At 32.4% G+C, this 144179-nt stretch overlaps 3 protein-coding genes and 1 long non-coding RNA gene across 4 annotated transcripts; all 4 read left to right on the forward strand.

Annotated features, from left to right (window-relative positions):
* Window positions 1–20031: 20031 nt before the first annotated feature.
* Window positions 20032–54202, forward strand: LOC127701925 (von Willebrand factor D and EGF domain-containing protein-like). Its single transcript, XM_052205894.1, has 9 exons — window positions 20032–20061; window positions 23737–23907; window positions 47941–48130; window positions 48624–48814; window positions 50151–50417; window positions 50983–51210; window positions 52267–52381; window positions 53062–53209; window positions 53885–54202. The coding sequence occupies exons 1-9, from the start codon at window positions 20032–20034 to the stop codon at window positions 53961–53963; spliced, it is 1419 nt and encodes a 472-aa protein (XP_052061854.1). The 3' UTR covers window positions 53964–54202.
* Window positions 54203–74138: 19936 nt separating this feature from the next.
* On the forward strand, window positions 74139–106116 carry LOC127701997 (calcium-activated chloride channel regulator 4-like). The gene is made up of 13 exons (XM_052205972.1): window positions 74139–74430; window positions 82858–83146; window positions 89016–89142; window positions 91599–91761; window positions 92469–92604; window positions 94377–94486; window positions 95316–95537; window positions 95961–96248; window positions 97219–97434; window positions 97836–98109; window positions 98668–98826; window positions 102863–103078; window positions 105094–106116. The coding sequence occupies exons 1-13, from the start codon at window positions 74281–74283 to the stop codon at window positions 105504–105506; spliced, it is 2763 nt and encodes a 920-aa protein (XP_052061932.1). The 5' UTR covers window positions 74139–74280; the 3' UTR covers window positions 105507–106116.
* A 5978-nt stretch (window positions 106117–112094) lies between these two features.
* Window positions 112095–121245, forward strand: LOC127702001 (uncharacterized). The gene is made up of 6 exons (XR_007982264.1): window positions 112095–112196; window positions 114982–115109; window positions 116672–116757; window positions 117420–117513; window positions 119521–119654; window positions 121061–121245. It is a non-coding gene; the product is annotated as an uncharacterized LOC127702001 (long non-coding RNA).
* Window positions 121246–128487: 7242 nt separating this feature from the next.
* Window positions 128488–132929, forward strand: LOC127701995 (uncharacterized). Its single transcript, XM_052205969.1, has one exon. It carries the CDS (start codon window positions 128505–128507, stop codon window positions 131433–131435), a length of 2931 nt encoding a protein of 976 aa, XP_052061929.1. The 5' UTR covers window positions 128488–128504; the 3' UTR covers window positions 131436–132929.
* Window positions 132930–144179: the final 11250 nt, after the last annotated feature.

Raw genomic sequence — 144179 nt, forward strand, 5'->3', positions numbered from 1 at the left:
TTTGAAATTCAAAGTTTTGTATTGGTCAAAATCAAAAATCCTGCTTGTAGTCAATTATTATTAACGTAACACACAACATTGAAAAAAATAACCATATATAGGTCCGTACATTTTTCACTATTTCTGCAATTAATTTGGAAAGGTCTTTTTTAGGTGAAAGCAGTAATTTAGAATTGATTAATTTTAGCAAACATGCACTTCTCTAAATAAACATGTTAGCAAACATGCACTTCTCTAAATAAACATGTTTAGGTTACGTTTCTATAGCATAGTTATATTGATATTATTAAAGTACTCGTTTTTAAATCTTAAAGTGTTAACTTTCAAGTTCACATTTGTAAAAAGACAAAGCTTATATTTCCTATAGTTTTACGCTTCAATTCTTTGAGTTTTTCATATAAGCAGTCGTAGATTTCTAGATTTGGTGGTCGACTCATACTTATTAAAACAATTTTCGCCAAAACATTTGCGTCATGTATCTTGTCTTTTATACTACTGTATATTGTGTCGTCAGAATCAATACAGCATGCATGCACAAAATACATATTCTTACTTTTTTATGTTAAAACGTATGATCCCACGTATTTTACAGAATAATAATCTTTAACGATAATTACTAAATAATCTCTTTATTTTCTTTTTTTATTGGCTGGTATGTGTTTTTGTCTAGTAAGTATTTTAGAAGTGTACCGAAATGTTGCAGAACTTTTAAAGTTACTCTTTATATATCATGGGACTTTTGTACTAACGGCAATTGCTTCTAATACGTAATGATTTCTACTCATGGTTTTTTTAGGGTAAAAGATTCTGAAAATTTGTTTCGTTGGCCTAAAAATCTTTCTATCGACAAATGGATGGATTTTAAACTTAACCCAGAAGCGAGTAGCGTCTTATCATGTGACAATGACAACAGTTATGAAATCGTACAGCCAGCATCGTGTGACGGAAACTATTCACTTAGTATCCCATTAATTGTAAATAAAACTCTACCGGTAAGTGGAAATAATATTTGAAATAAAAGAAGTTTTATCAGGATTGGTCCTGTAGATGAAAACATGTAATTTACATGTAGAAGTACGAGTTAAATTTCTCAAATTGAAGGTTGAAAATTTAACGCAGAAAAAAAACATGTTATAATGTAATAAACTTTACATTTCAGATTACGATTATATGTGCACAAATCTATATAAACAGTTTTGGGGTCAACTGGAGTATACGGACATATAGTTCCTTGCGGACGATTTTTTTTTTAAAGATATCAGTAATACGGTTAATATAAATCTAACTTGAAATCTGCAATTCAAACAAAAAAATGTTTACCTACGACAGATCGACAAGTTGACGCTAACAAAATGTTCTGCTTATATAGATCGACAGGTTGACAAAAATTGTTCACCTACAAAGGTCGACAGGTTGACAAGTCGACATTACAAAAGATGTTTTATTTCAATAATCAATATGATATTTTTTTTAATTGTCAACTTGTAAACCTGTTAACCTGGTAACTGGTATTTGCCATTTTATCAAATTGTGCAGACTGTAGAACTGTTGACTTGAAAACTTGTCAACTTGTGTATTATAATCGTATTTTATGTATATCAAATTGTCAACCTGTCGACCTGTCAACCATAATAGTATTCAGTTTGTCAAACTGTCAACTTGTCGACCTGTAGACCTGTCATCTAGTCAACCATAATTGTATTTTCATTTCTATGAAATTGTCAACCTTTCGACCAGTCAACTAGTATTTGCAATTTCATTAAATACATGCAGTTACAATGTCGACTTATCGACCTGTCAACTTGTCAACCTGTCCACTTATTAAAATATAAATAAAAACTAATAACTTTTTCTAACTGTAATCTTAATATAAACATTAGAAAAATGATGCGTATTAATTTATTAGCGTATGAATACATATGAATTTACCGGAACTATATATCCGTATAGCCCAGTTTTTTCGTTGGTATCACAGAATCCACAACCTTTTCATTGAAAAATTTACTGTGGCCATGTTTGAAATAAAAGTAACTACAAACTCGAATATAGCGTAAAAACTGGTGACAAACGAAACATTTCCAACTAGAACAAGTAAAAAGACAACAGGATAAAAACGTATACGTATCATGTTTCATATTTTTAGCTCACCTGGCTCAAATGGCCAGTGTGAGCTTTTGCAATCACTTAGTAGACGTCACCTTTTTTTAGCGTTGATCTCTTTGGCTAACTCGGCTGTGAATTTTTATGTGCTGGTTTATGTTGTTTTATGTATCCGTTTTTATTCTGTAGTTAGTCACCACTTCGGTGTTATCATGTATATCTATTATATAGTCATTTTTATAAATTTACTGTTTACAAAAGTATGAATTATTCTAAATACTAAGGATTTTCTTATCCAAGACATATAACCTTAGCCGTATTTGGCACAACTTTTTGGAACTTTTGGTCCTCAATGCTCTTCAACTTTGTACTTGTTTTGATCTGAGCGTCACTGGTTAGTCTTGTGTGGACGAAACGCGCGTCTTGCGTATTAAATTTTAAACCTGGTACCTTTTGTTAGCTATTATTCGTATGTTTCTCTGTCCTATATGTTCTCCCATTTATTTGTATTGTAGTCTTGTCATGTAATGTTGTCATTTTAATGTTATATTTAACATTTTCATAAAAGCGGGAGGTTTGGCTAGCCACAAAACCAGGTTCAACCCACCATTTTTTCTTAAAATGTCCTGTACCAAGTCAGGAAAATGGCCATTGTTATATTATAGTTCGTTTCTGTGTGTGTTACATTTTAATGTTGTGTTTCTGTTGTGTCGTAGTTCTCCACTTATATTTGATGTGTTCCCTCAGTTTTAGTTTGTAACCCGGATTTGTTTTTTTCTCAATCGATTTATGAATTTCGAACAGCGGTATACTACTGTTGCCTTTACTTAGTAGTCGTCGTTTGTCGTTATCGTCCGTTGATTTTTATCCATAAAACATTTCTCTGAAAATAATGGGCCAAATTGAACAAAGCTTCGCCACAATTATCCTTTGGGTATATAGTTTTAAAAAATGATCCATGATGCTGTATGCCAACCAACATGGTTGCCAGGGCCAAAAATAAATCATAAGGTTAAAATATAAGTATTGTCTATTATCTTGTGAAACGTTATCATATACAGAGAAAATCTTTTAGGGGCAAAATTTCATGATCAACATTAAAGGTCGTTTTTCTTACTAAACTTGTCTGACGATTGCTCTTAAAATGTTTTTTCCCTATTGTTTTGAAATTTATAAGAGATAGCGAGAATCTTTAATAAGCAAAGACGAAAAACAGGGCTTGATCTACTAATTTGCCTAAAAGAATTGTCCTGTGACTCCTATAGGAGTTATTGTCCTTGAAAGATAACTTTTACCCACTTTTTAGTAAAGCAATAGTATGATGGAAGTAGCTATGTGACATAAGATAAATTCTATACTCACCATTCATATATATACTATTTGACGTCCTCTTAATAATCCGTTTAGTTTACTTAAAATTAAAAATAGTATATAATAGTCAAGAATGCAAATGCCGCTTATAGTGCATGACTCAAACTAAGATATTTAACAACACCGATGATAACAGGATACATTTTTTTACTAGTAACTAACCATCTTCCTCAGCCAATCGCTTTTACTTAGCCCAGTTGACACGATATTAAATAGCATTTTTGCTTAAAAGGAACTATAGGTTATAATTTGATCCCAAACACTAATCCTGCAAAGTTACAAGTAAGAACGACTGAAACTACTATTGTCTAAGTTCAACAATTGTTATCATCATATTGCTAAGAAAACTTCACTGAAATTTGCAATTACGATATTGTAGACAACAGTTCCTGGAACACATGTTACATTCAATAAAGAGAAAGCCCAGAAATTTTGTCAAACACAGATTCAACAAACAAATGCATATATAGAATGTGCAGCAGGCCTACCAGGTATAGACTGGAAACACTTCTATGAAATGTGCTGGCATGATATAGAGGTGAGTTTGTATAATACGATATGAGTTGCCAACCTAACCGAAATTACAAATTTTAAAATTCTCAAAATCGTTAAAGTTCTTAATTTGTTAAGTTTTTGTTTGTCAAATATTTTATTAGGAAAGTTTAAAGTTCGTTTACGTCTTGGTCATTAGGTCGTTAGGATTTTCTTGTTTTCATAATTTCATACTCAATGCAATAAAAAAGATGATAAAAAGAAATCAACTGCATTTTGAAAATCAATTTAGATGTGAAATCGCTTAGTGGTTGATGCATGCATAGCAGCAGAGTTTTACCATTTGGTCGTGTTTCGTTTTTTTACAATGCATTCAAGTTTTCAGTTTGTTTTCAATTTTAAATTTTAATAATCCGTTGTTATCGTTCGCATCTCTTTTACCATCTCGGCATCTTGGTCTTCCTTCAAGGTTAACTTTGTACATTGAACATGTGTAATGTTATGTTCTGGATGGATTTATGAGATTTTAACATCGATTAACTGCCTTTAATTTTTATAAAATAATTATTCATATTGGTATTATTTAAACGTGATATGGATTTTGAATACTTTTCAGCTGACACACAGCACCATGTGGGCTGAACAAACTGTTCGTGCAGTATTAGAAAGATGTGTTGTGGAGGTTAAGAATAAAGATAAAGACGAATCTCATAACACTACGACTGTCAATCCAATAAAAACTCCGAATCTAGATAAACTTTGTCCTAGCAACTGTAACAACAATGGAACCTGCAAAGACGGTATGGCTTTTAACTAAGATCTTCTGAACAGAAATAAAACACATAGTTTACTTGGCTATATTATAACCATATTAAAAGTACTAAGTCACATTCACAATTGTTATTTTTCATTGAAAATGTTAACCGAAATCTATCGAAACTTGGGAAGAGGAAATATTTGTACATGGATTAGAGTAGCAAACGGAGACATAATGTTTCTTCTATTTCTTTGTATTGCGATATATATAGGAATCCATAGAAAACAAATTAACACCAACATTTAGACCAATACATGTATTTATGAACAGCTCTTTAACTTAAACATTTCAATATCTAATCATTCATAGCTCACACCCAAAAAAAGTTTTTTTTACGGATTCATTAAAGGGAAAATATTGTGATACATCAGACACATCAACAGAAAAGAAATTTGTACTGTATTTCTTAAATACGACGTCGGGCGATGCATTCATAACAGAAGACACTTACCCTGTCGACGATTCTATCAGTTTTTTGTTTGTTAAATGCACATTGATTTGTCTTCTTAATCAATTAATGAGATTTGAACAGCGGTTCAAAAAATGTTGTTTATGAATGACCTAATTTACCTTTGTGTTTGCTAAATGTATACTCTGTTTTATTCAGCGATCTGCACATGCAATCAACATTTTCTTGGAATTGATTGTTCAATTAGTATTACAAATCCACCAATAATAACAGAAATTGTCGGTTTAAAAAGTGGTGGACATACTTGGTGTGATAAAAGTAAAGCTAGATGTAACTCATTTAGATTGTACGGACATGAAATAGAACAATCTGGGACATTAACATGCAAGATCGAAAAGTTCCTAGTAAGTTGTTTGAATGAATAAAAAATACAGATGAATTTATATTTAGGTTTACAAAGAAATTAAAGGTAATGCAATGCGTAATCAAATAAAGGAATACATTTTTTTTAAAGATATAAAAGTACATGTACAATTCTATTTATGCATTTCACTACACGTATTTCATCTCGCCAATTAGGAAATAATAATAATAAAATACTCACAGTGGAGCCCATCAAAGGTACACGTACAGCTATGAAACGGAGTAAGAAACAAATGAAAATAAATACTGAATATTTGACCCGCATGCATGCAACTCCTGTTTTAAAATTTTCACCCATAAAATTACCAATGCTGTGACATCAATGTAGAGCAAAAAAGGAAGTAGTTTACAATTTATTTATTCTGATTAGATCAGTCATGAATATTCCATTTGATACTATTAAAAGTACACATTCGGTAAATATCGAAACGAAAGGAATATTCACATTCGACAAACGACGTCTAGTATTTTAATAAGGTTGCATTATGATGCCCAGCGTACGATATTAAGGCCACAGTCTGTTTCGGTCATTGAGTTATGTCATCCGATAGTCCGTCGATTCGTCCGTTTTTTCCCCCAATCATGTATCAGGTCAATATAGGTCGAAGATTTTGGTTTCAGATAGTTTACCATGAAGTTGTTGTAAATATAAAAAAGAAGATGTGGTATGATTGCCAATGAGACAACTCTCCACAAGAGACCAAATGACACAAAAATTAACAACTATAGGTCACCGTACGGCCTTCAACAATGAGCAAAGCCCATACCGCACAGTCAGCTATAAAAGACCCCGAAATGACAATGTAAAACTATTCAAACGAGAAAACTAACGGCCTAATTTATGTACAAAAATTGAACGAAAAACAAATATGTAACACTTAAACAAACGACAACCACTGAATTACAGGCTCCTGACTTGGGACAGGCACATACATACAGAATGTGGCGGGGTTAAACATGTTATCGGGATCCCAACCCTCCCCCTAACCTGGGACAGTGGTGTAACAGTACAACATAAGAACGAACTATAAAAATCAGTTGAAAGAGGCTTAACTAATCAGATGGATAAAAATACAAATACTACAAATACAAGTGGACGTGGCCGGGTACTTGTACATCCAAACAACAAAAAGACACTAAGTACAGATCTGAGCCACTAACAACTAATAAAAAAAATCATGCATCTAACACTAAATTATCAATTCGTACACATCCAACATCCAATGGATTTAGTATTAAGACGTCATAAACAGTCAGAGAAAAACATGACCTTGTGCAATGCCAAGATACAGGTATCGACAGATTGTAGATCCATGAAAGTTTAGAATTTTATTTTTATTCTGTATAGAACACCACTGAAATGTTTGCATATAATTGATGCTATTATAAGTTTTAACCATAGATCTATAAACATTTTAAATCAAGTTAAAGCGGATACCGAGTCTGCTACGTTAATCGTGTTCTTCTGAATACTTGCTTACATGACAATTATTACATAAAGCATAAACAAATTTCTATACACTTATTATATTATCATACATCGTTTTATACAACTACAATTCCGTTCGCACGTTGAAACAGTACAATTATGAATACCCAGCAAAGTTATTTACTGATTGTACAAATTTATCGCTATTTTCACGAACTTTCTTTTAATTTTTCTATTCTATATCAAAGTACTCGATTTTACCGGTTTTACTTTGTCGAAAATAGAGTTTCGATGACGTCACCATCAAACGTCGCTGAAGTTGCCGTGGGAAATAGGAACAAACAGATCATCTATGATCTTTCAGACTCGAGGAATTGTGACGGTTACACCTCATCTCAGGCTTTGATGAGAATGTATTCGAATATCTCCATGGTTTTTGGAATCATATATAATCTATAAATAAATAGTTTACATAATGTTTGAAATTACTTTTTAGGCATTATCAAAGTCCACATACACCAATGTGTCAACACACATCGTAAATGCAACAGTCGAATCATTATCAGAAGTGCGTTGTTCTTTGACAAATGGTATGACTCCTGAAATGAGAGTAAAACATTCCGGACTTTATGTAGAAGAATATCGAGTATCTCTGAGCTATAATAATCGTAATTACAGTACTCCTATGAAATTATTGGTATTTAATGGACACTGCCATGATATTCATCAAGCAACACCTAATAATGTTGTCGGGTTAGTGGTAAGTATATTTGTAAAGTGCATATAACAAACACGGAAAGAAAGAAAAAACCTTTTATGTAGATTTATATTGATATTGTATTGCATTCTTTTTTCCATAATAGTCTTCACACTTTTGTGTAAATTCTTGTTCATGATTTAAGTATGATTATGAAACGACTCCTTTTTTTTCTTTAATCAAGCTTACAATGACACATAAGGCAAGTAAGCGTTATTGTAAAAGTAACTCCTAAAACTTTTGGACTTGAACGTAGCTGAGGACTATTACTATTCCAGAAACACGTGACGGGCACAAGTAAATCGATAATATAGAATTTCATTTTATCTGACTTCCTTCAGCTGCTGATGACTTAAAGTCAACGAGAGTAACAGCATCATGTATCCAATGAGTGATATACATCCGCTTTTGTAGAGGGACGGATGTATGATAAGAACCCTAAAATTGGAAAAAGAGTTAAATTATTCAAGCCTTTCAAAATTTTGTTGATTCATTGATTAATGAAGGCATACAATACTATGATCACTTTAGTGTAGAAAAGTCACTTGATGCGTCACTATGACGTCATACACATGTGGAAATTGATATATTTGACCTACAATGCACATTTTACATATAATGTTTGGTCAAAATAGGTATAAGTTAAGGCTTTAACAAAAAAAATGTTTTTATACACATTAGCTATTTTTTAAATGAAAATAACAATTTATACATTTCGTGCGTCTGAAGCGTATTTTAAATTTTTTTTATTTCACTTCACCAGAAACAATCCATCACAAATTTAAAAAACCAGGGTTTTTGTATATATTTAGTTCCATTCAGGGGCGTAGCTACCCGGAGGCACGGCAGCACGTGCATCCACGTCGTTTTCACAAAAAAAAACAGAGAGAGAGAGAGAGTGAGGGACAAAGTTAACATATAGGAATTGGTCTTTCTGTGTATGCATTTTAATAACTACACAAAGAATAAAAGCAAGAGAAATACACATGCAGTGGAATTTTTAATCCTGTAAGTTGATATAAGAAGATGTGGTATGATTGCCAATGAGACAACTCTCCATCCAAGTCATAATTTAAAAAAAGTAAACCATTATAGGTCAAAGTACGGTCTTCAACACGGAGCCTTGGCTCACACCGAACAGTAAGCTACAAAGGGCCCCAAAAATTACTAGTGTAAAACCATTCAAACGAGAAAACCAACGGTCTAATCTATATAAAAAACGAGAAACGAGAAACACTTATGAACCACATCAACAAACGACGACTACTGAACATCAGATATGTGTACGATAAATACATACAACTGGTGTAAACTTAGAGGAACATTTTATATTACGGGCATTGTTTAGAAAATACCAGCTACATAGTTGTTGGTACCACAACCATACCGTATACTCGCTTTGAGTGCAAAAAAAAAACATAATCCCTTTAGGGTTAACAAAAAAACTTGAAAATTATTATTTTCCGCTTCGCCCCAAAGCATACATCTTACTAGAATGAAGACTCTTCAAGTCGTATCGATCCGGGAATAATGACTGTTACCTTGTGAACTAGTTCAATATTTACTAAGTATGTAGGTCTTGACAACACGAATAGTTCATTTTCACATCACGTCAACGTATCTCTCCTGTGTGCATGTAATATTTGCTACCGGACATTAATAACCATTCAATCAATCAATAGTTTCCGTATACTAGTAGATGAGAAGTTGAAACTGTTGTTATTATAAAACAAAAGTACACATTTTCTAGTACATGTTTTACGTTTCTATTTATTTTACAAAAAAAAATCTTTTATATAGATTCGATAATTCGAAGTCGTTTCTATATGGGCCGGCTATACGAATGGTTGATTGTAAAACCATTTAAATAAATTGTTAATTCTAGACTAACTCGTTTTACTGGAATATTAGGTCATTCAATTTTTAAAAGAACTGTCTGTCTGAGTAGGACACTAAACTGCTGATTCTTGTTCGAAAGATACACCAAACTTTTATTACACGTACCTTCACTGTTAACATCTAGATATTGCCATATACAACTGGTCGAATGCATATGCATTTGTTAATTAGCTGGCTAATTAAAAACGCAGATCATGAAGAAGATCGTGATCAAAGTACCATTTCCTCTGAAAAAGTTCATTAATTTCAACTTCGAATATTCCTAACTACGTAAAATTCGAAATTCCCATCTCTCTCTTGTAGAATTTACTCACAAAATTTTTAAACATCTAAATACATATGTTATGCAAAATATATGAGAATGTGTCCACCAAGTATTTGGTATCCATGATGTTTATGCTAACAGAAACTCCACATATAGTATTGTGTTTATGTTTATTGTTTTTTGTTTTTTTAAATCTACATTGCTCAATACAAATACTAGCATATGGAACAAATCTCCATGATTTTAAAAGCTTTCACGTACAAAAAACGCAAGCGACAATGTTAAGTCTTCATTCGGCTCGAAGTTAAACAAATAGTTGCATGACCAAAAAACCACAACAAAAATGTCCAAGTTTTATTTCGGTTGTGATTGTTTTGAAACGCTATATATGCGGAGCTTCCGGGGGGCTTCGCCCCCTGGCCCCCCTACCAGGGCTTTGCCCTGGACCTACTGGGGGCCTTAGGCGGCCCCAGACCCCTCGCCCTTTATTTTGTGATTCCACTTCATTAAGAAGGTAGCTACGCCCCTGCCATTTCAGGGGGCAAAACAGTCGCATAATCTCTACTTCTCCTTTCCAGTTCCTTCACCAGTTGTAAAGGGTACTTGAGCACCAACAAACATGTTTAAAACCGCCACATTCTTATTGTGCCTGTTAAAAGTCAGGAGCCTGTAATTCAATGGTTGTCATGGGTTTCTGTCGTTCAATTTTGCTTTTTGTTTATTGTTTTCTGTTATGAATCACACAGTTGGGTTTCTCGATTGAATTGTTTCACATTTATGCATACTATAACTGACTATACGGTATTGGTTTTGGTCATTTTTGAAGGCCATATGGTGACCTATAGCTGCTTACATCCACGTTATTTCGACTCTGGTGGATATTTGTCTCATTTGTAATTATACTTAATCTCCTTTTTTATAAATATATGCAGGTGTACTCAAGTAAGGTTACAAAATGTGTTTGCACGGTGTTGAAACTTTTATTTTCTAAACTGTTGACCGGTTTATATAAGTTACGTATTATCAGTTTCATTTTCTATTTTATTAATAATTACATTGTTGTAATTATGATTTTATTTAATTATTATCTCTATTATCTCACGATCACCCCAACAGCCTCTGTCATCGCGTTCTTGCGTGCTCTCCTCGAGTGCGTAGGTCGTGGGTTCGATCCCTAACCGGGTCATACAAAAGACGTGAACATTGGTATTTTCTGAATCCCTGCTAAGCACGGGTCTTTTGGGTTAAGGGCAAATGCTGTATCCAGGTAGAGTGACATGTCTATAATGTCTATAACGTTAAAACACTAAATCCCATGGATGTGTTTTAGTTGATTTTAGTCTCTGATGCTGGATTTTTTATTATCAATTGTTTTTGGCTTTTAACTAGCTTTCAGTAACTGCGAGTACTGTCAAATCCTACTTTCGTGTGAATTTGATCTGTTGATACAATTTGTAATGCATTTTTGTTATTTAATGTTTACTTATTTAGTGTTATATCTCGTCTTACTATTTTTAATATATGTGTTTGGTATGACGATAAATTTTCACCTCTGTTTTCGTACTATGAACAACAAAATTATTTATTTTGTAAAAAATATTTCCGTACTCCATGTATACCTTGCAACAAAATTATGTTTATTTACCTGTGTACGTTATTTTATTTGGCGGCATTTTGCCCAAGGTTATGGTTGTCTTTCTAATATTGGTTTACATTTTACCCCCTTGTTTTATTAATTTTGTATTTACATTGTGTCATAGATCAAATTTATTCGTTCAGTGTAGGTTCACTTGTTTTTGTTAATATGTCCTTTGATTGAGTTGAGCCATTTCAATTGATATTTTATAGTGTGTCTTTCTATGTTGTGATGTTACACTATTGTTTCAGGTTAGGGTGAAGGTTGGCGCCTATTAAAAAGTTTAAACCCGCTGCATTTGTTTGCATCTGTCCTAAGTCAGGAACCTGATGTTCAGTGGTTGTCGTTTGTTGATGTGGTTCATAAGTGTTTCTCGTTTCTCGTTTTTTATATAGATTAGACCGTTGGTTTTCCTGTTTGTTTTACACTAGTCATTTTTTGGGCCCTTTATAGCTTGCTGTTCGGTGTGAGCCGAGGCTCCGTTTTCAAGGCCGTACTTTACCCTATAATGGTTTACTTTTACAAATTGTGACTTGGATGGAGAGTTGTCTCATTGGCACTCATACCACATCCTCTTATATTTATTAACTGTGGAGTATTATGTTGTGTACTAGCACATTACAAATTCAGTCCAGTGTGTACAAAGCAGGGTTCATATTATTACATCACATTAACATGGTTTCGTCCTAAATATGGATTTAATTTTGCAGTGGACGATTAACAGCCATCCATCATAAAAAAATTATAATCATTATTGTTTTGTTTTATTAGAAGTCAACCTGTTTTATCAATGGAGAATGTATCTCAGAAGGTGTTAAAGACAAACATAATGAGTTCGTGGTTTGTAATCCAGACAGTAACCCGCTAAAGTGGACATTTGATTCCAAAGTAAAATATTAACCGTATATAAGTCTGATAATAAATATGATGAAAAGGAGTTGTAGGTTTACGCAAATGATAAGTGAACCAGTCACTACACAAAGCAGACGAAATAATTTCTGGAATACTGAATCAATAAAACTGAAAAAGAACCCAATTGATCTACGAGGAAAGTGACAGATTCCATGAGAAATAAAACACATGTTCCCTTTAACATGTCGTTACGGTTTAAACATTTCAAATTTTATAGAATAATTGCATTACTTAAGTGACTATACATGTTTCAATCACATTATAAGTTCATTTATATCACAAATTAGATTTAGATAATAATTTAGGGAAAAAATAGATTTATGGCATCTCAAGCAGTGGTTAATTAGTATGCTTAATTCCTTTGGATGGTTCAACAACAAGTCCGAAAACATTTATTATTATATTTTCTTAAAATTACACATATAATTTACAACACCAAGCAGCTACATCCGACTGTTCCGAAAAATAAACATACAAACAAAGACACATAAAAAGCATATTGTCCAAATATCAAGACTTGGTACTGCAAAACAGTAAAACAAAATTACTTTCTTTTTTTGTTGATACATCCGATTTAACTTGGTAACCTTTGTTTTTGTTTTTAATACAACTACAAGAACTTTTATAAACTTTACTTTTCAACCTTGTCATATGATTGATAAGATTCCTATAAACACGACGACATCAAACACGTATTCATGATTATTTCAACTATTTAAACATAAACTTTGGAGCAATCAAACATAAAGGAGTACTGATAACCTTACTATACATTTGATAAACTCAAATTTGCAATTCAAAATATGAAATGTGTACCTGATGAGATAAAAAAAAAGATGTGTTTGATATTGACTCCTTAAGATAAAGAAGGTTAAGTGTCGATTTGAGATAACAGTAATTGTCAAATATGCACATTCACCTAAAACAATTGTAACAATTATTTGTTTGGAGAGAAATGACTTTCCTACCGTTTGACAAACAATCTTTATTCATGTAAATAAAGTTTTCGTTCAGTGTGTAAAAAGAGGTTGCATTTTTGAATTGCAAGTCATTAGAAAAAACAGTTTAAAAAAGCTGAAATGAATACAATACTAATAAATAATGAAGTCAATTGCAAAATCAAAATTCCGAAATAATTAGAGAAATACCTCTTTAATCTATTTATACTTCATTAGCATAACTGCAAGATAAATGGAACTTTCTACCATCACAAAGATAACAATACTGAACTACAATGTCTTTCATGTAATCCTGATGTCTCATCAACTAACTGGACACTCGTGGTAAGTTCTTCTACAGAGTCCCAATTATTTTTGGAGAACACGCATTTTATCTTAAAATTGATATCGTAAAATGATTTTATGTACAGCCCTCTAAACGTTTAGTGTAAACAAGAACGCATACGCTATTTTAGCTTCGTAATTATTAAGTTAAAATAAATAAAGATATATATCATTTGGTTGAGTTTTTATGTGTTCGCTTGATGTATATTCCATGAATTTGAAATATTTTGTGCTTCCGCACTTTCGGTCTTGAGCGTATACAGTTATCTCAGAAACACTTGTCTTATCCACGCAAATCGATATCAAAGTTCTTTTTACTACGCCTGGGTCAATACTTTTATCTCCCAGCAGCACCGTGATATGGAGTGTATATCTCCCAGTTGATACGCTATTCCGGAGCTTTTATTTCCTATATTCATTTCCTTGATAGAGGGTTGCTGCTTACAAGGAAGCTATTGAACCGAAAATTCCAAGTGGTGAAGTTAAAATCGTCCCTTCGAAAACGTTACCGAAAATGTTAACCATTATTGAATATCTGTTTAACATATGACGAGGAAAAATTATGTTCCAATTGTTGTAACCCCAATTCCGCCCTCTTTCCGCGAATGTGAATTACTGTATTAGACTTATTACTGGTTTGTACTTGCATGAACAACACGACGGGTGCTATATGTGGAGCAGGATCTGCTAACCTTTCCGGAGCACCTGAGATCACCCCCGTTTTTGGTTGGGTTTGTTTGCTCAGTCTTTAGTTTTCATTGTTGTGTTTTGTGAACTGTTGTTTGTCTTTTGGTCTGTTTTGTTTAGCCATGGCGTTGTCAGTTTATTTTCGACTTATGAGTTTGAATTCCATTTGGTATCTTTCGCCTCTCTTTTACAATCGTTACTTTTTTCGGAAACAATTTTTCTGTCCGTCCGTCCGTCGTCAACATGTCAGACAATAACTCAAAAACGCTTTAACCAATTTGCATGAAACTGTGAATTGTTAAAATCTATTGACGTGAGCTCCCTTTCAATTTTTATAAATTTTAGATTTTACGTTTCCTAGTTATGGGGTTTTATTTATTAAAAAAGGGGGATTTTTCTGTTTTCGGACAATAACTCAAAAACACTTTCACCAATTTGCAAGAAACTGTTTTGAATTGTTTATATCTATTGATGTGAGCTCCTTTTCAATTTTAATGAATTTTAGATTTTACATTTTCGAGTTATGGGGTTTTGTTCATTAAAAAAGGGGGATTTTCAAGTTTTCGAACAATAACTAAAAAATGCTTTGAGCAGTTTTCATGAAACTTTCATGAATTGTTTATATCTATTGACGTAAGCAATCTTTCAATTTTTATGAATTTTAGATTTTAAGTTTCCGAGTTATGGGGTTTTATTTATTAAAAAAGGGGAATTTCCTGTTTTCGGACAATAACTCAAAAACACTTTCACCAATTTGCAAGAAACTGTTTTGAATTGTTTAAATCTATTGATGTGAGCTCCTTTTCAATTTTAATGAATTTTAGATTTTACATTTTCGAGTTATGGGGTTTTATTCATTAAAAAAGGGGGATTTTCAAGTTTTCGGACAATAACTCAAAAATGCTTTGAGCATTTTTCATGAAACTTTCATGAATTGTTTATATCTATTGACGTACGCCATCTTTCAATTTTTATGAATTTTAGATTATAAGTTTCCGAGTTATGGAATTTTATTCATAAAAAGGGGTGATTTTCCAGTTTTCAGACAATAACAAACTTTGGTGACTGGTTTATATCTAATAAAATAACCTCTCTTATGGCGCAGATGTTTATTACATACCATATAATGTGCATGCAAGTCCATACCAAATAATTACTTATAACGTTTATTTAAGGGGGAGTGTCTTATTGAAGGTGATTGTTATACTGATTTAGCAAACAGTCCTTTTGATGAAATGTACATTTGTAACTCATCATATTCAACAACAGAGTGGAGCATGAATCGTAAGTTTTTTTAAACCTTATCCTAAATCTTTTCTGTAACCTTTGTAATGCCCTGCCGATATAATCGACGGAAGACTTGTAGTAATAAGCTTGTCTGTCCATCCATGTGCGCGTGCGTCCGTCCCCCGTCCGTCGCAAGTCGTTTCCGCTATATAACTTCTAAACCATCGGAGTTTGATATTAACTTGAAAGGATGATTAACAAACCAATAGAAGATGTGTCGCATACAAGGATAAAAATCCTAAAGTTAAGGTCGTGGTCTAAACGTAGTTTCACTTAGTCAACCATGCATGTGCATTTGTACAAAAAAGACTTTTCCGCTCTCGAATGTTTAAACTTGGAGTTTGATCATAAAACTTGGTATGATATTTAACCACTTTTAGAAGATGTTTCGCGAACATACAAATAAACTCTACATTGAAAGTTACGAGTAAATACTTCAACTTAGTCACACTTGTGCAAACAAACAACAAATTCAGCTCTTTAACTTTCAAACACTTTAAAATTTTATTACCAAACTTATAAAAAAATAAAAACCGTACAATGAAAGTTATGCTCAAAAGCAAATATCAACTGAGTCAATCCTATTCATTTGTACAAAAATCATTTTAGCTCACTTACATTTAAACCTCGTGGAGTTAGGAATTGGAAGTTGGCTGATTATACACCACTAATAAAAGGTTTTTATGTCTAAGGAAGAAAACAATACATTGAAAGTCCTGGTCCTGCTCTCAAACATTAAAACCTCATGCATTTTGAATGCATTAAAAACATCTAGCATTTTAATATTTTATATCATCTTTTGATTTGAAAACTATAATGTTTAGCCGGAAACCGGAGCACATTGTGTCACCAATGTCTCTCCTTCTGTCATTCGTCGGTTCCGTTATTCTAAAACCAAATAGTCGTCTGGACTATTTCATATTATGCCTGCAGATATTGATATGATTTTAAGGACACTGATAAAATTTTTGCAAATAGGCTGCGTGTTGTGCTGTTTTTCAATTTTGAATTTGTAATGCTTTTCAACTTTGCATTTGAATTGGTCTTTCAGCTGTTTTGATTCGAGCGTAACTGATGAGTCTTAGGTAGACAAATTGCGCATATGGCAACTCCATTAACTGGTATCTTTGATGAGTTTTTACGACTACTGAATAGAAGCAACTGCTTTTAGGTTGACATGATTATCATTGATTCGTTCTTTTTCTACAAATTTACTGTTTATAGAATATTGAAGGCATAATATGGCCTTTCCTGTGCAGAAACACATAGTCTGGGTCCTTTTTTCAATAATACAATACAAAAACTACATCAATATTGTGTATAAATTAATGGTTCCTTTTACAAGAAGACATATTAAATAAGTTACAAGTCTGAGGACCTTCTAACCGAGTAAATCTTTATCTGCAATTGGATGAATGTATAATCATTATATCTATAACATTCAAGAGCCCATACAAAGGCATAGAATAAACACAAACTGATTTATTAGATGCTGAATTAAAAAAAAACAGAAATCATGTTGAGTACAGTAATATATATCCGAATGATTAAACCATCCCACTGATCATCTAGATAGTTAGATACATTTATCATCAAACAGACAATTTTTACTAATTTATGAAGCTGCACAGAGCATACATTCATATCCAGCATAAATATGAACAGGTGTCACAAGACATATATTCTAAAGGGAATCGCTCATCTACTGTATCAATAGGCTGTCAACACTGAGGTTGCTTCCTCCATCAATACAAAATTACCGCCAGCATATAACCAATAATGCTACAGTGGCGATAAACTACAACAATCAATCCGCCAATCATAGTACCGATAGACACGTTAATTGGTAAAACATAATGTCTTTAAATTAGTTTTTGAAATCATATATTCTACAGAAAAGGTAGAAGTATTTCATTTTCAATTATGATTGTTATGCACCATTTTCTTTTATCTTCTTAGCTTTGCTACGTGTCTGGTTTGCCATGAGCTTTTTTCACAAAAAAATTAACAATATGAGGTTTTTATTTTTTTTTTCGTAGACACCATACCTGTTCCTGACATAAGAATTCATTTAACATCTTTTATGCCAAACCCGTTAAATAAGAAGTATGACCTGGAATGTCACTTAGATACGAGCAGAATGAATTACACATATTTTAACATAACGTGGATGTGGGGAAATAACATCATTGTATTTCAAGACACTGCAGAAAATCTTCAGTTAATGCGTTTGCCAGGTTATTCTATAACAGACATGGGAATAAATGTACGTATGTCTTAGAAATAACATTCTTGTTTAGTTAGAACAGACACACATCTTTTTTCCTAAAATTTTCACGAACATATGATAGAATACTAATAGCAAGAACAAATTCCCTTTTTTAACGTATATATAACAAGCTTAAAACAAACGTACATAGATTCAGGAAATCATATGTTAATTATTTCACGGACTTCGCTAATATTACCTTAGAAATAAACCATATTAAACAATCAGCGACTCTCTTCACAAAAAATCTCAAGAGTAAAAATACTCGTAATCATACACATTTCAGTATAAGTTACGATCAATTTTAATCGTAAGATAATTTGTGAATATAGTCGCAGAAACTTATTTTTTAACTTTTTTATGCAAGACCAAGCAAAACCTGCAAAAGGAGAGGAAATGCCAAGGGGGCATTGTTCAAAAACCATGAGTCTAATAAAACAAGACAACACAATGACAACAGCATAATATTTGAAAACAGACCCAAAAACACTACAAAATAATTCAAAACTGAGCAACCGGTACCTTACCATAAACGTAGGTACAGTCATATCCTCCATAATGGTCAGTAGTTGCTGCTTCATTAGGGACACCCGTCGTGTTTATATTAGGCATCTTACAATGACTGATTTATTCATGTATTTTCTAGACCTAAGACATCATCAAATTCACTAACCAATTCGATGACCCTTACACTTGAAGTTATTGAAGTTTGAATGAAAGGTTAACACACGTGAAGTCTGTTTTCAAATATTATGCTGTTGTCATTGTGTTGTCTTGTCTTTGTTGTGCTATGTACGTTTGTTTTAAGCTTGTTAATATATTGAAGTTTGAATGAAAGGTAAACACACGTGAAGTATAAAAAGTATATGCAAAAATTATAGGAAAATGACAATTGTACACTTAATTACTTTGGGCAATTCCGTAGGACATTATTAGAAAATATACAATATGTACACTTTATCTTTTAGGTAAATTGCATTATTGAAGGGCAATACGAACTAAATAAAGTTATGACAACTTTCAATAGCAATGGGTTTTACGTTGGAATACAGGTATGTATTAAATTTATGCAAACGGATAAATTGTTTTGAAAATTATTCTCTTATACCAAGATGTCATCCAAGTAAAAAATAGTCATTTTCACACGTTGACCTTTCTATGTCATATTCTATTAACATATAGTTCAATAGCCCCTAGATAATCAGATGGAAATATTGCAGTAAATTAATCGGAAAGGAGGTACAAATTTGGTATTCTACAAACAATCATTTGTATCAACATCATTTTTATAATCCTTTCACAACAATCGAGTGTCATACAACTATAATTGTTTGTGCGGGTTTATATCAATATTACTCAAATTCCTTCACTGTTCATTGAATGCCATATGCTTATTTGACAATATAGAATTTGCTCCTAAACGTCAGAGCAGTTCCAAGAATCACTTTTTTTCAAAAAGAGTAACTTGTTTATCATTATTCATTCTAAACATGAGACGTATAAGTGAAAACATAAGTTTTATTGCATAAGGTCAATTATTTAGTTTAATAACATAAACGGTACCAATGCTAATGCACAAGATGCGCATTTCGACAATTGATGTCTCTTCATTGATGCTCGAGGCTAAAACATTTGAATTTCCAAAACATAACACAAATGTTTTTGTGCCATTTTTTTCAGACAAACAGTCCTGTTGAAATTGAAAAAGGTGGCACAGCTAAGTTAAGATACTGGTTAACTGTACCTTTGTCGTGCAGAAATTGCAGTGTTCATCTCACTATTGTGGATACTGTAGCATTAGGAGTTCATAATGATGACAGTTGTGATGGTGACATTGTAACTCTCTCTCAGAGGAATGGATGCGATTTTGAAATAGAAAATGAAAACTGGAATGTGTCAAAGACTCTTGCCATAAAACACAGACCAAATCGACAATACGGAGTTCATTTAGATACATTTCTTATTAAACTGCGGGCGGTTGTGTCTGAAAATATTATGACTGTAGAGGAAGTGCCAGACATTAAGGTTAGTATATACTGTACTTAATAACAACACAGTAGAGGTGTATAGGAAGGTAACAATGTTAAATCTTTTTATTAATCTCTTTTATTGGTGTAATCTTAAAACTCTTCAACATCAAGGAATGAAGAAATGTACTCTTTAGACAAGAATTAATAAATGACCATTGTCACTTCTTATAAATCTATGGTGAAATAAGTATTATTTCTATTTATAGTAATAATATGTAATTTAAAATGCAGATCTAAAATATGAATAAACATTTAGAACAAAAATATTTTGCAAAATTTAGAATTTTAGCCATTGAATGGATTTTTATTCTATAATTGAACTACAGCCAACATATTATGCAGAATACAAGCTCACGTAGTAATACTACCAAACATTATGAAAACATTTTGAGTTAAGTTTGGTTTGTCTTATCAATCGTAGGTCAAAGTCATTCAACATGATACAGAGTGGCATTCAAAAGTTTGTTCTGCTTACACTGATCCCCATATGACAACTTTTGATGGCTTGTAAGTATTTCTCTTACTACATATTAATGAATTCAAAGCGACAATTATCAAAAATACCAGGCTTTTAATTTGATAAACCATAATGGCGACATATTGTCAACATAATGAACATCAAAAAGGCGCTTGCATTAAACAATTGGTAGGTCAAATACATTACAAAATTGCAGAGCATTCAAAATCAAATATTTCAAATTGAAAATAATACATAAGGGTTACTAATAAATAAACATTTATTGAACAGTTAATGTACAGACAGTGACAGCCTCAATGATTTTTATGTCAGCATCAGAGTGTTGCCAAACGTCAACCAGCAGTGATTTCAACCAAAATCATGAGGGATTCCAGGTTTATAATTTAGTACAACATACGTCCTAATGCGTCTACTAAAGACTCTTGAGTTGCGCTCAAATCAAAGCAGTTGTGATGCAAAATCATTTATGATAATGAAGAGCAATCAATAGCTAAAATTACAAAAGGTCCGGCCAATTCAGAAACAATATAGAACATTTTTGTCAAGATTGTAAGAAACTTGTAAATAGCGAATATAATTTTGCACATTTATGACTATTATCGCATTGTTGATATTGACTTTTGAACGGTTTTATTGCAAGTTACACTGAAATATTTTGACTTTGTGTGTTGATTTAGGCACTATGAACATCAACACAGAGGAACGTATACAATGTTTCGTAGCAAACTGCAAAATATGGAAGTAAGTAAAGAAATATCTTGTATGAAAGAGTTAAATAAATCGCTTGGAATCAACTATTTACATTCAAAATGTATATTTGTTTTCGAATGGTATTGTCTATTGAAAAACAATAATATCTTCAATTCCACCTATATGCATTTGACCTATAATGGTTTAATTTTATAAATTTTGACTTGGATGGAGAGTTGTCTCATTGGCACTCATACCACATCTTCTTATATCTATTATGAGAATTAATGAATGCACTTTCTGACCAAAATAGAATTAAATAAGATAAACAACACTAATTACTGAACAAATACAATTATATTGTAGCAAGCAGTGAATAGCACTGAGTTCTTTCTTATTTATCGAAATGTAAATAAAACTACCACACACACACACACACACATGTTGGTGGTTGATATGGTCTGATGTACTATGCGGTATTTTTACACTATTAAAAATACTTGCAAAACAGAAAGATTGTTCAAATGAAAAGATGAAAAAAAACTACTAGTCACTATAAACGTTCAACTATCTATCTGCTGTTCAAAGTTTAAATTGTCATATATTTGTATCATATGCAGGTTCAAATTCAGCTAACAACTTGTTACAGTGACACAGCCTTCTGTGCATGTGGCATCGCTGTCAGAGCTGGAGCCGATGTGTTTATTATCAATTTTTGTGATGGATGGTCTGTTATACAATACGCTGCTTGTGAATATTCACCTGTTCTACATGTTTCTAAGATGACACGTAATAATCAGCACTACAGAGTATGTATGCAAATAAACGAAATATCACTCTTTTTGGAGATTGCGGATATAACTTACAAACTTAGTTCTTAGTTTTCTATGCTGTGTTTTGTGTACTATTGTTTGTCTGTTGTTCTTTTTCTTTTTAGCCATGGCGTTGTCAGTTTATTTTTGACTTATGAGTTTGAATGTTCCTCTGCAATCTTTCGCTTCTCTTTTACAATCAATTTTGATTTACTGTATTGATTATCTTGAATTTAGACATTACTACAAAACATCTTCAGTTTATAAGTTGTGAGCAGTTAATGTGGGTAGCTTATGATCAATTACAAAAGAGAGGCTTAAGATACTAAAGGGACACATTTTCACAGTGTTATATAGTCTTCTCTGTCAGCAAAACCGTCTTTCCCACCAGATTTAGGAGCTAGGACTTTGCATGAAAAGGCCTTTTAAGAAATCCTATAATATTTGACATCAAAACTTCTAAAGTCCATTTAAGATCTATAATATATCTTCAAAAAGAAAACAAAATATAATTTGCATATCATATGTTACAGATAATTTTATGTTTCATCTTTTACTCACATTTATACGGAAAACCTTAAATTAACATTGTCGTAGCCCATTATTTATCTGTAGTGAATATTTGTTACACAATCCATTTATTCAGTAGGACACGTATCAGCAGACCAACTATTCAAATGCCATCAACATCTCAATTAATTGGCGTTCAAATGATAAACACATTACCTGATTGTACTCCTTTTAACTGACATTTAAATGCTCCATATTATATAGAATTGTGAATTAGACCTCTAACCAGTTGTTGTCACAGTCAATTCGTTCAATTGATTACATGTTGCTTGCCTTGTTGGTGAATTTTAAATAGACACCTAACGATTTATTTTTATATTACTCTGGAAAAAAAATTTGAAATTAATTGTCAATAATTTTTATAAACTCTTTGACAGTGTGAACATAAGTGACAATTTTCCATTCGTAGAGAAGATTAGTTTTTTATTTTATGCTTGGAAATTCTTGTAAAAACAAAATTGTCTGAAATTGTCTGATTTTTTGTTATTAGAAAAAAACACGTGAAACTGTAACATTGCATACATGTCAATATGCTCTCTTGTGTCTTGGTTCAAGATTTATTCAAAAAGATATGTGGTATTATGCATACAAAAAAAGGACAAAAAACGTTAACGATGGATGTCTTAGTTTTTGTGTTCTTGTCTTTCATTGTTGCTTATGTGCTTTGTCTATAGAGTGTCTATATGCCAGTTTGTGTTTTTGTTGTTGACATAGTTGTTTGTTTTTATAGTGATCACTTTAATAACACAATTTAGATCGCTGTACCCCAGGTTTTGACACTTTTACGTATTATGTCTTTTTGTTTTGCTCACACATTGTTGTCAATATAATGGAATTCTATGCGACTGTCATACATGTGAGATGTTTAGCTATAAAACCAGATTTAATCTACCATTTTCTACATAACAGTTGTTTTCAATTCGTTTGATGTGTTTGAGCTTTTGATTGTGACGTTTAATAACGGACTTTCCGTTTTGAATTTTCCTTGAAGTTCGGTATTTTTGTTATTTTATTTTTTATGTTATCTATTACACTTTATATAAACTGAAAAAAAAACTTACTCTTTTCGAATGACGTGTTTTGCCATTTTTAATATAGATAAAATGCTTATAAATTGTAGATAGTGTTTCCTACTGGTACATCGGTTGCTGTAAGAGTAGCTAATGTTAACTTCTTAGACATAGAAATCCGACCTTCAGCTGATGATTTCAATAATACGGAGGGTCTATGTGGAACTGTTACTAACAGTTGTGGTGATGACTTTCGATTACGAAATGGAAATTCAATAATGGTAGCTGCTAGCTGCCATAACAGTTTATACTCCTTTGCTAATAGTGAATTTTCTAATTCATGGATGTAAGATATATTTAATGCATACATACTATCAGTAAATACTCTGTTCTACTCTAAAAGTTTGTTTTACTCTATACGTTATTTTTGAACATTTTTGGGGTTGATGTACATTAATTTTCGTTGGTACCAACTTTTGTGGATATTTAATTTCGTAGTTTTGCTAGGTTTCCTCACAAGTCTATAGAAATTACATTTTATCATTTATAAGATAGTGTTATATACATTCATTCTAACTTATCAATGACTTCACTGTTTGTTTTTCAATTATAACATACTGTATATTTTCCTTTTATCTCAAGAAAAGAAAATGCAAGTTTGTGTGGATCAATTTCAACATTTTGAATAATTGCTGTTGATAGTTGTTTGTAAATATCTCATGTATACTCAAGTACACCAAGGAATGTTCGTCGTTGACACAATGTAGACATTAAAAGTTTTACAAGCAAAAGGTGAGATCGTGCATTGAAGATATTTTCCTTGCTATAGATCATTCACGGACATTTACAAATTCACAAAACTTTATTCCGATGATATTAGATATTAGGTTATATGTCTTCATCCCGACAGGATGTTGATTACATATCATGTACAGCTTAAACATAAAAAGATTCTGCAAGGCCGCATAGAAAAGTAAATTCAATCTTTCTACACACATTTTGACATATTTTTTAGTGTACCACAAGGCGATGACTTATTTTCCCTGAGCGAAAACAGTTCGCTGTCCGTCTGGCACAATACTGACAACTATTGCAAATGTACTCCTAGAGAAAATGGTACTTTAAGTGACAGATGTGGTAATCATTTATACCCTAGTGTCTATTGTACTGATTCCGGTTTTGAGTCTGTAGAAACAACATGCAGAAATAATGTTTCACCTGGAAACTATGTTAAAAACATACCAATAATGAAGGAAGAAAATCATGTAACAAAAGTATGTAATTCCTGTGATCTTTTTATGTACAAATCAATGATCAAAAGAAAATGAAAAACTACTTAGTACATAAATGCATACATTTTCTATTTCAAACAAAAAAATATCAGCAAATAACACGATTTATCCAACCTATCATATTCAACGAATGTTGTAATATCATGCAAATGTGTTATATTCATACAATTATTTTTACAATATATGTACGGAGTTCAATTATACTTGTGTTTATACTCCCTCCATAATCACACGTTCAAAAATTTAATCGTTCTATTATTTGCTGCAGTCTGAATTTGACTGAAAGTGTATTCAGAAACGTATCATAAATGCAATATATGAAATATTTGTTTGATATTCCTTTTTAAGGTAAAGTACTACGGGCAGTTGTAGTAACCTCCAAAAAAAATACACTTAACTCTAACATGCACAAGTACACGTTCTTTGAAATGTAATCATCAGAGTTAAAGATATTAATGATGTAGATTTCCGTATGAATTTTTACAATACTGATAATTGGTCACATGTTTTAGTCTTATATCTTTGTTACAGGGTTACCCTGCCCTGTTTGGTCTTATTTTTCCAAGCTACGTAAACCGTATATATGTTATTGTATCTCACTTTTCTATGGTGTCCTTCAAGTATCTAACATTTTTTTTATATTTGGTCTTTGCAGTACTATATTTATATAAAAGCCATATGATACATTATCAAAAAAGGTTGCAGAGCATGAAAACAGAAAGTACTTTCAAACAACTGCCAAATTGTCCAAGGAGAATCTTGTCTGAGCAAGTTCAGATTTTGATGCATCAAACTTGAATGCATTATTTATGCCCCGTTTACGCAGCTAACACAGGCACATGAAGCCCCATGCTTTACTTTCCAATTGATCGTGTACTGCTTCAATATGAAGATAACAATTTATAAACTGAACTTTAAAAGCGCTTTCTTTCGTTATCTTCTTCAGGGACGCTCAAAACCAAAAACTGTAAAGCATATATGTATAAAAATACGAAAAACGTGAAAAGAGCTATATGAACAAACGGGAGCTGAAAATCTGTAATTTAACCAATCATGTCCTATTTCTGATCGTGACACTTTGACTCAGAGTGATTTTGCATGTGATTGTTGCGGTGATGCATATCAGAAAGTAAAATAACAAAAATACCGAACTCCAAGGAAAATTCAAAACGGAAAATCTCTTATCAAATGTCAAAAATCAAAAGGTCAAACACATTAAACTAATGAAAAACAACTGTTTTATGCCAGGAGACGCTTAACTGTCGACGCATCCGGTCTCGCTTCATTTGGAACTCATAATGAAATACATGAAATGTCTATCTCTTGACCATCCATTATTTTGTAGATTTTTTATGTCAATGGATTGCAATCTTGTTGACCTATATCTTAATTTTCTTTTTGTGAAAAATTAAAGTGAATTATTGAAAAAAACGTAGTCATGAAGATACTAGACTGTAAACATCTCAAAGAAAATTCAATAAAAGATCTCTTCTGGATCACTTGTCCTGAAAAGTGTCATACTCTAATTTCTCTCTCCATGATTGATAATTCCTTCCTACGAAAATGCATTAAATTTGTCTTCTTTACCCTTGGCTTTGTTGACAATTTTGTTCATAAGTTTTATTTGCTTTATCGCATGCACCATCTCACGGAAAATCTCAAAATTAAATGAAAGTGTAAGACGATGACATTGAGTTTTCAAAATACTTTTCTTGCAGCCTCCATACATTCATGAACATGAATTTACTTTGAATGAATCTATCAGCTACTGTAAAGAACACTTGAACAACAAAGATGCCTTTCAGTTGTGTTCCGAGATAAATAATATACCAAGTCAGCACTTTGAGGAGATTTGTGCAATGGATGTTTATGTAAGTTTAACCCACAGACATATAGTTGAATGTGATTGATTCGTTTAAATGTTTTTCCATTGGTTTACATTTGATAGACTTATGCTGCCAAAACTTCTTTTGTAACCAGTGATAATACTATGTCGATTTTACGACGAGAGACACTTGGGATCCTTATAAGGTTGTAATTGAAAGAAAAACTAACAAATGTTTGAATTAAGCATCTTTAGAATTTAACACTTTTTTCTTGTGGATATTTTATTTCCATTCTATGTAGCAACATTCCAGCAGCGCCTGCATACGGATATATCTCCCAATTGATTCCCGTGCTTGTATTTCCTATCATGATTTCCTTGATAGAGGATTGCTGCTCACAAGGAAGCTATTAAACCAAGAGTTCCAAATGGTGAAGTTGAAATCATCCCTTCGTAAATTTTACGGACGCCATTACGAGTTGGTTTACTGTTATGGAATAACCGTTTCACAGATGATATCGGATATGTTCCTTATGTCGTAACTACAATACCCTTCCCTTTTCACGAATGTGACTTACCGAATTAGACTACTTACCGGATTTGTAATAACATAAGCAACACGACGGGTGCCACATGTGGAGCAGGATCTGCTTACCCTTCCGGAGCACCTGAGATCACCACCACTTTTTGGTGGGGTTCGTGTTGTTTAGTCTTTAGATTTCTATGTTGTGTCATCTGTACTATTATTTGTCTGTTTGTCTTTTTATTTTTGGCCATGACGTTGTCAGTTTGATTTCGATCTATGAGTTTGACTGTCCCTTTGGTATCTTTCGTCCCTCTTTTATCTTTGTTTAGACTAAGAAACTGAACATAAAAGTCCTTCGGTCTTTTATTCAGTTTTTTAAAGTATATTCTGATAAAAAAAAGTCAAGACACTCAAACTGTATTTAAGGATTTGAGAAAGACGTAACTTTCACATTATAGTTTAGTAGGAATAATTATTGTTAAGAATTGTCTGGTAGTTTAGATGAAAAATGATCAATTCTGTGTTATATAAGAAGCAGGTATTTTGCTTTTATTAAAATAAAACAGAACTAAATATGTATTGTTACACATTTATTAACATTTGTTGGTCTATACTAAGGCGATACTTATATTTTGACATTGCACAAGATCGTGTCTTTCTCAGACTGCTTAAATAATGCGTAATGATTCATAAATATACCCCCACTCTAGGCCTAAATGACATTCACCTTACCCGTCCGTTTGTTCGTCCTTCTATTCGTGCATTCATCCAACAAATATTTCAGTCACACTTTTCACAAACGGCACTACTGAAAGGCATGACTTAATAATTGACCTGTAACTTGACCATAATGTCTCGAGTAAACACTTGTAGGATCTGTCAGACACCTACTTCCTGTTTACCAACAAGTGGTGTATGCTAAGCATGTAAATGCATACATTCTTGTTTTATAGTCTGGGGAAATTTGATTTATCTGTTATTTTTAATGGACTTTGAACTGGCTTTCCGTATAACTGTGAATGATACTTTGTGTCTTTCGGTGCCTTGTGTCGGTCTGATGAGCAAACCTTTCTAAATGATTTGACACATGTTTTGCTTTTACTTTTACTGTCCCAGAGAGTAGGGTTGAGCGATTTGAAACATGTTTACCCCGTCTCATTTTTATGTACATGTCCCAAGTCATAAGCCTGTAATTCAGCATGATTTTCATTGATTGCTATCTGTCATATTTATTTTTAATCTTTCTAGTTTGTTTTAGTAGATATAAGTACTTTGGTTTTCTCATTTGAATTGTTTAATAGTTTACCATGCTGGGACCTTTAATAGCTTACTATATAGGGTGCTATACTGGTTTTGCTTTTTGTTGAAGGCCTCGCAAACTGAGTTGAGCGGTAATAATGATATGTATACGGATACAAGTATTTTTCGGAAAAGTCCGTCTCAAAATTTGAAGGTATTTTAGGGTTGTTTGGGTTAATTCATGCACATAGGCATATAGTCCGCATTAAAAAGAAATTAAATTAGATCAAATACATTTATGTTTGTGATTACTGTCAAAAGACATTAACATAATAGAATTGAGTTGGTGTCATGATATAGCTATTTCGAAATATTTACTTGACATGCAATGAAAATAGCATCGTCATAGATAATTCAAGTGCTCCTTGTGCCTGATTAAAAATTTATTTAACGCTGTTATTTGTTATAAATGTTCAGGTATGAAATCATCAAATGTAGTGCTGAATACTTATGAAATAATCGCCTTTGGAAGTTAGGGAAAACGATCAATGAATTCTTCTAACAGAATGCTATGAATAGTTTAACTGCATGCATTTAGAAAGCTTACTAAAATATATCTATATTTATGACTAATAGATATCAAAACTCTGGATACCAAAAATAGGAAACAACTATATATAACTGAATATCCACTGAATGCATGAACACTCCTTGCTCGGTTTTCTTAAGTTAAATTATTAACAAGGAGAACGATTCCAATCAAAATGTCATTTATGAAAAACGACGATCAACAAAATTATTTTCGACAACAGGGGATTCAATCGTTTAAAGTTTAACACTTATGCCCCTGATATAACTCAACTGATAAAAAACAGCTTACAAAAAGGTGGCATATTTAACAGATTACTAAAAAAAAGTGACAAAATATTATATTAATAATAAAATCACAAAACCAACATCATATATACAAGGTGGTAAGTTATTGGGGGAAGGCAGTGGGTTTTCCAGAGAAAACTTGTCCACCTTTCTTGTCGCAGAACAATTTCAACGTCATAAGACATCTGTCATTTGATTGGATCGCTAAATGTAATGATTGAATGATCATGTAATATATACTTAATTCAAATTGATTGTTTGATTCAAATAGAAGTTGTCCACAGACGATATGAATTTATATTAATAAATAATATTTGATAAATTTCTCTTGAATTTTCTAGATTTATCGTAATTGTACTTGTATAGAATTAGATCGTGAAGGATTTTTATGTAAGGACCATAAAACGATTATATACTATTCGTCTAGTAACTTAGTATTCGAGAAGTTTTCATTCTGTTGTCTTGTTCGAAGAGTTTATGATTTATAGTACCTAAAAAGTATTTTGAAAAATACCGAACTCCTAGGTAATGTCAAAAGGGAAAATCCATAAAAACAGACAAAATCAAACGTTAGACTAATTAGTATATAGATATTTTCTAAATCAAGACAAATGACTTATTTTCAGTAGATCAAAAGAGTTATGCTTGAATTGTTCTCATATTCAACGAAATAACTTCATTATTTTACAGTTGACACATACCTATCTATGGATATCACACACTTATGAAACACTGAAGTTAAGATGTTTACAAGAAATAAATATAAATAAAACTTTACAAACTAGTCATACAAAGGAAGGAAGCTCATTCATAGAAATGAGAGGGAAAACACTTTGTCCAGGATTTACACAGAACTGCAATGGGCAAGGCGACTGTTCAAACGGTATTTACATCTTCCTATTCTTAAATTATCAGAAGTACTATTATTAAAATTTTGAATGGTAAGCCTTACCTTGTCTTGATGTAAACTTTTTATGTATTATATACAGTGTGCGTGTCTTTTGAAATTGTTTGTCTTAATGCATATAAAAACAATCTACACATTTTGACCATGTATCGATACAGGATATCTACACCATTCTTGTTTGTCATTGGTTGTTCGCCTGGTTTTTCGGAGAAGTCGGATGTTGGTGGTTGCTAAGACTTTTTATATTGTCCAATATTTTTTATCATTCTGTTATACATTACGTGTATCAGAATGGAACGACTATTTGATCAAAAACGTCCGATACCACAACTGCCTACATTGTGAATTGATTGTTTGGTTCTAGATCTTGTTTTATGTGGTCATATATTCAACATCTCTTTTGTCATACATTATTCTTGATACACCGCAGCATGACGATACTGTCAGCTATTTTTTTTAAATATTAATACGTGCTGTTTATTCTAGTTTCACTATTATATTTTTATCTTTTAACATGGTTTTTTTTCCCGATCACATTGCATACATGGCACCTTTATTACACCTTTTCGTCATACTTCGAAGTTACGTTAATCCATATTTTACAAGAAACTTTTGTGTGTTTCGTCCATGATCTATATCAATACATTTCAAATTATATCTGTAACGCTTTCAAATATTTGTAACCGAAACAACTTGTGAATCGTTTTATAGTGTTTTACTAGCATTATAAAAAATACGTAAAAACAGAACAATTAGAACAAATTGTAATATTAAATACACAAAGCCTTTGAAAATCTAAACTTGCAAAATTTTACCGTTTTTTAGAAATTAATTCGTAATGAAAATGTTTCTAAAGTAAGATTTCAAATCGTTCACGTTTTGTAACTTCTCATTCTATCTTCTCACTAAATTATTACTTCGATATAATTTAGAATTTAGAAAACGAACTAGCATGATGAATGTTCCAATTCTGACTGGCTAGATAAGTAATGTGAGTTTTTTTATTTACTGTTGTGCAAAGTATTGTTAGAATTTATAATGCGTACAATAACACACACTAACGAAAAATACACAATATACCTTTAATACGTGTTTTCAGATTCTTTCCGATAAATTGTTATCAAAAGACCCTATATCATTGTTCATCCATTCACAGTTATTCTTGGCTTCTTAAGTGAACGCTCCTTACAGTGTAACTTGCATTTCAGTTATATAACAAATTAATATTAAAGGTTGTTAAAAATTCATTAATGTGCAATTAAATACAAATGAGTAAACTCTTTTGGGACAATTAAAAATGTGTCTTTCCTATTCATCAGGTACATGTATGTTTGTTAAACTTCAACGGTCGTGTTAATACTTAAAAGTTTATCAATAAAAATTTCAGGCATGTGCATTTGTAGTTCTGGATTTATTTCACCAGACTGTTCTATCAGTATAGAAACCGTTCCCACTGTCGACCATATTCAAAATAATGGACTGTGTGATATATCTAAAGGAGCATGCAGTACACTTCACGTGTATGGGCATATCATATACGAGGCAAACATGATATTTTGTAAAATTCAAACATTTTATGTAAGTAGATTTGATAAAATGACTGATACTATATGTTCTTAATTCATGACAATATTCGGTAATGAAGGTATGGATTTTTTCCCCGTCAGCTACAATTTATCTATGCACTGTATATAAACTCGTGATTATGGTAATTATAAACATGTGTATTGTTTAATGATTGTCCATGAATCCGATAAAAGTCGTCAACGTAGTCAATGTCAACAGTTTAAATTTCAAGATCATATACTTTCAATAGTTCCAATGAATTCAGACTTCATTTAAATAATGATTTTAACAGATACCGTAGGTTGACTGTGGACAATGATTACGATTTCCTGTGGCAATATGATAAACTTACTGGCAGAATTTAAACAGCAAAACATGTAGCTAAGTTTTAGATTACTCCTCCCACTGTAGAAAACTATAATTTGTGTGGACACTTGGTTCAAGATATTCTGAACCATCAAATAAATAATACTGACCGAAAATACCATGCAACAGAAATTCGTTCTCAGTTGATAAATGCTGGGTTGAGTATTCGTTAAAATATAAAATATATAAAAACACAAGTATTTGTTTCATATTTTATAATTGCTTGCTCGTTCCGTAAATAATGATCTAGACGAATTAAAAGATTCCAGCTGATATGTTAATCTTTACAACTGAATGAAAACATTTGTTCTTAATTCTATGCCTATTTTGTAGATGTTTGAAGACAACACATTCAAATACGGATCTTACAAACTTGTCGGAGGAAAAATTACTTCATTAATAGAGATTGAATGCCAAATCCCTATTGAATTATTTATAGAACAAAAATTTACATCTTACATTGCTAGAGGATTTACTGTCAACGTTGGTTATAATGGCAGTTTGTTTAAAACAAAGACATTGAAATATTTCGAGTTTAATCCAAAATGTCAGATACCAAGAGGAGCTGAAAAAGATAGATTCTTCGAAATTGCTGTAAGTAAATTCTTTAATTCATTTCTATAGAAGGTATCATGATTTTCATGTTCGATTTCAAAATATCCAGCATGATGTTTATAAGTTATACACTATTAAGATTATTTAAATTTGTGAATTTCGACAACTTTTAAGGATTTATTCAAACTTTAAAATTAAATGATCAAAAATTCGAAAAAAAAATTTATTTCGGAAAGAAATTTGCATTCTAGTTACTAGGGTATAGAATGAACAAATTATGTATCTTTATAGAATGGTACATGTTTTGTGAATGGTAAATGTTACAGCAATAAGGAAACCAATCCAATCATCAGTTTTGAGTATTGTGATTCCCATAGAAAACAGCAAGAATGGAGTTTTAACGAAACGGTGAGCATGAACTTAGAAAGTATCTATTTATCGGGGATATTCAGTTGCATTATGTTTCTGTTAAAAGCAAGCTTGTCTAACACAACACCATGTTTCTCAAAAGTGTATGGTTCATAATTCCAGAACAAAATATATCGCATATTATGTCGACTTAGCATTACAGTTGTTTTAAAATTCCCCTTTTATGTTACAGTGAACACAAGGTTTGGTATATCTGCGAATGTAGTTATGCTAATGTTTGTTGTTGATTGCTTAACGCCAAATTTCAAATATTCTCTGCATACTATACTGAATGAATTAAGCTACAAGTTGGGTAAATTGAGAGTCAAAAATTAAGCCTCACAACAGGTCACAAGCGTTCCATACTAAGATGATTCTCGGTTACTTTATGGGTCGATATGTCGAAATGTAATAACAACAAAATCTATATACATTTACATTTCGATTGTCATATGCCAATACATGTCACTATTGGAATCGATTATCTACAATATATCAATATTGAATAACTTGACAGTGTCATAATTGAACATTATGGGTAATGCGAGTCTGAGAAAGATTTCAACTAACCAGAACAAATATATGATTAACATTTAACAAAATCAACATAAGATGGATGCAACAAAACTGAAAACAAAAGCGTTGTGAAAAAACTAAATTGGCGTGATGTGCCCGACATGTTATCATAGCATATACCTCTTTGCATGCGGCATCTGTCAAAGTATCTAGTAGTCAATGCCAATAATTATCAAATCTGATTAAAACAAATAGAAGCAAAAAATATTTGAAAACAATCATCGCATAGTTCTCTACGTACATTCGATAGGTGACTTCCTTGATTGTCCAAGTATAATGTGTCTAAAAGATGCCCTGAACGATGTAAAATTTGTGACTGTGGTGGTAAGCGATCATTGAGTCCTTGCTACTTGACTCGTGCCCTAAACTTAAGAATCGATTGTGGTATATTACTGTGTTTAAAAACAGTGTGCCGAGACAAAGAATCAAGATATTTTCCGTTCAGTATTAAATAATAATGCATGTGGAAACTTTATCAGTAATCTACAAAAGATTGAATTCAGTAAACGTTTAGCTGTTGTTTGTTTGTAAATAGAGCGTTTGTAAAATAGATGGAAAATACGTACCTAAGAGTAATTTGACCAGTAACAATGAATGCCAAAGCTGCAACCCTGAAAAATCAGTTTACAATTGGACAGTTGTTGATGTAAGTATTATCGTGCAAATTTAAAAGTACTAAAGATCAATAGCACCAATCCTCATCCGAACTTAAAATGTTCAGTAAATTAAAGATGAAGTTTGATTTTTGACATTTTTATTTCGTTGTATAATTTGATAGCTTCAAAATCTGAATACAAATGTAATTAAAATAGGTGTACAAACCAACGAAAACATGACAATTGTTATAATTTAGATAAATATCCAATCGACAGAACTGTGTTGCTTTAAAAATTATCAAAATACTACAGTTAGTGTAATGTGCTTTTAAACTCTAAACAAATGTGGTCATTACTTAGCTTGTAGACCAATATTTCTGAATTTACTGAACAATACAAAAATCAAAGAACGAACAACTAAATGTAGTTTCCAATGCATATACCTAAGTTAAACAAGAACATATTTAAATAAGGAACGCAAAAAAATCGAAAGCAATGTATCGGTAACAAAATATAAGTGGTCAATGATTTCAAGTTATGACACACAACAGTTCTTATTGTACAGTAATAATAACAAATCATATACTTGTGTTTTCTCTCCTATTTTATATTCCCAAGTCAAAAGGTAAACAACAACACCATCATAAAGTAGAATTGAATAACAATCAAAAGAAAATCAATAAATATATCGAACGACAGAATATTCTTCATAAGTTTAAACTGCTTTATGTAAAGTAAAATCTTATTCTTTTCTGTAATCCTGGAGTTTACACAAGCATAATATACAGTAAGACTAGTATCATTCTGCGTGTTGAATGTAAGACAATATTTTTATCAACAAAAGATGAATTGAAATTATGTTTAAATTGGAATATAATAATTAAACAAATACCGAAAAAATACAGATACGCATTTCGTGTACACAACCCGTGTTTCTGGAATAACCTTTATCAGGTACGGTCCACACCAAAAGGTTTGAAAGTAAAACAAAATATAAAACGTTGAAGAGCGCAGAAAATAAGGTGGTTCAACAGAACAGCAAACCTATCTTAAGGAAGTTCGCTCCTCTTGTTTTTTAATTTTTGCCAGATATTTGAAATTTAATAAAATCCTTGTTATTTTTTCAAAACTTAAGAAAGAAAAAAAGGTGCCAGTAAAAAATGTATGAAAAATCTAGAGAAAATAATTTCCCGCCAAATTGTCAATGGCTTATATCTCGAAAATAATCACACGAACCTTTCATTTTTTCTACTTTTTGGTTCCTTTATTTATATACTTTTATTTCTTAACTTGTTATTTTGAAACAGAGTAACGAACATCCTTAAGTAAAACCTTACATGAATATGCACTTTATTTTTCTAGTTTTACGCGTTGTTTCTGTCTCCCTTAAATGCATAAATAGTCAAATAAATTTCAATTCATTGCAATTTCTTAAGCAATATTAAATAAGGAGATAAGGTACGATTGCCAATGAGACAACTACTAGTATTCACAAGAGTCCAAATGACATGGATTTAATCAAGTCGACTGCTATCTGTTAATAACAAATGTTGTTTTGTTAAGATTTTATATTTCTTTGTTTTGCGAAATTTGTTATATTAATACAAATTGCTTTCTAATATTTTCAAAACTTGTTCGACTAAGGCAGATTAGTTAGAGAAGATACCTTGTAAACAATATTTTAGTTGCAGCAGCAAGGGCTAATATACCAACGATTATATTTTTTAAGGCCCTTGCATTGATATTGTTGCTTATTATATACAGTTTTAATAGTACTTTTTTGTAATTTTCAGAATGAATGTTTTATAAACTACACATGCTACAGCCCTAATGATCGCAATCCTCAACATGATGATGAGTATTGTGATCCTCTGAATAGTCAGATAAGTTGGACATTTAACGGTATTTTTATATTATGTTTTACCTTTTTATTACGTATATTTCTGAAACTGTTCTTAAATCAAATGATGTAACATTTCAGTTTCCTAATTGATGTAAGCTTGGAATGTGAACCGCTCATTTATTAACTATCACAGTTAAAGAAAAATATATTTTTACAAGAAGTATTTCATGAGCATTTGACACACATTGTTTGAAACAAAAGTCTCTTAACTTTATAAAATTGTTGTTGCAAACTGGGCTTATTATCATAGGAACCAGTAATAATCTGCGTCCTGCACAGTAGTATTAAAGGACATTTTAAGTCAAAATCCACATTAACATTCTGATGATGATCTACATATATCATTTTATAAAGTTGCAGCTTCCTTCGGCTAAGTTAGCTTTACATGATTTTGGCAGATCTTTGGCATATTTATCTTGCATTCCAAACGGTCTGTGTCGATAGTATATGAGTAAGGCTACCCAAGAACCACATGTCATTGCGCACACTTTTGCTCACGTTTACAGCTTGGTTGTTGCCGCTTTTCGCTATGATTATCCAACCATTTGCCAGTGCTGCATTACAAGCATTACTTAATGATTTATTTAAGTTGTAGTAAGACAATTGATGCAACTTCCTGCGGCGAAGTTGACGTTATAGTTCGAATTATGCGTCAATGAGACAGCAACTATAGTCTATAAACAAAACAAAAATAAGACATCTCGAGTTGTTCGGATTTCATTACATTTCTGCTAAGATATTCAATTTGAATAAGATCAGGAATCTGATATATTGGCCCTGACCTTAGTATATATATAATCACAAGGGCAAGGTCAGTATTAAAAATAAGTTTATGCCATTCACACTCAAGATACGCGCATGATAGACTGATCGAAATGTCATAGTTCACCTTATTTGCTATAAGTTGTGTCTATCGTACGTCTGTTCATAATTTGTTTATATTTTATGTAACACTTGATTCCATTGGAAAGGTTTTAATCCTCGCAGTCTAAAACCATAAGATTAACTATCTTAAATAGCTGTGGGAAAATATTCGAAAGTCCCGTTTTGTTTTCGGCAGATTGCAAATATTAACAAATATAATTATCTTCATTGTCATATTAGGAGGTACTAACTTGTTTTTTGTCCAATCTGATTCTAATAGAGGGAAGATAATAATGAACTATCTTATTTCACTATAAGTTAGGCTGCAAACCGTCAGACATACAGTTTTGGATATTTATTTTAGGCGTTAAAAGATATTTTGTTGTTTTGGCTTTGTTTCTTAACGTTCTAGATAAAGGTTATATCAGAAACGCATATCCTTCGTTTAAAATTAGTTTCATACTGTTTTAAGGTACTAGAGACTGAACAAAACGAATCAGATAAAAAATGGGGGTAAATTCAGATGCTCTGCAAGGGTTAGCAGATTTATTAAGGGTACCTTTAAGATAATTTGTTTACTTTTACTTACATCAGTATAAGGAAATAATATTTTTATAACACATATTTTAATGACTGAAATTGATTATTTTTAGAGTCCGTTTTAGTCCCTTATGTTCGACCAGCTCTTCTGAAGGTACACCAGACAACTATGAACGTTGACGTGGAGCGTTTATACTTTGAATGCGTCATCGACCTTAACAGACTTTTCTACAAGTTTTATGAAGTAACATGGACATGGGGAAGAAATCAGTCTTCAATATTGGAAAGTGATGTTAACAAAATGCAAAACCTTTGGTTAACAGAGAGTCGTTTTCACACTCTTGGAACAAATGCAAGTACAAAATGCATAAACATACAACATGCATCATTATTCTTAGGTTTCCATATTTGGCTTTGGAAAACAAAAGTTGTGCTTCATTACCCGTCCAAATAGGTCATAGTTAAGTAGTGATTTTCATGTCCGCCAATCTGTCAACTGACTGTCTACTTGTCCGTCTGTCATTGAGTCCGGGGTATCAAAGGAAACCAAGTTAGTGTCCTTTTTGTTGTTAGGGATGAGGGATGGATAAATACCCTGCCACGTCCAGTCTGTGTTTATGTTTGATGTTTTTCTGCTTTGTATCGATCTGATGAATTAGGCCTTTTTCAACTGATTTTTATAGTTTGTTCTTATGCTGTACTGTTACATCACTGTCCCAGGTTAGGGGAGGGTAGAGCGCTCACAAACATGTTTAAACCCGCCACATTCTTTATGTGCCTGTCACAAGTCAGGAGCCTGTAATTCAGTGGTTGTCGTTCGTTCATATCTGTCATATTTGTTTTGATATAAATTAGATAGGTAGTTTTCTCAATTGAATTGTTTCATATTTTTCATGTCGGGGCATTTTATAGCCGACTATACAATATGGGTTTTTCTCATTGTTGAAGGCCGTACAGTTGCCTATAATTTCTTACATCCACTTTATTTGAATTTTGGTGGATAGCTGTCTCATTGGCAATCATACTTCATCTCCTTATTTTTATAATGAACCAATTTTATTCAAACATTTGTGAGATGTTATGGATGACTAACTGTATTATCATTTGAAAATTAGGCCAATTTTGCTGTATGGTTCCTGTCTTAATTTTGATTCATTATCTGAAAAAAACTTAGTATTTGGTTTCCAAGGAAATATGGAAAACCACTGAACTAAATGGATTGGTAGTAAACGGAACACTATCGACCATTAAATATAGGGCTAGCTCGATTGAAGAGTTTGTTTTTGTTCTTTGTTTTGTAATTTGTTTTTTTGTTTTTTTTTTTATTTTAGTTTTTTTTTTTTTTTGCTTTGAATTACATTTTTTTTTCTGAATATATGGTTATCTAATGTTTTTTTATTACAAACAGTGAGATGTTAAACCAAATGGGTAAACATTTCAATAAAATTAATGTTACAGTTGTTAAAGAATTCAAGATGTACCGTTCTGTATCGTTCACATTTATTTTACTAGAATTTTGATTTAGAAAAACGCGAGATTATTTGAAGGAGGAATACATTTTTATTTTGAAATTTATCCTTAATTCCAACCAGTTCAATGCAGAAACTAAGTCTTTTATTTTTTCTAAATTAAACTACATTGTACATTACTAGACATAAACATTAACAACCTGGCCTTAATTTGATATTCTTCATTAACATAATTGTGTAAAACTATTTCAGTTAGTATTTTTTTTCAGTCTACAGTATTCTTAAGAGTATAATTCAAAAGTTCAAACAAGATAAACCTAAACAGAAAGCCTTTTTTTAAAAACGATGACAGTAATAGTCGCTGGCTATTAGGTGATATACCCGTTTTATTGTACATTGAGGGGTAAATATTTTTATTTAATCTTTTAATTTTCAATTTGGGATAAAGCGTATTGCTAAAATATGTAGTGTTAATACCGTAAATCTTTTGACAGATTTCATGCACTCTTCGAGGGAAACATTCACACGAAGATCAGGATGGTACTGTGTTTACCAGTGAACCGTTCTTTGCCGGTATTCATGTAAGTTGATATTTACCACTAAAATCTTTAATAGATACTTGTTTTACTGAGATGTTGTTTATAGAGCCTTTATTCCTGTTTTGTTTATGCTACAAGATACATGAGGCTTAGAGTTTTGTCACGGGGATAGGAGAGCAAAATTTGTTCCCAGTTCACTGATCACCGAACGGTATTATTCGAAAATAAGCTGAAGCAGGTTTGGCATTGCACGGAATTATTTGTGGATATCCACTTGAATTTTTGGTGCATATCTTGCTGCAGAAGCATTGTCACCATCATATGGTGTTTATATATCTCAACTTGTACGATTCGCTCGTGTATGTAACAATGTATTAGATTTTAGTGAGAGAAATTTATGTTTTACTGAAAAATTATTACACCAGGGTTTTCGATATCATAAACTAGTCAAAACATTTACTAAATTTTATCATCGGTATAAGGACATCATTCGTAAATATAACTCAACATGCAGATATCTTATACGTTCGGGTATTTAACATCCAATCTTTTATGGTAATAATATTTACAAAGCACAAAAATGTCAGTATTCACCTCAAAAGCTAACAAAACCTTTAAACAGTAAAATATAAACAGACTTATTAAGACGGGATATAGTTACGATACTGTTGTCAGGTCATTAAAGATTGCAAATTTTGCTTTAATATTAATTCACTTATAGTCTTTGCATCGGAATTAAACACATTTATTCTATAACCAGTTGTTGGCATGAAAAGGGTTATGTTCTTCTCATATATTTTATGACGGTATAATACTAAACCCCTAACAGGAGGGATTGTGCCTGATATTCATATGATGAAGACATAATCTTTTAATCAGTTTAATTAAGGTCTGGAGCTGGCATGTCAGTAACTGCTAGTAGTCTGTTGTTATTTATGTATTATTGTCATTTTGTTTATTTTCTTTTGTTTCCTATTCTGACATCGGACTCGGACTTCTCTTGTACTGAGTTTTACTGTACGTACTTTTGTGCGTTTGTTTTTTCTACATTGGCTAGAGGTATAGGGGGAGGGTTGAGATCTCAAAAAACATGCTTAACCCCGCCGCATTTTTGTGCCTGTCCCAAGTCAGGAGCCTCTGGCCTTTGTTAGTCTTGTATCATTTTTAATTTTAGTTTCCTGTGTATAATTTGGAATTTAGTATGACGTCCATTATCACTGAACTAGTATACATATTTGTTTAGGGGCCAGCTGAAGGACGCCTTCGGGTGCGGGAGTTTCTCGCTGCATTGAAGACCCATTGGTGGCCTTCGGCTGTTGTCTGCTCTATGGTCGGGTTGTTGTCTCTTTGACACATTACCCATTTCCATTCTCAATTTTATTGCTTTCTTTCACACAAATATGGAAACTGCTGAAGTTATACGGTTTAATATTAGGATTTCGGTGTACTTTTATCTGGTTGACACCATGAGGGATATTCTATAACTCGGTTTGTGCATCTATTCTATTTATAAAAAAAGGTGGCGGATCACACTTAAAGGACAATAAAAACTCATGGGTCAAAACACTGTTCAGAGCCTGAAAATAGCTTGTGCTCAACCAGTAAGGTCCAGCATAGATTTTACCTGAAAAGACTCGACATAATCTCGACAGTACTTAACTGTACTTAACTGTACTTAATAAGTCTGAGTGAGTACTTGATTATCTTGGTATAGTCTTTTAATGCTAGACCAGTTTCGACCAATGCGCGACCAGTCTTGACCAGTTTCGACTCAGTCTTGACCAGTCTCGACTCAGTCTCGACTTTTAAATTTAGTCTAGACTAGTCTTGACTCGGTCTGAATCAGCCAATCTATGTCAGTTATATATTGATCTTTAAAAATGCCAGGTTATTTGGTAGTTTGGTTTATTTCTGTCAAGTTTAAGAGAAAAAAGGTAGAATTTTCAGTGCGAACTAAATTCAGATGATCACCTTTAAATTTTTTTTACCTTTTTCAAATCAACTTGGATTTTCATAAAACTCTACAGCTATCTCAATTATATATTGGTCTTACAATGTTGTAGGTTATTTGGTAGTTTGGTTATTTTGAATTTAGTCTGAACTGAAAATTCTAGCTTTTTTTACCTATTAATCAAATCTTTAAATTTGACAGCAATAAACCAAACTTACAAATAATCTGACATTAGTAAGATCAATATATAACTGACATAAATGGGCCGATTCAGACCAAGATAATCAAGTACTCAATCAGACTTATTAAGTAAAGTCTAGACCAAAGTCAAGTACTGTCGCGATTATATTGAGTGTTGTCAAATACAATGTATGCTCGACCTTACTGGTTGAGCACAAAATAATTTTTTTTCAGACTCTGAGCAGTTTGTACATGTTGTAGTGAAAAGAGACCGAGGAATCCATGACAAAAACGAAAAACAAATAAAGGACAAACTGTTTTCAAAACACTACGTAGAAAACTAATGACTTATGAATATGATTAGCTGACATTATTTCTTGTAGATTACTGAATTAATGACTGTGCAGAAAGGAGGTTCAGCAGAACTCAGTTATAACCTAACAGTTCCTTTTGGCTGCCTATCATTTAATAACAGAACTCTTCCATGTTTCATTGAACTGAATATGCTTTCCCCCGACTATACGACAAGCGATCAATGTTACGGAGATATAGTTAACTTGGAACACTGTAGAGTAAAGATATGGCGGGACACATGGAATACACCCAGGACATTGGCTATCAAACATAGGGGAAGACAAATGTATGGTGTGTTTCCAGAACAAATTTCAATGAAACTGAAAACTTCAAGTGCAGACCATCCCTTATGGGATACAACTAAAATTCCGGAAATTAAAGTGAGTAGTATCCATAACTTGATCACAAACAACATCGATAAGCAAAATTTATTTGAAAATATTTACTTCAAAGCATAACCGACTTTTGTGTGTTTATTTAGTTGCTCTTTGTCCATGATCTCAGTGATAGAAAAGATATCAATAAGATGTGTTTCTGATTTTACATTTAATTCACAAAAAAATGAATATTGAAAGAGCAAACATGTTCTATTTTCCAACTACCAATTTGATTCTATTATTGCACACTTTTCACACAAAATGTTCCCCCATTGCCAATATTATTTGTAGACTGGTACGTTCTTTACCTGACAAAATGGACAGCTGCCCATGACAAGCATGATTAGTCGATTGTGATATATAGGGGTTTTTAAACAATTTGAAATGGAAAAATAACTATTGATATACACATTTTTTAGCTTAACAAAAGATTGAATATAATTGAAAGATTTAATATATATATATACATATATATATATATATATATATATATATATTATGTCCCTCCTAAGGGAAACAACTAAAAGAACGGATATTTAATTTAGGATCAATAAGGGTATTGGCAAATATACTATCAATTCAGTTAAATCGAAAAATGATTAATAAAGTGATGGTAAAAACAAAAAATTTTAAAACAGCAAAACAATTGTGTAAAAAACATAATTCATATGCTCATTGTGTTTTAGGTGCACGTCCATGATAATAAAGTTGAACTTCAGGAAAGAGTGTGCTCCGCATATAATGTCCATTTTACAACGTTTGACGGACTGTATGTTAATTTATTCACTCTGTTATGAAGAAATATATATTAAATAAAGTAAACGACAAATTTTGAAAGACGCAAGTGTATTTTCATACTTAACTTAATGATGGTACTTCAAACTTTTGCATGTTTGTTATGATCATATTTTTTACCAAATAAACTATGAAAAAGAACACATTGATACTGCTTATCATTTATCTCCAGTATGCATTAATTTTTGAAACCGTTTTTCATGAATAAATTCATTGGATTTATTTAGATAATGTCTGGAATACCAATTTTTGAAAACATTTTTATCGTTACATCTTAGGCATTACGAACAACCAAACCAAGGAACATTTACCATGTACAATAACAGACTAAAAGAAAGAAATATGATGGTACGATATTATATTGTGCTTAGGACTAAACAAAATGCGTTAATACTTAATGCACTGAAAGACGTTTACGTAATTTTGGATTGCTAAAAAAAAAGTCCCCGAACCGCATATGTTTTGCTTTTTTTTATATTTAAATAAGCAAATTTCATTAGCATGAATTTCTTTATACTATTATCTGAATACATACGAACTTTTACCCATTCAACAAAAATGTCTCAATTGATAAGTTGATTGATTGTTGCTTACATTACGTCCAGTGGCAGTTATTCAGGACGGGAAACTATTAACAATTGATACAATAAGTAGGTTCATCAAGGACGACAGGAATGAAGTGCGGGAACCTTCTACTGCCACTGGAAAACAATGGTATGTTTGATAGGTACAGAAATTTTGCCTTGCAACAGGGCAACTACAGACACCTTAAAGAGTTGTTAAAAGGGTTATTCAACGAACAGAGAGCCGAACTCTCTTTAAACGATTCATTGGATTTTACATCTCCTTTCTGACCGGATGTTGCTGCGAATTTATACATCCAACACAGCCTCAATTTAGCAAGGTTTTATCATCCGGTCGAAAGAAAAACCAAGGTTTCCATATTTTTAAACCTCAATCACCCTTTGGGAAGAATAGTTTTAAATACGTAACTCTGTTATATATTATAGCTTATGCGGTTTTTTTCGCGCTGATTGTTCGCACTTACCTATCTGAATATCGCCGCGAAGCCAGTTATTTAAAAGTGTGCACCAAATTTCTTTAGGTATTTCGAATAGACAAAAAAAAATATTACAGTCATTCCTTATAATCTAATTCTAAATTTCATTTTTAAAGAGTAAATCATGAAAAAAAACGTTGATGACGGTAACATGACAAAATTATGCCTTTGAGCTGATAGACAATCAACTTTCAGCCAATCAGAAGACGTGTTATATCCAAAATTGATTTATAATAATATAAGTGTAGATTCTTCAAATGCAATGACATATGTAACAACTATATTTATTATACACTAAATTATGATGCATTCCCTTCAATGTATAGGTACAAGCTAAGCTTACACAGTGCGACGACACTAACGGCGTTCATTGTATTTGTGGTGTTGCTGTGAGGGCTGGAGGAGATGTGTATATGTTTGACTTTTGTGATGGGAATAGCATTATACAATATATGGCTTGTCAACAACAACTTTTAGATGTTACTACTCGTTCTAAAGACAATAAAAAGTACAAGGTAAGATATGATTGTTTTTTAATGATTACAATTTTTTCAAAAAGTATTTGGATGACAGTTTGCGTATTAAAACTTATCTTATTTATTTGAAAGCATACTAAATTGGTAGATAATTTGACATATGAATTCACAGTTCGCATCTTTACAAGTATGATTTGTACGCATAGTTGAATAATTAAGAAATCAATAATCAAAAGCATGTACCAAAATTAAAAAAAAATCAACGTTGACATATCGTTTGTGCGAAGTAGGTGCCCAATACCTTCATGATAAGATTCCACAGATTACCACCAAAAGATATATGATTCGAATAATTCATGCTGCAACCAACACTGCTTAAGCAAGATATATTAAAATGAGATTCCATTTAGACTGAATAATTTCAAAGCTTTTTTTTTGTAAAAGATTACCTTTCCAACTGGTACCGAGGTAGCCGTTAATATCCAGTACATTGGCACGAACACTTTTATGGATGTAGAAATTAGAGCTTCAGACAGTGACTTTAACATGACAGAAGGCCTTTGTGGTACTCTCAACGACAAATGCAATGATGATTTTACTGAAACAGATGGCAAATTCTTACCAGTAAACTGTCAATCGGATACAATAATGGCTACGATATCACAAAATTTTTCGGATTCATGGAGGTTTGTGATATAAAATAAAAACCAAAAGAATTATTTTGTTACATCTGGTGATCCGTTTATTTGGCAATCGCCAATGGCAGTCAGCAGGGTTTAAGAACGTCCGTTGTTTGATCTGCTAGTCAAATGCGGTTTTTTTTTTAATATACGTTTTCACTTTTTTGGTCTTTAGGAAAATGTTGTTTGTGCTGTATTTAGACCCCTCTACCAAGAAATTTGTTTTGTATGCACACGTATAAAAATTGCGGTTTTTATCCGACGCAATCATAGGTTTGAACGTTGTTTTCAATTTAGACTTGTTTATATTTTTTCGTTTGGGCTTGTATTTTATTTGCCTTCGGGTTTATATGATCCGTTCATCCTATTTCGACTCTTCAAAATTCAAGAGTCTATCATAAATTAAGTTAAATTATATGGCCTTCCAAATACCGTTTCGATTCCTAACATCACTGAAGAGACATTAATTGTCGAAATCCGGATTTGGTGTACTAATTTTTGCACCTTTGGTTGCGGTATACCATCTTTTCCGCAAGTTTATTGTTTTCTGTTTGGTATTAAATTAATAGTTAAGTTCCATTTTGTTACATCTGGTGATCCGTTTATTTGGCAATCGCCAATGGCAGTCAGCAGGGTTAAGAACATCCGTTGTTCGACCTGCTAGACAAATGCGTTTTGTTAAAATATACTTTTTCACTTTTTTGGTCTTTTGGAAAATGTTGTTTGTGCTGTATTTAGACCCCTCTACCAAGAAATTTGTTTTGCATGCACACGTATAAAAATTGCGGTTTTTATCCAACGCAATCATATGTTTGAACGTTGTTTTCAATTTAGACTTGTTTATATGTATTTATGTATATAGTAGAATATTTTTTTTAACGATCAAAGAGCATGTCTATTAGAAATACTTATAAAACCGTATGTTGGCATTGAAAACAGTGCCATTAATTGCCTAAAATTATATTGATACTTTCATCAATTGTCTGAGTGAACGCCAAATCTAATATTTGAAAACTGAATGGTTTTTTGTAAAGTTGTTTATAATGTTATTATAATGCTTTGTATTTTTGGTGAATTAAAGGAATAATATTTTTTTTACAATGATGAACAATTATATTACAAGGACGATTAAATAGGAAACAAAATCATTGATGAAAATACAATCGAGCAAAAAGCAATAAACATAACTGAAATTGCATAGACAACTATATATATTCTTTTTTATGTTTCAATCAATTTAATGATAAAATAAAACATAGCCAAAGAAATTATCTTTTAGAGTGTCTGGTAGAAGTGACCTATTCAATCTCTCAAACGGCGAACAGATTGCTTTATGGACCGATCATGATGAGTATTGCAGTTGTCCTTCAGCAGAGATATCTGATGAATTTGAATGTTCAGCAAGATCAACCGTACCATGTAACAGTAAAAACAATTACAAAACGATAGGACAGTCTACATGCAAGCTGAGTCCTATAGACAACTTTAACATTCAGACTAAAAATAGAATCCAACAAAATGCCACAACACCTGTAAGTTTTGTTTTTTTATTTATTTATTTCAGTTTGTTTTGAAGGAAAAACTATTGTTCTTTCGTCATGTATAAACTTGATTATGCAGAACATTTGTATAAGGTATTCTATATTCTTTTGGTGTTGAAAAACAAGACATTGCATTTTTGAAGGTTTTTTGTTTTGTTTTAACGTATCCGTTTTATCGCACAAACGTGCTTTGGTCTACAATATTCTTTGTTGACACTATGAAAATCGAGTATTTATTGGGAAAGTCGACCGTTTTTTATCTGACTTTACATGTTCTTATTGTACATAAACATTTAAATGAAAAATAATCTTTAAGGTCATGCCTTTCAGATGAAGAAAATACATTGTTTGTTTCAAGAAGCATTATATCCAGTGGTTAGCACATTGTGTTAATAATATTTAAAAATAAAATAAAAATCTATTGTAGAACCCTGAGCTTGTTAATATTTCATTATCTGAAGCACAGTCTCGTTGTCGTGAAGCCATTGAAAACAATACAGCCTTCAAAGCTTGTTCAGTGGTACCAAACATGCCAAGTGAATATTTTATACAGATTTGTGGTATGGAAGTTCAGGTATGCGCTTAGTGTTTTTAAATCTCTTTTTATATCTTAGAAATATTACTAGTAATTTACAAAGATATTTAAATACTGCACGAAAATTTTGATTTAATTGTACATCTTATAATAATATATTGATGTTCTGAAATATTTTATTGATATTTGTCTTAAGTGTACGTGATAAAGGTTATCTCAGGAAAAATTGTCATGCACACTGATACACTACAACCCCTTTGACGGTGTCCATGTTGGTCAGCTGTTGATACTTATTTACTTTATTTTGTTATTTTCCAGAATTCAAAATCGATTGCATGGATTAGGCACACGGTTGATTCAATGAAAAGTCGTTGTTTGTCGGAAGTTCAGAAAAACGAGACATTAAATGACCAACCGAGTGAAGATATACCGTCAATAACTGAATCAGTAATAATGGCTATTTGTCCAGGTCTTCCTGAATGCAATGGGAATGGAAAATGTGATCATGGTGTGTACCTCATCAAACAGCCAATTATTTCATATATTTTATGTTTATGGTCGATATATAAATATATATGTATATTTAGAAGTTTATAAAAAGGATTAACCAGCAAATTTAATATGTACTGGATCGTCTAGAATAGACGATGCTGCGCAGATGAAGAAAACAGTCTAAATATTTGCACAACGGTAACAAATAGCCTTCGTCAGTGTCAATATTTTTTACACAAAATTGTAAAAATTATTGACACTGACGAAGGCTATTTGTTAAGCCAAAATATTTGTAAACACGATTTTATAACATCATCTTCGTATATTACCATCTTATATTAGTACCGTTGTGCAAATATGTATCTTTTTTAATCGTTCATAATGTAGAATACTGTGTTGAGAGGAGCATATATGTATGTTATGATCCATAACGTTTCATCACAGACTGTTTCATTCATTCAACATAGTAATGTATAAATTATTGATTATGATGTAACCTATAATTCAAGGTGTATGCGTTTGCAATGAAGGATTTATGTCACAAGATTGTTCTATGACAAAGACAGTACCACCAGAAATATACGGAGTTAGAGGAAATGGTATATGTGATAGGAATGAAATTAATTGTGATACAGCATTTGTTGTTGGAAATAGAATAGAAGAAAGTGACGAACTGTCTTGTAGAATATCTAAATATGTTGTAAGTCTTGAGGAGAAAGTGACGAACTGTCTTGTAAAATATCTAAGTATGTTGTAAGTCTCGAGTTTTCAGATTTGAGTAACTATCTTAATCCAAATCTGTACTTTTGTATGGAGAGATATCATGTTTTTTTTAACTTGGTCGATGGCAATAGACATTTGCAAGACAATTGTTTTTATACGCCCATCAAATTTTTTGACGGGACGTATTATGGTATACAAATGTCCGGCGTCCGTCCGTCTGTCCGTCTGTCCGTCTGTCCGTCTGTCCGTCTGTCTGTCCGGCGTAAACATGTCGCACCCTATCTTGAGAATGACTTAACCAAATTTCATGAAACTTAACATAGTTGTTTCTTATGATGGTCAAACGATCTGTATACTTTTTGGTGAAAATAAAATTAAAACTTTTTGAGTTACGGGACTTAGTAACTAAAACAGGTGTGTGGTTTTTTTCACATGTCGCGCCGTATCTCAAAAACAATTTATGATTATTGCTTAAAACTTTACACACTTCTTAGTTATATTAATCTTAAGATCTGTATACTTTTTGGTGATGATTCAAAATTTTATTTTAGAGGTATTGAGTATTTTGTTAAAAAAAGGGAGGGGTTTTTCACATGTCTCGCCGTATCTCAAAAACAGTTTATGATTATTGCTTAAAACTTAACACACTTCTTAGTTATATTAATCTAAAGATCTGTATACCTTTTGGTGATGATTCAAAATTTTATTTTTGAGTTATTGAGTATTTTGTAAAAAAAGGGGGAGGGGTTTTTTCACATGTCGCGCCGTATCTCAAAAACGATTTATGATTATTGCTTAAAATTTTACACACTTCTTAGTTATTTAATCTAAAGATCTGTATACTTTTTGGTTTTGATTCAAAATTTTATTTTAGAGATATTGAGTTTTTTGTAAAAAAAAAAGGGGGGTTTTCGCATGTCACGCCGTATGTCAGAAACTATTTATGCTTATTGCATAAAAATTCACACACAAGACGACGGGCGTATCATGCGCTCATGGCGCAGTTGTTTATTATCTTTATTGTTTTCGTAGGTATCCCAAATTACATGTTTTTGGTTGTTAGGCAATATTAATTTTACAGATGATATTCGCTGTCGAGAAGGCTTTTCTTTATTTGAAAACGACAATATGTTTATAGAAACTTCAAAATCGTTTTTAAATTTCTGTTTTTGTTTTATTTTGGTACATCTTATTTTAATATCAAACTCCTTGAAATGGAAACTTATCATCAACAAAATAGTGAGAAAAACGAAAATTACTATCTCTATATTAAGCCTCAATTTTCAAACATGTCTTTTTAATTTACAAACCAGATTCATCCAGATGGCAGTAAATCATTTGAAGGAACAACAATAGTACGTGGGAATGTAGAAACACTCGTAGAGGTACACTGTCCTTTGAAAAATCCAAAACAGAAAAGAAGCGTCGGAAATACTGGTAATATTCATTTTGTTGAAGTGTTTGATGTCAGTGTCAGTTATAATAGGGAAGATTTCAGCGACCCAGAAAGAGTGATTCTTATGAATTCCAAATGTCAACAAAACAATGGGACCACCACTGAGCCTAATTTTGTTCTGAAGGTAACTCATAGATTTTTGTATCATTATTATTATCATTATATCATTATTATCTATCATTATTGACAGAGGTGAAATATACGCTTTAATTTGAACATGACTTTAAATTTAAGGACATATTAGTTTTATAAAAATGTTTAGATTAAAACTATGTCAACATTTCTTAGAGGTAAATTCTATTTTCTGCAATAATAAGACATCACAGGTCTTGGAATTAACATTTGATTTTAATATTTTAAATCAATATGAATTTTCTACCAAAACAAATATTTATTTAGTTGTGTATGCCCCACCTACGATATAAGGGGTCATACAGTTTTCTAGTCTATAGCTAGTACGTCCGTCCAGCATAAGGTTAAGGTTATGTTTAAATTATTTTGACATGCAGTTGTGGTCACATCGACATAAAAATTAATACACACGTTCATCATGATTTGAACTTTGAAAAACTAAATGCCAAATTAGGGTTGTGACCCAGTTTTTGCTATTCACTGAACAAGTAAATGAGAAAGTTTGAGCGATGCATTATGCCCCATTAACACATTTTTCTTGGTTTCTTATGTTCCAGGATGATACCTGTTTTATCGATAACCAGTGCCTCTTGGACAAGGAACCTAACCCACAAAAAGAATATCTGTACTGTAATGCACCAGTTGATCAATTTCACTGGACTTTTGATGATAGCGAAAATTGTAAAGTAGAAGAACAATATTTTAGCAGGAACAACATGATATTTGACAAAGAATGCTTATTATGCAACCCTGAAATTACGTCTTATAATTGGACTCTCAAAGAGGTGTGTGTGTATTACAAATTAACTTTAAAGAAAACAGATGTTCGATATTTAATTCATGTGTGTATTGGCTAAATAATGAATATTATGTAATCAAAAATTATATGATGAAATCAGTATATTTAAGGGTTTGTAAGTAATTGAGCAAGTTTCTTTAAAATTGAGAATGGAAACGAGAAATGTGTCAAAGAGACAACAACCCAACCAAAGAGCAAAAATCAGCCCAAGGCCACCAATTGGTCTTCAACACAGCGAGAAAAAACCGCACCCGGAGGCGGGCTTCAGCTAGCCGATAAACAAAAATGTGTACTAGTTCAGCGAAAATGGACGTCACAATAAACTCCGAAACATAAATAAACCAAAATTAAAAAAATATACAAGACTAACAAAGACCAGAGGCTCCTGACTTGGGACTGGCGCATAAATGCAGCGAGAGTAAACATGTTTTGTGAGATCTCAACTCTACCCCTATACCTCGAGTCAATGTAGAATAAACAAACACACAGCAATACGCACAGTAAAACTCAGTTTAAAACAAGTCCTTCCTATATTAGAATATGTTACAGAAAAACTAAGCAAAATGACAATGATACATAAATTAACAAAGGACTACTAGCAGTTACTGACATGCTAGTTCCAGACCTCAATTAAACTGATTGAAATATTATGTCTCCATCATATGAAAATCAAGCACAATCCCTCTCGTAACCCGTATCATGCCAACAACTGGTTTTAGAATAAATGTGTTTATTTCCGATGCAAAGACCCTATGAGTGAATCAATATTAATTCATAAAAATGCCATCTGTAATGACCAGACAACAGTATCGTAACTATATCCCTTCTGAGTAAGTCTGTTTAAAGGTTTGGTTAGCTTTTGAGTCGAATGACGACATTTTTGTGCTTTGTATAGAATATTACCATAAAAGATTGATATGTGAAATACCTGAACGTATAAGATGTCTGCACGTTGATTTATATTTACGAATGATGTCCTTTTACCGATGATAAAATTGAATGCCACGAGCTTTTTTAGTTTGCAATTTTTTTTATTTTATAGAACTATTGTTTTATCGATGGTGTATGTCTTCCACATGGTGAGAAGAATACGGTTGATGAGTGTTTGTTATGCAACACAATAAATAACTTTTTTGAGTGGACAAAGCATGATGAAGGTACACGTTATCATTTTGAATTTCTTACTTATAGGTTTATACAAAGATCGGATAAAGTCGATCCTAGTCTTATATATATTTTTTTATTTTAAATTAGTTTACGTGAAAAAAACCTGTGTGCTTTAAATATACCAGTATTTTTTTATTTTTTTGTTTGGACAGAAACACATGTGCGCATGTGTATCATATGTTATAACTATTTCTTATGATTCATTTCTTGTAAACAAACGAAAACGTAAATGTTAAAGGGGAATATGATACCAAGAGGCAATCATATATCATAATCGAAGAGAGAAGTGCAACAGCTTATCAAAGAAAAAAGAGGAATCAGCAGTTGATTATAGCAAGAAAAGAAAAAGATGGAAGGGGATGTAGATACGACAAAGGAGAACATCTGTCATCTTTGACAAAGATATTTCATAATTGTTATCCCAAGTATGAAATAACACAACGTTCTGACAAACTGTCAATGTTATAGTTTAGAAACGTTTTATCTTCAGACTACTGTTGAGATTTACATTTCTGAAATTAGTTATCAGAAGCGTTCTAAGAATACAGTGTTATGACATAATCAGTAGTAAATTCAACATTTTGCTGCCTTGATTTTCTCCTACAATTTAGACGTACATACTAAATACCTTCTGTATGTACATTCAAACATTGCGTTGTCTACTTTACAGTGTGTATAACAAAGGTTGTCAAACCATCTGATACCGAGAGGTCGTCCAGTAAACTTGGATTGATACTACTGGGATCTATTGGTAGTGTAGTAATCCTGTTCATTGTTGGTTTTATTGTTAATTGTTATGTAAAAAATAACAATAGTCGGTAAGTTATTTCAAAAAAATAGATTTCAATGATTATTTTAATGAATTAATGTTTTAAATATTAATTATTTTATAAATCAGAATTGAGATATTTTAGATAAGCGCAAAAAAGAATTCCATGGTACATTCAAAACGGGGACATCAATAAAAACTGACAAAATCAAACGTTATGAATCAACGGAACGAGTGAAATACAACTGTCATATTCCTGACTTGGTACAAAGGTTTTCCTGGATTAAACGTCCAGGTTGTATAAATACTTTTAGGAGCTATATAAAACGTGTATGATCAATAAAAATATAATAGATGTACATGTATATTTCTACAGCAAGTCTACACCTTTGTCATTTGTCCAACTAGTCTTGTTGTTTTAACAATAAGTGCGCCATGATTTTTCCTCAGTAAATGGGTAAAATAGTAATAGTCCGTTAGATTTTGAAATGTATAATGTTTTTTCATATATCAAAGAATAGGATTGCAGTGTATATCAAATCAACGAAAACTCATGCATACTTATGTTGTTCCTAGTCAAAATGAAAATAAAAGAAATACTGTCTAACCAAATAACATTTGAAAAACTTGCAACGCTCATAGAAAGGCGATGTAAAGGGCTTGTAAAGTATGTATTCCTATGCATGTTTTATTTGTCTTTAATGTATATTCCCGGGTTTTTTAGTTTGAAGAAGAAAAGCACATACGAAGCTGATGAACATTACGACATGAGGAGGCTGCCAAGGTTGAAACTAAAAAACTGAAACGCTCCACCAATATGATTGTTTGTTTATGTAGACACAAATGACAATTGTACAAATTTGAGAAGTATTTGTTGAAAGAATCATCACCATAAAATGAACATTTATTAAGTATTGTATATATATTACTCTTACTACATATGATTAAACATCTTTATAATATAGTACCAACATACGCAAACTGTTCTATAATTATAGTAATTGAATCCGTAAAACATACTATATTATAAAACAATTTTTTATTGAGCTGTTATATAAATTGAAGAAAAATATTATTCATTGTCTTTTATATAATTTTGATGTATAAATTGCTAAATAAAAGTGTTTATAATATTAGAACTTTTCAAGTATATTCTAAAAAAATCCAGCTTCGTTCTAAGGTAATATTGAGGAAATATCCTACATCAGTGCATGAATGCTACATTGGTTATCCTTCCCGACTGATTGTATTATCATTGTTGTTTTTTTTGGCAGAGGAGTCATATTCTAAGCTATGGGATATAAAACTCTTGTCCACTACCTGGTTGAATACGAAATGACCATGAACAAGATAATCCGTTTACTTACCAGAACGTTTCTAAGAAGTGATTAATGGTCTTTTTGGCTGAGTACAAAGGACATTATTACAAAAGGAAAAAAATTTTAAAACGGAAGAGTTATATTATTTTTGAAGAACAAATTGCTGCAATTAATATATGAATTGCATATTTCAGATTATAAGCTCTCCATCTTTAATAAGATTTGGATTTTCACTTATTTTGGCCTCGAGCATCACTGAGGAGATATTTGTTGTCAAAATGCGCATTTGGTGCAGAAAAATTGGTACCGTGTATGTTATTAGTTTCAATCAAAGGGGATATCGAAAAAAAAAAGACTATATAGCTTAAGTAAGCTTCAAAAAAAAATATTTTAGAAGTCAATTACGGTACAGGCATTAAAGCGAAATTAAAAAGAGTCTTGTATACAGATTATGCAAATGAATCGACTGTTCCTGATATTTCTCACCGATCCTAATTATTAAAGAATATCAAAAGTATAAGAATAGCCGGTATATATGAACATAATAGGAATTTATAAACACACAATTTGGGAAAGTAACTAAACTCATCGTTAGTCCTGAGGGTATCACCAGCTCAGTCGCAAGTACTTCGATACTGACATGATTTATTACATACCTTATTTAAATTCTCCGTTGATATTTTTTTTTAATCAGGCAAAGTTGGCCTTAGATGAATTTTGCTAATTTTTAAGGTCCCTTTAGCTCATAAAGCTCCCTCCGTCAATAATTAGGAATTGAACGTTCCTCTTGAAGTTCAATACAAAATATCGTTATTTCATTTCATATTAGTTTCATTTTAATTTAAGGGACATATTTCACAAACGTGCAATTACACTTACCGCAATTAGAACTATAATTAATAAAATAACAGACTTAAATATTCCCTTTTCGCTTTGGCGTAAATGTCCAATAGACACTTTTTTCGAACTCGACTGGAAAATTCAAAGCCTCCTGAAAATTTCTCAAAATTCATTGAGAAAATCGGTTTGATAGCGCTTAGAACACAATTTTCGCATTAACTATATTTCTCAATGCCATAATTCCCGTAAACATTATGGATTAGTATCTAATTCTTTATTTGAGTGCGATATTATTATGTTATCCTTTTTGTAAGGCTAGATACAGAGATGATTAAACATAAAAATTTATTAAGTAATAAAAATTAGATCTTCGCACTTGTTCACTGTTTTACTTGCTCACAATGTGGGAGCTTCAATATAATAAAAATTAAATCTCTGCGCTTTTTTCTCCCCTCGGTCTGTCCCAAACATCGTGAGCAGGTACAGACAGTTTTGATTACACTCGGTATAACCGACATACAGTTAATTCAGGGTTTTACGGTGTATTAAATCTAGTTTGGTAAATAAAGGGTCAAACTACTTTTATTCGTGAAAGTATTGTCGTAAAAGTAGGTTTAAAAAGTTGACATGATTTTTGATAAATTTGTACATTCTTTATATTACATTAACACCTATTATGCATTTTAGCAACAAACTAATCACAAATGTGACAAAACGCACTATCACATTTAACAGAATCTATGACAGTACCAGAATCTATGACAAACGAGACGATGACAATTTTGAAATTATAAATTGTAAAATTATAAATTGTATATTTATTTACTTTACAGTTTTCCCTTTATTTGTCTTAGTGCTATTATATTTCCTTTGGTCATATGGCTTTTAACACGACTCGGTATTTATGCATCCCGCTATCGGGTTTTGACTTTAGGCTTTCCTGGTTCATGTGGGTCCTGAAGGGCGATTCGGATGAAAGAGTGTTGTTTCCAATTTGTTTACCCTTGTAATTATACTTAATTTGTACTTTATTAAGAAAGTGTATACTATATACAGTATGTACTATCAACTACAAAAAATTTGTTTATCTGAGTCCTTGTCAATTTACTACCACCTACAAAAACGGTTTTGTTGGTGTCTTTGTTAGATTTATTTATGTTTTTTGAATTATTGAATCAGTTCTGGTGTATGTCTGTAGTGTATGTTTGCATACTTTTGCCTGCTGGATCCCAATTGTTATCACATTGACCTAGTGTGTCTGTTTGGGTTGCTCAAACGGTTTTGTCAATATAACGGAACTATATACAACTGTCATATAAGTGGAAGGTTTAGCTTGCTATAAAACCAGGTTTAACTCTTCATTTTCTTCAGAAAATGCCTGTACCAAGTCAGGCATTTGGCAGTTGTTTTTCACTCGTCCCAACTGTTGGCTGATAACATTTTATTTTGTCAGTTTTAATGGACTTCCTATGTTTGAACTGACCATAGAGTTCTATATATACTTTTTTAGCTTTCGAATTCAAGTACCATGTTTAATTTATTGCTAAATCAAGTTTTTTTAACACATTATCCTTGATTCTCGATGTTTACAAGTAACAAATTACATCTTTTTATTTAAAACAGTTTCAACAAATGACAAATTCATTGTATTATTTCTTTTATAGATGTTTAACGACTGATATCTGAATGTCATTGCTGTACCGTTCGTTGTCTTTGTAATGTGTTTTATTTGTACTATTCTTTGCAAATTCTTGTACTGGTCGTTGTGCTTTTAAGGGTTATCAATATGGTAGTATAATAGAGAATGGAAACGGGGAATGTGTCAAAGAGACAACCACCCGACAAAAGAGCAGAAAACAGCCCAAGGCCATTAATGGGTCTTCAATGCAGCGAAAAATTCAGCTGGCCACTAAATCATAGTGTATACTAGTTCAGCAAAATGGACGTCACACTAAACTCCTACAAATATAAATGAACCAAAATTTTAAAAAATACACAAGATTAACAAAGGCTAGAGGCTCTTGACTTGGGACAGACCCAAAAATGCGGCGGGGTTAAACATGTTTTGTGAGTTCTCAACCATCCCTATACATCTAGCCAATATTGAATAAGCAAACACAGCTAAACGCACAGTTACATTCAGTTTAAAAGAAGTCCGACGAGTCCGATGTTAGAATAGGTACAGAAGGAACTAAGCAAAATGATAATGATAACATATGAGTACTAACAGTTACTTACATGCCAGCTCCAGACTTCAATTAAAACGATTGAAAGATTATATATTCATTATATGAAAATCAAGCACAATCACTCTACTTTGGGGTTAAGTATCATGCCATAACAATTATACGAGAAGAACATGTATGTTACAAATGCGTGACAAATTCCCGAAACTACTTGTGTGTCTTTTTGAACGCACAACAAAGTTATAGCAAACACCAATAGATTTAAGAAGATGTGGTATGAGTGCCAATATGACAACTCTCCATCCAAGACACAATTTGTAAAAAGTAAACCATTATAGGTCAAAGTACGGCCTTTAACATGGAGCCTTGGTACCAAAACCGTTTGTTTCTTTGTTTCTTACTTTCTTTCTTTTTTGGTGTTTTATGCAACTTTCAGCTACCTTCAGGCTTGGCTATATTACGGCGGTCAGTTTTTTTTTATTGGCGAAGGAAGCTGGAATAACCAGAAAGAAGTATCTTCCTTGCAGACTATTGATCATATAGGGGTAAATTCAGTAAAAAACTTTCCCACTGACTTGAATGCAAACCTATGTCTTTTAATAAATGTATACCTGGTTTACATATATCATTCATTAAAGTACAAATGTAGTCCAATATTTTGCAACAATAAAAACATAGGGTCATGCGGCATTTTTGGGCCATTAACATGGCCTTGTTTGCAAACACTGTAGATTCAGAAGAGCACAGGTCATCAGTCTTATACTGAAAGCTCTCCCCAAATGGGCGGTCCTTGATGACGTATATTTATTTACCGAATTTACCCCTATACAGTTTACTTAATTATCAATCAGCTTGAAATGATTTAGGTTGATTCTCATGATATTAGTTATCCCGACTCGTTCTGAGTAAAATATTCGTTCGGTTTGGTTCTGTTTAATTTATCATTATATCATAACGAGCTTCATATAAAAGAGAGGCGAAAGATACCAAAGGAATATTCAAACTCCTTAAAAAACTGATAATGTCATGGCAAAAAACGAAAAACGACGAAAAGACAAACAACAGTACACAAAAACACAACATAGAAAACAAAGACTGGGCAACATGAACCCAACCAAAAAACCGGGGTGATCTCAGGTGCTCCGGAACCTGTTTATGTGCAATAAAGCCTTGGATTTTAAAATTTGTTTTGTTCATGTTAAGGATGTTCGCTCCTCATGTTTTTGAATTTTTGCCAGATTTTCGGAATCCTCTGGTTTTTTCCATGTTTTGCCGTTAAAAAATTTTGTCCACTAACCCCTACTTTTCTTTTCATAATTTTATAAAATATAGTTTAATAAGCCATATTTGAAAATCTTTTAAAATCCTTGTTATTTTTTCATAGTTTTTGAAAGAGAAAAGCGGACAATGTTAATAGTATGAAAAATCTAGAGAGAATCATTTCCCGCCAAATTTTCAATGGCTTATATCTCGAAAACAAGCACACGGACCCTTCATTTTTTTCTGCTTTTTTTAGTTCCTTTGTTTATTTACTTTCATTTTGTAACAGTCTTTTAAAAGGCTTGTTATTTTGAAAGAGAGAAGCGAACATCCTTAAAGGGGCATTAGCTACGAGATATAAAGAAATTAAAATATGATTTTTTTGTTCAATCATTAATGAAAGTGAAATTGTGAAATAATAATTCACTTACAGCAGCCAGTTTGGTTCAATTTAGTCAAAATTATCTAAGAAACGTCGCTGATGAATTATTCACTTGCAAGTGAATAATTCGACCTCATTGAATCCGTATTCGTATGACCTTCAATTTAGCTAGAGATGGGTTACGCATAAACTAGGCGTATTCAGCTATTAAAAAACATGTCAACATTGAAGTGAAACAAGGGTAAACCACTTGGTTGACTGATTCGATCAACAAAAACTCATTCTTATACATGTAAAAACGATGATTAACATATTTTTTAACCTATAATATGAAATCAAACAGACCTAGAAAAATCCAATTGCACGTGTTACCTATCTATTTTTAAGTCTCCCAAACGAAGTTTGGGAAGACTTATTGTTTTTGCTCAGTTCTTATTATTATTATTATTATTATTATTATTCCTCTTCCTCTTCCTCTTCCGCCGCTTTTAAATTTGAACTTGTCCGCACCCGTTCCCCAAAACCACTTGTCAGATTAACTTAGGGTTTGACAATATGTTAGACTAACATGTCTAATGGTGCAATCAGGGTTTTGTTTGTGCAATGGGGTTATAAAGGGGTACTTTGAGGGGCATAAAAGAAAAGAGGGTTTTACTATAGAACCCTATGGGATTTTATTTTTTTAAATTTTCAAATGATTATAACTTGAAAACCGTTTGTGATAGACACAATCTTTTTAAATGAAAATGTTCTAAATGATAAAACCCATTAAATGAAATACAGGGTTAGTCCCCAGGGGTCACCCCACCCCCTGCCATTTAAGAAAGTTCTAATACCTTGTAAGTGGTCAAGATCCCCACCCCTAAACCATATATATTCTGGTTTGTCATGCTAAGATGGTTTGAATGATATATAGGGTTAGTCCCCAGGGGTCATCCCGACCCCCTGCCATTTGAGAAAGTTCTAATATCTTGTAATTGGTCTAGATCCCCACCCCTAAACCACATATATTCTGGTTTGTCATGCTAAGATGGTTTGAATGATATACAGGGTTAGTCCCCAGGGGTCACCCCGACCCCCTGCCATTTGAGAAAGTTCTAATATCTTGTAAATGGTCGAGATCCCCACCCCTAAACCATATATATTCTGGTTTGTCATGATAAAGCACATGAAAAGAAATACAGGGTTAGTCCCCAGGGCACACCCCCATCCAATGTCATTTAAGAAAGTTCTAATATCTTGTAAGTGGTCAAGATCCCCACCCCTAAACCATATATATTCTGGTTTGTCATGCTAAGATGGTTTGAATGATATACAGGGTTAGTCCCCAGAGGTCATCCTGACTCCCTGCCATTTGAGAAAGTTCTAATATCTTGTAAATGGTCGAGATCCCCACCCCTAAACCATATATATTCTGGTTTGTCATGCTAAGATGGTTTGAATGATATACAAGGTTAGTCCCCAGGGGTCATCCCGACCCCCTGCCATTTGAGAAAGTTCTAATATCTTGTAAATGGTCGAGATCCCCACCCCTAAACCACATATATTCTGGTGTGTCATGCTAAGATGGTTTGAATGATATACAGGGTTAGTCCCCAGGGGTCATCCCGACCCCCTGACATTTGAGAAAGTTCTAATATCTTGTAAATGGTCGAGATCCCCACCCCTAAACCATATATATTATGGTTTGTCATGATAAAGCACATGGAATGAAAAACAGGGTTAGTCCCCAGGGGTCACCCCCACCCCATGCCATTTAAGAATGTTCTAATATCTTGTAAGTGGTCAAGATCCCCACCCCTTAACTATATATATTCTGGTTTGTCATGTGAAGATTGTTTGAATGATATACAGGGTTAGTCACCAGAGGTCATCTCGACCCCCTGCCATTTGAGAAAGTTCTAATATCTTGTAAATGGTCGAGATCCCCACCCCTAAACCACATATATTCTGGTGTGTCATGCTAAGATGGTTTGAATGATATACAGGGTTAGTCCCGAGGGTTCATCCCGATCCCCTGACATTTGAGAAAGTTCTAATATCTTGTAAATGGTCGAGATCCCCACCCCTAAACCATATATATTCCTGTTTGTCATGATAAAGCAAATCAAATGAAATACAGGGTTAGTCCCCAGGGGTCACCCCACCCCATGCCATTTAAGAAAGTTCTAATATCTTGTAAGTGGTCAAGATCCCCAACCCTAAACCATATATATTCTGGTTTGCCATGCTAAGATAGTTTGAATGATATACAGGGTTAGTCCCCAGGGGTCATCCCGACCCCCTGCCATTTGAGAAAGTTCTAATATCTTGTAAATGGTAGAGATCACCACCCCTAAACCATATATATTCTGGTTTGTCATGATAAAGCAAATCAAATGAAATACAAGGTTAGTCCCCAGGGGTCACCCCACCCTATGCCATTTAAGAAAGTTCTAATATCTTGTAAGTGGTCAAGATCCCCACCCCTAAACCATATATATTCTGGTTTGTCATGCTAAGATGGTTTGAATGATATATAGGGTTAGTCCCCAGGGGTCATCCCGACCCCCTGCCATTTGAGAAAGTTCTAATATCTTGTAAATGGTCGAGATCACCACCCCTTAACCATATATATTCTGGTTTGTCATGATAAAGCACATGAAATGAAATACAGGGTAAGTCCCCAGGGGTCACCCCCACCCTATACCATTTAAGAAAGTTCTAATATCTTGTAAGTGGTAAAGATCCCCACCCCTAAACCATATATATTCTGGTTTGTCATGCTAAGATGGTTTGAATGATATACAGGGTTAGTCCCCAGGGGTCATCCCGACCCCCTGCCGTTTGAGAAAGTTCTAATATCTTGTAAATGGTCGAGATCCCCACCCTTAAACCATATATATTATGGTTTGTCATGATAAAGCACATGGAATGAAAAACAGGGTTAGTCCCCCGGGGTCACCCCCACCCCATGCCATTTAAGAATGTTCTAATATCTTGTAAGTGGTCAAGATCCCCACCCCTTAACCATATATATTCTGGTTTGTCATGTGAAGATTGTTTGAATGATATACAGGGTTAGTCACCAGAGGTCATCTCGACCCCCTGCCATTTGAGAAAGTTCTAATATCTTGTAAATGGTCGAGATCCCCACCCCTAAACCATATATATTCCTGATCGTCATGTCTCAAACATTTGAATGACGTATAGGGTCAGTCCCCAGGGGTTTCCCCCACCCCCAATGTTCTAGTATCTTGTAAATGGTCGAGATCCCCACCCCTAAACCATATATATTCTGGTTTGTCATGCCAAGATGATTTGAATGATATACAGGGTTAGTCCCCAGGCATCACTAATGCATATAACTTTACTGGACCAAACCAATTTTCACTGGACTTTGCCCAATGTCAGGCGACCCTGGAAATTACGAATTATGGGAGCTTCGTTTGGGAGACTTCGTAACAGCATCATGTTACAATCATTTCTTGTTATATCTTTATTTATGTTTATATCGGGTTATATGACCGTCTGCAGTCTTCGGAGGTGACCTCGATGGTTATTTACATGGCGTCTAGACTAAAATACACACGAAATGCTGATACATATAATCGAGTCCATGCGTCGTAAATTGTTTATTTTAGACGTGTTATAATTTCAATATACGTTTTAGTATGTAATAAATAGAATATGAAAATTTGAGTCAAATCGGTAAACATGAATTTGTCAGCTAATGCTCCTTTATAGGTCAAAGTAAGGACAACCTAGGGACATTCTATAAAAATTTCGTATTAGCTCATCGGACCCAAGAGGAAATGTATGATATTTTCTGAAGAAGGTTCAACTGTAATTAAAATTTAGAGTAATATTTCTTCAATTCATGACTTCAAAGGTATATTAAAAGCAGCATTTGTAAAGTTCTACTTTACAATAAAAGGATATTGCACGAATATTGATTCTAATTTTCCTTGTAGAATTTGAATTGCACTCACAAACTCCTGAAATTTTATATTCTTCTCCGGAGTCATATTCACAAGTATTCGTGAATTAACACTATGTTTTCCTTATTTCGATTAATACGATATAAATACTTGATGCTGTTAGAGCATGAATCAGTCACTTGGCAAATATGTGCCATTTTTGTACTTGTCTTCACCTTTATTGCAATCGGTTATGATTGCTTATTTGTATAATCTTATACCCTTTTTACTGATAATTTTGTGCTGTTAATATTGAGTGTCTCTCTATCGATTGTGGTTTCTAAGAAGAACAAATATATTTAAAAATCGCGAATAACGTGTAAAAATTGGCATTCAAATGTGAAAGATAACACCTATCAACTTTGGTCCTGTCAGGAACTAAAAATCAGAACTTTCTGATATCTGGTATCAAGTTTCATGTGAGTATGCTATACTGTTTGGTGCATTTTCAAATTAATCGCTTTTCAACTTACTAGACTCAAGCTGTTAACCAAATACTTATATATTCTTACATATAATGGCCATGTTTGAAATTTACATTGCATTTTCTCAAAAATTACAAATCAAGGCTTACTGAAATTTGGTATAGAGTTCATGTCAGCATGATTTATTGTGTGATGCTTTTACACATTCATACCTCGTCATATTCCTGTTTACCAAAGCTTAGCGGGGGTAATACAAGTGATCTATTGCTCACAGTTTAATTTGTTTTACTTCACTTGACTTGACATCACGAAGAAATAAATGTATAACCGTGGATAATAGGAAAGTAAAACACATATTTTCAGAACAGAAAGAACCATCTCGGATAGCGCAAAATATCACAGAAACGAAATTGAATACAGCTGCTTTAATTCAGTGAGCTACTCTTTCTTAAGTAGGTTCTGTTTCACGTACATGCTCATAAACAAAAAAAATGGCAAGAAATGTTATGTTCATAGTTTCAAACCTATTTGAATAGTTCGAAATGATAGGTTAAAAAAACTAAAAATAGGTATTTCAATTCAGATAGGATATGTTCTTATCGATGTTGTTGCCAACGAACGATACAGTGCCAAAACGGAAACACGAAACTAGCGTACAACAAACAAATTTAGAGACTGTTATTTAGAAAAATCATAACAAATACAATGAAATTGATATACATGTATCATGGAACACATTCTAGAAGAACATATTGCAATTGGGGTGCAAAGACCACTTATTATATCAAGTTAATATGTAAACATATTTGAAGCATTTGATGGGAGTCTTGCAATTGTGGTTTGTAAATGTATTCGCTTTTTTAAAACTACCGCTGGAATTGGAATTTTAATGTTTACATGCATGACTGAATATGCATACAACGTATACGATACCTAATGGTATATAAAATGGTACATAACCAAGCCATATTTTCCATATAATATATTAACCCATCTCAGCTTGTTGTTTATCGCTTCGGTGTGTACAGCGTCTGGCGATTATAACTATATGAATTCACTATACTCTAACGAGAATGTTAATAATGAGGACAAGACTTAAATGAAAATAACAGTTTAAATTAGTTTACTATGTTCTTAAATTGACATTAGAATTAAGTATGGAAACGGGGAATTTCAAAGAGACAAAAACCCGATAAAAGAGCAGAAAACAGCTCAGGCCACCAATGAGTCTTCAACGCAGCGAGAAAATCCCTTACCCGGAGGAGGGCTTCAGCAGGCCCCTAACCTATAATGTAAACTAGTTCAGCGAAATGGACGCCACACTAAACTCCGAAACATATATATGAACCCAAATTTAAAAAAAACACACACGACTAGCAAAGGCTAGAGGTTCCTGACTTGGGACAGGCGCTAAAACGCCTATGACACATATTTATCCTGCAATCAGCCAATCAATGTACAAATAACAGGCACACATTAAGTTTTCCTTTATATGAACTTGTTCAAATAAAGAATCCTGTTATCCAGATTTCATGTTTAGCAAGCGGTTATGTACATATTTCTTTTTGCGTAACATTTTATTTTGTGGTCCTCTTCGTGGTCCGTGTTTAAACTATATCAATTTCTTTGAATATTCATACACAACTATTTGGATTTAAACAACTAAAGCTTCAAGTGTGTAAATTGCAGGATAAAAAGACAAAATAATTGATGTACATTGTCGGAAATATGAAATGTATTTGTACTCGAAACGAAACAGGAGAAAGGCTCGTACAAATAAATTTTATATTTTCCGACAATACAAGTGTGGACACAGATCAGTGTGGATAGTATGATTGGATGTTTGACAGTGTTTTATATGACAAAAGGAGTTCTATGTTTTATGTTTTCTATGTATTAACTGTGTTGCACAATGACAACCAACATGAACATTAGGGGTGTTGTTTATGTAATATTTAGTTTTTTATGTTCAACACGGGCATGGAAGAGATACTAATTGCATTAATTACCAAATGGTTATGATAGAATATATATGTTCCACATCTTGATTTTGGATACATTTTGTAGCTAGGAGAGGAACACATATTAGGTTCATTTTTTTCTTAATGTGATTTTTTTATATGGGAGATGGTATCTGAGAACATGTATTTGCTTACTATTTGTATGATTCTATTTATATTACTTTGTTGGGGATTGTCAGTATCGTCAGTAAAAGATTTCGGTTAAATGTGGAAATTGTTTCTCAGTTTAGAAGACGTTTAATGTTTTTTAGTAATGACAATGCCTGACATGATGATTGGAGCTAGAAAGTGAATTTCTGTGTTATTTTTTATTAATTCTTTGAAAATATCTCCTCCAAAGCTGGTCAAAGCAAAAAAAAGTTTTGACCAGTATGAAAATGATATCAACAAAAGAACCTTTGTGAGCATGCTTCAAAGACTCATAACTAACTACAGAAGTCATATGATAAAATGTCAAGTGGATATTATGAACATCTACTAAATATGTCTAAATATCTAAAAAGTTTTAGTATTCAATATGAAAAAGCTATTGCAAAAGTATTCTCTTTTCAGTTTTTTTTGTTATATGGATACAAATATAAGTGATACCAATACAGTAAGGCAGTTTTATTATGGTATGAAAGTGTAGTAATTAACATTTACTGGTAATTCACACAAATTAAGAAATAAACAAATGAATGATAAATGTTGAACATGTACAATGAAATATATTTTAGAAATCAATTAGGCCAGATAGGCCTTATAAATTTTGGTCTTTTTCTTAACATACTGAATGACCATTTACACTCAGGACTGAGTCGCCAGTAGGCAGTACAGATGTAATAAACAGCTGCGCCATGAGCGCATGATACGCCCGTCGTCTTGTGTGTGAATTTTTATGCAATAAGCATAAATAGTTTCTGATATACGGCGTGACATGCGAAAACCCCCCTTTTTTTTTTACAAAAAACTCAATATCTATAAAATAAAATTTTGAATCAAAACCAAAAAGTATACAGATCTTTAGATAAATATAACTAAGAAGTGTGTAAAATTTTAAGCAATAATCATAAATCGTTTTTGAGATACGGCGCGACATGTGAAAACACCCCTTTTAAAAAAAAAAATCAATATCTCAAAAATAAAATTTTGAATCAAAACCAAAAAGTATACAGATCTTTAGATTAATATAACTAAGAAGTGTGTAAAATTTTAAGCAATAATCATAAATCATTTTTGAGATATGGCGCGACATGTGAAAAACCCCTCCCCCTTTTTTTACAAAATACTCAATAACTCAAAAATAAAATTTTGAATCAAAACCAAAAAGTATACAGATCTTAAGGTTAATATAACTAAGAAGTGTGTAAAGTTTTAAGCAATAATCATGAACTGTTTTTGAGATACGGCGCGACATGTGAAAAAACCCCTCCCCCTTTTTAACAAAATACTCAATAACTCAAAAATAAAATTTTGAATCATCACCAAAAAGTATACAGATCTTAAGATTAATATAACTAAGAAGTGTGTAAAGTTTTAAGCAATAATCATAAATTGTTTTTGAGATACGGCGCGACATGTGAAAAAAAACACACACCTGTTTTAGTTACTAAGTCCCGTAACTCAAAAAGTTTTAATCTTATTTTCACCAAAAAGTATACAGATCGTTTGACCATCATAAGAAACAACTATGTTAAGTTTCATGAAATTTGGATTAGTCATTCTCAAGTTACGGTGCGACATGTTTACGCCGGACAGACAGACGGACAGACAGACGGACGGACAGACGGAAAGACGGACAGACAGACGGACGGACGCCGGACATTTGTATAACATAATACGTCCCGTCAAAAATTTGACGGGCGTATAAAAAAAGAACCTAGCATCATATTGCTAGTAGCGCCAGTAGCATTGTTTGGTGAATTTGTGCATTTTTTTTTAGTTTGGCTAATGGACAAAAAATGTTTGGTTCAAATCTAAATAAAATGCTTTAATCTCCCTATTACTTACATTGTACATAGAATGGATACTACTTTGACAATTCCTTGTACATGAGAGTTGATAGACATTAAATGTCTGTCAAATCTTTATTTCACAAAGAATGAATTGCATAACAATGAACTGAGCTCAAAGCAAAGCACTTTAATAATACACTTAGACAATGAGCTCAATCCAGTGATATACTTTGTACTACAGGTCCTTCTTGAACATCCTACTGGCCAAAACCATATCTCACAAACATGCCATACTACATGGTTGGATCAGAAGTCCTGAAAAAGACATGAACTTTATTAATATATTTTAAGTATATACACTAGTTAAAACTTTCACAAATTTGTGGTAAAATTATTCAGTATCTAATTTTAGTTAACTGATGAAGAAACATTCAAAACTATAAAATGTTATCTAATAGACTAGCTGCAATGAAATCCCAGTTTTCTAAAATGGTAGGTAGAACCTAAAACTCAAAAGATTTTAAACTATGCATTTTAAATATTGCAAATATACATGTAATAATAATTCTTCTCAAAAATTCGCTATATTTTTCCTTATTTTGTCTTTTGTTCGAGACTGTATATTGACCTCTAGATGTCTTTCAATTACATCCAGTTTGGCGTGGGTTGATGTTTGATTGTTGTACATGTTATATATCAACTTGGGATTTGTTTATATAAATTAGGCGTGAAATTATTTTGGTTAACTGAAATCATTTAACTTACTTCCAAATTAATGTTAATACTGAGGGAAAAAATACATTGCTAAATAACCACTTTAAAACACATGCATACTTTTTGAGAGGAAGGCATAATGCATGTAACATCTATTAGATCTTTTTTTAAACCATTCTAAACTACTGATAAGTGATAAAGTTTGTTAACAGTTACTTACCTTCAAAAAGGGGGTTGCATTCACTTTACTACATATACATATAAATATAATCAACAATACTGAGTGCAACACCTAGGATAAATAGAGGATTGTTTTGTAAGAATAGTTGCTGAAATAAGCAGGCAATATTCAAAGTAGAATAAAAAATATTGCAGGACTGTGTTTTAAAGTAATAAGCATTGTGCAGGGCTCACGTTACCATGCTACTGGGGCGACAAAGTCGCTTTCCCGGTCGCCACTTCGCTTTGACCGACCTTCAAAAGCGAAATCTAGTCGCCCTGTTGTTTCCGATACTCAAATTTAGTCGCTTTCGTTATCGGCAATATTCAACATTTACCAAGTCGATGAAACAGCAATTTTTCATTTGAAAGTAAAGAAATTCAAAGACATAAACGATTTATTTTCTTTAGGAGGTTAAACATTGATTTTAAAGTTGGTTGCATGTTATTTTCATAAAGACAATTTTTTTATCACTTCTGGTACTTGTTCAAATCATTCTAACTTTCGGCAAACTAAGCTTGTTACTTCATTAGAACGTGATGAAATTAAAGATTTCTTGCTGTTGTGCAATACACTGTGCTGTTGCGCAATACTTAGTAAATCTGTTGTCAGACTATAAACAAATAAAGTTCAATTAATTCCCAGTCATATTAGAAATTTATGAAAATGTAAGGGAGCGTGCATCAATAGATATAAACAATTCACTTTAGTTTCATGAGAATTGCTGACAGCATTTTTTGAGCTATTGTCCGAAAACTGGAAAATCACCCCTTTTTTAATGAATATATAAAACCCCATAACTCAGAAATGTAAAATTTATAAAATTCTAAACGGAGCTTACATCAATATAGATATAAACAATTCACCAAAGTTTCATACGAACTGCTGAAAGCATTTTCGATTTATGTCCGAAACTGGAAAATCACCCCTTTTTTCATGAATAAAACCCTGTACATGTAACTCAGAAATGTAAAATCTAAAATATATAAAAATCGAAAGGAAACTCATGTCAATAGATATAAACAATTCACCACAATTTCTTGCAATTTGGTGAAAGCGTTTATTGTCCGAAATCTGGAAAATCCCCCTTTTTTTAATGAATAAAACCCCATCACTCAGAAACGTAAATTCTAAAATTTATAAAAAATGAAAGGGAGCTCACGAATAAAATCCCACAATTTATTAAATTGAAAGGGAGCTTGCATCAATAGATATATATAAACAATTAACCAAAGTTTCATGACAAATAACAACTGCTTAAAGCATTTTCGAGTTAATGTCCAAAAACATGTAAATCCCCCTTTTTGAATGAATAAAACCCCTTACATTGTAACTGGATAATGTAAATTCTAAAATTCCAAAACAATCTAAAGGGAGCTCACATCAATACATAAATACAATCCCATATAACTCTGAAACAGGAAACTAAAATTTTTAAAATAATCAATTCACAACAGTTCCATGCAAATTGGTGAAAGCGTTGAAGAGTTGGTGAACAAAGCATTTTTAGAGTTAATGGGAACATGAAAATCCCCCTTTTTAAATGAATAAAACCTCACATTTTGAAACTGTATAATTATAAAATTCCTAAAAATCTAAAAGGGAGCTCACATCAGTAGATATAATCAATTCACCAGAGTTTCATGCAAATTGGTGACAATATTACCGAGTTAGTGAACAACATGCTAGAAACAGACAGATCAGGGCAGACAGACGGACAAAGGCATACCATAATATTTCTCATGAACAGGCGTATGAAAACTGCAGGGTACCATTCCAGGCCAGCACCCTCTGAAGGAAACACTATAAGGGAGCTTCCTTTCCATTTTTATGGGGGGAAAAGGGGGGCTAGGATGAAAAAGTTTGTCCTGCATTTTTTTTTTAGTTCGAGATGTAATCTGTCCTGCCTTTTTATTTTTCACTTTTTTTGTCCTGCCCTTTTTTCTATTAGTTTATCCCGACTTGATTTTACATAAATTGTCATCCTGCCTTTTTTTCAAATTTCATCCTAGACCCCCCCCCCCCCCCCCCAAAAAAAAAAATCAAATGGTAGCTCCCTAAGTTAGCAAATTATTTTATTTTTACATTGACAAACCTGTATAACCTTGAAGCAGTATTAAGTTCATGTATTATCCCGCATATTATTACATGTACATTGAACTAAAACAAATTGTGGTCATTGTCAAAATTATAATTTACAGTTTACTTTTCCAATGCTTTCAATTTAAGATTAGGGCATTTTTGTCATTGGAATTGAGTTTTGTAGTCGGAGATTACTCTAACCTCCAACGACTGTTTTGCGACACCAGCTAGGGCAGTGGGACTTCAGCTGGTCCCATATCAGATAAGATGATATTTGCCCGTCCAAAGTGGAGGCGACTGGATTCATATAAATCAAGCCTCAATTTATTCATTTTTCTCTTCATTTAAGTAAGTTTGATCAACCTGCCACCCGTTATCTTCTCATATTTGGACAGTTTTCACATTGACCCATCAATACTGGCATTTTAGAGGGTATGAATGCCCTTTACCGTCAGGCGACAAACGGTCATTTTGGGCTACCGTTAGCATCAAATTGGTTAACATTTTACCGTGATTCGTCTACATATCCTTATGATGATTCGTCAGAGGTCTCAAATAATTATTGTTACAGTTATTTTTGGGAAAAAATTAACGTGATTCGTCAAAATCTGTCGATTTTTTTATCGTCTTGAAGAAAGTCTTCATTTTATCGTCATGCACCAAAAATTACCGTTAACGTCATTTTGCAAGATTTTTTACCGTTATTCGTCATGAAGGTACCCCCATTTTAACTTTCACTTTATAAGAATGTCACATGACCAACATTACGGGAACTGATTTATGCAAATGACCCATATTCCATAGGAAAACATAATCTATATAAATCGAGCCTCAATTAGTTCATTGTTCTCTTCATTTAAGTAAGTTTAATCGACCTGCCATCCGCTATTTTCTCATATTTGGACAGTTTTCACATTGACACATCAATACTGGCATTTTTAATTTAACTTTAAAAGATTGTGACATGACCAACAGAAAAAGTAATTTACAATGCATTACATGTACATGTATGACAGCTGATTTATGAAAATGACCCTTATTCAATAGGAAAACATAATCTAACACCTCGTTCATTTATGATGCAAATAAGCTGAATGGCCGAGTGTGTTCAATTTGAAAATAAAGAGTTAAAATGCCGGAATCGCAAAAACAGATGTTGGACATCAGAGTAATCTCGGACTATGAGTATGAGTTTTGGGCAATTTGTAAGGGGGGAGGGTTCAAGGGAAGCAAATGCTCTTTAAATTATGCATGTTTCAAAAATTGGGGGAAAATTACACAGAGAGTTGATTCATTTTTTTCAGACTTAATTTAAATAATGACTAATGTAGACTTACCTTCTAATTATTCTATAAAAAAAATTCACAACTACTGAACAGGAACAATCATGGTACTTTTTTGTCTATGAAACTACACTATGACATCTGATCTGCAAAACCTACAAACAGACACAGAAATATCATCAAATAGTGAAATATAAGATTGATTGCACCTTGTATGGATAGTTCCGACACGTGTTACATGGGGAGCCCGTTTGTTTAAAAATAATAATGTCACGTGATGATCACGCACTGACCGTCACAAATTTTTATCCTCCGCCATGATTATTCTTATTACACAATATTACTGTACTTACACAATTCACAAATGCGTAACCCATTTATCTTGCGGACATGTAATGGGAATGTGCACGGTTATCAAAAACTACAAAAATATTGCATGTACAGGTAATGAAGAAGTTATTTCATCAAATAGATAAGATTTTCACTCATGACACAAATCGACTGGGTGTCGTCGCCATCGGGGATAATTGATAAATGGGATTAAATTGACCGCCAAGAAGGTGTAGAGAACCACCTCTGGAGAACCTTAACATTAATTAGTAATACTCACCAAAATTTCTCTATAATTAACGCTATTTTCTGTAGGAAAATTTCAGAAAGATGCTGATAAACTTATTTGGTGACACAGATTATTTTCTTGTTTAGGCGCGAAATATATTCTTACTCTTAATGCTTGACGTAACAAAATTTATATAGAATTATATTTAACTAAAGCTCAGCGTAAATATGCAGAAGCACGACAATACATTAATGATAAAATGTGTAAATATTTCTGTAAAAGAATATAATTTTACTTTCCCAGTATACTTCACTTAGAATTACATTGGAGCGCAATTATTTTATATTCAGTAAAATATGTGTGAAATTACAATACGTTGTTAGGAAATTTCCATGGGAGATAATCAATTTTTCTTTCGAAAAGTCTTCTATATTAAAAAAAATAATGTTTTAGGTTATCTCCCATGGAAACTTATTAACAACGTATTGTATATTTTATTGAATATAAGATGTTTTAATTCAAATGATGTCTGATTCTTTTGAATATAGAAGACTTTTTGAAAGAAAAATTGTATGAAAGCTTAGTTTGGACATTTTTATAGCAATTCAAAATTTCTATCCATCACCCTTAGCATGACAATAACAATAAAATTTCCATACAAACTGTTAGACTGATTTTTCATAATAACATTGAAGTGGAATTAAAGTCTTATAGGATTGTAAGTATGCTTTATTTTATCACCTTGCACTTTCACGACTTGACTGTGGTTTTCAACAGCAGTTTGTTCAAATTTCTGACCAGTTGAACAGTTTGGTTTTATAAAACAAATTGCAATTTGGCCAGAATTTTGAATAAGTTGCAATAGGTGGAGAGCAACACTAACAGTCAAGTCACAGTAATGAATATCACATATGCATAAATTAGAATACAAATATTAGAGACCACAATATTAAACTAAAAAATTCAAATTACTAATTGACATGTCGTGTTGGTATATGTATATTTGAGTTGCTGTCTCATCGATGTATACCCAATATCTCCTTTAATTACACCTTATGTAAGAATCCTGGGTTTTGATTGGTTGATAGCCAGTGTATTTTTCACCAATTTACTGTTATCAAATGAATATCGTTCATTTTTTAATGCCGCCGGGGTATATGCAAAAAGGATATGCCTTTTTTACCCTCTCTGCCATGGTATTTGCCAAAAAATACTCTATCCGACTGGACGCTTGTAACGTCACGATCACCAATGCGTTTTTGAACGTTAACATTTGGTGTAATTAAACAGATATAGCATGTTCTTGGGGGGTATTTGCGAAAAATACCAGCCTTGAGAATGAATTTCCCTCGCCTTACGGCTCGCGAAATTTAACATTCTCTCGACTGGAATTTTTCGCAAATACCCCTCCTTAACATGATATATCTGTTCAAAATTCACATCCAAATTATATTTTCTTACGTCTAGATATCATTCAATGTTGAAATTTTGAAAGCACTAAATAATTAAGTTTTATGAATTTAGTGAAACATCGAGATCACCATGAATTCAAAGATCAATATCATATGAAGATCAAAATAATGTATGAAACACATGCCATCCAAAAACCAATGTTCTCTATTATACAAGGTTGTTTAAAAGATTGTTGAGATATAGAATAACATATCAAATAGTTCTTATTCCAGGTTTGTACGTAAAAGAAATACATAATGCACGTGTTCTCTCTATTCGGTCATTGGTTTATTATTTCAAAGTTAGTTGATCATAATATTATTTTATTATGTAAATGTAGACTGTTCGTGTTAATGACAGGACATCGTGAATCTGAATTCAATATTACTTTTCTAAACAAAAATAATACAGATAATATGATTAAGTCATACAATAGAACTTCCGCGTTATTTTTCAGTCCAGGTAGGTATTAACAGATACCGTCATGTCCAACATCCTCAAGCTGGTAGCTTTCCTAATTGGATTTTCACTTGCAAACTCGGCAGTCACATTATCAGGAAACGGATACATCGGTGTGCTAGTTTCTATTGGAGACAATGTTAAAGAAGATTCTGGGCTTATAACGAAAATTCAGGTAATAGTTTTGCAAAAATAAATATTTCTGAACAATTTATTCCAACAATATTTTTTATTTACATTTCTATAAGTTTTTATACTGTGGATTTATTAAAATAAATATTCATAATGATGGAATGCCAATTTCGTTGGTAAATGGAAGCCACGACTTCAAATACTAAACGAATTGCACGTTTTAGTGTCTTAGATAGGAGCAAAAGATGTAACCTCGAAATTACGTACCTCGAAATAGCTATTTGTTCTCAAACAACGCACATAAATGAATACACACTATTATATATTTTATATAAAACAATCATTGATATTTCTATATAATTATATATTCCTTAATATAAGATTGGCAATAATTATTTTTAAAAAGTACAAACTAACAGGATCAAAATGAAAAACTTGCCTTTTTACAAACCGCGTTACCTGCTTTGAAAGTCTTATTTTTTGGTGTAGCTAATTATCTAATATACATGTTTCTATATCCTGAAAATGTTAACCATTTCAAATCTAAGTCATATAAGGTGCTGTAGGGTATAAATCATGGAGAAAGCAACATATCGACACATATACAACAATAGAGCTCCATTTTGAAAAAGGTTTCTCCAACTCAATACACGGACATGTGTTTATTTATTTATTTATTTATTTATTTATTTATTTATTTATTCATTTATTTATTTATTTATTTATTTATTTATTTATTTATTTATTTATTTATATTTATTTAAGTTATGCGAAATAAATCAGACCCATTTTTCATTAATCTGTGCTATAAATGCTGAATTGTTTGGATACTTCCTGGTCAAAATGGTAAAACCACCTTTTCATCCTACGTAATTGTTCATTAAAATCCGACATTCCTATTCAAATTCAGATGTGGGTCATGAAAGAACAAATATTATGTGCATACGAAGATTAGAGTATATCAAATTACTCTTTATATTTAGTATTATAATTGTTTATGACACGACTTATATTTCAAAAAGAGATAAGCTTATATGGATAAGTTCTTATGTTACACACAAATTTTATTTTCAGTAGTCTCCCTAATATTTAAGTATAAAGTATCAAAAAGGCATAAAACCAAACAAGCATCATTCATTACAGAATTATTTTGATAAAGCGAAACGATGGGTATTGGTAGAACCGTAGTTTTAATATGATGTGTAAATGGTTAAGCAAATAAGCGTTATGCCTTTTTTTTTTATTTAAGTGGGGTGTTCTATTATTATTATCACATGCATTATTATCATTTATGTGTTTACTTCAATGAAGTTTGTTATGAAATTAGTTCATAGCAATGTTCAAGCCAAGGTTTGAGAATCATTGTTTTTAGTTATGCTCCTTGAAAAGAGAAAAAGTGTTTTAAAAGTTTATAACATATCTTGTCCATCATATCTCAGTCGATTCTGAATGTGTATAATATGTGCACGTTAGGAAAAATGTCATTAAAGAGCTCTATGATAAGAATAATGATGGGCTATCGTTCAAATCGATTACAAAAACTGATACTCTTTTACAAGTCGATGACAGGTACTTGTATGTATAAAAATAAGAAGATTTGGTATGATTGCCAATGAGACAACTCTCCACAATAGACCAAATGACACAGAAATTACCACTATAGATCACAGTACGGCCTCCAACAATGAGTAAAACCCATACCGCATAGTCAGCTATAAAAGGCCCCGAAATGACAAATGTTAAACATTTCAAAAGAGAAAACTAACGGCCTGATTTATGTACAAAATAATGAACGAAAATTAAATATGATATAGAGCAACAAACGACAACCACTGAATTACAGGCTCATGACTTTTGACAGCACATACAGAATGTGGCGGGGTTAAACAAGTTTGAAGGCGCGCCAACCCTCCCTTAACCTGGGACAGTGGTGTAACAGTACAACATAAGAACAAACTATAAAAGTCAGTTGAAAAGGGCTTGTATACTTGTTTTTGCCGACCAAATATACTCGTAGAATTATTCAAAGTGATCCCAGGTCCCTAAAGACTTGTTTAATCATATGACAGGTACTGTTTTGACTTGTTCATTCCAATCACAGTAACTTGTTCAAAGCAACTACAATATTTTTAATAATTCTACTGTTCAAAAAGTTATACCTTCTTATTTAGATAATATTAAACTACCTATAATTTATTATACGTATAAAAAAAGCCAAAGTTTAATCTTTTATTACATCTCAGTTACATCTGACGTCAGAATAGAAAATAATGCATCTCAACACGAGACTGTGAGACGTCGAAGTTAAGATATGATCCCTATGGTCATGTAATTAAAGGAAACCTTATTATCATTCAGAACCGAAAGATTATAATCTTTCTGAAAAAATGAAAAGAATATCCTCCTCTTTTAACAATAAATTGAAAAGAATGCTGTAAGGTCATTAGAGATGCTCTTTCATCCTATTGTATTTAAAGGTGTAAACCGGAGAAATCTGACAAAAAATTCAGTGATACCTGTTTGAATAAATGTCTCAATATTGTTGGTATTCGCATATCGCATTTCGGAAATAATTTAGAAATTAATAAAAGGGTTAGTAATACGACCATAAAACAAACATCGAGTACTCGCAATTCGTTTTGTGTTCGTACCGACCGATTAGGAAGCCAACAATGTGGTGACGTAAATACTACACGAAAATTCTTAAGAATAGAATTATAAATTCTTCTACATTCAAGGCCGTGCGTTCCATAGATAGTCAAAAAGTAAACAATCATGTCACAGTCACATCTCAGCTTACTTAAAGAATTTTTTTTGACGTCTTTACTCCCAATCCGTTTGATGTGTACTGGTACTGGTCAATACTTTAGTCTGGGAAACATCATTTATTTAATTGTTGTTATTGGCTTTGAACTAGTTTTTGTCTCGCCTGCGACGAAAGTCGCAGAAAGTGAGACATAGGTATTACTATCCGGCGGCGGCGGCGGCGTAAAATATTTGTATAAAGCTTTATATTTCAGAAGGTAGAAGACCTGGATGCTTCATACTTTGTATGCAGATACCTTATGTTACGAACTTTCCGTCTGTCATATGTCCAATGTCCTTGACCTTATTTTCATGGTTCAGCGACTGCTTGAAAAAAAAGTTTAGTTTTTTTGTTATGTAAATTTCTCACTTATTATGAGTAATAGGATAACTATATTTGTTATATGGGTTCCTTGCAACGTCTACATGTCCATCAGACAGGGTTCACCTGACCTCAGCCTCATTTCATGGATCAGTGATCAAGGTTAAAGTTACGTGATTAGGTCCGTTTCTCAGATACTACAAGCAGTAGGTCAGCTATATGTGGTGTATTGAATGATTATAAGGGATACATGTCAGTCTGGCAGGTTTCATCTGACCTTGACCTCATTTTCACGGTTCATTGGTCAATGTTAAGTTTTTGTGTTTTGGTCTGTTTTTCTAATACTATAAGCCATTGGTCAACTATATTTGGTGTATGGAATGATTGTAAGGTGTACATGTCTGTCTGGCAGGTGTCATTTGTCCTTGACCTATTTTCATGGTTCATTGGTCAATGTTAAGTTTTTGTGTTTTGGTCTGTTTTTCTAATACTATAAGCAATAGGTCAACTATATTTGGTGTATGGAATGATTGTAAGGTGTACATGTCTGACTGGCAGGTGTCATTTGTCCTTGACCTCATTTTCATGGTTAATTGGTCAATGTTAAGTTTTTGTGTTTTGGTCTGTTTTTCTAATACTATAAGCAATAGGTCAACTATATTTGGTGTATGGAATGATTGTAAGGTGTACATGTCTGTCTGGCAGGTGTCATTTGTCCTTGACCTCATTTTTATGGTTAATTGGTCAATGTTAAGTTGCTCTTGTTTGGTCCTCTTCTCAGATACTATAAGTTATAGGTCAACTATATGTGGTGTATGGAATGATTGTAAGGTGTGCACGTCTGTCTGACAGGTTTCATCTGACCTTGAGCTTATTTTCATGGTTCGTTGGTCAATGCTAAGTTTCTGTTGTTTGGTCTTCTTCTCAGATGCTATAAGTAATAGGTCAACTATATTTGGTGTATGGAATGTATTTTATTATTTAACTGCTGATTACTTACATTGAAATAGATTATTTTATAAAAATCTTTAAATAACATTAATAATGATAATAAATAACAAAAACTTTTAAGGGATCATTACTAAACCGTGATTAACAAAAACATTGGAAGGTGTGAAAATGTTAAAATAAGGTCACTCATGCATGAATGTTTAACATAGAATACAGTTCACTCCAGTCCCTTCATAAAGATTAATTGGCTGAATATGTACAGATTGAAGAACTTTTGAAATTTTGTTTGCACAACAGAATCACATTTACTGATTTTTGATACATATGAAATAAGATAAGTATTGAGATAAGTAAAAAATATTTTAGCATAGCAACATAAATAGATAAATAGATAATATGAAAATATGACTTTTTACAATATTTTGATCAAAGATTGAAGATAATTTTAGTTTTTTTTTTTTTTTTGGGGGGTGGGGGTCTTTCAGGTTCATCTCAAGGAATTGACAAATATTTATCCAGTTTCTGCAATGCCTTAACTTTATCTCACCTTGACTTCATGTTCATTCATCATTAAAATGTTAATTTAATGTAAAGCTTATATAAACTTATTTTTTTTACTTTCAACATAAATTCAATTATGAACACTAAAACAGGCGAGACTTTTCAGTGTGTCCACTCTTGTTAGTAACTATGAGTATTCTTAGATTGGTACTTTGTGTCTTTCGTCTTTATGCTAGTTGTTTTTGTGCTTCGTACCAATCTGATGAGTCGAGGTATTTCATACTGATTTACAGTTTATTCTTATTTTGTGCTGATACACCACTGTCCCAGGTTAAGGGAAGGGGTGATTGCTCAAATGAATGTTTAACACAGCCACAATGTGCCTGTCCTAAGCCAGGAGCCTGTAATTCAGGAATAATCGTTTGTTGATTTGTTTTTTTGTTTATTGTTTTTTTTTTTTTTTCATAAATCCAGCTATTGTTTTTGCGTTCTAGTTCTTTCCTATTTTGTCATGTCGGGGCCTTTAATTGGTGCTTCATTGTTGAAGACCATACGGTGACCCATGGTTGCTCAAGTCTACGTCATTTTGGACTCTGTTGGATAGTTGTCACATTGGGAATTATACCACAACTGTTTATTTTATTGTGTTCATGCCAATGACCAGTACTTATAGACTTGTGCATACCGATCAAAGGTACTTGTAAACGTGAACAGAGTGAGAGATAGTTATGATTTTATTTTGTTTTAACTATGCATATCTCTCTCCTGTTTTTTTTTATCAACATGTTCAAACACGTTATAGTTTTTGATTGTTTATTATTAGCAAAGCATGAAATAAAAGTCACGACTATATATATTTATCGCTATTTTACGAATTTTTCCTTTGATCTTGCTGACTGATAATTTCCGTTCTCAGCGGAGTCAAGTGACATTTTAAAAACGGAGTCGAGTGATATGAAAATTATCGCTAGAAACTAAGGGAACACGTGTCGTTGTCAAGGAAATTAACAACGTCTTCATAGGTAAAATAGCGATAAACAGATTATCATTGGTCATCTCAACTCGATTGCTTTTCTCGCTTTCGCCGTACCGGCTCAAGCGTGAAAATCAATCTCGTTGAGATAACCAACGATAATCTATAAATATATAAACAATGAACAAATATAAAAAAGAGCACTGGTACTGCAGATGTCATATAAGTTTTTTTATTCCATTGGCAATTGTATATTTTATGTTCACTTTGGAAAAATGAACGATCTTATGAAGAATTGACCTCCTCTCTGGAGCAATGCTACAATGATACCAAAATCATTAATTCTGTGTATATGTAACAACACTGTTCAACTTGCATTGAGATACTAAAGGTCTAAATTCAAAAAGTTGGATACATGTAAAAACGTTATAAATATGAGTTTAGTTTCAGGAAGAAAGTTTCAGTATTCCATAATAACATGCAGGTCGAAGTCCGTACGGTTGCCTATAATTGCTTACATCCACTTCATTTGAATTTTGGTGGATAGTTGTCACATTGGCAATGATACCACATCTCCTTATTTTTATAAAATAAATAGCACATATTTACTTATTCAGTAAAAGTTCATTTATAAACGACCATATTCTTGAAATTTTCTTACTATTATACGAGCCAGTATTTTAACCACTTCCTTTGACATGGCCGTAAAGTGACCATACGTTTTAGATTTCGTTACATAGAAAGACATCACAGTAAAGTCTCATATTTTACTAATAAGTGGAATTCATTACACTAGGATTTTAAAGGATAGGATAGGAACTTTAACTCCAGACAAAATGTTCTCTTTTGTATTTTAGCCTTATAGTACTTTATAGAAGTAAGTAAAAATCCTGACGGGTTAAATGCACACAAGAAACATACAATACATGAAAAAAGCTCTAAACAAGTCAATTTAAAATGAATAATATATAAGTATATAGATAACTGACCAATGTGGGCCTCATTTCGCAACTATAGCCCACAACATTAGACAAAATATCTTTATTGGGATCCAAAATGGTTTTAAGTTTAGAGTTTGAGTCAAGCTGGTTAAAATTAGGAAATGAGTGTTCCACTGAAAAAACATTTTTTATAAACATCACCTTACTAAATAAAAAATTATATTTGTCTTCTTTATCATTTAATGGTATTGTTATAAAACGTAGATTAGCTTTGTTTGTCTTATCTTAAAATGAACTTCATCAGATTTTATTTAAGAAATGATTCATGGGGGCTTGAGTTTATCGTGATTTTACCACGGGTTGGTATAGAGTCGAAAAATATGAGAATCAGATGACACATGAAGTGTGTCCCGTATTAGTTTATATTGCGAAATTAAAGCTAATGTTATTGAGAACTTATATCCGATTTAAAGATAACATTGCTACTCAGAAAATTTACGCAAGTATGATGTATTTATACCAAAAAATTGTACATGTACTGTTCAAACGAAACTCGTGTTACGAAATTTGTATGAAAAATATATAGATGTCCAAAGAATTGTCCCGTTAAGGTGAAGTTACAGTAAATGGGCTATGTCACAGATTTTAGTAAAATTTTGCGTACAACTCTTGCTCGTTGACATATAAATGAAAATCGAAAAAATAATGCATTTGCCTCTTTTATCATCTGGTATATTACTGATTGAATTCTTTCAAAATAGGTAAACATTTGTATAGAAAGCACATAAAATCGGCGAAAAACCTTCTTAAATTTGTCTTAAAATCATCAAATCTCTAATTTCTTATACAAGAAAACTATATGTTGTTGATACATAAATTTCCGTTAAATGAATTGTTTTTTCGATGTTCAGTTATAGTTCAACGAGCCAAGGTTGTATGCAAAATTTTACCAAAATCTGTGACATAGCCCATTTACTGTTTCTTGACCTTAACACAAAATGTATGTTGATGCATTACATGTGTATTCTCAGTGCCAGAAAACTTGCATTCAACAAGATTTATGATTCAAATTTGCACAAGTACAAATGCTCAAGTAAGTATTGGTACATGTATGTTGATAGTGAGCTACAGAATGAAAAAGATAACTATAAACAGTTGTGTCCGATCCAATGTCCCGAGGGTCATTTTAACGACACGTGAATATAATTAACGCACTGGTGTTTATACAAATAAATGACTTACAAAAAACTTCCTAAGCTTTGGAAAATTTAAAGAATGATCCCACTTGTAAAACCATTTTCATGTTTTACATGTGATGTTTGTGTCGAAACAGCCGATGTGTTTAAATCGATTCAAAGTTTGTATAATTCGTATTCATACGATGGGAAGGTCGGTAAGCAATGAAGCTGATCCGGAAGATGAACAAATAGAAGTAGCAGCTTCATCGTTGAAATCTCGAGTGTCCGTCGGTTCTCTAGTTTCCGTCTTTACTGACGAGTTTGTCTTAAAATGCAAACTTGTAACAAGTAAAACGGCCATTATACCAGCTGCATCTGTTGCTTAAATATCTGTACCGAAATTAAAGCAAATAATGACTTTTTTTTTACTAGAATCAAAACGTTAAGACACTTTAGAAAGTCTCTATGATTACATTGTAGATCATAACCAAAAGCCTGTAAAAAATGAAATCATAAGAGAAAGAAACGTAAAATAAATGCTCTGCTTGAAATCTGAAATAAAACGGCGTAAGCGTGTTACGGTAAGTGACACAGTATCTTGCGACGTCGCTAAGAAATATTTATGAATATGTAACATATACTTTGTACGTACATGGTAGAAATCAAAATTAAATACTTCTACAGAATGTGGCCAAATTAAATAAAGAAAGAATTTATTGTAGTTAAACAATAAATAAGAACAAAACACAACAGAACAGAAGCAATTATATGGCTAAACCGGTTGATTATTTATTTTCAGGACTGGCTCACTGAGGCCTCACAAAAGCTGTATATTGCTTCTAAATATAACGTGTATCTTAAAGAAGTAACAATTCGTGTTCCAGAGTCGTGGTCAAATAGTGGTCAATACAATTTGACAAGTATATCATCGAACAAAGAGGGTGTCATACGCATTGCTGACGTCAAGACTGGGGATAGAAACAACCCGTTTGTACATGGTTTACCGGGTTGTGGACTCAGTGGGCAATACATCCACTTCACAACTGATGTATTAAACCAAGGAAATAATGGAAATTACGGAAATATAGGTAAACTTGAGGGTCTGGATGGGGTTTACAGAATAGAGAAGTATGGGCAAAATGTTCAGAATAAAGGGTTAAAAAAAAAAGAATAGAGAAAAATAGGCCAAAAAAATAAAGAATAGAGAATAACGGGGTGCTAAAATATAAAGAATGGAAAATAATAGGCAAAATTTATAAAGAATAGAGAAAAATGGCATACAAAAATAAAGAATACAAAAATGAGGTCCCCCATCCACACCCTCTAGTATGTGTACCTATGAAACATCGAGCGATACTCTTGCAGTAAATTATCTCAATAAACAACTAAAAAATGTTTACATACGTGTACGTTGAAGACCCATTGGTGGCCTTCGGCTGTTGTCTGCTCTTTGGTCGGGTTGTTGACTCTTTGACATATTCCCCATTTCCATTCTCAATTTTATTGTCCCTTTTACAAAAATTCGAGTTAAGTTTGTTAAGTTTCAACCCTTCATGGTACAAAAACGATTTAAAATCATTTTCTATTTTTTCCCTTTTGTTTTTGACCGGGTTTGACGAAGTCCAATTGACTGTTTACAAAACTTTCGTGTTTTTCGAAATACTAAGGATTTTCTACCCCAGGAATAGATTACCTTAGCTGTATTTGACAAAACCTTTCGGAATTTTTGTTCCTCGATGCTCGTCAACTTCGTACTTTATTTGGCCTTTTTTACTTTTTTTATTCGAGCGGCACTGATGAGTCTTTTGTAGACGAAAGAAGCGTCTAGTGTACAAAATTTTAAACTTGGTATCTATGTTGAGTTTATTTATATAGTATGGTATTTTTCGGAGAATGGGCAGTAAGACGGGTGGACCTCGGGCGGGCGGGAATAGGTGAGTCGCTCTATTGCGTAATAAATTTCTATAGTTTTTAACCAAAATCCCGGAAACTCCACAAAAATATTGCTGTCATGTTAAAGTTGTGTACCTGCTGTTATCGAATTACTTTAGAAATATATTTACATTTTTTTCGAACTTTGGAACTTCATTTTTCAACAAAATTAACAAAGTATGGTACTACTTTGTTATCATCAAATTTTTCTTCAGTTTTCAATACAGATCCATGAAACTTTACAGAACTATTGCACACATGTTGAATTTTTGCACCTGTTATTATGGATTTGAATGAGGAATTTGTAATTAGTTTTCCGAACTTGGGAATTGACTTTTTTTATAATTTGATGTATTCAAAATCTCTTACAGTTTTCATGGATTTAAATTATGAAGAAGTGAAGTGCAAGAGTCTGCATTTCTTTACTTAAGTCAGTCATAGGAGTTATATTTTAAAAGACTTAAGAAGAAATCAATTAGAACAATAGTTTATTATTTACGATATTTCATCTTTATAATATATTCGCATAATTATATTAAAGACTCTATTTATGAATTATACTACTGGTTTTAGAAATTGAGTCTCATTTCTGACATAACGATTTGAAAAGTCACAACAAGAGATTCAGAAGTCGTATTTAGCCTTTCAGTCAGTTTTCAGCTATACAATGAGTTAAATTAATTATGTTTCCTACAATTTGCGTATAGTGCCTCATAACGGCGTCACACATCAGCATATAGCACCGACGTACGCCGGACGTTGTCACAAACCATGTAAGCTGCCAATACGCTTGTAATTTTTGACGTTTTCAACTTGTCAATCATATCTGTGTCGTGTGCACAACGAGCTTTCAGCGTGTTAAGGGTGTACGAGAAGCGTACAGAGTGTTTAGCGGGCGTTGAAGTAACGTATGTTGGCGTATGTCTGGCGTTTGTCTAACGTAGATGAAATGCACGCCACGAAGGAAAAACGTCCCTTGAACGTATTTGAGACGCGTCCCGGTCGTACCTGGGACGATTATCCGTGCTTTCGGCGTGTCTGGGGCGTTTAATTATGAGGTGTTTGTACTACTTCCGTTTAATGCAGTTCTGGTTGATTTATTTGATGAATTCTTACATTCTTACTTGGTAGCATTTATTGTTATTAAATGTAGATGTGCAAACTTTACCGTCTGCCATTTCGATTCGTTGTATTTTTGTTATTTTTGTAATAATGTGACTTTGATTTTGCTCAACGGCGGGACTATATACACACAGCCATCAATCGCACAAAATCATATTCTACCTCATATTGGTACCTCCTGCTCATATCCGGAAGTCGTCATCGGAATGTGTTTGCATATATATGGATTTGATTTTATGCGATTGGTAGCTTTGTGTAGCAATATGACTTTGGATGGCCTTTTGATTTATGGACTTTCCGCTTAATCGATTTTGGAGTGTTGTCGTAATCCTTACATATATCATGGATTGGATTCCCAGTTTGATTTTTGTCTCGCGAGACATATGTATAGCTTTAACGGTGGCGAAGGCGGCGGAGGCGTGAACAAGTTGGTGAAAGCTTTATAACTCAGAAGGAAGAAGACCTAGACCATCCATATTTCATCCATAGATGCCTTATGTTACAAGCTTTCTGTCCGTCACATGTCAGATATCCTTGACCTCATTTGCATGGTTGTATGACTATTCTGCGACCAGTTTTCGTAATTAGGTCAGTTTCTCAGTACATAGAATACCTAGAGTTATGATAATTGGTCTATAGACTCCTCAGTAGGTGCACATGTCAGACTGACATATTTCACTAAAACTTGACCTTGTTTTCATGCTCCAGTGATCAATTAAGAATTTTATATTCCGATATGCCAGTAAGCAGGCGAGACTTTTAAGCTTGTCCACTCTTGTGTAGACTTTGCACTGCAGACTTTCTTCTTTCACCATATATCGCAATATTGATGTGCATGAAGTCATACTATTCCTGTGTACATGGGTGAATTAATAAGCACGAAAGAATGTTTTCAATTATAACCAAGACAGTGAGTGGAAACATAACTTATTAAACCATTTTACAGATGTGATCAATTTATTTTTTCAATTATTATTCATGTCTCATGTCATTCTGTCCTGCCAGGCAACTGATCCAGCAGGAGAGTTTATCCAGTGTTTGATAAGGTTCTCCTGCGTTTTTCCTTTTTTACTGTCAATATTAGCTGCTGTAACACTTTGGGTATCCTGTAGATTCGGTCCCTACCTCCAAGCTCCTGGAATTAAATTCCTGTTGATGGGGTGTTCTCAATCTAGTTGTTGGTCCTGAAGCCCATGATAGCGAATCGTCATAGGATTGTGTAGAATAATGCATGTCTTCACTATCAGACGAACTGTTGATTGGGAATGACCCATTGTTGAGAGGAGAATTCTGAATCTGTTGACCAAATTACCAAACGCGTTCTCCACAACACGCCTTGCTCGCGATAGCCTATAACTAAATATACAATCTTCTATGTCCTTTGTCCTATGAGAGTAGGGTTTCATCATCATCGTTCTAAGGGCAAATGCGTCATCTCCAATGAAATAGTAGGGACGTCTTCGGTATCATTTGGAAGAGGCTTGGCATTTGGGAAGCCTATGCTTCCATCTTCCGCTGCTTCTCTAAATTCGGACTCATCATACATCTGAGCATCAGAACAGACACCGTTTCCTAAAATGTAGGGATAATATGAAATTATCGCAAAAAGTTTCATATTTGAAGAAATATGAAATTTCATGATAACTATTTACAAATGTATACATGCATATGTTAATTCTTGAGTGACTTACATGTATGTGAAAATAAATGTCATCAAAGATACCGAGGTTAACTAATTTTTCCACGAATGACACGTGTTTCGACTCTCGAGTTTTCGTCAGATTCGTTCACAATAAATATATACACTAGGATCTGTTGCTTCGTTTGTGCTGCTCTTTGATTTCGCTTTGTTTTATGGATTGGACGCTTTGCTTATTTACTAATTTGTTATATTAGATTCTGAAACAGTATTACAAGCAATAAAATTTGTAAGTTTTTCTAACGTTTTAAAGAACTTTTACATAAAATTATATAAATATCTTACCTCTAACATCTGCCAATATAAACCTGTAATCACCATCAACCAAAGCTAGCTTCCCTTATAGTTGTGGTATTATGAATCTGAACGAGCCGGTTTCTTTATGGCAATATGCTTTCCATCCAACGCTCCACAGCAATGCGGAAAATTCTATCTGCGCATAAATTGATCATTAATTGCTTTCCATTCCTCTGGATCATTTGGAGGAGTCATGACCTCATCTGTATATTCATCAATAATTGCACTGCATACTTCCCTGACAACTACTGAAATATCTGACAAGTTGTTACCAGGAACTCTCCAGGATAATTTTATATCGGCATATGTCGATCCAGCAGCAATATGTCAAAGAATTGCGGCTAGTTTTAACCCAGGCTCTATCGGTTCTCTTTTAATATACAAAACGGGAACAGTTAAACTTAAAATTATAATTGTTTACTTTCAATGTGTAATACCATTTTATTTTATTTTTTACTTTTCTAGATTCAATATTGTGTACTTGGTGACTTATATTTAATTACAGCTTGCAATTGCTTATTGATAATTTAAAGACGTGACTCGATTATCAGAAAGTCGGACGCTACTATTGCATACTGATTATTTTACTGTATTCGTAATGACAGAAAATGGAAAGTTTTTTAAGCCATAACAAAAAAACTACCGGAACCATGTATATTGTTTGGAAACCCGATGATGGATCCTCTGAAGAATTTCATCGTACATCTCTATGGGCATTTTCATAAAATCGCTGAAACTGCTTTAACCCGAACTGCTTTCTCCTCGATACCCACTGCTGCTGCAATAGACGTCTTCGCTGCCGTCTTCTATGCCTTCTATTGCCTTGTAAATATTGGTGCATGGTTAGGTGAATTTGGTCTACATGTTGTAGAGCCATGGCTAGAAGATATGCCCTCCTGACTCTCTCCATGCAATCTATTATAACAAGTGCCAAACTGAACACTACCCAACCTTTTATACCATTTTATACATGCACTTGGATATGCAAATTAGTATAACGAACATATGCCACTATAAATGTCAGAGCAAGTTTCGTTGAATGTCAGAATACGTTTTTGATCCGCCACGGGTGCGTTTTATACGTTCACGGAGCGCTGTAACTACACCAGGCGTATGTAACAACAACGGCCCGCATACGTCCAAGTAAAAGTCGAACGATCTTGAGGCGTATACAACGTGCCCTAAACGTGTCCCAAACTTAACTGTAGCGCTTTTCAATTCGCTTGTAACGTATGTATTACGTGCGTGTAGCGAACAGGTAAACGCTTGACAAACGCTAGAGCTAGATGAAAATTTTTATGCTGCATAAAAATTTCCTGGAGATGTAGCGTTCACCAAGCGTATACCTTTGCATTTCGACGTATCACAAACTTATGCAACACGCGTCTAACGATTGCTTAGCGTTCCTCTTGCATTCACTTGCGTGCACCTAACGTATATGGATTTAGTCAATGTTCTCTGTACGTCTTATGCACGTCGGTCTATACGCCAATGTGTGACGCCGGCATAAAGATCATTAAACTCATCACAGATACCAGGCTTATAATTGTGTACGCCAGACGCACGCTCGAATTAGAAAATTTAAAACGCCAAATAAATTACGAAGTTGAAGAGCATAAATATTCTACATATACGAAACCCATGATTATTGTTAAACAGTTACCTTATTTATCAAAAATATATATATATATACTGGTGTGACAGCATGGTAAGTATTTACGACTGACAAAACAACTGATCTAATATTCCAGCAACATGCCTCCAAATATTAGCTACTGTGTTACAACCCTAGGTAAGGCAGACGAGGTAAGTCATCAATCGACTAACACAATATATGCGTGTGTGTTTGTGTGTGAAATTAAGGTTCAAACATTTTGCAATTAACAGAAATATTAAATTTGTTACAGGAACAGTATTTGTACATGAATGGGGACATTATAGATGGGGCTTATTTGACGAATATCCAACCCTCAGAGACAGTTCAGGAAATGTTATTCGGTTTGACCTTTTCAATGGTCAGTGGGCACCCGTCAGGTATTTATTATTCATTATCCATAGAATTTATAAACTGCACTCGACCTTTGGTTTCAAGGGATGTTGTCGGTTTTGATAATAAATCGCGACGAAACAACACTTTATCTCTATAAAAAAAACCTTTTCAATTTCAATGGGAGCAAACACGACTGTACCTCGATTGTCATATCTGTATTTTTTTGCTATTAATATAATTGGGTGTTAAGTACCGATTTTCAGGTTATCTGCAAATTGATATTGTAAAATATCAGCTATGAGTCACAATATGCAGCTTTTTGTCGGGTGAGCGCAGCCAACGAGTTCAAAAATGCTTCATATTGTGTCGAGCAGCTGATATTTTACAATATAAATATGCAGACAACCAGATAATCGATTTATCGGGTTGTATTTGCGTATTTTGCATGATAGAAACAAGTGTTTTCTGTGTTTCATCAGCAAACCGGATGACTTGATAAGTTCAGGTCAAACTTATCAACGTCGGTTCATTCATTATGACGTCGATGATATGTCCGGGTCAAAGTTATAAAGACGGGTCAACGTATTTGACTTCACAAAGCCGTGATATGCAATTTTATTTAAAACAGAGCAGAGTGATACAGACAGTGAGACGACCGATAATGGCTGATCTTTGTTTCTGTTAATTCTATTCACAACTATTATAGATTCGGAACGATTTAGAGCTCTCTATATTGCATAGACATCTGTCTATCGTTGAAACTTTGGAAAGCTCATTTTGGATCTGATTGGTTATGCCCTGCCCCACTCAGAGCTCTTCCTGGCCCGATGATATTATTGGAGACACAAAACGAGTTCAAACAACGTTTATGTTCAATGTTTACATGTCAACACCATTGTGTTCATTGTGTTAATTGTTGATAAAACGTTTCGTATCACCTCTGGTTGATGATAAAACAGAGGTTAGTATGATAAAAAATATAAAAAAAAGTGCCATTATTTGCCTCTGAAATGGAAAAATAGTAGAATAATCCAATTCGTTTAGAATTATGTTAGTTTTATTCGTAAATGAAAAGAATGGTATAATCTGGACACTTAAGTACAGAAATATCAATTTTACTGTCATCGTGATTACATGAACCTGAAATTGACACATTTGACTTTAAAGTTGCAATAAAACACATAGTTATGGATAAAACTAAAGTAACGGCATTACTGATGTAGATATTTTACTCATATCAAAACATTAAGTAGCAAAATATATTCTTGGGTCAGATATTTTCTCTTTTGTAATGAATATCAATATATCAAAATGAGAATGTTTCAGCCGTTTTGTAGTTACATTGTAAACAAGAAACAATTCAAAAATACAACTACTGATATATGACAGACTCATGTCTGGTAACACACTTGAGAGATTTATTTTTGTATAGATATGCAATTATTTATTGTTTAAATAGGGACATAAAATGCTGTTCCATCGAACCTTCTCCTTTGTACAATATGACCCTCAAGATTAATGAACTTTTAAGTCGTTATTGTTTGGAAAAGATGTTCGTTTGTATCATTTTTCTGATAACGAACGAAAATGAATCGCCACAATTCATAAAAAATTTGATGGTGATGAACTTTTTTTTCTTATTTTTGGTATTTTATTATAGAATTAAACACATTTTTTCTAAAAGGTTAATTATGTGTAAACTGGGTCGATTAACCTTTATACTGAATAAAATTACGTAGGCCTTTTTGTAAAGTTTGTGAGTCAGCGGCCCTGTATATACACCAATAATCTCTAGAAAAAGTGTGTTTCATCCTAACAATTCCGTACCCAAACATTAATTTTGATTTTTTCGGCAACATGGTCTATCGAAGTGAAAACCAAGAAATAAATTCTTATGGACCAATCGCATATCTATATATATGCAAATCATATATTTGATTGATATGAAGACTTTCTACTTAATGTATATTCAATCCTACAGAGTTGTTTCAACGATATTGAAAAAAAAATATACGATTAAGATTGAATCATTTCGTATTAATAGACAAATGTTTCGTAAAAAAGCTACATTTTTCTTTTAATACAAGTCAGAACGAATAGTAAGTTCCTTGATCAAAAATATCTTATTACTTATTTAAGGTTTCCAGAAAACCAGGGGTTATTTTTGGTAGTATTTAACTTCCGAACAGTCGTGTTTCCCTTCAAAACTTTAAACATTGGTTGAAAATTGGCATGTAGAAATTTGATACATGTACAATTCAGGATATACCTAGTTTCTATAAAGTTAAACTTAAAGTAAAATATTTAGAAAGATGTGGAAATTGACAAATTTTTTTGAATATATAGTGATTTTGAATTTATGCTTAATAGTATAAAACATCATAATAGTGGTTTGTATAATTTTGTGCTTATTTTGTAAAAATAGATAAGTTTTGAGGTATTTAATCATGAAACATTATACTTGCACATCTGTTTTTGCCAATATCATATATTTTTGTAGATGTACCACTCAAATAACAGGGCGAATAATCAATGGAAAAACGGGTGATCAGTGTAAACTTGATTCTTCTGGCAATCCGGAAGTAGATTGTTATTTTTATCCAGAATCTGTTGGCACAACAAATGCAGTGGCATCTATAATGGGATCATCCTTCATTCCAGCAGTTAGTACTTCCATTCCTCAGAAGTTTTAAATGAGTTGAGAACTTTAATTCATATTTAGGAGAACCACATAATATGATGTCCTAGCGCACTTTATACCATTCTAATAACTAAATTGAAAAATCAAATGCGAGCAAAAACCTTGCCTCTTGAATTTATTAAATATAACATTTTTCCTATGTTATATAAATATTGTTTCTTCAAATGTGTATACAACAGTGTAGAATAACACCACGAATTGTCTAATCATACAGAAAATTGTTTTTAATTCTATTAACGGCAAATAACATAAAACCAAAAGAAAACTAGAGGATAGTGATGGGAGCCATAACAGAGGGACCGCTTTGGTAAACAAGTGAATTGTGGTGCCAAATAGAAGTCTTCTAATGAGTAATCAGTGTTATTTGCTTTAACCATAGCTTTTACCCACGGAAGGCAGAAACTTTCTGATTAATCACTAAGGCAAAGCTAACAGTTTTGTAATATCTGGGTTGTTGTTTGATCCAGGTATACCAAGGATACATCTCATTTCATTTATATAGGAAGGCCATTGTGAAACCATTTTGATCTAAACTTTTACATTCAAGAAGTGGTTATCTTCATATTTTTAAATGTTTCGTCTTGGTCATATTGAAATGAAATAAAGACCAATCATTGAAGTTATTTTGGTCACGTGTAACTTACTATATTTTTGTGCACAATGTTTCAGATATCTCAGTTTTGCGATAGCGCCAATTCAGCTGATGCATCGACGCGACATAACAGTATGGCGTCCAACAATCAAAATAGAAGGTGCAATGGGCGCAGTGCTTGGGAAGTTATGCGACAACATGACGATTTCCAAAGTAAGACATACATGTTTTTTTTACTCTGAAGTTATAATATTACTCTTTGCATTATGCTACTTGTTTAGAATATCAGTGCTGGCGGTTATAAAACTCTGTGCTCGAAACACCAAATCAAGTTTTTTAATTGGTTGATTTCTGAGTCCGAGTACGATAATCGTGATCGAAATTTTTATGACCGCAATCCAGCGCCATACTAATTCATTTGTCAACAAATATAAAGAAAGATATTGCGGATAATCGAGACATAGTTTAACTTTTAACTGGTTTAGTTTTTCATATGAAAAAATATCTTATCTAATCATTGGTAAGTTCTTAAATCAAATATATGGGTATACAGTATTCCGAGAAAAAATTATCGGATGCACACGTGTGTCAATCATCTGTCAAAACTGATACACGCAGGTTCCGTTATGTTAGAATGTTTTTTTAGAGTCTTTGCTCAACACTATAGTCTTTATATGAGAAATATGAAGAAAGACCATAATGGCACTAATTCCCTGATCTAAAATCCTCGTTTACTTAAAATTATAAGGAGATGTGGAACGATTGCCGATGAGAAAACTTTTGATAAATGGATAATGATGTTAAGACCTACAGGTCGACGTACGGCTTTAAGTATTGATGGTAAATATGATCATATTTGTAAGTAATAATCCTCCTATATGATTTTGAAACATAACATCCTAAAAAGGATTGTCTGTAAGTTCTACGTTGCAAAAGCTTCCGGGGAAGAAAATATTTGTATAAAGTTAACTTTTGTTTTAATGGCAGAAAATAACAAATAATTATCCTCTAGACTGCATTAAAATAAAAGAGAAATTCATATAAACCTAAGAAATTAATGTACAGCTGATGGCAACACTAGTGTTAACCGTGACGGAAACACTAGCATAAACCTTAACAGAATATTATCAGTTAATAATTATTGCAATTGGGTTTACAAATGATAATGTTACGTTACTATTTCTTGCACTTTTGAATCTTTTACAAACCAAATGATTTCAAGTTACCTATTGCCAACACTCCATTCCTGTTTATTAACATATCTCTCACACCTGATTTAGACGTTTGCGTATCTCATGTGATAAGCTATTATAGAGCCCGTAGATTTCACTGTCAAAATGGTTCTTTGAACTTTCCAAGCAAGATTGTGTAGAGAAAACGACTGAAATCTAATCGCCTCACAATTTCTCCGCTAGTCTCATGAATTGGTGATTTTTATAGTGTCTAAAAAAAGTTTAGTAGCTATAGTGACATTGATTTTAGCTTTGTCGTAGATTAAACATTTCTACTTGGTCAATTTGGCATTATTTACGATTTTCAATGGTTTCATATTAACAAAAAACACTGAATGTGATTTTGGAATCGCGTGACAGGAAATGCCAAAAAGTAAAAGAAGATTTTTTCAACACTAGATTTCGTAACCTAATGGTAGAAATAATAATATAAATAAAATATCTTTTAAAATAACAATCGATAAGTGAAAGTTTTTTATTTGTTTCTGTTTGGTACAATAGATAAATCCCCGGGAGTTCCCTTTGCCAGCACAAAGCCAGGCATTATTTACGATTTTCAATGGTTTCATATTAACAAAAAACACTGAATGTGATTTTGGAATCGCGTGACAGGAAATGCCAAAAAGTAAAAGAAGATTTTTTCAACACTAGATTTCGTAACCTAATGGTAGAAATAATGATATAAATAAAATATCTTTTAAAATAACAATCGATAAGTGAAAGTTTTTTATTTGTTTCTGTTTGGTACAATAGATAAATCCCCGGGAGTTCCCTTTGCCAGCACAAAGCCAGAGTTTTTTCTTGAACAGGCATCTTTCGTCGGAAGATTTTGCTTACTGATAGACGTGTCTGGGAGTATGTCGGTAAGTTTTTAGTTAATGAATTTCAATCTGTATAAAGTTGAAGCATCTAACATCCAAGTACTGTAAATTCTGAAATTATTGCGTGCATTTATTATTGCGATTTTTGAAGAATGGACATAAATGCGATATTAATTTTTTGCGATTTCAAGAAAAACTGCACACAGAAATATGCATCAGATATCAGAATGCGAGTACTTATTATTGCGATACTCACCCAGTCGCATTATTCGCATCATTCGCATTAATAAAAACCCTCGCAATAATTTCTAAATTTATAGTACTCTTTTGGATTGAACTTGATGAGGAACGCTAAAAACCCAAAAACTTGAAAGCCAAGAATGAATAAGAACTTGAAACGTAAGGAGCTACATTACCAAAAAGGGACCTAAACTGAATAGCCAAATCCAACTAAGGTCAACTTCAGGAAACCTTAATTATAAATGAAATTTAAACTATACCATTCTTTTGTACTGTATCCGTTTGCATGCACTATCCTGAAACTTAGTGAAAATAAGAATATCAGAATGATGCTCTATACCTTTACAATTTGTAAAACTAGTTTATATTTTCTTTAATATATGTTCATGAAATATTATAATGACCGTTCAATGGACCTGTTCAGCCATTTAAATTGTATGTGTGATAACAGTTAAAACAGTTTACATACATTTGTTTTGTAATACGATCAATTTATATATAATAAGCAATGTCACGCATATTTGATAAAAAGAAAGACGCGGTAGTGTAACGAGGATGTCATATCCAGGACATTAAATCTACTGTAAAATTCTGATTACTAGTATCATTTTATTTTGTATTTACTTCATAGGGTTATATACTAGAGGCAAGAAATGCCCTTGCCACAGTTGTACAAAATGTTCTTCCCAATGATAGTTATGTTGGCATAGTCAAATTCAGCAGCAGTGCTACTTTAATCAAAAGTATGACATTGATTGCATCTGAAGAGGACCGTGGAGAACTTGCATCATTATTACCTATATCAGTTGGTGGTTCTACTTCCATTGGTGCAGGACTGCAACTTTGTTGTCAGGTAATTATTTCATATCAATAAAAGTTTCATTAATATATAGATAAAAGAAGATTTAAGTTTTAAAGTGAACTTAAAGGAATGTTGCTGGAGTCATCCCTTATAAGAAGCAACAATCTTGTCAGAAAATACAATTGTCAACGTTAACACAATTTCACTTAATATAAATAGGAAACTATACTTCATATTCAGGTAGTGCTAAGATGTTGTCGCGAATCAATTTGCTGTCAAACAAGGGGGAATTATATCACTCGTCTGTCAATTGGGTTCAATTACTGCTTTTAACTTTAAAGACTTGTTGAGGTTATCAGATAACAAAAAGGTTGCCGCAAGGATAATTCAATATTTGTTTTAAAGTATTTTTTATTAAATAAAAAGTTCTGAAATAAATAATGCAAATGTATGTGTTTGATTACATAATTTCAGACATTATCCATGCTGTCCGATGTAAAAGGGTCCAAAATTTACTTGGCTACTGATGGTAAAGAAAACAGGGCTCCGATGATCGCAGATGTTCTTCCAGATTTATTAGAGAAAGGAATAATTGTTGACACTTTAGCTATTGGAAATGCAGCTGACGACAAACTTGCAGATGTTTCTCAGACAACAGGCGGTTCAAGCTTTTTTTATTCAACTTCGACTCAAAATTCAACGGCTTTAATTGATGCACTGACAGAACCATTTGTTGATTCAGCTAAAGATCCGATTATAAGAGTAAATTTTATGCCATAATTCTATAATAATAAGAATATATCGCTAACAAATACTAAAGCTGAAGTTTGACACACAGCCACATGGGGAACAGTAGGCTAATTGAATATTTGAGCCTATATCAATTTCTTTTCAATGGGACGTTATCTGAAGAGCGTAATTTCATAAAACGTTAAGCATGTCTAGGAAGTAGCATCATGTTTTGATTTGGATTTGGATGAACTGTATCATAAAATAAGTTAAGTCAGAAAAAAATACGAAAACAAATTTATAAAACAAATCAATTTCATCAAAACTGCGTTTCATTTTAAGACACAAACCTTAATTCCCATCAGTTAAAAAAGATTGCTACTGATAAGATATGAAGACTTTGAAAACGCATATTAAAAGTAAATGAATTAAAATTGAAAAATGTAAGGACATTACTATTCATTAACAATAAGACCAATAGGCCTGTAATAACTCTTCTAAATTGTAACTCGGATAACTACAATACTCAAATTGGTTATCCCTTAAAAAAAATTACAAATAGATAATTCAAATTGATCATGGAATTTGAGTTTGATCATCACGGAAACAAAAAGCGCATAAACTGAAGTTATGTATCTCATGTTTAAAAGCTATTTCATGCAAAATTTGTGGGGCCTATTAAATTAACATGCTTCTAGTCCTTATCGACACCTGTGTAGAAGAAGCTCTTTCTTAATTCGTTTTAATTTCATGATGTACAACAATTTCTATTCTAGACTTGAATAAATCTTAACTATACATTAAGTCAGCAATGTCTTCAACTATGTCGAAAATATCATATTCATTTGTTTCGTCTGCAGATTTCTAAGTCTTCAGCTAAACTTGACAATGACAAAGTCACGACCAAAACGTTAAAATATACATATTTTGACAATCAGTTCATTGCTGTTTTTTATTATTAGTGTTTTCATAGTAAATCATTTAATTTATGTATTTTTTACAGATTAATTCTTTGTCTATTCATCAAAAGCAAAATGAAAATTTCGAAACCACATTTTTTATTGACGAGTCAATTGGCCGGGAAACCGTGATTCAATTAACTGCAAACAGATTGGAAGGGGTAAACGTTACAGTATATCATCAAGGAAATTTATACACCACAGTGGGTACATCGGCAGATAGTGGCGTTATATCTGTGAAAATTCCTAACATAGCAATTGTAAGTCATTAATTATTTACACATTTTCTACGTGCAAAGAAATTATGTCTTAAAAGTAAATAATGCTATTCCACAAAATAACACGTATCTTTATTTAACAAAATGACTACTGAATTCGTATAATTTTTTTTCGAATTGAACGAATCAAGTTTTGTTTCAAAGGTGGTGCGGGCTCGATACATATGACGTAGCAGTGATTCCCTAATACAACTAAACGAAATTTAAGGCTACAGTAGATGTTCAAATCTCGAAAAAATCTACATTTTGATAAAAAAAAAAAGATACCAAAATAATTACAAAAAAACATAATAAACACGCCTGAATTCGACTTTATATTCGCATTTTCCATTATAGTTTTCTTATAACTTTGAAAAAAAATGTCAATACTTAAACTTTTATAGGCTGGAGAATACACGGTTACAGTTATGTCTAGTATGTCAGATGTTGCCGGTACAATAAGTATATTGTCAAAAGCAGCGAATGTTGATGGAAGTGTACTCAAGACAGAAGTACTGACAACAAAATCAAAGATCGAGTACAGTTCTACTGTTCACTTTCCATTATTTGTGTCAATTAATAAAGGAACTGCTCCGGTGGCGAAGACTGTTGTCGTGGCTTATATTGAAAACGAAAATGGTCAAACATCATCATTGGTATTAAAAGACAACGAAATTGGTATTGAATATTTAATATGAATAGACAAAAATTGGGAAAGGCAAAAATACAAGGTAGAAACATAATGTTTTTTTCACAAAAAGGAGGAATATATCAAGGGAACACTAGTCCAATGAAACTGTCAGTACCATAGCCACAAATAAAAACGACGAAAACACAAAAAACGAGTCGTAAGTACTACCACAACACATATATTTAGCAACACAAACCCTACAAAATCCGGGGGTAAACTCAGGTCTTCAGGAAATATAAGCATTTCCTGCTCAACTAGTGTCATTAGTCGTGTTACTCATTAAAAATTAAAAATATGTCTCTTTTGGGACGTCTCAATCGGAAAAATGTCTATGGAAACACGCCCTCTTAATGTAACATTATCTAATATGTTGTCAATCAGCGAAATCAAGAATGTTGATTAAGTCATTTTCGGAGAATGTTTTGAAATAATAAATGCAAAATATTTTGTCCTTGTTTCGGGAGAACCTATTTTGTTTAAAAAAAAAAGATATATAAGTCGTATACAAAATGTCGCTCATCATTTATGTTCTTTAATTTGTAAAGGAGCCGATGTCATGGCTGGTGATGGTATCTACTCTGGTTACATTTTACCTTATCACATAACTGCAAATGGACGACATAGTATCAAAGTTGTAGCAGAAGGCCGCAATTCAACTATCTTAGTACCATCAACAAGGTCTGCAGGCAAAGATTTTGAAGAAGGTGTGTGTGTGTTGAAATAAATTTATTTATTTCTGTTTCTGTTTATTATGTATAGAATTAGATTTATTATGTCTCTGCAATTTGTCATAATTATACCGTTTTACTTATTAAAAGAGACGTCCGGAGAAGCAACACATGTATAATGTTAACGAAATGGGTAATTGGACTTACTTTACATTTGTGTCTTTTTATTCGAGATTTTGTTCTTGTAAACGCGAGAGACCCCCAAGGGTGACTGGGGAATAGAAGTATGGTCATCATTGGTCTTCCTCCGACCGGCAGTAAAACCCTTGCTAAAGTGGGGATGTACAAATTTGCAGCCAAGTCCGGTCAGAATGGGGACGTTAAATCCGATGCCTCGTGTAAAGAGAGTGCCACGCTCTTTGCACGTAAAGAACCCTTGCAACAACTCCTTGAGGGGTCCGTTGGTGACCTGTTGCAAGGCTAAATTTCTGTCCCTATCCAATATACCATTATTTCCCGTGGCAGTATAAATTTTTCCGACCTTAATCCCGGAAGCCCCTATTACAGAACCTACCTATTGTATTTTTTGTTAATTTGTTCTCGTCCTGAATATGCATGACATATTTGCCACTGGACGTTTAGCAACCAACAATCAATCAATCAATGTAAACGCGAGATAATCCAATTTGAAACATGTTTCATTGTCTATTACAAATACATTGCAAGTTTGATACTAACGTTAAAAACATCTTATGTATAAGTTGTATCGCTTTTCTGAAACCCCTATTTTATTATTAATGTATCAAATCAGTTCATTTTTAGCTCACCTTTCCAAAGGAAAAGTGAGCTTTTGCCATCACTTGGCGTCCGTCGTCGTCGTCGTCCGTCCGGTGTAAACTATTTCAAACATCTTCTCCTCTGAAACTACTGAACCAATTCCAACCAAACTTAAGCTGAATGTTCTTTAAGGTATCTAGAATAAAGTTTGTGTTTTATTTTCTGTTTCGTCAAAAAACATGGCCGCCATGGCTAAACATAGAACATAGGGATAACATGCAGTTTTGGTTTATATCTCAAAAACTAAAGCATTTAGAGTAAATCTGACATGGGATAAAAAAATTCTTTAGGTCAAGTTCCATCAGCCCTGAAATTTACAGATGAATCTAACAACCCATTGTTGGGTTGCTGCCACTAAATTGGTAATTTTAAGGAAATTTTGCAGTTTTCGGTTATTATCTTGAATATTATCATAGATAAAGGTAAACTGTAAACTGCAAAAATGTTCAGCAAAGTAAGATCTACAAATAGGTTTAACATGACCAAAATTGTCAATTGACCCCTTAAGGAGTTATTGTCCTTTAAAGACATTTTTTCACAATTTGTTGATCTAGTTTGATTACTTTAAAAAATCTTTTCCTTTGAAACTACTGAATCAATTTCAGCCAAACTTGGGCTGAATGAGTTTCAGAGTATCTAGTATAAATTTTGTATTTTATTTCCTTGTACGTCAAGAAACATAGCCACTATGGCTAAAATGGAACATAGGGGTAAAATGCATTTTTTTGCTTTTGAAGAAAATATGACAGATTTTCTTTTACTTTTTTCTTCGGTGTTCTGTTGTATCGCGCTTGCTTTGAGTGCTGAAGGTCAAATCCGGATAAAGATAGTGACTTTATAATTTGCCATTTGCTGCGTAATTGCAATGTATATACTTGCGAGTAAGGTTGTTCAGACAGAAGTTATAATAATGTGTCTGAAATCTATGACACCTTTTTTATGTGGACTGCACCCTGCGAGATATTAAGTTGCAAAGTTAATTAGAAAAACATAAGCGTTACCAATTTTAATGCACAAGAAGCGCATTTTGACAATAAATGTCTCTTCAGTGATGCTCGAGACCAAAATATTTGAATATTCAAAATCTAATACACTTTTTTGAAGATCGGATCAAACAAAAAAGGACTTAAAGTATAGCCAAATCCGGACAAGGAATCAGAACTTTGCATAAGGGGTAGGAATGCCCTTTACCATCAGGCGTCAAACGATCATTCACGGCTACCGTTAGCGTCAAATTGGTTAAAGTTTTACCGTGATTCGTCAAAATATCCTTATCGTGATTCGTCAGAGGTCTCAAATAATTATCGTTACCGTTATTTTTGAAAAAAATTTAACGTGATTTGTCAAAATCAGTCGATTTTTTTTATCGTCTTAAAGAAAGTGTACATTTTATCGTCATGCACCAAAAATTACCGTTAACGTCATTTGGCAAGATTTTTTTACCGTTATTTGTCATGAAGGTACCCCCATTACGACCCTCTTGCATGGGGTAGATATTATCCTTAATTAAAAATAATTTCAAACATTTTATATATTCCTATTTTTACCTCGATGATAACCTCGGGGACTTATCTACCCAGTGATAGTCATAACATAAACGGTTACAATTTTAATGCACCAGATGCGCATACTACACATGGTTTTTATTCAAATGATATCAAATTATTTGTGACGTCTACATTATACAATTCTCAACCATTTATCTAATCATATCAGACTAGTTTAAAATGAAACATTTACATGTCAACACCAATAGATTGGTGACAATGCAATACAGTTGCATACTAGTACTTAAATCGTATACACTTTTTATAAAGTTGGACAAATTCGATAAATGGACAGAGCTTTATGGGTTTCTACTTGTATGTGTTAACAATCTCAAAATGACACGTAAATCAAGATTGACAAAATTAACCTGTTCCCGAAATCTCAAAATCAAACATTTTTAGTTTATGCGTGTTAAAGTAAACGTCAAACATAATTTATAAGGCTCCGTACTCAGATTAATTGATGGATGTTGTCTCATTGACATTTTATTAACCTGTCATTTATTAAGAATGAGTCATAAAAACCCGCTTCTTAGCACATAACTTGTCCTAAATATTTTCAAAGAAGGGTGACAGTCAGAGCTTATTAATTAGGAATATAAACAAACATGAAATTCGATTTCAATCAGTTTCATCGATGTCATTATTAGTGGACGTTTTGTCCCCGATGGTACCAAAAAAACGTGTTCTGCCATATAATATCATTGATGCAGTATATTTTTTATCAATTTAGTGTTTATAAAATGTTCAAATCATATATAATTGCTAAAGGCTTTCTATGCATAGATGACATAAGCAAGATTTGGTATACCTTTTTAGGAATTTTCCTTTTCAATCCTCTCCCACAAAATCCTAATTGATTTAAATTTTCAACTTTTCTTGAGTATCACTGATAAGTCGTATTAAACGCACGTCTGACGTACTAAATTATGATAACTAGTATCTTTGATAAGTGTTTGAAACTGTATGTCAATTCTTTACAGGCATACACACATAGAAAGTTTTAAAGCCTTAACCTCTCCATACACATTCTGTTGATCAAATTCAATTCAAGGAAATGTTGTGTATCAAGATATACAAGTTCGTAATCACGTACTTGTCTTTGAAATAAAGTATTCTCAAAATAGACATAACTTAGTTTAAATTGTGATGACTGTGTCTGAATTATGACCAGATGTCTAGAAAAACTAGGAGTTCATTCTGTAAATATTTCAAAACGTAGCATAAACTCTATAACTTAATAGAGACATGATAGACTTGGTGAAGTACAACAAAACTACATGTATTGCCCCTTATACATTTAAATGCAGTTTTCTCATGATAAAACAAAATTAGCATCATCTGAGCATAGAACTGATAGTATATGATGAGTATTCTGCATCTATTCAGCTAAAATAAAAAAAGTGCATCAAATATTTTTCTAAGAGATTGAACAGTTGTCTTTATGCTATAAAACTGACACGTTTTATAACTATGCAAAAATTTCCGTGATGCTTTTCTACTTATCCACTCATTTGGTCAATTGGTGACCATATGTGTTACAGGTATGTAAACAAAAAATGTTTCAAATGGAACATTTTTGTGTATATATATGCATTCCCATAAAAGGTAGCGTTCTCGGCTTGTTCAATGTAAGATTCTTAATTAACTATGTTGTAATTGACATTACTTGTTTTAACATTTTATAGACAAATTGGAAGAGGAAACAGTAGGCTCATTTATGAGGGTTTCCTTGGCTAAAGAGATAGTCGTACAAGAATATGTGTATGTTGCACCAGAAAATTATGTGGATGTTATTCCCCCTTCTCCTATTCTAACATTAAAACTAAGTGATACCAGGAACAACAACAACACCTTTATGTTGTCATGGAAGGCCGTTGGAGATGATTTTGACATTGGTAAAGGTATGCATTTATAAATCAAAGGCACTATTGCAAATTTGGATTTCGCTCGAGATGGTGTACGCTTAATCTCATAAAGATGCACTACTGTATTTACAGACAAATGTAACTTGTAACGGTGTATAACTTTGCTTTCTGTACGAAAAATACATAAAACTCATCACAAATACCAGGTTTACAATGAGATTCACAGACACAATAGGTTCGACAGACCCAAAAATGATTAAAGTAGTATTTGAAATAGTGTTATTTGAAGGAATTTTTGTATTTTGAATTCCTTTTTCGAAATTCTTATTTTTTCCCCCTAATATAACTCTAGATCTTTATCCTTTATCCATGATTCAAATTCAGATTCGTCAATTTCGAACTTCAAATCCATAAATCAAACGTTAGCCGAAGCGACATTTTCCTTTCCATGATCAATATGATGGGTGTCATTCGTGGAACAGGATCTGATTACACGCCCTGATCAGTGTTTTGTAGACTATTGTTAGTAGATTCGGGTTTTTTGCATGCTGTTGTATGTTTTTCTTCAAAGTATGATTTTTAATGTCTCTTTGGTATCTTCTGTCTCTTTTTTTCTGAATTCAAATATGAAATATGAGCTATAGAACTGGATTTTTCAACTGCGATTTTAGGGTAAAACTTTTACATTGACTTTGATGTGCTTTATATCATCAACAAAGGACAATGAAATGAAAACGGTAATTTAAATTAAAAATATGGTGGTTTAGGTGTCATTTACATATTAATTTTGATCCCGTCTTTTCCCTTATAATTAAGAAATATTTTATTTTGGTATAATCAGCCTTCGGTTGCTTCATATTTCTAATTTTATCTTGAAAATTAAAAGATCTGCTTGCAGCACTGACCATGCTATTCTATTATGAATCAGATTAATGTACCACTGAAATTAGAATATGTTTCTTAAAGAATATAATGTGAGGTTGGTCGTGTTTCATTTGTCATGTTTTCCTATGTAATAAGTATTGCGTTTTAAGTTTGACTTAAAATCAACAGACTTAGTTTGTCATATTTATCTCTGTGAACAGACTTATTTAGAATACTTTTTTTCAATATTTAAATTGATGGTTCACCTATACCCACGAAATCCACCAAAATTAGTACCGCACGAATAATAATAAACCCACATTATTTTGGTCTAGAGCATCACTGAAGTGACATTGATTGTCGAAATGCGCACCTGGTGCTGTAAAATTGGTACCGTTAATATTATATCTCTATCTTTTTCAAAAAAATTGCTGCTGCTGAACTACAAATATAATAATTACATGTACAATGATCTCCGAAAAACGAGATGATTTCAGATTTCCCATTCTTGAGGACTGACATACTGTCTTTCGCAGCCTTTATCATTTACATATTTTAGTTGATACATATGCTAGAGGATGATTTTTTACTGCACTTTTACTAACGACTTAAATTATCATTTCATAAGGTTACAGTTGTCAATATCACTCGTTTGATTCTCACAGTATCGCAATTCTTCAATTCATCTGTCAAAGACCCCGCATAGCAATTAATGTGTATTTGACATGATTACCGGTATGAACCTATTTCTGGAATATATTGTCTCACACGAGTTTTGGCACAACTGTTCGTATTTTTTTTCAATGCTCTTAAACTATGTAATTGATTTGGCCATCTAACTGTTTTGCTTTCGAATTTGGCAATCATACCACATCTCCTTATTTTTATATAGAAGTCATATTGACTGAATATCGGTGTATAACCTTCAAATTTAATAACCGAATGATGATGCATAATAATAATGACAATGCGTATCATCTCATGAGGAACTGCATTAACATACACAAAAGAAAGTGCATACATGTAGCTGATCTGCATTTCTAATTCCGAGTCCGTTCAAAATGTCAAAAAATATTTTGAAATTTGAAAGGCACGTAAATAGTGCAATACGAAGATGAAATACATGTATAAGTATTTCACGTTGTTTTGACGCTTATGTTAACATTGAATTTTCATTTCGTTTTCAGCTTTTAAATATGATATACGATTTTCAACCAATTACTCCGATTTGAAATCTGACCCAGACAATCAAAATAGTTTGACTAGCGAACTGGTACCCAAGGAAGCTGGAGAACTGGAAACATATGTGTTTCAAATACCAAACATAACAACAAATATAACATACTTTTTAACCGTAAGAGTTATAGATAAAGCAAATAACACTGGTGACCTGTCAAATATTGTAACCGTGTCTGTTCTCACCGATCAGGTGTGGTTCCAAAAAACAGAGGCTATAGACGACGATAAAAGAATCGGTATCGGATTTGTAATTGGAATATCGATTGGATCATCATTAATTGTTATCATGTTTCTACTATGGGGTGTCTTTTTGTTAAAGAGTAGAACAGTACCCAGAAAGTCGAAAGGTTCGGTAATCTAAAAACCTGATCCTAGATGGAACTTGGACACTATTATCTTTAAATATATCTTTTGAATGATTTGATTAAAACTTTACCTGTTTTGTCGGAAATCAACAAAATTATTCGGTATACTAAAGTGATTTATGTAGTTTTATGTTAATGTTAATGATTTATTTATTGTATTGTATTCATAAATACATTGTACAAGTCCAATTTAGGTAAATTGTTAAATGTTAAGATATATAAAAATCACTTCAAAGCATTAAAACTATAACACTGTTTATAAGGATATCGGGTATAAAGCTTACTTGAACATATCGAGTCTACGCAGATTGTTTACGGTGTAGATTTTTTACCTTCTTACAGGCGATACACAATAGATTTCGCATTCTAAGAAAACCAATTTAATCAAACCCATACGTAAACTTGTTACTGACAAGAATTATTGAGATGTGTAACGGTATTAAAGCAATATAATTTATATCTATGTTTATGCTAAATCAAAGTACAGGGTCAGCTCTTTATTTCTAATAAATTTTTAAAAATAATTAAAATGTTTTTGACGCATTAATTCCATGCATTTCCTCATTACATATAACTTTTGTAAAATAAAATCATATCTAGATATTCTTACATTGTTACTAGTATGTGTGTCAAAAATACAAACTTGTGCTTTTTATACTCAATAGTGTTGCAACTAGTGAAGCATGGATTGTTCACTCTTGTTCACATGAGCTTCCCACCCCCGGTTTTTGTAGGAAATCATGTTGTTCAAATAAAATTCGTTCGTGTGTGCAAGGTTCTGTGGAGTGTCAGTTGTCTTTTTCTTTTCCCTTTCACCATGTCGTTTTGGTAATACGTTGCTTTGAGGTTTTTAATTGTCCCTAAAAAATATTTCATGTCAGTTCATTAATTAGTTGTTACTAGTTGTTGTCCGTTTATAATTGTTTTATTTGCATATTTACTTTTGGATTTCTGACACCTCTTAATTTTAATTGATGGGTTATCTTATAATGAGGTGAGAACATAGAATCAGTCAGGACGTATCTATCATTTGCAAACAAAAAGCAATGCGATTGTATTTGTTTACTACCACCCACCTCCATTAAAACGTTTAATTTTTACAATTTAATGACTTTGAACCCCGTACGTGGCAAGTGTGTTCAACTCCAATCTTATGCGACTAGGATTGCTAGTTTTCTTCTTAAAGGTCGGTGGTTTTCTCCAGTCACTCCGGATTCCTCCACCAATAAAAATTGACCACCACGTAATTGCCGATAATGCTAAAAGTGGCCTGAAACACCAATAACCAATTATCAATAGATACAGTTATATATCTTAAAATAAAAAAGGAAGCCATAATAGATTGTGTTATGTTTATTGTATCCCTATATCCGACTTTTTAGTAATAATAGCCGTATTGTTTTCTTGCCACATTGCACATACTGCTGAAATTAAAGAGTAGGGAAATCCTCTTGCCGGGTCAAGTTTCAATTTGACTATGATTTCAGTAAATATTGCTTCATATCTTAGTCCATGGACAACGGACACGAAATAGTAACAATAAGGTTGCAAAGTAAACTTAACATTCGTTCAATATGCAAAAAGGCGTGGGAAAACATTTGTTTGACGCCAGTGATTAATCTTGCAATCTGTCACGACGATAATGCATCCCTCAAGTGTAAATTATATAGTGTATACACATTACTGATAGGAATACCAATGGAAATAACAATGAATAAAAGTGCAAGAATTAAACTACTGGCTTACTAATATTTTTAAAGGTAATGATGTATTTACGTTACAAGAATGAAAACCTCTGTATTAAAAAATTGAAAACAACACGTTTAATAATTTCATGCGTCCGAAGCGCTTTTCTGGATTTACCTTCATCAGGAACGCTCAAAGCCAAACATTTGAAATCCGAGGGATGTATAAGTACCGAAACAGTTGAAGAGCTATATGACAAAAATACCTAAAACAAATAGCCAAATCCATCTAAGGTCAACTTTGCCTGAGGGAGTTGAAACCTTAGTTTCTTTATAATTTCAAAATTTATAAACGGGCAATTTTAGAAAAGTTTGTTATAAATCATGTCAGTACCGAAGTTTTATGAGACCTTGTTGTACCTGTTCGCATAGATACAAATATTTGTAAAAATTTACTCGACTTTTTTTTCAAATCACATCCAACAGAAGTATTGTATATATTATTTCGTAGTTATAAGAAGCCTGATTATTGAAGTTTTTAATTTTGTAAATTCCTTTCGAAACATACATGATCATTTTTATTTTTTTTTTGGGGGGGAGGGGTTCTGAAAAGATGTCCACTGCAACAATAAGTCATTGTACAGGCGTATGTTATGTACATGCGCAAAGAAGCGCTAATTCCACATTTGAATAGATAATTCGTTTTCTCAACTCATTGCTTGCAAAGCTGAAAATGACTTCTCAAGGATGGACTCGTGATTACTGTAGACTCATTCATCTGTGTTAAGATTTTGAATTTGGAAAATAACCATTAAAACAGCAAATCATTGCCAAATCTATTTTTCCGAAAAAAAAAGATTTGCTTAATTAAACTTTTTAACAAGACACAATAGATTTTTGTATGAAAAACTTTTGGCATTGTATATCTGTAGGACCTCGTTCCCTGAACTGTTTATAACGTTCCTATATGAAATCTGTCCAGAAGTGCAATGTTGATACTATAGTGTAGGATAATATGCCTCTTATAAAAGATGTGTGAATACTTTGAGCCGTATTTCGACTTCTAAATGTCTTTTATTGATCTTTTTATTGTTGTTTTGGAGACTCAATAGCGAATGTATTTGTGATGATGTACACCTTTGTAACACAATAAAATTGTAATTTATTAATTTGGGGTAAAATCGAAAGTCCCCAAAACATTTATAAATTGACTCACAACGAAATACATAATTGATTTCAACCGATGACTTCCAAGCACGAGGGAGGTTTGACGTGCTGTAAAACCATGATCAACCCATCCATAAAAATGCTACATGATAATGATTACTTAACCTGACAAGCTAACTTGGTTTTTTTCTGAACAAATAGAGGGCATACATTGCTGTTTGGAATGGTACAAAAAATTTGTAAAACGTATGATAGATATTTCAAAGTGCACGACACGCTTTCTCGAAGCAAGTTTTACACTTTCTTTAATACACTCAACATCATAATTTCTGGATGTCTTATACATTTGAATATAGTATGCTTAAGAAAAAATGTTTAAACCGAGCAGGTGTTTTTATGATATGGAAACGTCATAATTAATTCGATTAAAAAAAGCTGCGTCTCTTTTTTTACACCCCAAAAATCAGGTTGTTTATCGACAAAAAATTTCGAACCAGAAATCCACGTTTTTTTATTTTAAATGGTTCAACTGTTTATTCAAAAGTGCATACATTTAAATATTATATAAAAAAAAAACAATTCAACCGTATACATCACAGTCATCATCGATGTTCGAACTAAACAATTACAAGGTCACATCGATGTTCGAACTTAAAAATTACAAGGTGAAATCAATAACTGTTGAAGAGTACTGAAAACCAACAATTCCAAAAAATGTAATTCCACTGTAACATTTTCAAAGGGTCAAGTAAAACAGGGATTTGAAAAATCTTAGTGCTTGGAATATTTTTAACATTCTATGAACAGTAATTTTACAGAAATGTCTGTATCAATGAAAGTTCAAGTCAGCACTGGAGACGAAACGGCCACAAGAATAAAACAGAGGATATTAAAGTAAATCCTTGCAAAGCGCAGTGCAAATAAAGGAACAAATGATAAAACCTTACTTCTTTGAAATTTTTTTCCCTGCAAACCAAGCGTGATGTACAAAAATATTAAACATGGGAAATGGATCGGAATTGTTTTATTTTTATGATAGGTCAGGGATAAACAAGAGGCACCAGTAGTTTACCAATTCTCATAAATCCAGAAAGAAGATACAAATCAAAGTTACAATCAAAATACATATGAGATCACATGAACTCCAACGGAGCAATATAGTTTGTGTCTACAGGGTTGGCGTCACCTGTTATGCATCCATCAACCGCCATGCGAACCAACATCGCGAGAGAGTCCGTTCGGTAAACGAAATCCACATATTGTAATTTTGTCATACAACTTCAGAAGCGTATTGCGTTTGCGATAATATATTAAAAAAAATGCAGTATTTTATTTGCGCCACAAGGTTACATTTCATTTGCGCCAAAAAATAAATACTGCTTTACACTTAACAGTTGAAATATAACAGAAATATTTCAATATAAGTTGTATCATGAATACGAGGCTCGTATAAAACATTTTATAGAGTATCCCACTTTCCCACTGAATAAGTAAGTGAGTTCATACTTATTTCTCATACAAAAGTGAGAGCCACTTATAAGTTTAAAATGTTCACATGTTCGATGTGACAAGATAGACATAAATCAGTCGGAGACAAATAGAGGTAGTACGTCTGTATTTTGTTATTATCATACCTATAGTCCCAAAACGTTGCAAAACCAGAATAACACACATTGAATGAAAGCAGTCAACCACGTTTTAGACGAGAAAATAGAATCTCTGAGCATTTAAAAAAAAACTAATCCGTGTTGAGTGATTTTATCGTGGTTTTAAAATGTGTATGGTGAATGTGATTTATGATAAATATGTTTTATTATGCTTTCAAAACTAAGTTGTAACTTATTATAAACTATAATATAAGGTCTTTTTATATATATATATATATTATCTATTTTATTTACCTGTATTATTGGCGCAAATGAAATGTTTTATTTTGGCGCAAATGAAATGTTTATTTTGGCGCAAATGAAATGTTTTGTGTTGGTGTAAATGAATTATGGTTTGTGGCGCAAATGAAATGACTATTGTCACAAATGCAAAGCACCGGACTCCAAACCTCCTTCTTTTCCTTTTTATTTTTGCCACACAAGACAATTCTTAAAATCTTGATTACATCAAATAAGAAAAAGATGTCATATAATTATTTGAAATGTCAATCGGTTTTTAATTTTAGATAGTTTTTTTCGGGGTTTCTTTCTGACTTTTTAGCTAAAATATCCAACTTGCATATCTGACATTATCAAGATGCTGGATATCTTGATTGACAACTTATTTGTTACGTTTGGAGGACATGTTTTTAAACAATCAATTAGCATTCCCATGGAAACCAACTGTACTCCTCTTCTTGCCGACTTATTCCTTTATTCATATGAGGTCGACTTAAATTTATACATGATCTACTTATGAAGAATGCAAAAAAGCTAGCATATTATCTTTTAACTTCACATTCCGGTATATAGATGATGTCCTCTCAATAAATAATCAAAGTTTGGTGACTATATTGAACGCATCTATCCATCGAACTTGAAATAAAGGATACAACAGATACATTTAAGTCTGTCATATATCTTGACTTACATCTAGAAATTGACAATGAGGGTCGGTTGAGAACAAAACTCTACGACAAAAGAGATAATTTCAGCTTCCCAACAGTGAATTTTCCATTTCTATGTAGCAACATTCCAGCAGCGCTTGTATATGGAGTATATATCTCCCTGTTGATACGATATTCCAGAGCTTGTATTTTCTATCATGGCATGATAGAGGATTCTGTTAACAATGAAGCTATTAAACTAAGAGTTCCAAGTGGTAAAGTTGAAATCATCTCTTCAAAAATTTTACGGACGCCATCACGAGTTGGTTGACCGTTATTGAATATCTTTCACAGATGACTACGGATATGTTTCAATTGTCGTAACCATAATCCCGTCCTCTTTTCCTCAAATGTGACCTACCAAATTAGACTTATCACCGGGTTTGTACCTACATGAGCAACACGACGGATGCCACATGTAGAGCACATCTTACCCTCCCGGAACACCTGCGTTAACCCCCGGTTTTTTGTTGGGGTTCCTGTTGTTCAGTCTTTAATTTTCTATGTTGTGTTTTGTATACTGTTGTTTATCTTTTTTGTTCGTTCGTTTTCGTTTTTCGTTTTTAAGCCATGAAGTTTGTTTTCGACTTATGAGTTTAAATATCCATTTTGGTATCTTTCGCCTCTTTTTTCAAAAGCTTAAAACTTTTTATTTTAAATTGAAATATTTGACCTTTATAAAAAATTAACTTTCAATTTTTAAAGATAAAGACCACATTTGAAATTCTAAATTGAGACACGTCACACGGAACGTATGACCAAAACTGATTCAGTTTCAAAGCTGATAATAGAAAACCATGATTCAGTTTCTTGGCGAAAATTTGGTTCACATAGAGAAACGGATGTACATAAAATCAATTTATTTTACTTTTACTTAATTTTTAAATCACTGTTGTTCAATATTGCAAAAACTATCGTTTATCTAAATTTAATGCTTTCAGAATACTAAATTGATATTTATATATTAATATATATAAATTGTAAATGTCAAAATAATGTAATTTTAGTAATTTTTGTTATTTTTTATTAACTTCATCTGACGCAACTTCGGGAAAACCAAAAAATAATAAGTTCGTCTACATTAAAAAAAAATTAAGGACAAATTAATTTGATATGATAAATTAGTTTGTTTTGTTATTCATAAACTTTGTGGTTTGTTTTGATCAATTAAATCTGCGCAATTAGCTATATATAGAAGTGCAAGTTTCAAAATTGTATTCTAAAAACCAGAAAGATATCAGGTAAGTGTACATAATTTCATTCTGTTCTTCAACTGTATGCAATGCTAATGTGATCATAAAAGTCTAGTTTTCATAATTTCACAATAAACTGTTTTAAAATAATTTTATAATAATTATTATTTTAATGGTATCATTTTTTTCTGCACCAGATGCGCATTTCGACAATAAACGTCTTTTCAGTGATACTCGAGGCCAAAAAATTTAAAAATCAAAAACTTATTTAATAATTTTATTTAGTAAATGTTTTTTTTAAAAATGAAAAGCTTATAAGTTAAAAAGGACCTACAGTATAGCCAAAGCCGGAAAAGGAATCAGATCTTTGCATGAGGGACATATATTCCTTAATTTAAAATAGTAATAGCATAAATCTGTAATATTTACATAACACAAGGTTAGCAACATATTTAAAAAAAATCAAAAATGAAATTACTTTTTCGATACTATATCGTCAAAATCAAATTATTCCCGATCTTGGTCTGTAAACTTCGTGCTGAAAATGTAAGAGCACGTGCTTTGTATGTCAGCTTTCATGTTCTGCGACGCATGTACCTAGCAAATGAAAGAACATGTGGCGAAAGGTTTAGTAGAATAAATAATGAATTGGATGTTTTTTTCAAAATCCGACCACACTCATAACAGCCTTCAATTATTTTGTGTAAGCCGGTAATGTTCAATCTGAATTTGACATGTTTAACCATCAAATATTTAAACATTTGTTTTGATTGAATCCTTTATGTCTAGGAAAAGGAGCTTGCTCCGTGTGATTCAGCACTAGATTTATCTAAGTTTACACTAAAATAAAATGTACTATTTGCAATAAAAATTAATATTGCAAAATCTTAATTTTTAAAGTCATATGAAACGAGTTTCTTGAGTTATAATGTTAAGGAAAGTATTGAACCAATGCATGTATATATATATACTAAACTATGTTCTCTATGCACGTTTTTTTTTTATAATTATTACTAATCTATAACATACATGAATTATCGATAAAAATATTTCATTCGGAAAAAAATTTCCCTGCTTATTAACTTTTATGTTTTTTGCCGAAGTTTAACGAACGTGACTTAATGAACAATCAACAAATAATCGTTCAGCACGTGAAAAATAAGTGAGATAATAAACATGGAATGTGGAATGTTTATTTTATTGTTCTTTAAGAATCAAATAACTCTATGTACCTTCCAGAGCACTTTTAATTACAATCTTTTAATCTTTTAATCACGGTTTCCCCTCGAATTTGCGCTGTGCGGTTGCTGAAGTTCTATGGAGAGGACGTGGTTAAGGTCACTGCATACGGAAAAGCTATCGGAGAATTGGAGTACGGGAAGACAATAATTCAATAGTAGCACATTTCTGAAGATTTTGATAAGACAAAGGATCTTCATTTAAAAGAAAGTTTGTGCACACGTTATAGTAAAACATAGCCATTCAAGTATATAAAACATATTTATTTTTTTTTAATTTGAAGTTTTGTATGACTTTGATATGCTTGTGTTCATTAAATGTTAAATGGATCAGAGACTGCTACATCTACATTTTCTATAATATTAATGTTCTATTTCTTTATATCAATTGGTCTCTCATGGAGAGGTGTCTCATTGACAATTAACATAATATTAAATGCAGGGTTTGTTGCTCGTGCTGTGTGGATGCAGTTAGGGTTTTTTGTTTATGAGAGCTGTCTACATCTTCTATTAATGTTCTTTTTTGTCAGTAGGTCTCTGGTGGAGATTTGTCTCATTGGCAATCATACCACATATATATTGATATTATTTGTTCAGTTATTAAATTTTTCGGACATGAATGAGTGTCATTTGTTAGGTCAAACTCTTACAGATAGCATTTATATACACCAGAACAGTTTACAACATGGTATTCTTCTAATATTTTGATTGCAAAATAGCTCAATTTAGAAATTAATTATATCAATGTTAATGATATTAAAGATGTTTTAATTAAAAGGTATATGCAATTTTGGAAAGATAATCTTTTACAGAAGGCTACAGTAAAAAGGGGTAAATTACGAATATTTCAAATCTAAGGATATTTTCAAAACAAAGACTTATTTAGATGTTGTGAAGAATTTTGAAACTACAAAACACCTCACACAAATGAAAATTAGTGCTCATAAATTACATGTAGCTATTGAGTAGGATCGTTAAAGAAAGATTGACAAAGATTTAAGAATTTGTAAATTTTGTTCTTTAGATTCAATTGAAGATGAAGTTCATTTTCTGATGAAATGTCCAGCATTCAAACAAATCCTACATGTTACTTTCTGCTTTAAAAATTTGTAATAATTTAAATAATATAAATACAGAAAACAGATTTATTTGGCTTTCTCCATGTTAACAAGAAGTAACCTGCATTAATGTGGCTTTGAGGTGTTATAAATGTTTTACCATAAGACAACAACTGCTATAGTTAAATCCATATTAGCATAAGCATTACCATTATCGTCTCTTTACTTATGTCTATTTGTAATCATTATATATGTAACATGCCCTATATGGTCCAATAATTGGTTTAATAAAGTATTCGTATTCGTAATTCGTACCACATCCTGTTTACACGAGACAAAAGTTAACTTTTTTATATCTTAACACAATCGGATGTTGTTAATGGAACAATTAAAAATAATTGTTGAATTATTGAAATGGCATTATTTTTTGTGTACTTTTATTGAAGACAGTGCTAGGATTGCTCAACTTAATTTATGAGGACCGATTCAAATTTTTGAATTTATGTATTTTGTTTTGATAATAAGTGTGTTTTGTAGGATGTGGTGTGTTTTGGCTTTAACATTGTCTGTATTTGTCTTCGGAAGTGTAGACGCTGCAAAGGGTTGCAGATGTAAAGGAGAAGTACTCAACCACGAACAAGAATACTTTTGTAATGCTGATTTTGGTAAGACATTATTTAAACAAATCTGATACTTTGAAAGCATTTTTTATAAGTATTTTCCACTCTCTTTACCGACATTTACACTACATATTAAAAATTGAACTATAGGACGTCATGAAAATAGCAGCAATCATTATGTATTTCATTTAGCATTATCTTACACCGTACATCGTTTCTTTAACGACGCAGTAAGTGTTTATTTTCTCCTTTCAAAATTAATCAATAAATAATACCTGGGACTATTATACTAACATATTATGTCCCAGATAATACATTATACTTCGGAATTATAATTTCAAAATAACACTGCATGGATTGGTTTTGGTCAAAAGTAATAACTATTTCATATATGTCTATACACATTTGGTACGATCACGGTCACCAGCTGGCCAACTTGATGTATTGACGTGAACGTTGGTGTTATGGATAAGATAGAGAAGATAACAAGGGAACATTACAAAATTCTAGGTCTTGTAAATGCACAAAAAAAAACGAAAATCCGTATGACTTAGTCTAACTTAATTTTCTAACATATGGAAAACGATTTTACTGTGTCATGCTTCTAAATATGTTAATTGTAAGTTCTATGCATGTTGAAAATTTGAATTTCTAACTTCTGAATATTACGTCAGAACAACCAAGAACGGTGAAACGACATCACAAATATGTTCAAATTACCTTCATGTTAATTGTATTTTTACTGTATTATACTTGCGTAAGAACATAATTTGCTCTTAAAGTAGTAAAAGTTATTTAACTCTATTAAATGTACATACACAGCCTATTGAAAGCACCGAACATAATATCATAATAAACTCATAGTTTTTCCAATTAAAATTTTCAGCAAAAACAAACAGAAGACGATAGAACAGCTTTATCACAAATTTTAATATAATAATCCAAATGTAACCTTAACTTTTTGTTAATTTTTTTTATAAACAAGTGAACTTCACTGAATTACTATAATTCAATATATCTTACACGAGAAACAAATATTCAGTAAATCACTTTGGTTTCCATAAACCAGTCATTTTAGTACTTCATCACTGTAGTGGTTAAATACCCCATACCGAATTATGTATCATCAAAAGCACATGGCCCCAACTGGTAAAATACCCAATACCGAATGACGTATCATCAAAAGTACATGACCCCAACTGGTAAAATACCCCATACCGAATGACGTATCATCAAACGTACATGACCCAAACTGGTAAAGCACCCCATATCAAATTACCTATACTCTACAGTACATTACCCATACTGGTAAAACACTTCTTACCAAATGACGTATCATCAAAAGTACAAGACCCCAACTGGTTAAACACCCCATACCAAATTACCTATACTCTACAGTACATGACCCCAACTGGTAAAACACTCCTTACCAAATGACTTATCCTCAAAAGTACATCACCCCAACTGGTAAAATAACCAACACCAAATTACTTATACCCAAAATATATGACCCCAGCCTTTTTAAGTGCCACCATTTCAAAATATGTGTCATGTTTTTGTATGTAGATTTTATTCATGCTGGATGTTGTGTTGTTTTTATTTTGCAGTACTTCGTGTAACTGTTCTGCGTCAAAAGAGATTGAATTACAACCGCGGAATAAAATACTTTGTGAGAGTTACTGAAGCATTCAAAGTAAGTGGTTATTTCGAAGTAATTTTTCTCCAAGTTGTACATGTAACATGCGTAACAACAATTCTGTTACATATCGGTGTATGATCATTCTTTTAATCATCACGCTGAGAAGAAAACATGGTAGCTGCTGGTAGAATCAACAAAACAGATCAAGACAAAATTCAAAATATTCGGTTAATTGCTAATCGCTACTGAGCTGTGGATAATACAGTTATGCTCTCTCTTAGAATTATTGGTGTTGACTGTCATAAAAATTTTAAAAATGGACAAAGAAATCTTGTAAAAGAGCTATGGTTGAAGAACTCAATCACCATCAAACATGACCAGCATTAATTCTAATAACATAGTTGGAGAAAAGAAATCTGCAAAGAGCTAATTGCAAACAAACCTTTAGGAAATGATACAGTGGTGATCCCTTTAAAGATTATTACAAAAAACACTGCTGACACCATAAAAAATCACGTAGAGAAATTCTGAAAAATCCTTGACTCAATTTTGACCCACTTTTATAATTATTGCTAATGAGCATCAACCGAAAACAGATCAAGACATGGCTGCATTCATGATTAAGAAAATTGGACAAAACAAATATTGATAATTATATAAAGAAATTTGATGAAAAAGTAAATGCGTGTGAAGTTTAATCTATTTTTATATTTTAGAGCAATCTTTATAAAGGAAAGGAAACTACTTTAATTACTGGCACTGCTGCTCAATGTGGTGTAGTCCTGGATGGAAAGGACTTCCTTGTAACAGGTATTTAACATTATAATTTGTAGGTCCTCTCAAGCTGAAAGCTTAAATCATTATGGTAAAACTGCAACATGAACTTTTGCGTTGCATTAGATTCTGTACATGTTTTCCTTAGCTTTGTGTTGTTTTGTTTTTTTCCTTTTGTTTTTTAGTTTGCTTTTAAGGGGGTGGATATTTTTATTGTTACCTCCATACGACCAAAATAAAGCTTACTAAGTCTAAATCGTCAACAAAAGATCGACTTCGATATGTGTTATTGATTACGCTTTATAAATACAAATATACCTGCAACCTTTAGAAATGCTATATAAATACAAATACACCTGCAACCATTAGAAATGCTATTACTTTTATATAAGAAGCTTTATGAAAAACCGTACCAAAATAGTCTTGTAGAAGAATTTAGGAAAAATGACAAACTCAGCTCATCTGTAACCTCTGACCAAGTTTGGAAAGACAACCCGAGTTGTGAGGTGAACTTTCATGATCATAGCTATAATGTTTGAGTTCAAAAACATTTAAATTGAAATTCTTTAAAATTGAAATTACAAAATCAGTTAATATTTATTCTTAAATCAGTTAATATTTAGTCTTATGTCTAAATCACTCGATAACTGATAAAATTTTACCTTTGAAATACTGACCAAACCAATAACTAAAACAAATAAAATAAATTATATAATAAATTTAGACTGGCATAGACACAGTAAGTCAAGATTTAACAGTCATACATCACCATTGTATGAAGAATTTTGAAATGCAACTGAATTTTCAGGTGACAGTTAATCAAGAGATAGATATTAAAACAAAGATCGCCCTCTTATACAAAAAAAATGTTTGGTTCTATGGAATTAGTGGGAAATCAGACATTTTGCGAGAAGTTTGTATTATATTCAAATTTGTTGATCCTGAACAAGTCACTTCTAGTTGGACCGATAAAGTTAGTTTGTATACTTAACTGGTAGATGGCATTGTAGGAGTTTGGGAGATCGGTGTATGTTGTGTTGATGTTCACAAATACACCCGCCCTTTAAAACGGACAATTTCAGTCTTCTTTAAGTATATATATTGTGACCATTTGAAAAATGTCATTGTAAAATTAACCTGAAGTTAATTTCTATGTAATGTTATCATAGCATTGTAGGTACACCAGCTCATCAATCTTACACGGTTTTTTATTTGATATTAATATCCCTTTCTTTCAGGAAACCATTTATAAACGCCAAGTTGGCAAAAATGTTCATTTTTTTAGTTGCTTTGAATGATTGATTGATTGATTGATAGATTGATAGATTGATTGATTGATTGATTGATTGATTGATTGTTGGTGTTTAATGCCACTTTCAGCCCTATTGGCTATTTAGCGGCGGTTTTTTTATAGGCGGTGGAAGCCGGAGTGCCCAGTAGGGAACCACCGACCTTTGGCAATTAAGATTAGAGTCGAACGCACTTGCCACGCGCGGGATTGGAACTCACAACCCCATTGTTGACAGGCTAGTGAGTGATTAGAGTCGAACGCACTTGCCACGTGCGAGATTGGAATACACATCCTCATTGTTGACAGGCTAGTGAGTGATTCAGTAGTTGAATTACTCAGACCACTCGGCCACCGAGGCCCCTAGTTGTTTTTGAAATGCGATGTCGTAGTTTTCTGCAATTGGCCAAAATATGCATTTCTATATATATGAGGCAGTCATTAAACATTAATAATTTCTAAACTTTATTTTTTCCACCAAAAAAAAACTTTTGCAACCATTTTATTGACACACTATCCTCATTTCACACAGGAAATTTTCAAATTATCAACTTCGGCAGAATGGCAAAAAAGCATTTAAATTGATCAATTGCAACTAAAGGAGAAAATGTTGAAGTATTTATCAATAAAACAGCCCCAAACAACTGATGACAATTATAATTATACACGGAGAGATTTATATGAAACTTGAAATAGCATTGACCTATAGTAATTCAATCATTTTCAAATTAGGTTTTCATTTTACTCTTTAATAGGAAACGTTGAAAATGGACGAAATACATTATCTTTATGTAATAGCTGGATTGCAAGGTGGAGTACCTTGACAAAATTGGAAAGAAGAACCCTAAGAACTGGAGGTTATGCTAAGACATGTACAAACAACTGTGACGTAAGTCCTTAACTTAAGCTATGTGGGTGTACTTAAAGAATTAATAATATAGTAATTTTCTACTTAAAGGAAGCCGTCATTTATTACGCGTTTGTACAAAAAACAATACGTTTTCAGTAATAACATTTTGGTACACTTTGTTATTTCTAAAACGAGCAATACTTTTTAAGATTTTAAGAAATACTGCATAAGATAATTATAAGCATATTTTATTTATCATTTAGTTAATTTAAAACTCATCCGTCATTACTCATTCTAGTATTTCTGTTATATATCGCAGTGGGAAAACATCAACAAAATTTTTATCCTACTTGCAAGTGTACTGGACATATAACAACAATGTTGTATGTTTCCTTCAGTGATTCTTGTAATTTGAATACTTCTAAAGGAGACGGTGTGGTAAGGGACCAAATTAGTCACCAATATTAAGTCCATTCTATAGAAATAAAAAGTGTTTCAATTTGATATAAAGAAAACTATGGGAATGTGAAATAAGGACGACTTTTGTGAATCGAAATTTTGGCGAATGATCACAAAATCTTCTGGATTTCGACATTGGAAAAACAGAGCGTAGGGTTCCACTGAAGTCATATTTGTCAATCATAATAATAGAATATGATAGTCCCCGAGGGTATCACTAGCCCAGTAGCCAGTACTTCGGTACTGGCATGAAAACACGGAGTTTGTGTTATTAAAATTTGCTGTTACAAAATTTTGAAAATTATTTAAGTTAAGGAATGTATCTCCCTCATGCAAAGTTCTGATTCCTTGTCCGGCTTTGGCTTTACTTTTTTGTCCCTTTTGTTTTATAGCTCTTCATCTTTCTAATAAGCTTTGGATTTTCAAATATTTTGGCCTCGAGCATCACTGAAGAGACATTTATTGTCGAAATGCGCTGCGGTGCAGAAAAATTGGTACCGTTTATGTTATTTTATGGCCAGGTACGCGTTAGGTGTATCCGGTCCTTACAGATACGCGTTAGGTGTATCCGGTCCTTACAGGTACGCGTTAGGTGTATCCGGTCCTTACAGGTACGCGTTAGGTGTATCCGGTCCTTACAGGTACGCGTTAGGTGTATCCGGTCCTTAAAAACAAAACGGAAAATGGCCAAGATTTCATTGAATTTGGTAGAAAATTGACACTTTTTCCTGTGTTGATCAGTAAGCTATGACTTTTAAGCTGTTGATAATTCGTTTACATTGCTTGATTTCTGATTACTCTTACTATTTCCAAAAAATGTATTGTAATACAAATTATTTTTAATTCTTCAGTTTAAATTTGTTAAAATCTCGATTATTTTGCTGTAAGTTTTGTTTGAAATTTTTATATGCTTACTTAAAATGTATATTATATATGCACTAAATGATAAACTCACAATTAATGAAACATTCCTTTTAATCTTATAGGTTGCAGTAAGATGCTCTAAAGGGGACATTAACTGCTGTAGGGTATCCCAAGCACCATGCCGAGGAACCGTTTGTAGCCGAATCTATGGGCGAAAATGCGGATGGACTTCCTGTTATTGATGTTACGGTTTTCCGTTAGCAAAATAAAATGTTTAGAACCAAAATAAAATCTTATTGTGATATTATTTGAATTATAAAAAAAATCATAAAAACAAAAATGCAAATGTTTAGTATAGTAACTGTTCTGACACTGCTGGGTTGAATTATATATCTATTAAGTAAAAGCCCTGTACAGCCGTTACAGTCTCTATCTATTTGAGAAAATATGTTGTAGTGTTGTCGCCAAAAAAGAGAAAGGTAGGGAAAAGTTTTGTGTATTGCAAGTTACATTGCCATCTATCTATCTAGACGATTAATGTCATAATTATAAACGAATAAAAGAATGGGTTTTATGCTACAGACAACGGTAACCAAAAGACGAAAAATGCCGAAAGACGCCAAGAGGTTTTCAACAATAGACAAATAGCTAAACATTAGTCAACCGGTTCTGAATTACAACAACTCTGGAAATGGAGTGCAACAGAAACTAAAAACTAAAATAGATATGCCATCAACCCAACTTCCTGGAAGTACAAACATTAAGATATACTTTAAGACGACCGCTGACAATGTTCCTGACTTGGAACAGGCAAATGGTTTAATGGTGTATTTAAACTTTTTTTTTAAATATCAACTCTCTGTCTTTTTATTTCGATCAGTAGAATAACAAAATTGTACAATAAATGCAGTCGCAGACAAGTTCTTGATCTACTGCATGTAAGAAACCATTCCGTCCTATACACAGCCTAATGTTGCTATTCTTTGGAGAAAATTTCAAGCAGCAATGTCGTAAAAAAGAGGTTTATTGTATTATGTGATATTGTTCAATAACTTCTTCACTCTTTACGATAAAACACAATTACTATGAATATACGTGTATATAACAAGCATCTTCTTCATCTGATATCAGGATGCAGAATAGCTTAAATGTCTAGTGTCTGCGTGTGACGACAAATATTGGAGAATTTTAAATATGTAAAAGATAGGCGAAAGATACCAAACTTTTAAGGGACATTCAAACTCACAAGTCAAAATTAAACTGACAACGCCATGGCTAAAAAAGAAAAAGACCAACAGACAAACAGACAAACAGACAAACAACAATACACAATACCCAACATAGAAAACTAAAGACTGAGAAACACGAACCCAAACAAAAACTGGGGATGATCTCAGGTGCTCTGGAACAGTAAGCAGATCCGGCTCTACGTGTGGCACCCGTCGTGTTGACATAAGTTATTGCTGCCATTGGTATTTCTCATAACCAAATGACAATATCCGAACTACGAATTACATTACCTGCCAATTCCCAAGGCCAGAATATATATCGTTTGGTTGTAGTAACTTGGCTTAGCTTAAATACTGTATCAACACATATTTGATGTTGCAAATCGTAGAAAAATATAAAATAGATGAGTACTTTTCATATCAAGTTTTTTGAATAACTCAAAAGTTTAATACAAGTGACCCGTGTTAAAATTCAAAATTTGAAAAAGGTGTTTGAGATTTCAATATTTTAGCTTATAAGGTCAAATCCCAAAAATTAAAATAAAAAACATCTGAAGTAAACACAAATCGCATATTGTAATACTGATATAATATACTATCGATATATATATACGTCAAATGCGTTTTGTTAAAATATACTTTTTTCACTCATTTGGTCTTTTGGAAAATGTTGTTTGTGCTGTATTTAGACCCTTCTACCAAGAAATTTGCTTTGCATGCACACGTATAAAAATTGCGGTTTTTATCCATCGCAATCTTAGGTTTGAACGTTGTTTTCAATTTAGACTTATTTATATATTTTCGTTTGGGCTTGTATTATATTTGCCTTCGGGTTTATATGATCCGTTCATCCTATTTTGACTCTTTCCAAATTCAAGAGTCTATCCTAAATTGAGGTAAATTATATGGCCTTCCAAATACCGTTTCGATTCCTAACATCACAGAAGAGACATTAATTGTCGAAATTCGGATATGGTGTACAAATATTTGCACCTCATGTTTGCGGTATACCATCTTTTCCGAAAGTTTATTGTTTTCTGTTTGGTAATAAATCAATAATAAGATATATTTTGTTACATCTTGTGATCCGTTTATTTGGCAATCGCCAATGGCAGTCAGCAGGGTTTAAGAACATCAGTTGTTCGACCTGCTAGTCAAATGCGTTTTGTTAAAATATACTTTTTCACTCATTTGGTCTTTTGGAAAATGCTGTTTGTGCTGTATTTAGACCCCTCTACCAAGAAATTAGTTTTGAATGCACACGTATAAAAATTGCGGTTTTTATCCAACACAATCATAGTTTGAACGTTGTTTTCAATTAAGACTTGTATATATAAGTTTTAGAGATAGGCCCTGAATTTTTTATTTTTTATTTGACCAGATTTTTTTTATCTTTCAAATTACGGTTTGGTATCTATCTTCTTACTTTAAAAAAGTTCACTATATGCTGAATTAAAACGAGAGATCAATATCCGTATGCCAACGAACTAATAATAATAATCAAGGGTTGATATAGAACGCCCAAAAAATGTATCATGTATTATGAAAATAAGGAGATGTGTTGTGATTGATAATGAGACAACTACTAGTATCCATCAGAGTCCATTGGATGTCAACTAGATCATAAGTGGTGGTCATTCTACCATACATATTGAAACAAAATAATTGTAGAGGTATTTCAAACAGGGTTTGTGATACAGGATGTTTGCAAAACACACATACATGTGCATGGTGTACATGCATTTATGCAATATTCGTACAGTGTAGGAACACATAAAATTTATATGACGATCTTAAGAAACAGTGCTCTCCAAACTTTTTCCTGTTTCGTAGCGAATACAAATAAATTTCATTTTTTTCAATACTGCGAATATTGTGTTTATCCTGTAATTCAACATTAATCTCATACATATAGGTTTTTAGTTCCAAATCGTTGAATTATTTATTTTTGAATGACATCGACATCACTTTAACAAGGACCTCGATGAGGATCGCAAATCGAAATGTGACGTAAAAAGTAATTTAAACATAACCGCTCGCTTGCAACAGAAACGGGATACCAGGAAACTTTACACGACTATACATTTAATGCTTCGTGTTATCTGTTCACCTGAATTTGTATAGTAGAAAGGTCGATTGCAAAAAGAACCCCCACCTTCCCCCTCCCCACCAAAAAAAAACCAAATATGGTACCAATAAAAAAGACAAAACTAAAAGCCATTGCTTTTTTAGAATGGTATTTATAAAAAATATTCCTCGTCAATATTTTATAAGTTAAATATACAATCACATTGATTTGTTCTTGTTATTTATTGCATGTAAATAGTGAAACAGCAGAACAAAACAGGAAATTGATCAAATTAACAATTAACTGAATATTCGAGAAACTAGTTTTTGTAATAATATACCAATAATTATATCGTCCTGAACATGCATGAAATATTTGCCACTGGACGTTAATCAACCATCAATCAATCAACCAATAATTTGTTTACTTAGTTTTTGTGTCTGCTGCAAATTATTAATCTGACAATTAATGTTATGATTTCCGTATAATCGATTATCAAGATACCGTTGAAAACCGTAGAATATCAAAGAAATCAATAGAATGTTACATCGTGTTTATACTATTAGTAATATTTTGTAGAAAAATGAAAATCTGTTTATTTCAATGCATGCATGTTATCTTATTTTATAAGTAGATTATTTTCTTGTGTAGCGCTGTTCTCTATATCTGAGTATAAATAATGTTATCGTACAAGGATGTATTTGGGTTATCTGAAGCCAAATAACTGACCAATTTATATTAGTAAGAAATTCTGATTTCGAAGCCAAAACTGTTGCCTCACTTAACCATCAATACGAGTTAGATCAATGTATTGGCAACGATATGTTGTGTCCAGCTCGTAGTTTTGTTTGAACATCCCTTTGGTATCTTTCGACTCTCTTTTGATATATGTAATTTGTCAGTAAACCTTAAGGTCTATCTAGCAAAATAATCATTTGCAGAATATAAAACCTCAAGATAAATTAAATCTTGTATAAGTATAAAAATAAGAAGATGTGGTATGATTGCCAATGAGAAAACTATCCACAAGTGACCAAATGACACAGAAATTAACAAATATAGGTCACCATACTGTCTTCAACAATGAGCAAAACCCATACTGCATAGTCAGCTATAAAAGGCCCCGAAATGACAAATGTAAAACAATACAAACGAGAAAACTAACGGCCTAATTTATGTAAAAAGTAATGAACGAAAAACAAATATGATACACAGCAACAAACGACAACCACTGAATTACAGGCTCCTGACTTGGAACAGGCAGATACAGAATGTGGCGGGATTAAACTAGTTTGAAGGCGCCAACCCTCACCCTAACCTGGGTTAGTGGTGTATTAATATAACAATAACAACTAATAAAAAAATATCATGCATCTAAGACTAAAATATCAAGCAGAAGACATCCAACAAGACGTCATTAACAGTCAGAGAAAAACATGACCTTGTGCAATAGTGGTTATTTACAAATCAAAAAGAAGGCATGCATTGTAAAACGCATATTTTCACGTATTTTTCAAGAGATATATTTGAATATCAGAATGAATATATTCAAATAACCAAAATTCATCTAGAGTTTCACATACGTTTTTTTTTATCAACAGCTATGTGTCTATACAATGGATAAATCTCTAAATCGTCCATTGTCTACAAAGGCTGTGAAAAGAAACTATCAAAGGTCCTCAATCAATACCAAATTCTTCAAATAACCCTAAACAATAAGATTTAACGTTGAAAACCACTGAAGAAGTACCTGACCTGGGTTAGGCAAATGAATATGTCACGTAGTGAAACATAGCTACAAAAGTTGTAAGTATAAGATATCAAAGATCGTCCGCTAACACAAAATTCTTCTTATAACCAAAAAACTAAAGATTTAACATAAGACAACTACTGAGGAGGTTCGTGACTTAGGGCAGCTAGCATATCAATATGTCACTGGGTTAAACTTGTTTCTGGAAATATAAAATCCTTTCACTTTTAATCCCGATTAGTGAACTAACAAAAGGTAAATTTAAAAAAAAAACCGATGAAAATTGGACAAAAGCACTTAACTTTAAAATATCTATAAAAAAGAGGATGAAGTCACAAGTTCAAACAAAACAATAACAAATAATGTCACGTACGTTGCAACTTTATTTCAATGAGAACGCGATAAATTGTGTATTGACCGTAGTTTTACAAACAATTTTGCAGTTAACAATTGTCCTATTTTACATTTGATGTCTTTCTCATATAAACACAAAGAGATGTTGTATGATTGCTAATGACACAACTATCCACCACAGTTAATATAACGAAGACATATGATCAATTATAGGTCACCGTACGGCCTTCAACAATGCGAAAAATATGGAGTGTTGCAGTTGAGTCTCAGCTTTAAATACATGACTTTTTTTTTGTTATAGTTTCCTTACTTAAAGATCTTTACAATTAGGATACAGATATCATAAATTTGTCAAAGTCTTTACAAAATATTATTAAAAAAATGAAAACAACACGTTATAAGTTTCATGCGTCCGAAGCGCTTTTCTGGATTTACCTTTATCAGGAACGCTCAAAGCCGAATATTTAAAAGCCTAAACATTGTTATCAAAACCCAGCTTCTTATGGTAATATGATATTTAAAGAAAACAAGTTTGGGAACTATCCCTAAATCTTTCTTCTATGCATTTACAAGTTCTGTACATACTTGATATAAGCTTTTCAAACAATCGTCTCTTTTCGCAATTTACACGACGTTTCTATAAAAAAAATTCTCCCTAAAGAACTGCTACCAGTAGTAAAGTGTAAAGAACATTGAGTTGCCTTTCTATAACTGCCAGTATATTTTATACCGTGATACTTAATAACTTGTATCCTTGATTTTATTGTGTTCAATATACATATCATATCCGCAAAGTCCACTCAAATAATTTTTTAACAAATTGAAAATAAACAGTGTCCAGAAAAAGGCTTAGTTGTTCTTTAGTTTAAGTCTGTCATATTTGTGTTTCATTCATTGTTGTAGCATACATGAAAGCCGTTGGTTTGCTGTTTTGATTTGTTAAACATTTTGTCCTCCCGTGGCCTATCTTATAATTACTTATACGGTATGAGTTTGTTCATAGTTGAAAGCCGTACAGTGACCTGTCATTGTTCACATTTTTGTCCTTTGGTTTTTATAGGTAGTTGTCCCATCGGCAATCATACCACAACTCATTATGTTTATATTAAGATGCCAATCATATTCGCAAATCCATATTTTGTATAAACCGTACAAAGTTACACCGTAACTAGCTAAATTACTAGAGAATCTATATAATCAAGGGCTATACATATAGAACGTCTGACAAAGATCATTTTGACAAAGACGATTTCATAATGAAAACCGATAAAATACGTAAATAATGAATTAAATATTTGCCCAAAATATATACACCACCATACAAAAACACAATAATAAGTTTTTGTGTAGTATAGATGTTTTAGTCGGACCGATCGACTGAGTTTCAGCAGCAATACTTTGTTAGAAGCATTAACATGTCTGGTGTTACGATAACACATATAATTCGTCCAAAAACAGTCAGGTAAAATAGTCGAAAACTGCGTATTTTATACTGTTCTTGCGTGTTGCTATTTACCAATTTGTTTTATTGGGAAGTGGGTGTCTGCGAATTACACACACACGTATACTATTTAAAGTTTAGTATGGTTGGGTTGAGTACTTTAGATCTTTTCAATTTTCCATTTCTATCTTTGTAATCATTTCGCATAGCATAGTATTTTAAATTTATCCGCAACAGTATATATCGGTAACATCAAAAGACTTTGCACGTTGAATAATAATTAAGAATATAAGAGAATAAACCATAAACGTTACTAAACTATGATACATATTTATATGTATTATTTTGAAATTTTCATCAAAAATAACTGATTATTAGATTATAATTGAATCAAGATCATCATCATATTTTAGATTTTCATATGGATCACCGACTTTAAACTATGATTATGTTATAAGTATTGATCATTATCACATATCATAATTTATGCAATTAAAGCACATTACAGATAATGAGAAAACGTTTTGTTTTTTCCAATACTTTTTTCTGCCTACGTTCGCAAGTTTCCATAATCTAAGTTCATCCTCCTTTTAGACATGACTTCATCAATCAATATTTGGATCATATTTAGAGCTGAAACACTTCAAAGACTGCATAGTGATAAATTGTGCTATTTGACTAGGTTTATTGAAATTTCTTATAAAATAATATTGCAAACTATCTGATGAAAATGACAATATTATTTGTTTTCCTGTCTATATGTTTCTGGACATACTGTTTTGCAGAGGATAATCATAAACATACAGGACACAATGAAAGTGATCCCTATGACACTATATTTGCTGTTGGATTACTAATTCCGAATTGTAAAGTACAACCGGTGGATCCTGAATTAAGGAGCAAATTAAACATAATGTTAAGTGAAGGTAAGAAACTAATATTCATTCATCTTGAATTTGAGGATCACAAAAATCTGGAATCCAAAAGCCATCAAGGGGATATTTACAAACCACTTGACTGGATCCGAACCTATGGAAGACATGGACGAAGCCTTCTTTATCTCCGTCCTCAGTTTGAACACTTATCTCTCACAACACTTTCTTTTAACACAGAACATATTGATGTTAGGCTAAAACAAACGCCAACTCAGTGTCTTACCAGGCATAATTTATCCACCATTGAGGACAACTTGCGACGACTACTGGTTATGGACTTTAAAATGAATCTTGGAGACGATCATGCAGTCGAAAATGAGAAGATCTGCAATGTTGAGGTTAAAAACGAACAATCTATTGTTGCTTTCAAATACGTATGCTGCTGGCATGGACATAGTAAAGTTAATGAACACCTGGAATGCAAGAATATATCGAGCGATTATTGGATGGAAATATTATTTACATGTATCTTCTTAATCAAAGTACTTGTGCTTATGTTCTGTCCGCTTCTCATACCGGCATCCTTGTACAGAAAGAAATACACAGAAACTGTCTATGAACATGTTCTGTCAAAACCTATTGAACTTCGAATAAAAAAAATAATAAAAGATGACAAATCGAAATTAACCTATTTAAATGTTCCGAGCGTGGAAATGAACCAGCTTAAAAACATGCAAGATTCTTACGAGTGGAATAGGGTCTGTAAATTAAAGAAATTTTATGAAACAATGAAAACAGTTCCTATTAACAAAGTCTTGACAATATCTCTCCGAAAACTTGATATAGTTGTTAGATACGATAGACTTGTTCCGTCAAATTATGTACCAGTTGGCATTTTACAAGTAGTGTATTCTTTATTTGTGAAGTGTCACATACGAAAATCTCCATCTTTTCAAAAATGTTGTAGAAGTAGCATTTTTGGGTTTCAATGGTTATTTGGTAAAAAGGCACAAACACTTAACATCGATGAAGAAACCGATAAAGTTCCAGATGACGAGATGCAGACAAGCACAATTCAACCTGAAGACATTATAAAATACCCATGGCACAGATGTCTCCGACAAACCATGAGGCTGTTGTTGATTTTAGCCATATCGGTTCCTTGGGCTCTCAGAGTATATTTCTACTATGAATATGAAGATTCGGAAGCTTCAGATCAGAAAAAAGCAGCGGAAGTACGGAATTTGACACTACCAGCATTGAAATGGAGTTTGACGTATACTCTTACGCCTCTTCATCCTATGTTCATACTTTGCTACGCCGTTATTATAACTGATGCGATAGTGTTTGCATTGGTCAGCCCTAGGATCAAAAAGAAATTACAATCTTTGATGAGACGGTCAATGAGGGATATGCGTCAAATTTCAAAGATTGCCAAAATTAAAGGTTCAATTGTTCAACTGCTCATTCCATGCGAAATATGTGGAATAGTTGGGTTAATTATATACCCCCTTTATTTCATATTTGCTCTTCCAATCATTTTGATTTCTTTAGCCTTTTACTGTGTACCAACCATTAACGTTACTATACGTTTACTGGCACATTTCTTAGCTTATCTTACTCAATGGTCAGGAATGTGTAATAGAGAAGCCCTAATTTCCTGTAAGAAGAGATGTGGTTTCATGTTCAACCTTTTTCATCTACAAAACGTACCAGACAAAACAAGAGAAACGGTGTCATGTAAAAACAGACTCTTGCAACTTTTTGTTTTACCGATGTGTTTGATTACTATATTTGCCCTTGTTCTGTTGACCATGGAGACAATTATCTTCTTCGTTGAAATGATTTTATACACAGTCATAGGTATTATCATGAATTCTTCCGACATGCTCAAGTACATTACTCTTGTTTTTATGCTTGGTCTTTATGCGCGGAATTGCTTTAAAGGTATAAGTGAAAAATATCTCAAATTTAATCAAACAATAAACAGTTTGATAGTTGAAAGCAATCGCTCTCAGGTCGAAGCAATTGCTAGTGAATGTTTTGAAGAACAGAAAAATACTGCATTCCAGATTACCACAAATGACGAAGGTGATGAACAGACCAATGAAAATGACACAAATGTAAGATTGATTGTATCAAAAGATGGAATACCAAAATGGTCCGTTCGGAAATTAATTTTATTTCTAGACCGACAAGACCAACCGTATTTAACAGAAAAGTTTTTCTTTTCAACTTGTTATATGGATACCGTCGGGGCACCTGGTCCTCTCATTCCGAATATCATACACGCAGTATGGCGATTCATGTGCATATGCGCATTTCTGATGTTCGTCGTACTTATTGTGTTAGCTTTTGGTGATGAGTATAATATATCTGGTGCGAATCAGATGTTGGCAACGCTGGCTGGTGGACTTTTACCATGGGTGTTCGAAAATGTTTTATTCAGTGGAAGAGACCCGTTAGAGCTAGATACAAACAATCTTAGTTTTAAAAGTAATTTCAAAACAAAAATTGACCAATATGTTCAATCATGGGATATACATGATATTGATATAGATGAAAACCGAAATAGAAATGATAATGTCGGCGATTCACACAGTGTTACAGCTCGTCTCATCGACAAGGTTAACGATGCTGTCATGACAACATTAGAAAATGAATCGGGTGTACTGTTAGGCGAACCACCGAAACAATCTATTGGTTTCTATAAGGATAATGATGACAGAAGAATTGATTTCCTAGTTATAGAAAAGCCAAGTAAAATGTCAAATGTCTAATACACATCAATCAAAGTGATGTTCGGTATAAGTTTTAGGAACATTTTTATATTTCAAGGATATAACGTCAAACAGTAATACGAACCCATATTTGTATATCAATATACGATATGCCAGATTTACGGTAACAAGTCATTGAACACGACTGTAAATCATTGCTTTAAAAGTTCTATATTCCTATATCATAAATACAGACAAATGAACATTTGTGATATTTTCTTTAACAGTTTTGTTAATAGATGTACGTTTTATGAAAATTTTCTTTATTTCAAGGATATTATTTTAACATGGTCTTGGATATTGTTATATTATATGTAAATAAATATTTATATGTCATTCTATAACATAGTCAATGTATGCTACAAAATCATCAATATCATTTGCAAACATGAATAAAAAGATTTCACCAGACTTCTTTCAAAAAAATGAATTACATTACAAATCCAGATTATTGTTGAATAGAAAATCAAATAATTAATATTTCCATATGGTCGATCGCAGTAAGAGCTAACATTTGAAGAACCTATAATTAGCCTTCTTATCTTTAGCCGACTTATTTTTATACAGATATCGATTTTAGTGGAAGTCTAAACAAGAAATAACACATTTTTACTGTAGGTCACAGTGTGTCCATTTTTGTATCATTTGTATTTATTTATTTGGTTTTGCAATAATTCAAGATGATGATAACTTCATTCCAGGGATTTTCAATAATCTAAATCGTTGCATACTGACGATAAGAATAATTTTAATATTATGGCTTTATATGTCAAATGCTATTTTCAAAGTGAGGATTTTCAATTTGCAAATCAAATAAATGTACTACTAGCAGTCAGAAAAACTACACTTAAGAAAACAAAAACACAAATAGAAACATAACGCGAAGTAGAAGTTGATAACTAGACGCGTATATCAATATTCCAAGTATGTTCTGTTAATTTAGTTCTTAATTTACAATTAACGTAGAACTTCCACCACGGCCAACGATGCGTATGTGTATTTACTTTTCACGGGAAGTCTCAGGGCTTTTTGGGTAGCCAAACTATGCATAACGAATAGCCAAACCCACAAAGGGTTAACTTTGTACGATTTAGTATATTGGGGGACGTTTTTACCTTTACTAACATAAATGAATATCCAAACCATATAAGGCAAACTTTAAACGAGGCATACACAATGACACAGCTCTCAGCTGCAAATTAAAGTATGTTCGTAGTAAATTATTGCCAATGCCGAATTATTTGCTACTGGCTGGATGATAGATCAACCTTGGCTAACAATCCGTTAGTTGTGTTGTGAATCCTTTCTAAATCTCTTTCGAAATGAAATTGAAAAATGAATAAGTATAGCTATAATATGATAATTTTTAAAGTTCGTGTTCCAATCAGTTGGCAAGTTGAAGAAAAAAAATAGTATAGCTTATTTAACACCAACTTTAAAAATTCTTAAGAGATTATATATTTGTTTTTAGGGGTCATTAACTTTATAATATTAAAAATATTGCGTTAATACAATCTTATTATCATTGATTCATTTCATAATCCATTAACAAAAGAGATAATTGTTTATCATGATAATATGCTCACTGTTGTAATTCATTTTGAAAGGTCACAAGTATTGAACTTTTGAACTTTCATATATTTCAATTTTTCCCAGAAATAAAATTTGAATCACTGGTCTCCTCTGTATAAGACATTTAATCTCTCATTTATGCTAAATTGCTTTATTAATGTCTTATGCTTTTAGCTATATAAATTTATTGTATGAAGTCATTGAATCGATCAGAATAATGGGTATGAAATATTGAAAACATATATACATGGAAAAAAGTATTGTGTTTCTATAAACAAACGTTTCATTTAGTATGATATTAATATTTGTAATCAGTATTCCGGTGATGTGATATTGTGCTATTGTATATGTTTACCAATTACTATTGTGAAATCAAAACATAATTGTATGATATGTTTTTGTAACTGCTCTTCAGCGGACTTATCATTATATTAACCCATACTTTTGTACAGCTTAAGACTGGATATAAAAACATTTATCTATTTCGTTGAGTGTATGACTCTGATTTATATTCTAATTAAACTGAAGATGCTAATTTCTATTTCAAAATGAAAAATGATTTCAAAAAATGCAAATGTATACTTTATGGTATGTTTTTATGAATGATCTGCTGACTTCTCTTGTAACTGTACCTTGTCATCATTGTTATAACGTATTTGTGAGCTACCAATGTTTAGTTTGGTTTTGTTCCTTTTCTAATTTGGGTTCCATAATAATTTTTATGGCGTTAGTAGCCAGGGATGAATTAAAAAACAACATAATAGCAATTCAGGGTAGAGTTCCAAATTGTAAACCTTAGTGTAAGTGTAAGGTGCTCTTGTATGGTTGTTTACACTTTCACTGGATGATTTAAAACCCAACAAACCGATTACTAAACGCTTTGTCATAATCTATGCGATATTTTTGTCGCAAAAAAAATGAAAACAAGACTTTATAAATTGCCTGCGTCTTAAGCTTTTTTTCTGGATTTAACTTCATCAGGAACACTCAAAGCCGAATATGTGAAAGCCAAAGATGTATAAGAACCGAAACAGTTGAAGAGCTATATGACCAAAAAGGACATAAAAATAATAGCCAATATCCATCTAAGGTTAACTCTGCCTTTCACATTCACTAAGGCTTAATATCATATTTTACTTTTACATATGCCATTTTGTTATCTTTACTTCCTTCGACTGTCCATTAAGTGCCCTGAACGATTTCCCTGAACCGTGTCAGGTATCTATAAACAAAGATTTTAAGATATGCATTTACATTATGATTATTTTACATGAATTTCTTTCAAATTGAAAATTGATTATGCTTTTGCATCAGGGATCAAACAATGATGTGTTATTTTATCAATTACCAAACACACAATTCCGTCGATCACAGTAAGAGCTAGGATTTAAAGAATCTTTAAATAGCCATCTTATCTTTAGCCGACTGATTTTTATATAGATATCGATTTTAGTGGTAGGCTAGACAAGGAATAACACAATGCTACTCTAGGCCACAGTGTGTCCATTTCTGTAGCACTTATATTTATCTATTTTGTTTTGCAATAATTCAAAATGGAAATGACTTCATTCTTGGGATTTTCGATGATACAAATCGTGTGCATACTGATGATACGACCCAATGTTATTACTTTATGTAAAATTCTGTTTTCAAAGTGATAATTTCAAATTTGAATATCAAATAAATGTATAAGTCAGAAAAACAACACTTAAAAAACACAAAAAGAAACATAACTCCAAGTTGAAGTTGATAACTAGCCGCGTATATCAATATTCCAAGTATGTTCTTAATTCTTAATTTCAAATAAAAGTAGATCTTCCACCATTGTCATCGATGTGTGTGTCTATTTACTTACCCTGGGAAGTCTCAGACCTTTTGGGCAGCCAACCTATAAATAATGAATGGCCAAACCCACAAAGGGTTAGTTTGAACGATTTAGTATATTGGGGGAACTATTTTACCTTTACTAATCTAAATGAATTTCCTAAACCCTATATGGCAAGCTTTGAACGAGGCCTAAAAAAGGACACAGTTCTCATCTGCAAATATAAAGTATGTTCGTAGAGAATTATTGCCAATGCCGAACTATTTTCTACTGGTTGGATGATATCCTAGGGAACTAATAACCCGTTAGCTTTATTGTGAATCCTTTCTTAATCTATTTCCAAATGAAATAAAAAATAAATAAATATAGCTATACTTGGGTTTTTTTCAACTAACCAACTGATTCGAACACGAACTGTGAAAAGAATCAACTTTACAATGTTTAAAATAGTACGTTAATTCAATTGTATAATCATTGATACATGCCAAAAGCCATTAACACAAGTGACAATGTTTTCATCATCATAATTTCTTATTGTTTTAATTTATTTTGAAATGTCACAAATTACTAAACTTTCATACATTTTATTATTTTTCCAGAAAACAGATGAATCACTGATCCTCTTTGTATAAGTCCTTTAATCTCTCATTTATGATAAATTGCTTCATTAATGTCTTATGCTTTTAGCTATGTGAATTTATTGCATATACATTTGTAGTCGTTGAATTGATCAGATTAAATACGCCTGGGTATGAAATATTGAATAAATATGTACATTTAACAAAGTGCTGTATTTCAATAAATAAATGTTTCATGTAGTATGATATTAGTATTTGTGATCAGCATTCCGATAATGTGAAGTTGTGCTATTTCATTTGCTTACACCAATTTCCTTTGTGAAATCAAAACATATCAATATCATTGTATGATATGATTTTTGTTCAATGGACTTCATTATAGTTACCCATACTTTTGTCCAGTTTAAGAATGGTTATCAAAACATTTTTTTTATATTTTGTAGATAAGATAAACAAGTGTTTGTATGCCTCTGATTTATATTCTAATTAAACTGAAGGTGCTAATTTCTATTTCAAAATGTAAAATGGTTTTAAAAATGTAATTCTATACTTTATTGTATGTTTGTTTGATCTGCTGACTTTTCTGTTATTTTGCTTTGTCATCATTGTTATAAAGTATTTCTGATCTACTACTGTTTAGCTTGGTATTGTTTCTTCTCTCATTCGGAGTCCATAATAATCTTTATGGCACAAGTAGGCAGGATTGATTTGAAAAACAACATGAAAGAGGTGTGAAGTGGAGTACACAATTGTAAAAATAAGTGTTATTGTAAGGTTCTAAAGTATGGTTATTTACACTTTCACTAGACTAGGAACGATTTGAAGCCAGTCAAACAGAGTAGACATTTAACAATAGTCTAGGCGATATTTTTGTCACAAAATATGAAAACAACACTGTATAATACATGTGTTCAAAGCTCTTTTCTGGATTTACCCTCACCAGGAACCCTCAAAGCCGAATATGTGACAGCCACGGGTGTCGAAGAACCGAAAACGTTGAATCGCTATATGACCACAAAGGACATACAAATAATGGCCACATCCAACTAAGGTCAACATTGCCTTTCATATTGAAGCAAACTTATCATATTTTACATTTATTTGCTTTATTTCTTTCGAGTGTCCATTAGTTGCCTGACGATTTCCCTGATCTGTGTCAGATATCCATAGGTTATATTTTAAGATACACATTTAAATAATGTATACGTTATATGAATGTTTTTCAAATTGAAAAATGATAATGCTATTTCATCAAGGATCAAACAATGAGGTGCTATTTCATTAATTACCAAACACAATTCCGTCTTTAAGAAAAAAGATTATCTGTTTTTAACATGTTTAATGAAAATAAATATTTTATAAATTACCCATAAACATTTATTCCGAAAATTATAAGACCAATATATTGTCGGTCAGAAAATTATGTTTTTTATGTAATTCTGTCAGACAATAGTTCGGAAGTACTTGCAGCCGAACCTTGAATACCATTAATTGTTAATTTGTCTGTAGCCATCTGATGACCGCTGGAACGATATTGATTGATAAAATGGAGACAAGAACAAATAAACGTCAGAATCAATTCTTCATAACACTGTAATTTTAATATTTACTAAATATTTAACTGAAAATGGTTCATTGGTGCTTTCAAAGGGACACAATGATCGACCAGTGTTCTTTCCGAACTACTAAAAACTGTCGATAGGTGTCTAGTGTAAGAAGCACTTATCTACTGTTCGCAAAGACAAAAAGAGAACGATATCACAGCCCTGATTATGAAAAAAATAATATACCATTTATGTTAATCAATCAATAAATTGGACCATCATTAGCTGCATAAAAATTCGCAAACATATTATGATTCAGTAATACATATGCGCCACATTTTGCACTTCATACATAATACATATTTAATCACATTTTACTAAAAGCCATTTTGTTCCTTAGAAGGTGCTTTCAGATGTGCTTTTCAATACACTATGAATTTACTCATGCGTTTGGATATTCTTGTATTTTTGTGCCTCTTGTGTTCTGTTTTGTTAAAAAAATAAGTATTTTAATCCTTATTTCAGTTTATGTTTGGCGTATGACTATTGTAGAAATTATAGTCCCAATTAAAATCAAACATTTTTTTAATAGACTTTTTTTTGTCAAGAGTTAAGTCTTCTTTTGTAATTAAAAATAATCCAAGAGTAGTACTTGATTGTAGGCATCTGAATTCACACCTCTTTAAGTTTAAGTATAAATATGAGGATGCCAAGATAGCACGAAATCTTTTTCAAAAAGGAGATTATTTATTTAGTTTTGATATTAGATCCGCATATCACCATTTAGAAATAGCAGAAATACACAAAACGTTTTTAGGTTTTGATTGGGATTTCAATGGAAATACGAGATATTTTGTATTCAATGTTCTTCCTATCGGAATTTCAACTGCAGGTTACATATTAACAAAAGTACTGAGAGAAGTAGTTAAGCATTTGAGATCAGAGGGCGAGAGAATCATTACAAGACATAGCCATTGACATTCATCAAGTTTGTGTAAATAACAATATTAACATAATTACACAATGGGTTCCCAGAAACAACAATACACACGCAGACATGCTCAGTAGACACATTGATCACGATGATTGGGCTATTTATACTGATATATTTGATGAAATTAGTAGTTCATGGGGTTCATATTCAATAGAAAGGTTCGCCACACACTACAACACACAGTGTAAACAATTTAATTCTAAAATATGGTACCCCGGTACCGAGGCAGTTGATGCATTCAGTCAGAACTGGAACACAGATACAAATTGGTCAGTTCCACCTCAATCGCTTATATCAATGGTCGTACGAAAAATAGAGAATGACAGAGCTAATAGTACACTTGTTATACCAGAATGGAAATCAACTCCATTTTGGCCATTGTTATTTGCTTCCAATTATATAACAAAATTTATAAAAGGAACAAAGTATTTACCAAAAGAGCGCTGTATTGTATAGGCTGTGGTAAAAATGACGTATTTGGAGATCGAATCATAAAATTTCATATGCTAGCGATTAAACTAGAATTTTAATGTAACCAATATCATTTTCATGTTTAAGATTACAACAACATGTTGAAGCTGCCATAGACAACAGTGGTGTAACACAGGACAATATTTTGCGAAATTGATCCAGTAAGATGTCTTCTTTCATTGTGGAATCCAAAACCGAGCATAACAGTAAAAAGTACTTTTATGATTTCAAACGATGGAAAACATTTATTAATGCACACAAATTGCCAGAACTGCCTGCTAATTCAGTTCATGTAGCACTGTTTTTGACTTATTTAATTGACAAACAATGTTCTCCCAGTGTTATAGATTCCGCAGTGTATTCTATTAAATGGGCACATGAGCTTAACGGTTTTAATGATCGTACTTAAAATTCATATGTTAAATCACTTATTGAGTCTGCTAAACGTTTGAAGGGTAGACCAGTGGTAAAAAAAGACCCAATCAATAATAATATTCTTGTTCATTGTATAAGAATTCAGAAGATTTATTGGTTATTCGGGTTCTGTCTATGATTTTATTAGTGTATCAGGGTATTCAGGGTTTTTTGCGTTATGTTGAGCTAAGTTTGTTGAAATGTAAAGATATCACATTATCACATTGGTCGAAGATTATTTAGAGATTAATATTTCACATAGTAAAACAGATCAATACCGACAAGGTAGCGAAATGTTGATTTCGAAAGGTAGCACTATAGCTTGTCCTCTTAATATGTACAGATAATACATTCAGATAGCTAGTTTAGATATTAACTCTGATCAGTTTGTCTTTAGACCTATATTTAGATCCAGGGGCATAGCTAAATTAATTTAAAAGAACAAAAAAATGAGTTATACTTCAGCAAAAGAAAATATCGTCAAAAGGATCAAAATTGTCGCCTCTAATCTTAATTTAGGTTTTAATTCTCTACGATCTGGTGGTGCTACCGCTGCTGCCCAGTCTGATGTAAACGAACGATGTATTAAGAAACGTGGGACACTGAAGTCCGATACAAGTTAAGACGGGTACATAGACGATACATTTGAAAAGAGAATTTCAGTTTCACAAACACTTGGATTGTAAACTGAGCTAAACTCGCCCTTTCTTTATGATTTCTAATCTTGTTGGGCTATCGACTGTATATATTGTAGTATTTACTGATATGCCCTTAGAATAGTTTAGTAGAGTTGATACTTATAATTTAACTTAAATAGTATAGTTAGAAATTACTGTAATAACGGTACTACTGAATACTATTAACACGGGTATTTCTTATATGTATATATGTATCTTAGATCACGTGATATTGAGATTAAGCGGGAATATTATCACTAGTTGGTCACTTCTAGCCAAACATCAGACTGGACAACAGTGAAATAAAGTTCAATATTATTTTTTATAACTAAATACGAGTTTACTTAATATATTGTGTTATTAAACGGGTATTTTATTTGCCTGCATACTTACTTCATATGTATTCAAATACACAAACATTTTTATTTATTTTTTCATACTGTCCAAGTATAACTCTCGAGACGATCTTCCGAGTATTTGGATTCTGGACACAGGTTTCCGACATTTTCCACTATACTTGAAATGTAGTCTTTTGACGCCTTTTTAAATGTAGTTTGACCGAGTTAACTCGTTTTTGATGGTTTTTCCTGGTCGGCGGGATCGTTGATGACAGAGCAATATATTTCTTGAACACACATGATCATACGATTATATTTGATTTTTATGTACATAAATTATGAAATTATGAATTATATGTTGTATTGATAATTACATATGCTGTGTGTTACAGCCCTTGGAAGGTGTAAACTTCCCAAAAAAACGTGTATGGTGTAATGGTGTATGGCATATGGTGCAATGGTAGAAGGTGTATGGTGCTATGGTGTATGATGTATGGTGTAAGGGGAATAAATAAATGGTGTATGAGGAATGGTGTGATTGTGTAACGTGCGATCGGGAATGGTGTGAATGAATGGTGAACGATATTTCATTGGTTGAAACTGAAGTTCATTTTATTTTAAATTTTAGGATTGTAAACAAAAACAATAATAATAATCGTACTGTTCTTTTTTCCCAGCGTAGCAAATTACTTTACTCGTTAGACTCTATGTTATAGATATTATACACATATTAAAAAATCTTTTTTTTTTCATATTCTTATTTACATTAAACAATGGCTTTAAAATTGCACACTTGTGATCACATGCAGTTATCTTAAAAGAAAGGATTTTTTTAAACTAGGAGGCGGATAGAAAAGTTATCCACGCATCGGAACAATATTTTTATATCATGGGTTATCAACATCATTTTTAACGTTGCTTCGTTCCCCATTTTTGACAGTCTCTTTATAAATATTTCATCGTAATTCACCTTTGTTTGCCTTGGATTTACGATTCTGTGTTCCAAAACATGTTCAAAGGAAAATTATACAGTGTTATTGCACATAAGGTGTTGTATAATTATAAACAATCTCGTTAATTTCGTTAGATTTGTCTTTACGGATTATAAATGATATCTTGAACGTCCGAAAAAATATACTTATGTGAACAGGAATGAAATATTTGCCACTTGATATTTAGCCACCAACAAAATCAACCAACCGACATAATATACTAACAGTATACTTTTCCTAGAAGAGAACTTCTCATACTTTTCATTATAAAGTACAAATGAAAGCTGTCATGTCAGTCACAGTGTTGGATGATGTGGTGGAATAGTTTTATTATACAAACCATCCTGAACTACTTAGTTTAAATCATCACACCTCGGCAAGCACGACTAATTTTATGCGCAGACCAACCAATCACACAATAGTCCAAAAGGAATCTGTGACGTACCCATCCATATTCAGAAGTGGGAAATATAGATACTGATACTGATTTTAGTAACAGTTTTATATTTCGAATACAGAGATGGAATGCTGGCACTCTAAATTAAAGCGGACAAGATGTTGTAGTCATTGTTTTCCATTATTTCTGTCATATGTATTATATAAGCCATCCTAACATCAAAATATTATTGCATTATAATGCGGCTATATATATTTACATAATAAAGTGCAAATATGGCAGGTATAAATGGGTACAGATAAATGTAGAACTGGGCATGCCCAAAAAGACAAATATCGAACTAATCGGGCATGCACAACTCTGCACGTTTTATTAGTTCTGAACACCATTAGCAAAATGCTGCATACATCCTATTACATGATTAATTTTAGTAAAATGATTTAAATTCAAATGCATAGTTTTACAACTTCTTGCATGATTATGCACGGCTTTAATTCAAGTGCACAGTTTTACCATTATTTGCATAAGTCTGCAATCATTTAATTCAAGTTATTAATTCAGTTGTACAATTACTTTCATAATTCATGCTATTTTTTAATTCAAGTACACAGTTCAATTATTATTTTCATAATTCTTCCAAAAAGAATCATGTGCACAGTTTTACAATTATTTGCTTAAATCTGCAATTATTTTTTTTTTCAAGTGCACAGTTTAACAGTTATTTGCGTAATTGTGCAATTATTTCAATCAAGAGCACAGTTTTACAGTTTTGTTTTTTGTTTGTTTCTATAAATATCAACCAAAAAAATTCACGTGCAAATTTCTACAATTTGTTTTTATAATTATGCAATGATTTAATTTAAGTGCACAGTTTTTCAGTTATTTGCAAGATTCAGCAATGATTTAATTTAAGTGCTCAGTTTAGCAATTTTTTGTATGATTATGAAATGATTTAATCCAAGTGAATAGTTTTACAATTATTCTCATGATTATGCAACTATTTAATTCAAGGGCACAGTTTTGCATTTTTTTTGCATAAATCTGCAATGATGCAATTCATGTGCACAGTTAAGCATTTTTTTGTATGGTTATGAAATGATTTAATTCAAGTGCACAGTTTTTCAATTATTTGCATAATTCTGCAATGATTAGATCCAAGTACACAGTTTAGCAATTTTTTGTATGATTATGAAATGATATAATCCAAGTGCACAGTTTTACAATTATTCTCATAATTATGCAACGATTTAATTCAAGGGCACAGTTTTGCATTTGTTTGCATAAATCTGCAATGATGCAATTCATGTGCACAGTTTAGCATTTTTTTCTGGTTATGAAATGATTTAATTCAAGTGCACAGTTTTTCAATTATTTGCATAATTCTGCAATGATTAGATCCAAGTACACAGTTTAGCAATTTTTTGTATGATTATGAAATGATTTAATCCAAGTGCACAGTTTTACAATTATTCAAGTGCACAGTTTTACAATTATTCAAGTGCACAGTTTTACAATTATTCAAGTGCACAGTTTAGCATATTTTTTTCATATTTATATAACTTTAATTCAAGTGCACAGTTTTACAATTATTTGCATAATTATGCAACGATTTATTTCAAGTGCACGGTACCGGGTTTGCAATTATTTACATAAACCTGCAAGTTAGGAACTGTTAAATATTTTGAACACAATTCTACAAAATCATGTTTTTTTTAGTTCAAACACCTTGGCTCATACCGAACAGCAAGCTATAAAGGACCCCATATGGCAAACTTAGAAGGACAATATCATTTTGTTTTTGTCTGATGAAGTTGGATGTGGACATTTTTTCTACCGTTTGTGTTGTTGCAAAGATAATTAATTTTTAGTATCAAACTTATGAGTGAAGTCTTTTCCAACTATTTTTTTTACATTTTTTTGTTTTGTTTTGTTACACCACTGTCCATACTAAAAAGAAGTTCTAACGCACATATCAAACACCGCCTTCGAGCTGCACCTTCTTTATATGTGTCACATGCCTGCTATTTCGTGATTGTAGATGTCTGCTATGTGTGTGTTTTTTTTTCATTACTGTAGTATGTATTCCCTTTTGAATTGTTTAACATGGTGTCTTACCGGGAGCTTTTATAGAAAAATGAAGATAACACTTAATCATGCATTATCTTAACTTCCGGTTCATGGCGGCGCCCATGCTTTTAAAATTTAAGAAAATATATCAAAATCTAGGTATGAATCAGTAGTTTTCAGTGACCAGAAACAGTGCAGACAAGTATAAAACCATCAAAATGAGTTCAACTGACTTTATTATAAAAAAAGATTCAGACAAAATCGATTTACACGTGAATAATATAAAATCTGTGTACCCAGTAAAAAACAAATTCAAGAAACGCCAAAAAAGTGGCTCAGGAGCAATTATACCCTTTGAATCAATTGACAAGACATTATATAGGGACACAGCAAATTGCACCTGCTTTGTCACGTCTGAAGACAGGATACATTATTGGATAATAGCCCTAGCCGAAATAATATGGGTTGAATCAAGTGAAACATATGATATTGTCTGGAGAGATAGAAAAGATAGCAAGAACGATATTATAAGTCAAACAGAATTCATAGTAAGTGATAACCAATCAAATATTAAGGACAATGAAGATGATTTTCTGTACAAAGTTATTGTTTATCTATCCACTGGTAAAGTGATGATTCAAGGCAGGGAATGGCAACACTTTGGTGATTATGTTTTTGACAAATGTCTACAACATATTAAAAAAGGTATAGACAGTCACGATCAAACATCTGTAAAGGAAGTTCTCTCAACACCTTTAACAAAGGACAATCCAGGACAGGAAATAGATACAAATTTACAAAATTCTAATGACCGTGCTACAGTCACCAAAACTGCTACAGATGTAGATGTTCAAATGAAATCCCCAGTAACCAAA

The sequence above is a fragment of the Mytilus californianus genome, unplaced genomic scaffold (assembly GCF_021869535.1).
Source record: "Mytilus californianus isolate M0D057914Y unplaced genomic scaffold, xbMytCali1.0.p SCAF_5, whole genome shotgun sequence".
Taxonomy (NCBI): domain Eukaryota; kingdom Metazoa; phylum Mollusca; class Bivalvia; order Mytilida; family Mytilidae; genus Mytilus; species Mytilus californianus.

Bases quoted from the DNA above. Each gene is read 5' to 3' on its own strand.
- LOC127701925 (XM_052205894.1), top strand. From the start codon at position 20,032: ATGACTGTAGAGGAAGTGCCAGACATTAAG. The intron at 48,131-48,623 runs GTGTGTACCTCA...CTATAATTCAAG, and splicing joins GAATGGAAAATGTGATCATG to GTGTATGCGTTTGCAATGAA. The intron at 50,418-50,982 runs GTAACTCATAGA...CTTATGTTCCAG, and splicing joins AGCCTAATTTTGTTCTGAAG to GATGATACCTGTTTTATCGA.
- LOC127701997 (XM_052205972.1), top strand. From the start codon at position 74,281: ATGTCCAACATCCTCAAGCTGGTAGCTTTCCTAATTGGATTTTCACTT. The intron at 91,762-92,468 runs GTTAGTACTTCC...ACAATGTTTCAG, and splicing joins GATCATCCTTCATTCCAGCA to ATATCTCAGTTTTGCGATAG. The intron at 94,487-95,315 runs GTAAGTTTTTAG...TTTACTTCATAG, and splicing joins ACGTGTCTGGGAGTATGTCG to GGTTATATACTAGAGGCAAG.
- LOC127701995 (XM_052205969.1), top strand. From the start codon at position 128,505: ATGAAAATGACAATATTATTTGTTTTCCTGTCTATATGTTTCTGGACA.